Genomic DNA, 144,179 nt, shown 5'->3' on the forward strand with positions numbered 1-144,179 from the left:
AAGTTATAGCATCTTATTTCACCATAAAACCCGGGACCCATATTATTATATTTTTTTTCCTCATGTTTCACATACAGAAGGGTGTGAAGAAATAACACAAAGACTAGAACTGTGAGAATTTGGCTCCTGAGTCAACATAGAACTTATTATCTCAGCAGAGAATGTGTATGGTCTGAGCTTTTGCAATAAACCCATTTGACCTTGTAAACTCCAGATCCTCCCAGAGCTTTAATCTTTATTAATATATATATATTTTTAATGTGCATTCATTGACAGGTCAGCCTGTTTTATGTAAATAGAGACAATGGAAAGCTATGTTGAAGGAAAGGGGTTAATTTTATGTTCTTGTTCCACAGTTTTTCATATTTATTATTTAATATTCTGTTGGCTACACACCAGTTTATTTCAAAATGCTTGTAATCTAGTAGTAGTAGTAAAAAAAACAACAGTTTATCATTACTTCAAGAACTGAAGGTCAGTCAGTTCAGAAAAATTGCTAAAACTTTCAATGTGTCCCCAAGTGCAGTCGTGAAAACCATCGAGCGCTGCTGAGGATAAATACATCAGAGTCACCAGCTTCAGAAATCACAAGTTAACAGCACCTCAGATTAGAGCCCAGATAAATGCTGCACAGAGTTCCAGTAACAGACACATCTCTACATTAATTGTTCAGAGGAGACTGCACGAATCAGGCCTTTATGGTCAGTGCTCAGCATCACTGGGAACTCCTGCGAGACTGTTAGAAAACCATTTCAGGTGACGACCTAATGAAGCTCATCAAGAGAATGCCAAGAGTTTGCAAAGCAGTAATCAAAGTAAAGGGTGAAGAATTTAAAATACAAAACATGTTTTGAGTTATTTCACACTATATTTGTTTACTACTTAATTCCATATGTGTTCAGTCATAATTTTGATGTGTCCAAACTTTGGACTGTTAGTGTAAATCAATATGCAATGTTTCCAAAAATCTAAAGTATGGCTCACTATTATACTATTAAATATTATTATTTAGGACTACCACTTTAAGACATGAGCTCACTGCTTTTAATGATGAGCTCATCCTGCAGGGTCTTTGTTCACTCAGTCCAGCATTGCTTCTGCTAGAAAAAAACCCCCCAAAAAACCAAAACAAAAATCTGTCCACCTTCTCCTTACTGAGCTGACTTGTAATTCCAACCATTCACCTTCACAGATTCCCCAGTTGCTTTGGTCACACTGCAGCAAAAGATGTAAATATGCCAGTGATGTCAGTCTATATGCCCTGATGATATCATTGTTTTTATTTATTGTAAATGTCTTCAGCACCCTGCAGATTTTAATTATCTGACTGTGACTTCATGCTACCATCTCAATATCGGCATGTGCTCTGTGTCAATACATCCCGTCGGGCATTTTCAGAAAAGCACATTTAAAGAGGGGCAGAGAAAATTTCCACTGTGCCGCTTTCATAGTGTGTCACAAGTGCTGGAAAAAGAATCGACTGGGCTGTGAGTGTCATGTCTTTCCTCCAGCTGCTGTTGTTTGTGTGTGTGCTTTTTTTTTTTTTCTTGTCACAAGGTAGGTTTATGTAACAAAAACCCATTCGCGTTTGCAACTTTGACCAAGGGAAACATAGACCCTCACAAGAAAAAAGAAAAAGCAACAATCTGACAACTATGACAGCGTACGAGGAAGAAAAGGTCTTGGGATGGAAAACCAGCTGAAAAACATGGAATTTAGCCTGAGAGGAAGATGGTGTGAGCAGATGATAGAGAATGAGATGCTGCCAAATTTGTCAGCGGCAGACGTGGCACGTTGCGCAGAACTGTCATTCAGCTGTATTCTGGCATGCTCAGAAACAGTAGATCTATGGCAAGCTGAGGGGTGTGGGAGGGAAGACTGACAAGAAATGGGGGGGGCTCTATTTAGAGATCCTCTCCGTGTTATGACTGAGTGACAGGACAGTGAGGTGTGTGAGATGGCTGTATATTCAAGTGATTTTTAAGGACAGTTTTACTGAGCCTGCTGCGCGCTCATGTCAAGCAGAAGAGAAATGTCAAAGTGGATTTTTTTGTGTTTGTTTGTTTTTTGCCTCTCAGTGAAAATTTGTGTGCGCAGCATTTGGAATGAAAAAGAGCAATTTTGTCTGTCCTTGAAAATACAGTCAGATACATTTACGACTTCCTCAACTGCTGGGAGTTCAGATTGGCCTATAGTGGCAAACATCAATAATAATCCGCATCAGCAGTCTTTGACTCACAACCATGTCACCAAGAAAAACAGAGTGAGGAGGGAAAAAAAAGAAATATGGAAGAGGTAACGACATGCTGTGCAGATGCCGGAGGAAAATGGTCTGGAAGAGGACTGGAAATAGCCTTTGGCGCAGTATGACTAACACTTTAATTGCAGAGGGACAGAGATGTGGTCCTCTGTTTTATGTGCATGTGAGTGTGTGTGGTTTGCTTGTCTGCAGTGTGTAGCCATTTCCTTATTCATACCCCAATACAAAGATAGTGCTTATCATGCAGGTTGGAGAAAATTAGTTTCATCACTGTGTGTTCCCTGATTTACCTGCTTGGGTTATAAACTTGAGTGTGTGGTGTCTTCACCCTATAAGAAAATTAAACAAAGTATGTTGGATTGGGGGGGGGTTGTCATTGTTTGTTGACCTCCTGATAAACACACCTGCTCACACACACCATAACTCTACAATACATAGACATCCCCACTCTTTTTAGCTGTTAGCGCTCTCCTCTTTGCTTTGCTTCTCCTCGTGAGGCTTTATACTAATAAACAGACAAACCGAAGCGTCGTGATAAACCATAAGTCTGTCGCTTGCATTATATTTGTATGCACTTTTCTGCGTAGATATAAAAAAAGGTGCCAAAACTGAGACTTATGTCTTGGCTGTAGGAAATCCCAGAGGTAAGCAATTGCCTCTAATAATTCTCAGTTGTTGCTGCAATTTACCTAAAACACAAAGATGAATCAGTATCTGCAGAAACAAAACAAAGAAAACTGCTCTGTAGAATTATCACAGGAATATCAGGATTCACAGGTTTTTCATTTTTCAGTGTGGTGAAGCTCTGTATCAGGGTCCCTCCAGCAGTGTAAAGAAAAATGAATCAGTTTCCCACTCATGTGCAGACATTTGCAATTCTTTCCCAGAGCCACCAGTCCAGAGTTATCACGAGGAAGAGATGATATCACTGCTTCCTGCTGGATTTGTCAGTACCTCTTGTTACGTGTGTTAGACTAGACTGTATATAAAAGGTGGATGACATGTGGATGAGAGGGTGGAGTGGAGTGGTCACCAAAACTGGAGGACAGACTTCTTGGAAGGAACATACAATTTTTTTGCTTGCAAACTGCTACATATTATTTCCCAGATAATTACATATAAAAACAACTTCAGGAGGAATAAGCAGTAGACGTGAGCATGCAAATATAGTGATTTTATTTAACCAAGGAAGACTCAGCAGTGCAACCAACATTGCTAGTTTTGCACACATGCTTGGTGAGTAAGACCACCCATAGCCCCATAAATACACCTGGCAGTTGGGCTAATTTGAAACAATACCTGAGTAAATCCTCATTTCTCATACCACCTCATCCTCCTGTAAACATCCTCCTCTAAACCAGCCCCAGACTGTGTGTTTCTGTCATCTGCATGTCTGAAGAAGGTGTGGGTTATTGCATCTATGGGAGGACAGGCTTCAGTTTTATTTAACCAAAATGTTTGTTAAGCACCAACTTTGAGATGAGTATTTAGTTAATGGGGTCATTTAAGCAGATGCAGGAAAGTAGGAGTCTAGAGGGATGAATTGGACCAGTAATTCAGGTTGAGTCAGCAGCACTTGGAGGAAGGGGTAGGCAGAGTGGTTAGGTCACAAAGTCTGAAGACAACTGAAGTCATTCAGGTCAAAAAGTTGAGGTAAAATCACCAACGTTAGGCCAGATTACACGGAAGTTTTAACCAGAAATCAAATGCTGTTAGTATATTTGAGACTATAGATTAGGAGAGGATTTGGTTTATTTTTAGTCCTCAATTGCAATATAATAAGTTCATCTAGATCTAGTTTATTCATTTTTCATGCAAACACTTCTTGTAAGTTTTTATGGCCATTTATAAACTGAACTGCTATCAGAGTTCTGATTTGCCTACAACATATGTCAGCACGCCAACTACAAAATAAGTTAGTAAATGCTGTAAACATTATGCCTGCTAAGCATCATTATATTCCTATCACTGTGAATATATTAATATGGAATAATAGCATGGATGTAAAATCTTATAAAATTCTGTTTGTGAAAATGATTGCACGTTTACAATATATACCAGAGACATCTTTTGAAACAAAAGAGCAAACCTTTTTGCAAATATTTGACCATGCAATGTTTATGTATTTAAAAGGTTTCATCACACAGTGCTGTTCCAAAGAGCAGGAGATGATGACTGGGTCCTTGGAGTCTAGACGGTGGTGCAGAGTAAGCAGATGCCTGACAGAGACTCTGGATGAGATGACTGGGACAAGCCAGATGAAGTGGAGAGATGTCAGATGCCTGAAAGGCAGCGTGACGGCTCGCGATGAATAGAAAGAATAGGCAATAGATACAGACTGACCTGTAGAGCAGGGACATTGGATCACTGGACAAAAGTAGTGATGATTACATTTTAAATTAGGTGAATTGGATAGTGTGGAGCATGGAAGTGATTATGAAAAGCAGCATCTCTAGGCCATATCATTGAGAGCAAAGAGTCTACATGTACGACAGGAGAACTTCATTTCTAATCTTAAAAACATTTAGTACTTTCACTCTTTGTTTAAAATCGAATAAGCACAAAAAAAGCACCATCTTCTATAAAAGACGTCTATTCACAACCCAATTCTGTTCCAAACACTGCTCTGAATACACTAATCGATCAATCAATAAATACAAAAAACAAAACACTATTATGTGTTATTGTTTTCAGTGAATGGAGAATCTGAATGGACTGAATGGGCAATAAATGGTCTAAATACCATTTAAAAATGTTTACGCATAACAGTGAATAAAGTGATGCTTAAAACAAGCAGATTATATCTTTGCTGGCCACTTTGTTAAGTACACCTTGCTAGTACACTGGCTACACTATGGTCATGAGGTAATGGACAATCAGCAATAATACTCAAGAAGGCTTTGATGTTCAAATGTTGCTTAATTGATACGAAGGTGCCCAAAATATCCCCAACATCATCACACTACCGCCAGCAGCAGCATGCACTGTTGCAGGATGGATCCATGTTTTCATGCTGTTTATATCAAAATGTGACCCTACCATCTTAATATAATCAAAATCAAGACTCGAGATTTTTTTTCCAGTCTTCTGTTGACTAATTTTGGTGAACCCATAAAAAAATTGTAGCCTAAGAGGTGGTTGTGTTGGAAAATCCCAGTAGATCCACAGTTTCTGAAATATTCAGAACAGCCCATCTGGCACCATTAACCTTAAAATTCACTTAAATCCCATTTGTTTTCATTCTGACCAAGCTGAGTATAGATTTTGTATGATTTTTTTTAATTTGTGGTTTTTTTTTGCTGTTGACATTTGACAGTTTAGCAGTAAAGAGAGGGGAAAGAGGGGAAGAGAGAGCAAAAGAAGACGCGTGGCAAAGGGAAGCGGGTCAGATTTGAATTGGAGCCGCTACATTTTAGCCTGTATGATTATTTTAAAACAAAGTTTTAAGTCATATGATTCATTTCTGAAGTATCTCTAGAAAGCAGTTATGTTCAAAACCCTGAGTTTATTATTCTATTTACAGAATCAATGGGGTTAACTGTAAACTTAGCGTCTCTTTAAAGAATGAAATCAATACAACTTGAAAGAAACACAACAGCATTTCCCAGATTTTTCTTTCAATGGGTTTTAGATCAGCTGAATTATATAAGTGTGTAGCTTTAGATAGCATTAGATAACACTAGACATACTAGAGAAATAATTGGCAATCTGAGCAGGTTCGAGTCCAAAGAGTCCCTTTGATATGTGACTCTTAAAATCTTCCTCACTTCACAATCTGTGGTGGCACAATAAGCGCCAGTGGGACTTATAGAACTTATGACTGAAAGGCAAACAAAATGTCTTTGGCGTTTCAGAGCTTTAAAACAAATACCGTTGATTACAAACACAGAAATGACAGAAATGAGAACAGTTAATGTGCACTTAGATCTACTAAAATACCAGAGAAGCTGCAGAACAGAAAGCTGAGCATAACAAATGCATGTTTGTTTCAAAAATACAGCAATCATATAAGACCAGATGGCCTGAAGAATGCAAGATGTTCAAAATTGTTTTATAATTGATGAATATTTATATGCTAGTTTATTGTCAGTATGATGTGACAGGAATATATTCTAACAGATTTTAAGACTAGAGAAATAGCTCAACCAAGACAGGATAAGGACACCTTTTGAATAAACTGGAAATTCAGTCCATCTAAATGTAATTTTCTCTCACTACTATCTCACTAGCTCTTGTTTCTCTCAGTCAATTTAAATGCCTTCAACTGATCATAGCTGACATTATTTCAGATGGCTGGGCAGTTCTATACTCCTGAGCCACCTCGCTGATCTACCAGGAAGCCTGATCCAAGTAAAAAGCCATCATACACCAGCTCTGTGAGAATCACACACCTTTGGGTCTGACACATCTCCTCTTAGGACACTAGTCTGAACATTTTGCAGCTGTCACCTCCAGCTTTGATCTAATTTTGCGTTCTCCCTCCATGCCCAGTAGTGCATGTCTCAATGCAACTTGCCAAACAAGATGACATCATCATCCTGGGGCAAACAGCCAATGGAAACCCACAGGGGAGAGTCAATCACGGGTCATCGCAGTAATCTAGGCCAATCAGCACAAGCCAAAAGGCCTGTAACCATGGTGATTAGCTTGGGTTCAAATATGTGTATATGTGGCAGATACCCCCTGTGTTGGTTCCATATGTACCAATGTACATAGTAAGCATTTGGCATCGTAGACTGTGGATGAGGATGTGTATTAAAAGGAGACGGAGTTATGAGCCGAAGTGGACTCAATCATGGGACAAATAGTGAACTGCTGTCCTCGTTTTGTAGCATATGGCTTATACATGTGATCAAATCATCTATCAATATATCTAAATATCTATTTTCCTTTTTTCTCCAGCTCCTGCTGGTTACACACTTTGTCAGCCTTTGTAATTTATCACTGTGGCAATTACAGTCGTTACCTCTTCTCTGTATTGTTCTGCGAGGAGGATGGCTGAGGAGACGTGTGGGTGGCCGTGAAGGGTGAGGGGAGGGGAAGCAAGGACAGCGAGCAAACAGCACTGCTCAGTAGGAAAACTACAATAGGCTGTGAGTCAGAGGAAAAACGGGAGCGAGGAACAGAGAGGTATGCTCAGGAAAGGTCAGCTTGTGGAGGGCTTTTTTAAAATGCCAGAAGGGACTGAAAAGCGCATAAACGCTGTGCACAGTTCATCTCTGTGACTTACATCTTTAATGTTCATATTTGGCTTGGAGGAATTCAAGCATGCACAATAAGATAAACAGAAAATCGAGTCAGGAAGTGCTACTACCGAGGCAAAACATAAAATCTATCAAATGACACATCAAATGACTTCTTTTCCTAGAAAACTTCCAAATGTATCAAAATCCATTTCCTTAACTGGTTATTCAATTTATGGTCAAGGTAAAGTTGGAGCATATCCCTGATGTAACTGAGCAAAAGCCAGGGTACATCCTGGTCAGATCGCCTGTCTATCACAGGGCTGACACAGACAGCCAGACGACCATTCACACTCATATTCACACCTATGTTCAATTAAGAATCTCGTGTTAACCTTAGTGCTGTTAGCGGTGGGTTGGAATCTACTGGCCTGCTGGCCTGTGTGGAGTTTGTAAGGACTCTAAGCTTCCTCACAAAGACATGGACGTGTTTTACACATAATGGGAAATCAAATATAAGGTGTTACTCTTCACAGTTTACTTTAATCACTCGTCTGTCCTACTTCCTCATGGTTTGATTATCATTAACCACACAGTGATCACAATGGGAAATTATCTGACCCTTACATTCCTCACCCAGGAAACTCTGTTTTTAATCCTTATTATGTGCTTCACACCCACGGTAAATTAATCATCATTCAAACAGTTTAACAGTTGGTTGTTTGAGAGATACCACACTTCTACTTCATTCCTGTCACACTACAGATTAATGAGATTTCATCTGTGGTGCTCACAGACTTGGAAAAAGATCTATGAAATTAAACAACAGTGTGTCTTTAAAAACATGTCCCTATCTGCATAATGCACATATCTTGTTTTGAACAATTGGAACTTGTTAAGACACAAGAAGCTCTTATCAGAAACCACTGACAGAGACTTCCGTGATTGTCCAGAGAAACCTGTTTCAAAGCATCGCCTGCAGTTGTAATTCAGTTCTTCAAAGCAGAAACCTAAAGAGAATAGCAAAAAATTCATTTTGGGTTTGTTTTTTCTGAAATTATTAAAAGTCTTGACATGAGAAACCTCCTCCCGCTTAAATTGAGACACTATTGGGTCTTGTATTGAAGAAAAAGCCCTAAGGTCGCGTTTGCTGAAAATAAGAGAGCTGATTTCCCCATGTAGCTTTAAAATGTGATTTGAAAACTTAACACTTGACACAGCAAAGTGCTGCAGAGATCTCTCCCTAGCAGAGTCTGACACAGTTTTATGCAAATGCACGTTGCACTGGTTAACAGTTAAACCCTGTAGGTTAAGCGGCTTAAATACAAAAGAATGAAGGCTAAGGCAATAATCCTTGGCACTTGGCATAACAAGATACTCTTTTATTTCTGTAATTTACACTAAATTTAGTCTATAAGCCTATTAAAGCATTTATGTGTGAGTTTTTTTTTTAAATTTACATTTATGGATAGATATTCTTTGCTGTAATTGAGGATCTAGATGACAAATCTGTTGCTGACAAGTATGCATATACTAGAAATAATATTCTGTGCTAGCATTTTGCTGATTTATAGAAGAAACCAACACTGAGGCAATGATAAACAGCACAGTGTAGCAACAATGAAGCTAGTTTAGCAAGCTGCTGCAGGTATTACTCATTTCTGGAGAAGACTTCATAAATACATACGAGCATGACCAACAAGACATTGTGAGCCATATTAAGGGAATAGGGACAGAGAACTCATAGGTTAGTGGCACTTTTCACGTTTCTCAAACATATATATTTGAGCCATGATTTAGATTTCAGAAACACTCCTACAAAACCCTGTGTGTGAACACATCTCACCTTGATGCTTAAATCAACACAACCTGTCTGCTTCAAGATGACATTTAAATTCTTCCCTGATTTAAATTCATCAGAAATGTCTTCAGGTCTTAAGTATTTATTGGTGGGGTGCAAAGACCAGAAAGAAACCCTCCTTTTCTTCCTTTCCTCAGTAATCCCAGCTGCTTTTCTAGAAACAGTTGCCTTCTAGTAGCATGACTTTAATGCTCTCTGTCAGAGTTGTCATTTTCACTCGCACCACTTTAACCTTAGTTCTGCTTGTTGTACCTCTGCTGCTCCAAATCGTTTTGAAGCATGCTCTGCTCAGACAAGCACAAGCCCGCACAGAAAGACTGAGATAATGCTCTTGCCTTATCAATCACTACATTTAGAAAGAAAAACTTGGCATCTAAGATCAGCCAGACATAGCTTATCCCTAACATGTTTCTGTTTTTTACACCTCCCTTAAGAATTTATCACTAACTCCTTATACTCTACTGATTTTTTACTAGTTCTCTGTTTATAAAAAGATTATTTGGGTTGTTTTTTTTTACATCCTCTGACACAGGGGGATTGTATTTGGATCTTCCAGTTGGAGGAGAGTGTCTCTAATGGTGAAGTCGCTATTTTTTCTTTTTTAACCAGACAGTCTGAGGAAATATACAGCTCTTTAAACAATACAACAGGATAGGCTGCTGCACTTCCTCAATATAACATGATGAGGAAGACCCACATGGGACCTCTATGACAAATACAGTCATGCAAACATAAAATACACTCATGATGATGCAGATTTTACTTTGAATTTACTTAATGAACACTGTGCTGGTGATGTTTCTTGTAGTGACATTAACATGGTTCTGGATTCATGTTGGTAATTTCGCAATGTTGCATGAACAAGTGACTAACAGCAAGAAAGAATACCATGACTATTATACACACTTTTTGAAATGTGTAAATACAGCAGAAATGACAGTGATTCAATTATCTGACCTGTGACTTACTCAAGGTTAAAGATTTAGTCTCCTCTGCAGTATTGCACAAAAGTCTTCTGCTAGGAAAATGAGAAAGAGGTGCAACGGTTTGTTGACAAGTGCAAACATTCGTGGGAATACAGTGTATAAGAGTTTGTACAGTTCTAACCAGCATAAAAGTCAATATTTGGTATGACCATCTTTATTATTCAGCCTGATTTCTCTTAGGCAAACTTCTTATATCTTTAGCATACCTAAAGCATATAGTTAGGGCTGGACCAGGTGACCCTGAATCCTCCCTTAGTTATGCTGCAATAGACGTAGGCTACCGGGGGATTCCCATGATGCATTGAGTTTTTCCTTTCCAGTCACCTTTCTCACTCACTATGTATTAATAGACTTCTCTGCATTGAATCATATCTGTTATTAACCTCTGTCTCTCTTCCACAGCATGTCTTTTATCCTTTCTTCCTTCTCTCACCCCAACCGGTCGCAGCAGATGGCCGCCCCTCCCTGAGCCTGGTTCTGCCAGAGGTTTCTTCCTGTTAAAAGGGAGTTTTTCCTTCCCACTGTCGCCAAAGTGCTTGCTCATAGGGGGTCATATGATTGTTGGGTTTTTGTCTGTATCTATGAAGCACCTTGAGGCGACTTTTGTTGTGATTTGGCGCTATATAAATAAAATTGAATTGAATTGAATTGAATTTAGGTAGTCTTCAGGAATATTTCTCAAGGACATTCAAAGCTCTTCTTTAGATGTGGGCTGCTTTTTGTTCTGTCCTCTGTCAAGATGGTCCCACACTGCTTCAATAATGTAAAGCTCCAGGGAGGCCAATCCATGACTGATAGTGGTCCACTGAGTGTTTTCTATCCAAGTATGCTGATGCTACATTGACAGCATGTTTGGGATCACTGTCATACCGAAAAATGAAGCTGTTGTCAATCAGATGTTTCCAGAGGTTGTGTCAAAATATGTCGGCACTTTTCTGTATTCGTGATTCTGTCAGTTTTGACAAGATCGTCAACACGACTGGCTGCAGCCCTAAACATGACAGCACCTCCACTGTGTTTCACAGATGACTGCAGACACTCACATCTCTCCTGACCTCCTCTATACATTGACAGTGATACAGTGTTAATCAGTCATTTTATATTTGGATTCATGACTCCATTAGATCAGTTTGTGTGTATTTGGCATACCTCAGCCTTTTCTCCCTCTTTTCCTTCCTTTAGGACTCCAAAAAGCCACCTTTCCACTCAGACTATTTCTGATGATGCTTTGGTAGGTGAATCAACTGAAGCTCCAGATGCATCTCTCAGCTCCTATGTCAGGCTTTTGCTGGATTTCTTTTTCCTATTTATTGAGGATATGACTTTAAGGTGCTGTTTATCAGTTTGGTTGGTCTGATATAAGTTTTTTTCTTTTTCTTTTTTGTTATGCTTGACACTCCTCCTGAAGTTGCCTGTGTGGGCGTGTCCTACCATCTCTCTTGTCTTGGGTGCCACCTTTTTATTTTGTACAGCTGACTCACCAATTGAAGGTATTTAAGCCCAGAGAAAGGTGAGCTCTGGGCCAGAGTGCCATTTGAGTTGTTGCAGCTAGTGAGCTGTATTTTGTGATTGTTTGCTCCTGCTTGGTGGGGAGGAGTGTGTTTGGTTACTAACCCTTTTCTGACTTATTTTTCAGTTTACCGACCGACGTTTGAGTTTTGTTTTGTTTCTTTAAATGGTGATAGCGGCTTGTCCGTCTCTTTTAGTTGAGTTATTAATAGAAACTTTAATAAAACTGTTTAATTTAACCATTTTGCCTCTCTGTCTCCTTCTTCCGACCCGGACACTTTGTGTTACTTTCCCTAATCGCCTGGACCCTTTTAGGGGAACGTAACACACTTCTTTTGTTCTCCACTTGCCCAGCTTCCTCAATTTTTTAAGGGCACAGTACACACCATGCCATGGAGGGGAGGAGGCAAATAAACATTTTGAAAGGTTTTGAGAAGACAGAAGATAATCTGGTAAAAAAAAGAAAAGAAAAAGAAAAGAAATGAGGGCTGGCTCAAAAATGTTGCACAGCACTATATGTTTTTAAAACACAGCAGCACACAACAATACCGACAACTGGCTGCAGGAGAAAGCTTTGCAAAATTCTGTAGGAACCATTTTTTTTTCTTTTTGTGTGTAGGGGACACTTTTAATCCTGAGCATGTTATTATTTAAACACCACCTCAGTCAAACAGCAGCAGGCCCACTCTTACGGATGATTCACAGGTTATGGAGAAAGTGTAGACACGTGTTTTGGCGGACTGCAAGCATACAGAGTGTAGCATGTGATCAGTGCAGGCTATAAATAACTTGAACTCGGTTTACACTTAATAGGTTTCCCAGTGTGTGGAATGATGGTCGACCTTCTGAAGTCTCCTCAGAGTACACTTCAGTTTTAAGAGCAGTGATGAGCAGTAAGCGCGACAATCGCGCCCCTTATTGGTCAAACACATTAAGTACTGGCAAGCTGAATGCGCCACACATTACGCCCTAATCAGTAAGCACATAACATTTGGCATGTGCTTAGAAGATTTCGTGAGCGGTTAAACTGTGAGTCATGTTTTTGAAGTTGAAAGTGAAGCATCTTGTTTAATGCGTTTGTGTAATGAGAGAAAAAAGAGAAAACTTATTCCACCGACAGTATTGGGCAACGCAAAAAGCAGCGATGTACGATTTAACCACAACCACGGGTTGCAAAACACATTTTATTTGAGTGGGAATGAAAAACTATAAATCCTTCAGGGGGCTTTATTTACTCGGTATTTTTAGAAGGCTTAGCAAATCCCATTGCAAAACAACAAAACGACGGGGACATTCTATGAATTCCACTGCTAGAAGAAGCTTAAAACGCCATGGGTTTATTATGGAGCAAGAATTTGGGGGTAAACACCGGTGGTTTTACAAACCGGGGGGAGGGGGTATATTTTTCCGATATTTCCAGCTGCCTCCAACAGCTTTGACAACTACCTTTGCACTGTGCAAATGATTTTCATTGACTGTTTATCACAGATCATCACGACTGAGAAGGCCTGTTGCAGTTGCATCACAGAACACTCGATGGCGCACAGCAGCAACAGGTAAATGTTGTTTATATGCTTTCAGTGGCCACATTCCGTACTCCACTCTTTAGAGGTAATACGGCGCTTTAGGTATTTAGATTTGTTTTTGTTCCCTTTAACGTCACGCAACAACATCTTTTGACTGGCCCCGAATGTACTCTTAAGCTTAAAAAGCGTCAAAACTTTTCATTCGTTAATGAAGTTAGACTCCTTATTTCCAAAAAGCAGGAGTTCCAAACATACAAAATAGATTCCTTTAAAAAGAGAGAGGAAAATACTGCTGTCAAACGTGTTTGCTCCACTTTTCATATTGAGCTTGCTGAATAAAAACTTTTAAAATCTAACAACGCTTTATTATTTGATTCATATAAAGTGTTTCCTGCTACTTTACTGTCAGAGTGTTTTCACGTTTACGATCAAACCGCACTGTCTGTCTTTCATGGAAGTCTCTGCTGATCCGTAGTATGAATCGTTACTCTAGCAGGTGAATTCCTGTGAACTTGGGAGTGCCGTTTTTTTTTCTTACTGTTCTTGTTAGCTCCCCTCCCTTCCCCTCCTCTCAGTCATAGAAACTCCCCAGCGCTCACAGAAGCGCTTCAGACGCGTTCAGTGCCCCGCACGCGAGTCGGTCAGTAACTTTCGTAACTCCGGTTTCACAAACCTTTTGTTGATTCCGCGCTGAAAGCACGTTAATTTTATCCGTTTCGCTAAAGAGGGCTGCCACTCGAGAGGGCAGGGAGGATGAACGGATTCTGCATTGGATCGACTGATTAAAGGTAAGTTGGAGACACTAATTAACCTGTGGAGAAAAACGTTTATAATCTCACTAAAAAGCTCTCAGTTACACGCCTCTTTATAGCTATACGCATTTTTGCAAAGAGAAAAACAGAGTTAAAAAAAGAAAATTGTGAATTCAGATTCTGAGAAGATTAAAAATAAATGTGGTCTGTAAAGGCGCTGCTGCTGCTTAACATTGTTGCCCTTTTATAGTAGTTTAATTGCAACATTGTCCTGTAATTGGGGCATTTCACTTCAGTGAACATTTACAAAAGGGCTGTTTCTCTCCTCACTGGCTTGCTTATGTGTGTTCTTTAAGTTTAGCTGCCAATATCAGCACTAAATCCCTGTTAATGATTAAACTCTGGGAATTTGGACACCACACTGAGTTCTTTGATATTGATTGGTATCTCTCTCTTGTTTGTTTTCAGGGTTTTTTTTCCTCCCGACTTCGTGAGCTTGTGAGTTTGGACACGAATAGGGAAAAAGAGACACTCGCATTTCAACCATGGATTATGGCAATGATGTAGATTTGTCCAACAATAATATCATGCCTTTGTGGAAACGCCGCACTGATAACAGTAAAAGGCCCCAGGACTTAAGCAATCCTAAACTGCGGCCCCACAGTTGCCACATAAATGGGGTCATGAAGACAAACTTCACCGAGGAGGACAACAAATGTTCCTTTACCTTGAGCCAGCCTGCTGAGAGACTTGTGGTCACACCCCAGTGTGTTGACAATAACACAGCGGTGTTAAAGCATGTTTTACATAAACCCTCAAAGAAAAACAGAGTGGTTCGAAGCATCAGCATCAGCCACTTCTCCAATGGACGCTTGTTGTCCAAATTTAGGTCTGAGGATAACAAATCTGCTTCACTGGACAATAGGGTATATAATAGGAACTCTGATGGGGTGAAAGCGAGTAATGGGGAGATGATATGGCCTGAAAAGCATCTCTGGGATTCACAGACATGCATGTCCACTCCGTTAAGTCAGAGTTCTCAGAAGGGCCAGATCGCATTTCAGAAGAATTCACCTTCAACAGAAAATACTCCTCTTAATGGTTCCTCACCTGTCTTTTCACCAGACACTCCTAACAACAACTACAATCAACCTGAACTGTCCTCCCTTTCATCCACATGCAGCTCATCTCCTCCAACCCATCGCATGCTCACCCCCTCCTACAGCTCCACCTCCAGCATCCCCTCCCTCAACTCCTTAACCTCCTCAGACCCCCCAACCCCTCGATCTCCATCGCCAGAAGACAGAGGGCAGGCACTGCTCAGTCAGTCCCAGTCATCCTCACCTATATCCCCACAGGAGACCAGGCATACCTCTTCATCTTCTTCCATGTCCTCCACATCACCCTCACCGTCACTCTCCCCATCCATCTGTCCCTATAACGGCATTGTCCTAAGCACCCATAGCGTGGCTGCTCTCAAGATGGGCACCCAGCAGCTTATTCCCAAGGGCTTAGCATCCGATATTCGGCAAAGCAAGGCACCTTCCCCTGGGACACAAGCTCAAGGATCGGCAGGTCTGCTGGGATTGGATCATTCCAAACGTTCCTTGAAAGCCCTGAGCATGGTGGAAACTGGAAGCTACTTTTCTACAGGAGGCCACAATGAGGGGGAAGATGGTGAAAGTGAGAGTCCAGGGGCTCTTAGAAGAGGCTTGAGGAGTACATCGTACAGGAGAGCAGTTGTGAGTGGAGTCGACTCAGAAGTATCAACAGCAGATCCCAAAGGCCATCGGCTGTCCCAGCCTGTCATCAGAGGGCTAGGCAGGGATAAATTAGATTCACTAGTTAGCCCAACAAGTCCTGGCTCTATCAGTCTGCCAAGTGTTGCAACCAACAAGCCTGACAGCCCCATGACACCCAAAGATGTCAGCACCAAGAATTCAAAGCCTAGCCTTGGAACGGAAAAGACTAAAAGCACTGGGAAAAACAAGGTGAGTAAATCAGTTTCAAAGAAGAGAGTGGGTTCAAATTGTACGTGTTAAGAAATCACACATATTTAACACATTTGTCATTCACTTATAGGGGAGTAGGAGAAATTTAAATAGTCTAATCAATGTCTTAATATCTAAAAATTAATTTTAACTGTTGTTTTTTCAGAAGACAGTTAAAAAAACATCAAGTTTATATATAATATAATTAATAGAATGAATTATTGTGTATTTTAGTATATTCAGGTGACTTCAGAGAACAAGCTGTAGAGAAGTGCCATAAGTGATCAATTTTAGAAAAGCAAGCCTTTAGCAAATGATAGTTGTCAATGAATACTGTGTGAACTTTTGGCATTACTTTCCCCCCTGTTCTGTAGCACATTAAGATTTCTCAACTCGGCAACAATCCCTCTGATGGTTTTATATTTAATTGTGCACAAAGATTGCTTCATGGTGGACTTTTGTTATCTGGGGGGGGGGGGGGGGGGTAAAGCTCAAATTGGAAAATTACAACACAACCAGTAAAAGTACAGTGGAACAAGCTTGGTGGCAACAGGGTTAGAACAAAGCCTTACAAAGAAACGATTAATGTGGTTGCTGGAAGACATGACGCAACGTGACACATACACTTAAACACACTGAGGCTCTGTAATTAGACAGGGGTCACTGGAGGAGGCCAGTTGAAAAAGGGTACGGACAGGTAGTGAACAGGTGAAACAAGTTTCTTTCTTTAATGGTTTGCATGTGTCCCTACTTGGTTTTTCAGAGTTCATTAAACCCATTATGCTGTTTTTTTTCTGTTTCAGAGTCCAGATAAGAAGAAGGTTTTGACCAGTCAGCTGACTTTTGACAGCGAGGGTGAGAAATTCTGTTTGCGTTTCTGTGTTATATTTTTGCCATAAAAGATCAGAATAAAAAAAAAACCCTGTGATTTTGCAGAGGAAGAGCTTTACCAGAACTACAAGGAGAATGCATTACATAATGACTCAGATGAGGATCCCGATTCCAAGGAACCCAAACCCGATAACAACATTGTAGTGCAGTACAGGCCCATACGCACCTCCTGGAGCCAGCTTAGTGTGGTAAGACATAACACACACAGACACAGTAGTAGTCTCTGTTCTTCCTCTTATATTTTAAACCCTTTCTGCATCTTGGAGTGTGGTTGTGTAGTTTTGGAATGCTAGTGCTCCAAAGAATGCTGTCATATCCAGTTTGGCCACCATCTGTACCCATCCTCCCACTGTTTTCTGCTTTCCTTTGCCCCTCACTCTGTTTATCAGGGAGTACAGGAGCAGTTTGTCAAGGGCTTGTGCAGGCTGGGAGTCAGACAGTCAGGCAGGCCCACAGGAAGTCTTGGAAGCACTGCTGGGATTAATGCCAATGTGTTGGCAAACTCTGTACGCTCGTCAGACTGCAAATATGCCTAAAATGTTGCCTCTGGGGAGAGTTGTGGTGGCTTTGCATTACATAATGTTAGGGATTGGAATTGAGGGGCAGAGGAATATAAGGGAAGGGGAATTGGCTAATTTAGCTTTCTACGAATGCAGCCCCATCTGTTTGTTTACTGGTAGAAGATGGAACGTGTGGGAGCAAAAGCAGGCCATAGCCCAGATTGAGGAATTGAGGATTGTACAACTGCACATGGTCTCTAATAAGTAGGAGATTGGACTGAAGGCTGAAGACATTGTGGAGAGACTTTTTGTTTTGTTTATATTTATGTCAGCCAGACACTAAAGTGAACTGGGTACAGACTGCCCAGGATTCTGGCAAAGTAAGCGTTCTTTCTATCACAGCTGCTTTACAGCTGTTCGTCTTTGTGAATGTGTTAGAGCCTTCAGCCTGTGATCTAGTTCTGAGGAATTTTCTTCACCCTACAGATTCAGGAATACTTGTGTGATTGGTCACTGTCCTGGTGTGACAGGAATATTTTTTTCCAGTAGAGCCGAGAACCGAATGTACAAGTTGTCATCTTGTGACTCTTGCTTAATCCTGAAGCTGAGCTCCACCCTTCTATTATCAGTCTCTCATCTTTTTGATGAAATGTCACATCCCAGAATTATCATGGTTCTAAGAATTACCATTGACGCTTTCAGAAGGTGTGGCTGTTTTGGAGCTAACTTGCGCAATTGTTTCTAAATTACCTGAAGGCAACCTAATCAAGTGAGAAAAGGAATAAATAGTTGCCATTTTATAATGACACCTGATTAATTATGCTCAATGTCAACCAGAGAAGGACGATTGGATAAAACCTCTTTGCTCATACAGGGCAATTCAAAAATGGGAGAGTAGGAGCAATATCTAGTAACACTGATGGCTGTATGTGTGAAAGAAATCAAATAGTGTGTGTTTGACCTGCTTCAGGTTTATTTGTTCTCAGTGTTTGGAGAGAGCTGCGGGGCAGATACTCCTGCAGGAGTATCTCTTCCTTATTGCTCTGCACAAAAATGGGTTGAAGAGCTAGTGCAAGTAAGGGAAACTATCTTCGGGATTTCTCGTTGCTTACATGTATCAGTAAAGTATAATGTGGTTGAGCCCCAGGTCATATTGATTAAATCTGGTGTAACGAAAGAAGGTGTTTATTACTCAGCCTCGTTCTCAGTTTGGCAAAGCCACAGGCTGATTAATTCAATAGCACTCCGCACCCAGTCCCTTTCAAAACGTTGCTTTGTTTCATTCTCATTCAAACATCTTTCGACCAAAGCTCTCCAGCCACATACCAATGCCGTTTCCTTTCAGCTATATTCCACTTTCAAAATGAGCAGAAGTGGTTCCTGTTTAATCTTAGTGTTTGGATCCAACAAATTTCTATACTCCTGTAGTGTTTCTTGCAAAGACTGCCTTTCTTTGTGCCCCTTAGATATATATATATATATATATATATATATAAAAAAGCCTCAGCCTACACCTGTGCTGTGATTGCATGTAGTTAAACAAGTGCCTATCAAAAATGATGCAAGAAATGTTTCTGACTTATTGTTCTGTTTAGGTTAAGAAAAGTGGCCTGTGTGAGCAGATAAGTCAAGAAGAACGCAAAAGACAAGAGGTACGAGTCGTTCTTTCTAGCTCATTTTAAGTTATTTTTTCTGATTCATACTTTAAGTCCTTAGATGTGTAATTAGTTTAAACGCATACCTCATGTGATTGAAACCCAGGGTTATTGTTACCAGGACCTAGTAGGATGACTGAATCCCATATATCTTACTTTTATGTTTCTTCTCGGTTGACATGTCTCTTGCTCCTCCTTAGGCCATTTTTGAGGTGATCTCGTCGGAGCACTCCTACCTCCACAGTCTAGAGATCCTGATCCGCATGTTCAAGGATTCTCCAGAGCTCAGCGAGACCATGACCAAAACTGAACACCATCACCTGTTCTCCAATATCACTGATGTCTGTGAGGCTAGCAAAAAGTGAGTGTTGCTGTTTTGTAAGTACATTTGTTATCAGATGAGCACCTTTATTCGTCTTCATATTTGGTACTCATGCTGTTGGTTTACAGAATTTGTTGGTTTAGAGCAGGAGTATCAAACATAAGACACAAAGGGCCAGAATTGGCCTGGGAAAGACTTCTGTCTGGCCCACTGAATGGCTTTGGAAAAGTGAAGGAGGACATAGATTTTAGACTTTAAATCGTTTTACAGCTTGGGCTACTGATAAAGACCCCCCCCCCCCCCCCCAAATAGTAATTTGTACTACACTAAAGTAATTTATGAGTGTTGGGTTTTCTCTGACTCTATTATTGTACGATCTACCTTACACTATAAAGCGCCTTGAGGCGACTGTTGTTGTGATTTGGCGCTGTATAAATAAAATTGAATTGAATTACTATTGGTCCACAGTAAAATAAATAAATAAATAATAAACAAAAGTAAATTTTTTTATGAATTCACAAAAATCTTTTGTGATTACAGGTGAGCTATCTGAAGTTTCTCTGTAATTTTACAAATTTAATTAATTTTGCTGACAGATTTCTTTCATTTAGTACAGCAGCATTTCTTTATCATGTTAAAAAACCGAGACTTATTCATGCAATTGCACTTGCTTTTCCTATGTTAAGTATCTGAGAGATTTTCAATGTGTTGTTAAATGTTTTTACATTTATACAAAGGGGAGTTTCACTGGTCCGGCCTCCTTAAGATCAAAGTAGGCTGCATGTGGCCCACAATTTAAAATGAGTTTGGCATCACTGGTTTAGGGGAATTGGTTGGTTATTTACTTTTTAGGCTTCAGGTGTCTTTCATCACCTTGGTTTTGCCTAATTAGCTGGATAATTTGGCATACCTAACTATCCAGTGTATGCTAATAAAGGCTTTCAGCTACTCTCCTCCCTTCAGTAAGGGTTGTTTTCATTGTCAAAGGATTTGTGTTTACGCTGCGCTGAGCTCTTTTCTGGATGCAAGTGTAAGTGAAGTCACATGCTGATTGACGAAAAGCAGACATGGAGAAGAAGCAAGGGGCAAATTGAGTGAAACGACAAGGAACAAAGAAGTCTTCCTCATAATTATGGTTGCATTGTTAAAGTGAACATTCCTCACTGATTGAAAGCACTGAAACAGGCAGCATGTCTGGGGTTTTTTACGCGTCTATGAAACATTTCTGCTATGGATCCTCTGAGGTTACCTGTCCATCATGACTTTATAGTTCACTGTTTAATAACATTCCCGGCCACGTAGCATGACCTTCAAAAAATCGTATAAAGTGATGGAAACAATCATGCATGAGAGGCCATGAAAGCTGAGACTGATGAAAACTGTGATGGCTCAGCAATTACTCTGGTGGATTGGACTCCATTATTTCTACGAATGATTGGCAGAGCAGTTTCTGGCCACCAGTTGCTCTTCCTCGAGTTTATCTCCAAGTCCACTTTTAGATATGACATCATTTCTTAGACGCTTTCCATGATATCAATATGACAAAGGTTGAACGTTCAGCTGCAATTCAGCCTGTTAATATTATCACATCAGTGTTTCTATATGATGGTAAAATTCTCTCAAATCACTGTTCACTTTTAGTGCAGTCCTGTTTCTTCCTTCACCTGTTTTAGAAACATGTGATTTCACTTTGGTTAAGACCACAATTAGCAGAAGATGTACAATACTTTTAAGTAAATCACTTCAAAATCAAGAGTATTTTGAATATGATAATCCTGATGTTTAATTTTCAAGTGTGACTCTTTAATCAGATTTGCATTAAAATCTCAGATTTAAAAAATCTGAGCATGAAATGAGATTATGCTGTCATTTTTCAGTCTCCTAGTTGGTTTGGGGCTAAAATGCAAAAACATCCAAATTATCTTAATACCGCTCAGTGAGATGTGTGTGTGCACATATGCATAGAAACTACCAGTTATTCATGACATTTGATGAAGATTACAACTTTACATGGAAGATTTCACCCCTGGTATATAGCACACATATACCTGGTGCATCTCCAGTACGCGTACGTCCTCCTCAATATTTTTACATCATACTGTAAATATGTTTGAATTTCTTAAGAATCATCTTGCACCCAGGCCACACACAGTAATGAGAAACTACCCTTGATACTTGGGAAGGCAGATCTTAAGATACACAGAGCCCTGTAGCACTGGTTAAACCAGGTGCTTTACTAGGAACAGCTTTGAGGTTATTATCTTAAAACATACCTGAAAATCAATCTATTTTCAGCCTTCTGTGTAGTCTGTGTGTGATAGCAAGTAGGAGGGCTGTTGCGTATTTTATATGCAGATGTGTTACTGATTATATTTGACTTGTGTTCTCGGGCTATTACATGCTTTAGTCCCACCACATTTCATAAATCGGACAGTATTCCTAATGCAGCATCTGTGACACAGTGTATAAAATGAGGAATTCTTCTGCACTTGGAGGTAGACCAGATTTCATTTCACTTGACTTCACTCATAATCCTCGATTAGAGGTCTAAGTTCTAATAATTAAATTATTTTACACTGTTGATTTGACTCATTTACCGTGACCTCTATCCTCCTGAGGACATCCATCAGGAGATGTTTTGCCTCAGAGAATGAACAGCTTTGACCTGTAAATGTCCCAAATACATCGTTTAGGATGTGAATTAGCATGTGTTTCTTTCTTTTTTTTGTTATCTCGTGTGCACATGCCTTCATCAAAAGGTTAAGCGTACTGGGTCAGGCATGGGCACAAGGCTACATGGCCACAAAAAGTTTTTTTTTTCCATAGATAGTCACTGTGTGTGTATGTGGAGTAGGTATGGGGGGTCTGGTTATAGGCTCTAGAGGTGCTTCTGCAGATGAGCAGGAACCTGTTCCAGCTTGGTCAAGGTCCACATCCTGTGTCTGTGCAAGTTTCCTGTTTATCACCTTAGTTGGACATGTGGCATGCCTTTTGAAATGGCCATCTGCTGCTGCTCAGGAAGAGGAAAAGCCTCTGTGTTATGGCTAATGGCTTGCTATGTCTATTTTAAGTGGTGGAGAGTTCCTCTTTTGTCATCTTATGGTGACTTTAGAAGTAAGTTGTTGGCAGCTGTCCTTGTCTACCGGACTTTGTCATTTTACTATTCTATATTATTCCTCAGTAGGGAATGACTCAAGTTAGTGAGTCACACTAACCTTTATTCTTTCACTTCCACCTTGGTGTCTAGGTTTTTCAAGGAACTGGAGAAAAAACACGAACAGAATATAGTGATCGATGACATCACTGACATCGTTTGCAAGCATTCCCAGTCTAGCTTTGATCCATATATTACATACTGTTCCAATGAGGTCTACCAACAGAGGACCCTGCAGAGGCTGGTGTGAGTGACCGAGCAATCACACACACATACGCTCTTATCTTATCATTCGTGGATTTGATCCAACATGGCTGTTCCACTTTTGCCTCGACCAAGTTCACTTTTTTCACCCAGTGCTGCATCTGCCTTCTTATTCCCATACAGCTCCAAGAATCCAACATTTAAGGAGGTGTTGACCAGGATAGAGGGCCACCCTGACTGCAGGAACCTCCCCATGATCTCCTTCCTTATCCTGCCCATGCAGAGGATCACTCGCCTTCCCTTGCTCATGGATGTAAGTGCACTGAAAACATACAGCAGGGCTAGCTTAGGAATTACAAGACTGCCTCTTGCACAACAGTTTGTTTATCTGCGTTGCCCTTGTTAAGTCAACACATGGTTTGTTCTAGTGTTAAAGATCTTTCTTTGACCTTACATAATTCTTTAATAATCTTAACTGATTTGTAATGTTTTTCTTCTTCTTCACTTTCATGCTTACTTTGGCAGAACATTTTTGCCTTGCTTCCCTTTCTTCCTTTCGCTTGTTCTGCTTTTATCCTCCTCTTCTCTTCCTTCCGTCATTGTCTCCTTAGGGACCTCTTGGGTTTATGCTTGTACATTTGGAGGGTTTGGATCCTGAGAAAGTTTGGTTTCCATTCATTTCTTCCCACAGCTTCAATATGTGATCAGGCTGCTGAGAGTGACGTGCATGAGTCCAGTGAGCTGTTGGGGGTTGTTGTGAACTAATGACTTTAATGTGTGTTTTTAATTATAAAACCTGTGTGAATCCATGTTTTACAGACAATTTGTCAGAAGACAGCCAAAGACTCACCGCAATATGAAGCTTGTAAGAAGGCTTTACAAGCAGTTAGCAAGGTGAGGGCACTGTTAAACAAAAGTTTAATGTTAATGGCTTGCTTGTTAAATTATTTAACAAAATTATTATTTAGACAATTAGATTGATACAACAGAACAGGAACTCTTACTCTAGTTTTACACTGTCAGCCACAACAGGAAATGATTAATTACTATGCAAAAAAAGCTAATCTAGCTTTCTTGTTCTTTTAATTTTGATATGTGGATATGTAATGACAAGCATTGTGCCTGCATGTTGAGGTTTTTACACATTTTATGTGTGTGTGCATTAACAGGTGGTTAGAAAGTGCAATGAAGGAGCTCGGACGATGGAGAGAACAGAAATGATGTACACCATCAACTCTCAACTGGAGTTCAAGATTAAGGTATGTGGGTTTTTTCAGTTTTTTTGCAAGCAAAAATATTTTTGATTAACAAATGACAATAATAGAATATCCCTTTATTGCCATTGTACATGTACAACAGGTTTGTTCATCACACAGTGAATTCTGAAGTAAGTTGGATAAAAGAGAAAATAAAAGTTTAGAAAAATTATACCTTCAACTGCTGAAAGATACATTTTGTATTGCTTTGGGCTTGGTTGCCTAGCAACAGACATTGCATTCATACACTTTGGTATGAAGGCTGCTAGAGCTAGCTAGATAAGGTTGCTAGAGGAATATAAAGGGAACTGTAGTTAGATAAAAGGCAAGTAATTATCGCAGAGCTGAATGGGTCGGGGATGGTTATTGAGCCGTGGCAGAGTGGAGGACAGACGCGTGGACAACTGGATGAGTTGCTGGCTGTGAAAAGCATTACGGCAACTTTAGCTGAACGGAGCAGAGTGCAGAGAACTAATCCAAGCAAGCAGACCAGCTGAGTCAAATGAATTTCAGGTGTGAAGGGGTAAAGGGATGTACACTGTGGAAAAATTTGAGAAAAATTTACAACTTACTTTCTTCAAGAAATTCCTACTGCTATTGTTGCAGCATGGGGTCTAAATGACCCTCCCTGGCAGTTCTAGGGTTAAACAGATACTGGTGATGGATGTGTATGCACCGATATCACTAGAGTTCAAAGGCAGTTAGGGAACGGCAACCCTCTGGAAAGACTCCCATGACATTATCTGCTCCTATGTTCTCCACCACATTCAAGAAAACCTGGCTGACTAACCACAAGACTAACTGGTCAATGATATCACATCTCACTGAGGCTTTCCTTTTATGGGAGACTGCAGGGAAATAACATGAGGAAAGAGCTAGTCTGTCACCCTTAACTCAAAGCTCATTAAGTAATATATTTTTATTATGTTGTGTATTTTTGTAACAGTGTGCTTGTCCCAGTTAGGCTTCATTAACATAACATGTGTTTTTTTTTCTTCTTTTTTTTCTTCCTTGGAAGAAAAAAAAGAAAAAAAGGAGAAAAAAAAAAAAAGGGAAAAAAACAAACAAACAAAAAAAAACATAACATGTGTTTTGATGGCGTGACAAAGTGGAGTTTCTAGAGAAAATTCCTGCAGGCTTGTGAAAAACATACAAACTCCACACAGAACAGCTTTGCCTGGGTTTGACTCATGTACCTCTCACTGTGAGGTGGTAGTGTTAACCCACCATGCTTTTGTATAGAGTTGTATGCTAAGTGTATCACAGTCAGTTTTAATGCTAATAGGCCACATCTGCCGATCATATTTAGCAAGTGGTGCATGCTAACATGTATGTACATGTATCTGTCAAAAAGAAGAACTCACCCCTATATTGTCACGAGTATCGACATAGTAAACACGGGGTTCGGTAGGTTTAAGTGTGCCTATAAGCCATGTGGGAAATTGCTGTTGGCACATTTGGAGCGCACGGATGCCTAGTGAACCGTTTCTCATTCTCCATAGCCAGCTGCTCAGCCCCAACATTACAGACATTTTAAAATTTCTTTGATTAATTAGATTCACCATCTTCCCCTGTTCACCATATTTTCTTTCTTATGCTCCTCTAGCCTTTCCCCCTGGTCTCATCCTCCAGGTGGATGGTAAAAAGAGGGGAACTGACTGCATTTGTGGACAACAACATCTTTTACAAGCGAACATCACGGCAGCAGGTCTATTTCTTCCTCTTCAATGACGTCCTCATTGTCACCAGGAAGAAAAGGTGAGTTTCGTCGAAGTTGTAGAGAACTGCCGGGCCATGCATGGGAGGGTCTGCATCTGATTTACTTGGTGTGAGTTTGAGCTCGGTCTGCTGGCTCTGCTCATAATTCACATGTCGTGGCATGTTGAGTGTGAAAGTTTAACCGTAAGTCTTCAGGTTTTCACTGCGTGTGAGCACTGTATGTGACCGAGATCCTGAGTGCAGGGCGTGTAGATTTGTCTTCTCTGTCGTCATGTTTGAACTCGTCCTGGGAAATGAGCCTGTTTAAAAAAAAACAAAACAAAACAATATTTCTGTGCAAACCGAAAGCAAATCACGAGAAGTGTTGGTAGCAGGGTTTAGAGATCGTTAAAGGAGATTGATGCCACCGCAGATGTAGACTGCACTTCCGCCCTGGCAACATTATCACGTGTGTTTTTAGGTAGATCAGGTGCAGATACCTGAACCTGTTGCTATTTGACACTATGAGAGGGGTTTTTTTCTGATCGCTCTTGACATGTCTTGTTGCCATGAATCACCTGGAGCTGTGAAACCTGCTCTATTGTCAGACCCGTCAGTGAGTCTGCTTTCCCCTTCCCCTATTTCCTCTAGTTTTAGGCAATACCATGGAGAAAAAGAAAAGCTATAAAGAGGACTTCCTTGATATGACTTTCATTTGTGTGTTTGTGTGTGCATGCATGTGCCTGCTTGTCTGTTTTTGCCAAAATAAAAATTCCCGGCCATCTCCTTAGTGTCTGGAAGTAATAATCCCGCCACTCACAGACTAAGAATTCCTCAGAACTGTAAAAAAGAAAAGAAACGTTCCATATGATATTTTTCTGGGAATCTGATCTGCCACGGCAGACTCCAGCAGTGTGTGGTGTCAAGCCTGTGTTTGGAAGACGGATTCGGGAAAAGGGAGGGCTCCGGAATCACAGTGTGTATTTATGTGTGTGCGTACGTTTGGATGGGGGAAGCTGTTATAATATTGGTTTGTACTGTGGAGAGCGCTGAAGTCCAGCTGTGGCACGCTACTCTGCTGCACTCCATCTGCAGTAATCCAAACAAAAGCTCACCAGGGGCACACAAGGCTATCCAGGCACTCCTAGATCACAAGCGCTCGTAGGTATAATGGCAGAATGGCCTTTTCTGTTGAAATTAAGACTTATAGTATGAGTGGTATATTTTGCAAGTTCAGTCTTGTCTCGGTTTAACATTTTTAGGATTCTGTCAAAACCACAAGAAGGGGGTGAAAAGGTCAGAGCCAAAGCACTTACTTACACAGTAGGCTAGAGAAAGCATAGCCATGACCTTAGAGCCATTTAAGAGTATATATAACCCTGTGCTATCAGAAGAAAGAGAGGCTAAATCTGTTTGCCCGTCATTTGACTCCATGTATTCAAAAGTAACTAAACTGTTTGTAGTTTAATGGCATTTAAGTGGAAGTTTTTAGTATGCTGTGTGCTTACCGATGTTCACTATTATTTTTATAATTATCTTAGATTTGTACAGTTCCACACATAAAACATGATATCTGAAAAAAGTTAGTTGTTTTTGTACATCACCCACTGCTAAATCTGTAATGGAGAGGACAATATAGCCATTAAGAAAATATGTTTTATTGACTTTAAACTATGGACCATCCCTTTGTCAGGCTGGGCCTTATGTCATGCACTGGTAAAGTGTTGCTCTGCTGGACTCTGGCTCGCAGGAACACTTACATAACACTCCAGCTGGCTTCGTTCTCATCCCCCCCATGTTCCTGTGTAAATGCTGGGCATCATCTAAACATTAATTCATGTTGAGATTTCTATCTATTCTTTTTATTTTTGCTTTTTTCTCTCTCATTCTTTTCCTCTTGATCTTATGGTTTGTTTGTGTTTTTTGCTGTATGTGCCTGTGTCTAGTCTATTCTCCTTTTTTTTTTTTTAGGTCATAGGCTCAGCTTTCAGCGTTATACTCTTACTTTGTGTGTGGGCACGTATCCATTTACATGGAGTTCTATTTCAACATGTCTCTAAAGGTTTATATTAGTTTTGCTTGTTTCTTGAACTGTTTGTTCTTTATTACAGCTGTGATAATGAATTTTTCCTGCTACTAGAAGGGATGTGTGTGGGTGTGTGTGTGGGTGTCCAGGAAAAGGAAAGCCACAACTTGGGTTTTCTTTATAAAATTGTTTAAGAATTTAACGTTTCTCTCCCACATGTTGACAAAGAATATCACGGCAATTCCCCACCTCAATTCATCTGCCATTTGGCAATGATCTGACACACATGCAAACTCAAACCTCAAGCATGCAGTTTCCCCACCCATCGCATTCCCAGTGTCATGTCAATGGCATTCCAGGCATTTCACCTGTAGGTCAGTCAGGAGCCAAAAAGCTAATGATGCTAATGGTGTGTTTGATGTTTTATCTTGTTAACGCTTCATTTTTGTGTGTATAAATATTTGAAGAGATTCAAATTCCAAACTCTAATTGCAATTAATGGTCACATTTGAAGATTATCTTAGATTGTTTTAGGTGATTAAATTCATCGATTTAATTTCTCAGCCAAAAAAAAAAATGAAATGAAATGCAACTTAACTTGTTTGTCAGCTGAGTGGAATTCAAAGGCTTTACCCTTACATATGAGAAAAAAAATATGTGTAGGAATTGAAAGACGTTTGTTATTTCCGTTATCCATTCTGCCTAGAGGCATGCCCGGATCACGTTACAAGTTACAGACAGCTGGGAACAAACGTTTGGTGGGCCAGCTTGTTTTGATGCTCAATTTTTTTTTTCTTTAAGAATTACACACATACAGGAATGTCTTCGTACACGTATACATATATACATATACAGAATAGCTCTAAATGGAGAGCACTGGACCTTCCTGAGAAATAACTGTCACAATATAGCTTTACGATAAAGGGTCCGAAATATCCGAAAATTTGCTGAAGCAAGCACGCACGCACACACGCACGCACGCACACACACATACACACACACACACACCTCTGTTGCCTCCATCCTGTCACTCTTTGTCTGTCCCTCTAGGGATCTCTTCCTTTTCCTACTTTCCTCTTATCAGTAACACTTTCCTGCTTCTATTTGTTGCATTTGCTCATATCCCCATTCCTGGATAAGTGTTGAAATGATAATTAATGTGCATGTCGAGGTCAGAGAGCTCAGGAAAAGCATACTTATTTTTAAGATAAATAGAGTATATAATATAATATAATATAATATAATATAATAATGCAGGCAAAGCAGAAATATTCACATAATTCATGTTCCTTCAGTCGTGAAGGGCAGCAGGCCCGTCACTGTTGAGTGCAGTCTGGCTTCCTCAAATATAATCTCCATTCCTCAATGAGCATAGGAGATAACAGAGGTTAAAACTGACATTACATAGTTAAAAATAGGTTTTAGTAAAATGTACATTTTGAATCTAGAACCATAAATGGACTGTTTAGGGTAACTCAACATAATGGTAGATGAAGTATCCTGGTTTTGTAATCACTCGAATTATACCTCTAATGCTCACCAGAGAACATTTTATTTTTCAATACCTGACAAAGTATGAAAAATCTAACCAGTAATCATGAAGTTTACTTTTATTAGCTCATTTTCAGTCTTTTGTTAAGCTAAGCTAACTAACACCATTCTATAGACACGTATTGCATTCTAACTCCGCAGGAATGCAAATTTCCTGTGGGTATCATATTATTATTATTATTATTATTATTATTATTATTATTATTATTATTATTCCTTTAAACAACTCCTTTAAGAAGTTGTGAGAAGTGTCTAGTCACAGTTAGATTTGTGCTTGTCTTACATCCATCTTATACACAGACACGCAGTGCAGTGTCTCTTAAAGCTACCTCTTCCAAGAAGTGTTACGTAGTGGGGAAAAAGGTTTTAACTTGTGGGTGATAGTTGGAGAGTAGGTGTCGGTTAAACCTTGTGAGCCTCCCAACCATGACTGGATTCTCAAAGAAGTCACAACCCTGAGTTTCAGAGTTTTGTGTGGAAAATCCATGGAGCATGCCTCTGCTACTTGGCTTTATCACTCACTTTACATCATGTATAAGTTAGACGTGCTCACTGCTGGCATCTGTTTGAGTTTATGTAATGCACAAGCTAGCTGCTGTCCAGTAGCTTCTCAGCTTGGCTGCTGTTTCAGTCTCAGGTTGATAAAACATGAGCTGGACTTCAGCTCCTTAACACTATGAATACACACACACATACACACACACACACGCACACACACACACTTTCTCTTCAGGTTCATTGCCATGTCAGGGGTGCAGTGTTTCACAATCGGCGCCAGATGTTTCTGACCAACTGCAGCTACTACTAGATTTTTTTAAAAAGTCGTGGGAAATGTAGGCATGCAGTTAAACAAGCAAACAAACAAAAACAGAGTGCAGTCGTAGGATATATAGACAGCTGCCCATTTGGACTTTTGATTGGAACCAAATCTGAGGGATAATTCAACATTTTCTTCATTAATTACCATAGTACAGTCTTTCCCACTTCATGATTCATAGAATTGTATGGCTTGCTTTGTAAGTGATGTGGACTAAGTACACTGAATTTTCATGCAATGATCACTTTGTTGGTTCTGTAATGATGACCATAAATGATTAAATTCTATTTCTCTGTCTTTCTTGTCAGTGAGGAGAGTTACACTGTCATAGACTACGCTCTGAGGAATCAGATCAGTGTGGAGTTTTGTCAACCCAGCGATTTTAACCGGTCACCGATCAGAAGCACCACCAGCATGCTGAGCTCACGGCAAGCTGGCGCCAACCACCTCTTTCGACTGAGTTTCCCTAGCAACTGCTCTGGTGACAAGGTGACCATGATCGTTGGAACAGAGTTGCTGTAAGTGCTTTTTTTTTGTAACCTTTGTCCCTCTTAAATGTGCTGTTTTCGTTTCGCTTGCATTTCACTTGTCACAGATTTATGAGGCATGGCGATAAGGAACTATGAGTCATTTTTGACTCTCATTAAAACACTCATGTGTATTCTATCATCATTTTGGGAACCTAGAGTAGTCGTGTGATTTCAGTTTGAACTCGATAAGGCTCAATCTCTTAAAATTTTAAGACCAGCATGTCTACTCTTCTCTGTGAGGGAGCTTGGATCAAATTTCTGCTCCCTTATCTTTTCTGTATGTGCTCCAATACACCTTTTAACTTCAATCAAAGAAGAATCCTACCCCTCTATTCGTAGTTCTTATTTTATAGTCTCTTTTTGGACCATTACAAGTCACAGGGATATTTTGTTACATCTGTTCTTAAGGAAGAGATGGGCGCACTGTCAAATAAAGTCTGCTGTTCCATTATACAGTCATACTGTCTGGAGTTGTACTCTGAAACAGACCGGCTGTATCAGATGATTGTTTTGTTGACTTCATGTCAATCATGTATTCTAAATAGAAGCATCTCTCTTTATTTATAGTCTAAGGGGTTGGTTCAGAAGTTTGTCGCATATGCCACTTAAATATTTACTCAGAAATACAGTCAGTGTAGCTGGAGCTTTGGATTCTGTGTCATAGTACGGCAAAAAGATTTAAAGGCTGCTTGTATAACCCACACAAACAAAAGGGATCAGCTATGCACTGGGCTTGATGCAAGGTTTATTTGTTCTTTAGAGTACTGGGAGCTGCAGCCTATGCACACATGCGCACTTCGATGAATGCACAGGCGTTCGCGCACGCATCTTGTTGCTGTGGTTTGATACTGTAAGGAGTGTTTTCATATGTACGGGGCCGGTTCCCCCTCATTCCTGTGTAGTTAAGAGAACCTCCCTGTCTGTTGTCTTTACAGAAGCTGTGGTTTCTCTGTGTAGGCTGTGTATATGGCACGTCTACACTGCAAATTGCAACCTTAAAAATGTCTCTCAACTTGTATCGTTTACTGTTTATAATATTATTGCCTTGTTTTGGTGACTACAGGTGTGCAATTACATTTTATTGATAAAAATACTACATGTTTAAACCTGGATTTAGTCAGTAATAATTAAACATGGATACCTTACAACAAGTCATCAAGTCAATCATTCAAAAGATTAATAGTTATTTTTCAGTCCTGATGGAAGTTGGCCAGTACAGGCAAATAAGTGCGAGGGTTTAAAGTTCCAGGGTTAGATGATCTACAGAAAATGAATCTGTTTTCACACTGGATTAGTGTTTTTTGGTTATTTCTAAAGTGACAACCCCACCCTAATACCATTCTCAGCTCAGGGTAGCAGATTCTGCCGTACTGCCGACACCTCTTGCGTCAGAGGCATGCACACAAGGTGTCACTGACGTACCGGCTGTAATCTTAGAAGCAGAGCGATAACAATTATCTTTAAAGTCCTCATTAAGAGGTTTGGGGGGTGGCAGTTGCAAGTCAAAAATGTGTCTACCAGGACCAAACATTGGTTTAGGTTCTTAAAAGTAATTCATAATGACTGTTATCGGCAAAATATGCAAAACATTAACCCTACGAATTTTAAAATGACAAGTGCTTTAAGCATCCATATGTGAGAGACCGGTCTGGTTTTATTTTATTTCCTTTTGACTTTTTGCTTTCACTTTAATATCAGTTTTTCCAGAGTGACTTTGCTTGTTTCAGTTTATTTTTTACTGTTTGAAAATGTTTAGTTTTAGTTTAGTTTCTCTTAGTTTCAGTGATAGTTTGAGCCTTTATTAATTATTGTATGGGAGGCAAATGTCTAAGGAGAGGTAATAGTGCCAAATTAAGAAAAACACATCGATCAGTTTCAGAATAAAGTTGAAATGTGGAGATTAAAGTGGTCGTTTCGAGTCAAACAACTGCCACAGCTTAAACTCTCTACAAAATGCCTCGTTTAGATTAGTTACTGAAATCAGCGCTTCATAAACTAGTTTTAGTAATGAGGAAATAATTTCTCTTTTAGCACATAAACACAGTGTGGTGAGAAGTGTAAGGACGTTGGAGATATGGTGCAGAAAGCTGCATCAAGTCAGCAGGAAAAACAACACAAATTTGGAAGTGCAAAATAAAAAGGCTGGCAGTGGACAGATGCAACGATACTGAGTTTTTAATTTTTGTTTTTTTTATTTCTTTTGAAAAGTTGGTCGACATATTTTACCAACTCCACCTACAGAAGGAATTTTGTACGTACAGCAGCAACTGTAATCTCCACATTTTGACTTTAAACTTGAAATGCTATTTTGAGAATAATCTCCAAATGAGCACAAAAACTTGTTTCAGTTGGTCTTCATTTGTTTCTAGTTTTCATTATGATTTTAGTTAACTAGTTTTAGTTTTTACTTTAGCTTTAGTGAACTAAAATCGCCTTGGTGTGTATGATCGCAACGCCAGTGGCTCTGACAAAACATTTATTTATATTACTATTTGACACTCTTCTTAAATATATTACATTATATAATATTATCTGGATTTCTTAGTTCTCAAAGGCTGTTAATTTAGCAAAGTAGAAATGTGCACTTGTAAACTTGGCTCATCGTTTTGCAGACTAAACATGGTGTGATAATCAAGAAAATATTCAACAGATTATTGGTTAATAAAAATGACTGTTTCCAAAACACGACACCTCACACAGTACGTCATTAAAACAAAAGCCTTCATTTTAAATGATTTGTTTCTGCACTTTTACTAAGTGCAAAAACCTGGCAAAGTATCTGCAGTAGTATTATTATGTAATAGTGCTATGTGCGACTGCACGGGAGGCAGATTCAGTGGACTTCCTTAAATGCACCGCCTGCTGATGCCTTGACCTACTACTCTGGCATGCATAATTGTGATCCCCCACCCAATCTGAGTGCCTCCTCTATGTATTATAGCTTGTTGCGGAAACCCCCTAGACTCCCTTTTTGATGTATTTGGGGCCCTTGGCTCAGATGATGAGATGTGTGGGTATGTATGTGGAGGGTCAGCGCTTCACTCACTGTAGTCCTGAATGAGCTAAGAAGAGAGGGGGGGGCACCCTGGCAACTGTCCATTGTTACAGTGGTTTCTAGTCATTGTTGAAGTTGTTGCCTAGCAACAATCCACTGCCAAGCAGGCTATTTCCCACGACTATCCCTCCCCCTGCCTGCAACTTAACTCTTCCCAATTCTTCCTCACCGTCCTGTCTCATCACTTCAACAGCAGCCAATGTCTTCGCTTTGTTTTGTTTTTAAACCAGTGGATAAATTCCTTTTCCACCATTCATTCATCCCAATTTGGCGATTTAACCCAGCCTGACACACAGTGTTGTTTCATTAGCCAGCCTGTTTACGAGCTAAATGAAGCAAATAAGACAGATAAATAGATGCTGGGCCTCGGAAACTGGTGTAACAGTGGACATTAACATAACTACAGGATCTCAGAATATAAACGTAACCATTTTTATAAACATTTTAAACACAAGTCCATAAAATATTGTTAGATAATTCTGTTCACCCGGGTGACTTGATCTTCATTTTGGTGAACAGTAATGCAGAAAAGACTGTTTTTTTCTAAAAGTACTAGTTTATCTATAATACTCAGTTAAATGACGTAAAATTGTGAAAATGTTCCATTTAAATAAAATTCTGACATTATTTGCATGACAAAAAACTCTGATAACAGTTTGAGGTTCTCATCGAGTAGCCTGCATGCCAGTTTGTGCAGCCTGTGAATGCAATAAGAAAAGATGAAGCATCCACTATTCATTTCATACTGGATACAAAGCAGCACAGGAAGACCCCAAAAAGCATTTTTGTTCAGTTTAAACATTTGTTCCCTCCATCATAGCTGACTAAATGTCCTAATATTACACACAATATTATGCCACAGTATACAAATAAAACAAGCACTATAAAAATGACATCTTCCAACATAAGTCACCATCGTTTGAGCAGATTGAATACAAACACTAAAACAGGTTGATGTGTACATTTTTCTTTTGTGGCTCTCACTCACATGACTGACATAATGAAATATTATACAATAATTAGCAAGGTACGAGGCAGTTTCTTAAAGAGGCAGTACAATCAAATAATTTGCATACATCATTTACACGTTTTGGATGAGGTTGGTCCCAATCATGTTTTTTAATCTTTACAAAGTGAAAGCCTAGACATGCAGCTGCTAACTGGATAGGGTGGGGCAGGGACTTGATTTGCTTTTCCTGTCACTGTCACAAAAGTGCTAACGACAAAATGCAGGTCTGTGCATGATTTATCTGTTAATGACTGTTAACACAAATATACAAACATAAAAAAAAACAAAAAGAAAAAAAACCCCTTCTCTATATTCTCCATATTCCAAAGGGAAATTCCACACATTCTGACTCGAGGCAGGTCTGTTTTTGTTGAAATGAAACTGTGGAAATGGACTGTTATTGTCAGTGTGGTTATTTCTGCTTTCAGTTCATTTTTTCTCTACCTGCCCACCTTTTAAGCTGATGCCTTAGTTTAATTTGAGTGTCTTTGTGCAAGGTCTAAGAAGCTTACATACAACACAATGACCTCTAACCTTAGCAGCGATGTAATGCATCAGGAATTCACACAGACAGCTGGATTCGAGATGGCACAGGGACCTCAGTGTGGCTTGTTTTGCTGTCTGTGGCAGTGTTTATGATTCTCCTCTTCTCTGTCTGTGCCCTCTTCCTTTTCTTTTCTGTGTATCCTTTTGTTTGCTGTGCACATGTCAACGTGTCTTTCCCATGACCTTGATGCTGTGTCTCGTCGTCAGTGAATAGCTCTTCTCTATTAGTGGAACAGAGACGCTACAGAGGTCTGCAGCAAAACAGTTCTGCTTGTCAGATATGCAGCTACAACACAAAGCAGCAGAGATTATGTGACGGTCCTGTTGCACTCTGGTTTTCTTACTCTTTCTACTTTCATTTTAAGTGATAATAATGAAGAAAAAAAGAGTAGTTGCAGATTGTTCCCCTTGGTTTGGGAAATTCCCTGGCTGCGTTGCTCCGTGCTGAGATATGCCGCGTTTCAGTCTGAGAAGTAGGAATTGTACCCAAATACTGTCAGTTAAGGGTGGGAACAGGAGCGATCGGGGTAAACAAACTGACAGGAGGAAAGAAGATGTAAAGATGAAAAGCAGTAGCGTGCTGCTGAAGTTGTCAGGGGACGGAAGGTTAGAAAGAGGCAGTCATTTCTTCTTATCTGTAATATGTAAAGACATTTTACAATGCAGCAGAAGTGAAACAAAGTCCTCTGGATTTATGATGCTCGCCATTCTCCCGTTCTTTGAGAGGAATGATTAAAGTTAGAACGAGTGTTACTAGCAGGAGTAGGCAGGCTTTGTACATTGTAATGCAAAACATTAAACGTTGCCACATTCCTCATAGTTCAAACTTAACAGCTAAATACGACTGGCACTATCTGCTAGAGCCTGCACTTGTTATATTTGAACCCATAAATGAAAGTGGGTTCAAACCGGCATCTCAGCAGCTTTAGTGCGAGGTGACTTGCTGTGATTGTTTGCGCACACGTATCTGTATCTGGCATGCACCTCCAGCTGTCAGAAGCAACAACTAGCAGCTGTCTTTCCCCACAGAGCAGCTCGAATGAATGTAAAGAACTTGCATCTTTAGTACAGAAATGAACAAAGGCAAAACTCTGTCCTATTTTTAAAAAAGCCATCAAGTGACAAAAATGCAGGGTTGCTTTCAAGCACACCGACAGGTGATAAAGAAAGGTGATTGGTTCAACAGTTGATCGTTATGAAATGTATCCACCAAATCCAAAGGTCACGCCGCGTGACAGGCATTAATATTGCAGTGTGGATATGCCCTGTTCTCTTAATTTCATGATTTCATTGAAAGTAATTGTTATCTAATCTCTACTGACCTGTATCATTGTCAAGTTAGTTGTTGACATGGCCAAGATATTTTTCCCCCTGAAAAGAACCAGAACAGATTGAAATGCAGTAATGATGTCTGACTCATGGGCTTCGTCTCTTCACGTCCCATTTGAGGCCCCTGTGAAGAGGGTCCATACAATTGTGCATTTTGTTCTCATTTGCAAGCTCCAGGGCCAGCAGTGCTGAGTCACAGAGGGCCTCAGCAAACCCCCGCAGGTTCATTTCCGTAGGCTTCTTTATCTCATCCTCTCTCCCTTTCCAAATCCTTTAGAACAGGTGAAATGAGAGGTGGATTTTCATGGAACCTGATCTGTGCAACTCCACCCACTTTTCCTCGCTGTGAAACTCAAACAAGAAAGAAAAAATAAAGCAAAGCAGGGCAGTTCTTTTCTGAGAACAAGCCTTTGTGCTTGTTCCCTTCAGTTCCTTCTGACTACAAAACACACCTCTGTCCCCTCTCAATCACACGGGACAGAGGATAGCGAGGGAACACTAAGCTTCCTGTGCAGCTCACACTAGCCTGTAAAGCTGTTTGCGTGCAACTCCACCTCATTTTATTTTCTTTAAGTTGATTCTGACCGCCCTTTGTATCTATGATACAAAATCGGAAAAATAAAGCATCTTCGACTGAAATTAAAGCAGCGAGGAACTCCCATAGTAGAGCAAAGTTGTGGTGTTATTAAACTTTGGGAACACTATAAAGTCCTTTAATAGTTTCTCATGTGCCATTACGTTTTCTTTCAGGAATGAGCGCGCTCGGTGGATTAGTGCTCTGAACAATAATGACAACAATAAGAAGACTCAGGACCGAACCAGTGAGTTTCCACAACACATAATTCACATAGACGCTCTGTCCTGACTTCTCTATTTAGCCTGTTGCACCACCTTGTGGTTATGAGTTGAAACAGTTTTCTCATGCTGAGTTGGATAAAATTAGCCTGTCAAAAGATATTTAAAGTGCCAGTGTGACTTCTCTAAAATGATTCGGATGTGCTCTTTCAGATCTCATGCAGGTGGAGATGATCAGAACTTACACCGCCAGGCAGCCAGACGAGTTGTCTCTGCAGGTGGCTGATGTGGTGCTTGTCTGGCAGACTGTAGAAGATGGTATGTCAGCTCTCTCTGCCTCCCTCATATCTTCATATATCCTCACTCATACTCTTTAATATTCCTCTCATTTTCCACCTTCCTGTTTCAACGGTTTCCTTTCATCATTTACTTTTACATACTCTCCATCTCTCTTTCAAAGTCTGCATTTACTTTTTCCACATAATGGATCTGATACCTGTTTGAATATGTGGTTTCACATCTGTGCAAACATGTGGAAGCCTTTTACACATTAAATAACAGACAGAACCAAAAAAGAAGAGCCAGTAAAAGCATAAAGTACCACACAGCACATTCTTCTGTTTTCATTTAAAGCCAGTTTCTCTTCTTAGGCTGGTACGAAGGCGAGCGGCTGCGTGACGGAGAGAGGGGATGGTTTCTAAGCGAGTGTGCTGAACCAATTACATGCCAGGCCACTATTGAACGCAACATGCAGAGAATGGACCGCCTGCAGGGGCTTGAGACTAATGTGTGACAGGACGATGAGCGGACTGCTTAACCTATACGGGGCTTTTCCCTGGCCATTAGTGAACCCTCAACACACCAGTGACCTGCCTTTTTAAGCACTGAACTCAGACGAATGAGTTCAATAACCATACCACTGACCTGTCTCCAGGGGCCAACTGGACATCTATGAGAGCCTTGCGGCTGCTAGGCCCTCACAATGGGATAAAGATGGAGCCACAATCATCAATAAATATCAGCCACACTGTCCAAGTTTCAAAGAAAAGACTAAAAACAAACACGTGGAAGACGGATTTCCCTAATAACTGATTTGTCTCTGTGCAGGTGGGACATTTTGACAGTGGGATCTGTCACACTGATTAATTCTCTAGCCTGGTTAGTAAAACTTCACACCCACAGCCAAAGTCACTGCTTTTTTAGCACCCTACCACACAGCGATAGCTGGTATGAAATTTGTAAATGCTTTTTTGTTGTTGTTCATTTACAAAGAATACGCTTTATAATGTGCAATTAAAATGAGAGTACAGTAATACTGTAAGAGGTAAAACAGGCTAAATTGTGTGAAACTAACAACAGCCTGGCATGCGCTCTGTTAATGAGGCTTCTCGGGCCATGTGATTGAAGCTTTGCCAGCATCTTGTTGATTGTGAAAGTGATAATAAGGAAGGAGGGTGTGATTGGCAGCTTATGTAAAGTGTGTGGGTTAATGTGGAAACTCCTGTGAGGGTTTAATCAGCCTCTGATGGCATGTGAAACTATGACAATATTTGCAACAGAATACAAAGTGGTGTACGTTGAGCTGCAAAAGAGAGACGGGCTATTCGTCTGAAGCTTAAGGCACTTTGTGTAAATAGCAGAATCCATTTTCTTTTTTTTTCTTTCTGGATTATATTGAAAACAAAGTAATCTGTATATAATCTCCTCTCATTTATGGGTTAAGTGCATAACAGAAGGTAGTCTGTCTACCCTCTTGTCTCCTGTTAATGCCACCATCATGAATCAATGATTCATTCATGTCACAAATATTATTAGACGCTCCATTCACTCGATGATTTTGATTGTGCTTGTAAAATATTTCAAACAAATACACAAAATCGGTCTCAAAGGTATATGCAGCAGCCAGCTACAACTTTAAAATCATCTTGAGCTGTCTGTAGCATTCATATAGGTGTTGCTTTGACACATACCACATACTTAAACTGCCCAAAGAGTAGCTTAAGTATGTGGTATAACACAGTATTAGACAGGTGGCTTTAATGGTGTGGACTGGCGCTGATATTGGGTGTAAACCCTCCCACCCCTTCATATTTATTATGTTGTAGAAGGATGGTAAAATTAATTTTGTGTGCTGATGGCAAGATCTGAAGACGGAGAACAGCCCTGCTCTTAATGGTATTGCCCAGCATGAGTCATCTTTTTAGTGTTGCCCAGCTAAAGAAGAAAAATGACTTGGTCAAAGGATGAAGATAACACCATCTATCAAGCCAACTGCTCTGGAATCAGTCCAAATGACAACCATAACTGTTGAGCCACACGAACCAAGCTATGGCGGTCGGCAGTGCTGCCATGAGGAAGGACACAAGTATCCAGACTTTCAAAGAGAACAGCTTTGCATTTGCTCTCAGGGAACATTAGCTTTGGCACCACACACATAAGCATGAGCCGGTCTTGTTTAAGTCATTTCCTCTCTTGTATCTAGTGTAAATTACCTTTGTACATGTAAATATGTAAAACGGCTTAAAATGTGTAATGTATGTTTTCGTAAATACAGATTATATTGAAGCAACTTGCTTATTCAGCCTTCTATATTTTTAATCAGCAAGTCCTAATAAAAGCTGAATTGCCCATCATTTAGTCTGATCAATGACTTTTTTTTTTTTTTTTTTTTTTTTTTTACACATCACTGCAGCAGAGACCAACTCTAGGAATAAAAGTTGGGACAATAAATTTGACATATTCTTCGCAGACATTTAATGAAGGATAATCAGATAAATCCTCTGGACATCTGCGCCTTTCTCAGATTGGAGCTATTAAATCGAGGGTGTGAAATATATTACCCAGGTGATCTTAAAGCTCAGAACAAATTACGTTCTCTAATCGTAAAACCAGCAATATTTGAGATTTTCCAAATCTCAGCCCGGCAAAGGCAGATGAAGTTAAGCAGCATGATGGTACACCTTCTCTTTATTGCACAAGCCTGTGGCAACAGGTGAAAATAAAGTGTGACTTATCCAAACAAGAGGTTCACTAACAAGATAAAGCTACAGAGAGAATTCAAAGAAAGACTGGTCCTTTGATCTAAGAGGCGAAAAAAAATTATGGGAATCAAATGCAGGCCTTTTTTGCCTTTCTTTTTAATAGCAGTGGCCTGTATTTGGTCTTCAGGAGGCCTGAGGGAGCAGCAAAATTTCAATCAAGCAGAACCATCAAGAAGGCCAGCTGGTTATCATAAATAATCCAACTAGACCCTGTCTCCAAGGATGCAGGCAGTAACTTCATGGCATCTTCTTTTCAGAGACAGCCAAATCTCTATCCACTTTTAATCATCGTCATCATCTTCGTCATTGAAGTAAACGTGCTCTCCTCTTGGGGCAGACGCCCACGTTCTGCCATAGCCCCTACTGCTGCCTGTGGGCTTCTCCTGGGTCGTGATGAGGTCTATGATGGCTGTGATCACAGCACAGTCTTTGGATTGACGGTTTTGCCAGTCTACAGGAGCAGGATTACAAATTTTGTCCTGCAGCAGAGAATCCAGCTCTTTCTTTAAACTCTGCAGGACAGACAGGAAGGAGAGATTAATACAAAAGAAATTTGAAAAAGACAGATGTGTTGTTGATGTGCATGTGTGTCGTTTACCTTAACAAGGTTAGCAATGCGTGCAGGGGATCTAAAGACAATCCACTGGTCCACTGCGATGGTTTCCTGGTCCTCATCTTTTTGGATGGTAATGTCTCCTCCAAAGAACAGCAGTGAGAATGGTGACACCTCAGTGCAGTCGTATAGGAAGATCTGAGGGAGCACAGAGATGTCAGTAACGCGCGACGACAGGGCCATTACAACAAACACGTCAACACATTCGGTGACAAAGAGCAGCATCATTACGGCACACCCTGCCTGACAGCTATTCTGTGGTGTGGGCTGAAAGTGTCCCATTAGTAAGGAGAGGCTGTGGAGTTTTTATATGTGTTTCAGGAGAAATGTCATCTTGACCCATCTGTGACTTTAACTTATGTATTACACCTCATCCATTTTCTTCTGTATTTGAAGGAGACTGATTAATCAGTCTCCTTCAAACACGGACATAAACGGTAGTAACCAGACCGAAAAGCAGCGCACATTTCGGTGCTTTATTTCGGTGCTTTTTTTTCCTGAGATGTCATACACTTTGGATTCTAGCCAATCATTTTACCTTTCCAAGGATAGTAGGCGGGCCCAGGTACGTACGTTCTTTTAGAGCAGAGCTACAGATTAAAAATGTTTGATAGAGTGATACCATATATGCCCTATAGCTGCAAAAAAGGCTAACATTGTTATCTTTTTACAAAAAAAACAGCTAAACATGAGGGGTTTTTGGACAAAGTTTGTGTTCTATATTCTTTAAGCATCGGTTTGAGCACCGTTTAAGCACCGGCACCGTTTCAAAAGTACCGGTTTGGCACCGGGATCGGATAAAACCTAAACAATACCCATCCCTACTAATGATAATGCAAATTATTATTATTTTTTTAGTTATTTATAGTTAAATTCAAAAGACTGCTAGCAGAAAAAGGTGTCATATATAGGTGCACTGTAAATCACTCTGTGGGTACACACTAACAAAAAACTCAAACTATTTCAGCTTTGAAGGTTGAAGACCATAGTATTAAAAGGGAGAAGTAGAAAAAGATGGAGCGAGAAGAGAGAAGAAAAAGAGAAAAAAGCGAGGAGACAGCAGAGACGACTGCATTTACTCCATGAATGTGTAATGTTATGTCTCACCGAGTGCAAGTGCGTCAGAGAAGATTAAGTCTGACGTCATCCTTCAGTTTTATTCCTTTTTGTCCTATCTACAGCCCTGGACCTCTGCTTTCTTCTCACAGTAAACCGATAACCTTGAAAATCTCGCACTCTCAGAATACCTTACTTTTACGATGTCATTGTGCTCAAAACCACTTACATGCAACAAGAAAAAAAAAGAAATTTAATGGCAATAATAATGAGAGTGAAATGCAGCAAATCATTTCTTTTCCCTTAAAGACAAAGAGAAAAAGCACAGGCGGCCATCAGAGAGGACATAAAAGGTGTTTTCCTGCAGAACAGAAACATTCACAATAAGAGAGCACAGAAAGAACAAAGACAAAGAGATGCAAGGGAGGGGAAACGGGTGTGAAGAGGGGAAGAAAAAAAAGAGAGAGAGAAAGTAGAAAAAGGCAGCAGTCAGCAAACAGGACTGACTGTTTTGCACCCCACCACCAACTACTACATTGTATCTGGAAGCTTTGAAGCACAAGAGCCTTTGAGAGGGACTTGAAAGGCAGTGTTTTAATCAAATATTCATTAAGTGCAAAGCTGGTGTGGCACCACTGCCAACCTTTAACCACTGGCCCTCTTTTCCACTCATATGCACCATTCGAGGGACACATGAAAACTCAAGAAGACACAAAGCAACACAGACTCAAATGTAAAAATAAATAAATAACATTTACAGAACAATATAACATTTACTAGGAGAGATAGATTACTCCACTATGTAAGATACTCACACTACTTGTTCTCATCTTTAGGTGATAGATAAGCCAAGTATAGTTGAATTCCGTCTCTTCAGCATTGACAGATTTTGGGTGGATACACACTTTTCCGTCAGCCTGAGTGTACACTTTGACACTGCAAAAGATCAGATGTGAGTGAGTCTAAGTGTGTGTTTTATAGAGCTGGGAATATTCACATTCTTCATACTTTACAACATCTTTTTTTTTTTTAAATTGTCATCTTAATAAATGATGAAAAGAAGACATTTATCACAGCAGAAGATGGAAAACAGTTTTAAAAAATAAGAAATTGCAACAGTTATGATCCCCCCCTTTTTTGATTACATTTTTTAGACAAATTATTCAAAAAGTTTGGATAAAAAATAACAATTATATGCAAACACTACAATCTGGTGTGATCTCTGAGGCAGAGATGAGCAGTGGAATACCAAGGACTAGCAAACTAACAGCTCACGACTGCGCTGTCAATGTCCATCAATTATTTTTCTTATCTCAGTTGTATATATACACCACAGTAAAAAAGAAAGTACACCTTTCAAGGTCTTATGTATCAGGACATAAAATGATACATACAATGTAAAATAATGCAAAGAATATATCTGGTCCATCTCTTGATTCTAAAGTTATTTAAATGAAACCTCAGATGAACAACCAACACATGACTTTTTACACTTGCTGTTATTTACTGAACAACAATCTGTCCAAAATGCAGAAACCGAGTGTCAAAAGCCAAGTATTTCTATAAGAATTAAGGAGGCAAGTAGGAGCCAGGTACTCCTAATCAAATGTGACTGATTAACTGATCATTAAGTGTGAACACCGCTACATAAGCGAAAGTGTTTGCAGTTTGTTGGTCTGTGTTAAAACAATAAAACGGTGGAAAGAAATCAGCAATGATCTAAGAGTCCAGCATTCCACAGTAAATTATTCAGTGGAAAATATTCGAGACATGTTATATGCCCTGACAAACTCACCCCAAGGTCATGCACATGACCTTGCAATGCAAAGAGGAAGTGAAAAAAAAAATCAAACAATTCCACCTCAGACTCTACCGGCCTCAGTTAGTATGTCAAATGTTAAAGTTAATGAGAGTACAATTAGAAAAACACTAATTTTCTAAAATTAGTGGAGAGTCGTGTATCGCTTGTTTGTTGGCTTGTTTGGGTTGCCAGAAAAAAATAATATAGTATAATTTTTGCTAAAATAACTCAGAATTATTAGCTGTTCAAGAGCTAAATTCTATCAGGTGTTTTTTGGCTTTTTAATCCAACGTATGCAGAATGCTGAAAGTAACACTGTGTTCCACACACCAGTATGTTGGCCAAAGAAAACCAACTGTTTCACTGCAGGGAACAAGCTGTTTGAAACGGAAAACAACAAACAGTGCTTAATCAGGCACTGAATTCATTAAGTGGAGAGTTGTGGTGCGGACATAAACGTTTAAAAACTTGCTTGGTGTTACGAATTACTTATACAAAGGATATGACCCTGGGAAATGACTGTGCACCTGGGTCTAAAGCTGTCAACGAGATAAACAATAAAAGTGACAGCCTGCTGTGAAAGAGAGTCTGTGCCCCTGTTGTGCGTGTCTGTCTTTTGCACGCAGGTCACAGCCACCGCTTATGACAGCTGCCTTTGGGCAATTTTATGATGACTGCATTGATCTTGAGCTGCAAAAGTGCCTTTGTTTTTGACAATCATCCTAACGTGGCCTCTGCACAGCCTGGGGTAATTGTCACAGTGCCCTTACAGAGCACTCTTACCAGGACGTATGATGAGATATTGCAGTGTGAAGGCTATTTTTCTCTCTGGAGATCAATAAGACTGATTGTGCACCTCTCTATCTTGGGCTGTGCAGCCCTTTCCTGTCTGTCATTGCTCATCTCCTCCTTTGGATTAGCAAACTTACCCTGGCCTCTTTTTGCTGTGAGATGGTCTGATCATGGCCACCTTAGGGTACAGACCTGCTACAATCACTGCCTTGATTAATTTTTCATTGCCTGAGGGGAAAAAAAGTGACAGATAAAGAACAAATGAAAAATAAAATATTAAACTTAAATGCTTTACATCATACTTTGTTACTGCTTCACAGCCCAGATATCATGACCAGTTAAAAAACAACAACAAACAAACAGAAAAACTTCTTACTTACCCGAGTTGACATTAGATTTGGGGTCTTTGGGATCGTTGCTGCTGACAAAGCCTGCATGCATGAGATGTTCGGCAAACTGACCCTTCATGTTTTGCAGCATCTGAATGATGAAAGGACAAGTTGCTTCTAATGATACAGCACACCTTTGACTTCACAGAAAGAAGTCCATATTTAAAATATAGTCACGCAGAATCATCCTGACTCACCTGGAGTGTGTTGGCAGACAGGAAGTTGTCCCAGCAGTATTCCCTTTCATACCTGCCTCCACGCTGCTTTGCATCCTCCCAGCCCTGGGTAAATCAATGCATGATAAATTAAGATAGGATCAATTCATACAGCAGACACATCTGTGAGTACAAAATCAGGAGTCACCCATGTGGGCTGTTCTACCTGGAAAGCATTGACAATAGTGAGGTGGTCACTCTTCGAGTTTCTAGAGAGGGCCTTCCGCCTCATGTCTGCCATCTTCTCTTTACCCTAAGACAAACAGATACATTAAAAAAACAAAACAAAAACAAAACACACACACACACACACACACACACACACACACACACACACACACACACACACACACACACACACACGTTCAAAGATAGTATACAGCGTAAGCTTTCATAAGCTGTCTGTGAACTCAGCTCTACCTACCAGGGGTATGAAAAAAGGGTCTTTGAAGCTGAGGGAAGCAGCAATAGTGAGTACAGGGTCAAGGCAGCCCAACAGAGCTCCAAACAGGATGAGCTTGCCAATGTGAGGTTCCACAGGCAGCCGAGCCAGGTGGAAACCCAATGCTGTAAGATTCTCTCTTTGGTCCAGGGCGTTCTGACAAAACAATGTCATCATATCCATAAGAAAGGGCATTCAAAAACATGTGCATAAAACTATCCCACAATTTTATATTTTTTAACAAGTTTAACCTTGTTAGCCTGAAAGCTCATTTTTATCTGGGTAAATACTAATTTCTCAGTTTGCTGCTGCAACACAAGTTACTGAATTTGTAAGGGCTTTTTAGTTAGTTACTAGTATATTAAGTTACTAGTATATTATGTAATCTTTGGTCACAGCCCAGCATGCAATTGATACTCTGATCCGTAACAATCTCTTAAAAACCCTTTTAGTTACTTTCTTACCAGTTCTGTGAGATTCTTGATGGCGAGGCTGACAGCCTTTTCAGTGGGACGGTCCAAGGCTTTCTCCAGAAATCGACCTATAGACCCAAGCTTCAGTATCTAGGGAGTGTATGTGATATTTTGCTTTGATCAGCACAAGCATGTCATAATTTTTTCCACATAATTCCCCTTACTTAATCAGGTGGGCTGTTAACTATGGAAAACATTGATTTATAGACACACAGTACTGTGGAAAAGTCTTGAGCCACTCCCCCTTTCTTCATATTTTGATATTCGGTATGACCACTTTTGTTCTTCGAAACAGCCTGGACTCTCTTGTGCAGCTTTCTTATTATTTCTTTAAATAATCTTCAGGAATATTTCTCCAGGCCTCTTGATGGACGTTCAAAGCTCTTCTTTAGATGTTGGCTGTCCTCTGCTCTGTTCTCTGTCAAGATGATCCCACACTGCATCAATAATGTTAAGATCTGGGCTCTGAGAAGGCCAATCCATGACTAATAGTGTTCCACTGTGTGTTTTTCAATCAAGGTACGCTTTTACTGCACTGGCAGTGTATTTGGGATGGCTGTCATGATGAAAAATGCCAATCAGATGCTTTCCAGATGGTACTTCATGGTGGATCAAAGTATGACTGTGTTTTTCTGTGTTCATAATTTGGGCAATGTTGATAATACCTCTATTACCACTGGCTGAGATCCAGCTACAAAACATGACCGAGCCTCCACTGTGTTTTAAAAATGGAGGCACTACCTGTTGCTCCTCTCTCCTGCCCACCTCTGTACATACTAACACCAGTTTTAACCAAAAATGTCAAATTTGGACTCATCACCCCATAAAACCTGTAGCCATTTATTTTAAGTCCAGTTCTTATGTAATTTGGCATACCTCAGCCTTTTCTAACTCTTCTCTTCCTTATGAATGGCTTCTTGAAAGCCACCTGTCCTCTGAGACCATTTCTGACGAGGCTTCAGTGAACAGTAGATAAATCAAAAGGTCAGATCTACCTTTCAGGTCCTGTGTCAGGTCTTTGCAGGACTTTTTTTTGTACTTCTATTCATTACTTTGAGGTATTCATCTGCTGTAGACAGTTTTTCTTCTGCCACTTCTCTTTTTGAGAACACACTGCACATACTGAGTTATGCAAATATTTCAGTTAAAATAATATTTCTGAGGTATATTAGTTATTAAGTCTTTCAAAATTACGAGTTTTAATGACAGTCAGATAATAAAAAAGTGCCTAAAGTATTTTTTGAAACTGATTAAGTTATTTGTTATGTGTAGACAACACTGGTTTATCCATTAAGTTAGGTGCCTTTTAACAAAAAAAAACATAACACAAACCTTAATTAATTATACGCCAGTGTTAAGTGACTTAATAGACAAAGCGGAAAACCCCCCCAAAACAAACAAGAAAAAGTTCCTCAATGTCTAAAGGAAAACTTTAAAAGACTTTCAAAAAGCCTGGAGAACTACTACTAATGACTGCTTCAAAATTACAAGAAAGTCTGACTTATTGTAGGCGAAAGATAAAGAAATAAGGGATCACTCAAGACATTTTCACAGTACTATAGATATAGTAAGATCAAGTACAGTTAGCTTTGAATGACTTGCTCATATTGCTTTTTGTGACAGAACAACAAAAATGTGCTTACTTCTAATCTTAACTAACGCAATTCACTGAATGCTATGCGAAATGAATGTGATCACATGGTTTGGTTTGGCAAATACTGAAATTCGCTAAATGCACGTTCATTTCCACATTCAAAAGGGACATTTACCTGTGGCTAACTGCAGAGCAATGAAACAACCACATCTCTATGTCTGACTAACAATGTGATGTTGAAGTGTTTGTGCATTAGAGAGCCAGGTCAAGATTAGCATGTTGTCAGTGTTTGTCTCACTTTAAGGACTGTCTGATGTATTGTCCAACTCTCACCCACTAGCTTCAAAAACCATATCACACACATACTCAAATACATCCAGCACAGAGAGTGGGGGAGACACACTAAAATGCATATCCAATACAGCAACTGGTGAGAACAATCACAGCAAACACTACATCTAAATGACCTTTGGCTTAATTTTCCATTAGCACTGTTTAAAATATGTCTGAGTGGAGCGTGAGGATTTCAAAAGAGAAAGCAAAAAAAAAAGAAAAAAAAAGTAAGCAACCAAAGAAGAAAAAGACTGTTTATATAAGAGAAAAAAAATGTGTAGAAAAGAAGTAATTATACTGTCTGTAAAAAATGACAGTAAGAGCGGGAAAGGGCATGAGTCAGCCCGGGATCCTCGTCCCCAGTTCTCATTAGACAAGAGAGGCTGTAATTCAGCACAACACCAAAAACAGCAGCGCTGTCCTCGTTCCGCCCCTGCACTCACAAAACTCATTGAGAGCAATCTTGTCCTCATCTAAACTCCCAAACCCACACCTATCTGTCTCTCTCTCTGTCAGTCTATCCCATTTTCTCTCCGCATATACAACCTTGATCTGCAAGCACAGCTCCTCCAGTGGTGTCCTCATAATTTCAGGTAATTGATAGGCATCCAACAGGCTGGCCCTCAGACTGTTGTACAGGTGGTAGCATTTCCCCGGACACACTCTGGATATTTAGAGAAGAGAGTTGTTAGAGAGACAGAGAAGGAAAAGAGGTTAAATGTTTTACAGGTCCTGTGACAAGGGCTTAATTTAAAAATCAGTGGGATGAAACTGCACACAGTAAGCAGCTCTGCTAATTGGGCCTTGCTGCACTTTGATGCCAGAGCTATATAACAGAACAGACGTCTCAAGTAAAAGACTGGAAACAACCTGAGAGTGACTACACTTTGCCTTTCTGAGTGGTTACAGATGGGAAAGCAGGACGGAGTGGGCTTACAGGGAAGAGTGATGGAGAGCTCAGATGACAAATAGATGGGAAGATAATTATCCCATATCGCTATTGCATACCCAGAGGCACTAATATAAAGTATGCCCTCATTATATTATAATCTACAAATATACCCACGTGTAGACACAAACGCACACATAAACACACACACACACACACACACACCTGCCAGCACGTCCTTTCCTCTGTTTGGCATTGGCCAAGCTAACCCACTCAGCCATCATGGTGCTGATGTTATTGCTGGTGTCAAAGTTGGTCTCCTTAATTTTGCCTCCATCTATCACATAAACAACATCATCGATGGTGATGCTGTGAGGAGCAGGTGAGAGAGAAAGGGGGGAAAACATAAGTTGCACGTAATAATACAGAAAAAAAACACTTCGAAGTTAGGGCTGTTCGATATAACGATATATATCGGATGACGATATAAAAACGTCTATCGTTTCATTTTACGCTATCGTTTGTTTCGTGGTGTCGCAAAATAAACTGTTTAAGGCAATATCTTTTCACCGTTTTGATGGTCAGTGTAGTGGCTATATTAATTTCTTAAAGTTCTCTCTTTCTCTTATATTTAATATTACCACACTACAGACGGACAAGCGCCTGTTTTTATGCGTTGTGGTTAGCAACAACGACGGTAACACCATCACGTGTCCGCTTGTTTATGTACCACATAAACCTTTCACAATAAAGCTCAAGATCCTGTTGAGACTTTTCAAAATAAACGTAATCACGTGAAAGAACAGATTATTTACGGATGAGAAGTAGAAAAGAGCCGTCAGGTGCTAGAAAATAAACCTTAGACTCAAACGTTAGAACAGGCTTTTCCCCGCAGCACGTCGTGTAATAAATACTCACAAAGAAAACGACAGACAGAATTGTTATATCGGGATATGCGATTTTGGTCATATCGCACAGCCCTATTCAAAGTAGACTCTCAAGAACTCCTAGTTAAGACTCTTACACAATCACTTAGAAGTAAAAAATAAAATTCAGCCCTTTGGTAGGTTTAGTAGGAGTCTATATTTAGTGGAGTGATATGAGGGGAGTGCTGAGGGCAGGCAGCTCCTTAATTTGCTCTGCTCGTTTGTGTGAGTGCAGCACTCTGAACGCATTAACAAATTGCCTGTCAGAGAGTTTTCCCATCCAAACCAATATGACAGTATTTGTAATCAACCCAAGAGATGTATACTAATTAGCTCCAATCCAGTTGCATGCCTCATTCTTGACTGAGGCACTTGCACACACAGAAAACAGATGGTAAATGGTAAATGGCCTGTATTTGTATAGCACTATAGATATATGATGGAATGTCATAAAATGTCTGTGTTTTTTCTAAACTTTTAAACACTTTCCAAAGTACAAATGCAAATACTGGACAAGCTTTTACCACAGACGCATGCTCTTACAAACCTGGTCTCGGCTATATTGGTAGCAATCACAATCTTTCGAACTCCAGGAGGAGGCCTTTTAAAAACCTGAGAAGAATTAGAGAAAAAAATTGAGCTGGACATTTGTGATATTGAAAGGGGACTAAAGTAGGACACAATTGACAAAGAGATGGTCTGAGAAAGAGAAAAAAGAGAAACTGAAGAATCCTGACCTGTGTCTGATTAACAGTTGGCATGAGGGAGTGCAAAGGGATGATAACAAACCGGTCTGAAATGCAACAGGACACAAAAGAAAAACTCAAATAAAACACTGACTGTCAATTTAAGATACACCTAGTCCATAGGCTGAACAATTATGTGTTCTATAACAACAAGTATCATGAAACCATGGAGAATTCAACAGCCACAGCACCCCAACTTCAGATAGGTGGAAGATAATGGATGAATGGAAAATTGCACCACAAATAGTGGCATAGTTGCTGGAGTCTACTTAACTTAAAATGACATACGTGTTTAGCAACTTTGTCTTTACATACAAGTATACGCAAAATACAAGCAATCAGCAACCAGCGGAGTCAAGTCATCTTTTGCGACAATATAAGCTGGAAGACAAATCTTTTATAATATAGAGCCTTTATTTCCAAACCTTTGCTAAACTTTCAGAGTTCGCTGTATATCACAACTGACAAAGAGACCAGTTAACTATTGCAGTCAAACTCTATTTGTAATCTGTCACCAAATGCAAAACCAGCAATCGGGAAACCACCCTCATTTTTACTCCAGTGAGACTAAGCCATAAGCAGTTAAGAAAATGGGTGTACAACAAAGTGGCGCAATGATGAGTGCTGTCTCGTCATAGTAAGAAGATCCTGGGTTTGAATCTGCCTGTGTCAGTCCGCTCCGGGTACTCCATCTTTCTCGCACAGTTCTAAGACATACTTGTTAGGTTACGTGGCGATTCTAAATTGGCCTTAAGTGTGAACTGTGAATGGTTGTCGTCTCTCTCGCCTTGTGATAGACTGACGACCTGTTCAGTGTACCCTGCTTCTTGCTCTATGACAGCTGTAATAGGCTTTTATATTGCTGCGACCCTGAATTCAATAAGTGGTTAAGAAAATCAAAGGATGGATTTCTCAACTGTGGAACAGAAAACTGTACAGTCAAAGCAAGAAAGAAAAATTGCAAGACACCGACGTGCATTCACTTCCATGCTGTACATCCTGAATGTGTTTCTGTTTGCATACCTGATCGGAACATTTGCTGAGCCATGAGAAGGTCATTGAGAGTACTGATGTTGTCCCAACCAGGCAAGAACACCAAGATTGCTCCTTCCTGTCCAAGACATGATACAAAACTCTGAACACAGCTGTAAGTCACAAAATCCAGCAGGGTCTCAGTAGATTGCGGGTCCAGCGAACAAGATACCCATGACCTCAGAGGAGCTGAGCTGAGGCAGATAGATATGATTTGGTCTCAGCTCCCAACCTCTACATTCACATTCAGACACAAAATAGCCACTGAAACTCCAACATCTTTATGACAAATGCATCTTTATAGTACAGGAGAGCATCTGATTAACATTAACAAAAACACCGACTTAATTTTCCCCACAATAGCAAAGAGAAAAGGAAATCAATAAGTCACATGAAAAAGTACAGACACAGAAACACTAGCTGTGAAAACATAAGAAGAGAAGACTAAATGGTGAGGAAATCTCTGCGCATTGAGCTCTTTTGTCAGTGGCTGCAGATTGCTGACCACTTAATGGATATCAGGCATCAGCGCCTCATTCACAAAGCCAAAATCCATTACAGTAATGCTGTAATGGTTTAAAAAAAAGCTGAAAAAGACTCCTTTAATGACTGATGAAGAGCTCAGTCATTGCAGCAGCAAAGAATAGAATAGAGAGAAGGAGACAAAGAATGAGACAAAGTCAAAAATCAGTCAATTGTTTAGGGTGCAGTACTGTTTAATTTCTTTCCATACAAGCTATTACCACAGTTGTTGTCTCAACACTAAATACTAAAAGTTTTGACAGAAATCAGTGACACAAATATGAAGGTTACAGTTTGTGACACATAAAATTACACAAGGCAGTCAATGCTAGCCCATGGTGCCATGCTGGAAAGGTCAAAGATAAAATTAGTCAAATCTGTCTTTAATAAATATACAGTCATACAGACTGGACAGACATGTAATACAGAGCAGAGTTTCAGCAAACTCGTTTTCATCTTATCCAGATTTAAGTGGAATAACAAAATTATTCTCTAGCTAAAATTAAGCTGCTATAAAAATCGATTCTATAAAAAGCACCATGCTATTCATTTCCTCGGAGAAATGAAGGGAAGGCATAAAAAGTAGCTTCTAGGCCAGGGGTGTCCAAACTGCGGCCCGCGGGCCAACTGCGGCCCGCGATCCATTTTTAATTGGCCCGCAAGTAATTTTATAAATAGAATCGAATATGGCCCGCACTTCAACTTTTGCTTGAGTGTATTGCACTTCTTAGTTTTAACACCAGGGGGAGCTACTGTCGATCGAGGCAGTTGCTCCACCAAAAAGGACAATCACAGAAGAAATTTAGCCCAAGTTAGTTACTAAACATGGCAGAACCAAAGAAGCGAAAGGTAGAAAGTGAATGCAGAAAATTTCAGACATGGTGGGAGAGTGAATATTTCTTCAAAGAATTCAAGGGGAAGTGTGTCTGTTTGATCTGCACTGAAATTATGGCAGTTATAAAAGAGTATAATATACGACGTCATTATGAAACCAAACATCACGCCTATGCATCCTACACTGGTGCTGAGCGAGAGCAGAAATTAAAGCAAAGGGTATCTCTCCTGCGGGGTCAACAACAGTAATTTTTACGTGCTCAAAAGGTCCAGGAAAAGGCTACAATAGCCAGCTATGAGGTCGCCCAACTCATCGCAAGACATGGCAAGCCTTTTTCAGATGGAGACCTCATAAAACACGGCCTCGTTAAAGCCACCGAAATAATGCGCCCGTCAACAACGTTAGCATGTCCAGAAATCCAGTTGTTGAAGACTTGTCAGCCTGCAACTGTAACGATTGCAACTGTCTGATAAAGCTGTGCTTTTGATCTTTTCTCCATCGCATGTGATGAGAGCACTGATGCCACAGACACCGCACAGCTGCTATTTTTTTGCGGGGAGTGGACGAGCACTTTAGGTGAGTAAAAAATATATTCCACAGTAGCCGTGTGTTAATGTGCAGGTACACATGCTTCAAATATCAATAATGCGCATCAATTCTGTCACTACCCTGCTTTTGCACACCACTTTCTTATATGCGCTTTTCTTGTTAACACACAGAGTACACACCGCTGTGCACTGCCCACGTACACGCAAAGTCAGCTGATCTCATCTGATGCAGATTTGCTCCTTGATCAAGTGACATTTGTCTGGATTTTTGGCACGAGTGGCGATCAGCACCGCGGCTGGATGTCCCGATTTACATACCCAGCGCAGCTGATACTCACCAGAATAATTTACTAAAATTATATGCACTCCTGTTATTAAGTCCAGTTCAGTCTGTTAATGTTGATAACGGTTTCAAACGAACGTTAATAGGCGTGTTGCTAAGCCTAATAACTTAAATAACAAACTTGAAATGTACCTGTCCCATTTTCCCCTTTATTGTTTTTTCTCTGTGCTGTAAATCTTCTGTCTAAGAAGAAATCTGAGGCTGTTCTGAGAATGAGCGACCAAAGCTTTTTCTGAATAAATCAATAAAGATCCATTTATGGAAAGCTGTGATGAAGGCAGTTTTGTCATTAATTATATTCAACAATATAATATATTCGACCACTTGTAAGTGGTTTTTCTAACTTTAATACACTAAAGTTAAGGTTATATACCTAATTTCTAGTAAGTGACCCAGCCCCTCCTATATTTTTATGTATGTGGCCCTCAGTGAAAAAAGTTTGGACACCCCTGTTCTAGGCCTTGATTTCCCCAACTTTTTAATTAAAGCTAATTATTATCCCCAGTTCTCAACCACTGGCACTCACATGGGACTGTATGTATGTTAAAGTCTCTGCATGTGTATTTGTTAAAGAGATGAAGGTCGGATGCCTAGCTACAACCTGACAAATTACACGCATCCAGGAAGAAACACACTCTAATTAATTCTAACTAAAAATTAAGTAACAGTACAGTACAGTAAGCTCTGTAGAGATGGTCTACTCTATGACAGCCCACACAAACACACACACACAGCAAACCACCCACATACAGTTGCACCCAGCAGGCATTCATTAATGCCTGTATGTTAAACCCCTAGGTGTATAATCACAGAACCCTGCAACATAATTAACCAATCATCACAGTCAAAAGCTCAGCAGATGGCCCATATCCTTGGTTCAGATTACCATCATGGTGAATCAGCCAGTTCTCTCACAGCCATTTGACAACGCCACAACAAATCAGCTGGTTGACTGGCTCAGTGTGGCCGTGACTGATGGAGATATAGCTTCATATGGGAAAGTATAATTATTCTGTCTGCCTCTGTTAGTCACTCCGTGTTCTTCTTCTTTTTCACTCTCTTATTTATAAATCCAAAAACTATTTTACTTCATTCAGTCATAGCACTTAACTTTTTAAAATGGTAGTAAACTAATCATTCTTCTCTCATTAATAGTAGTCTACCCTTAATCGCCTCCTGGTCAGCAGGGGGGATTTCTGTGGAGTGTGCATGTCTCCCTGTGCCTGTGTTGGCTTTCTTTGGGTGCTGACTGTAAATTATAGACGCTAAACTCTCTCTGTAGGTTTGTGTCTTTGTTTGTCTCTCTGTGTTAGATCTGTGATGGACAGACGACCTGTATAAGGTGTACCCTGCCCTTGACCTATAATAGCTGGGATAGGCTCCAGGCTCTAGATAAGCAGCTGAAGTATGGACATATATTTTTTCATAATAACCATTTTACCAGTTCCAAGAAAAGCTACTGGGCCAGCAGTTACAAAAATTTAAACTTTCTACTTTCAAGTCACACAGGTGACGCTGTATTCACAAAGCTAACAACTGTGCACTGAAATGATGCCGACATCCAAAAAAGGAAAGTTAACCAGAACTGGAAAAAGAAAAAGGGGAATGGAGGTGCAGCGGGAGAGCATCTGTTCAATCACTCATTAGCAGAAATTTGCTGCCAGGATCTGTGTCATTTTCTCTGATCTAATGTCTGTGTTTGGAAGCTAGCCCGCCTGCTCCCTCCATCTGCTCCATCTAGGAATGTACTGTACTTTGCCAGCCTAAGAGTCTCCATTAACTATTAGTTTTCATTTAATGTCAAGCCACCTTTCACATGGGCAACTTTCTGTCAATGATTAAAGAACATGATGTCCAAGAATGAAAATCTTTAAAGGCAAGCTCCTGTTACAGAAACTTTCATTTTGACATTTTCATAAAGTACAAATTCCCTCCCCTCCCCACCCTCCCCCCCCCCCTTTTTTTTTTTTTTAAAAATAAAACGCATCGTCTAGAATTTGGCCAATTTATGCCAGCTGCACTCAAACCACAACTAAAAGGCTAGACTCACCTCCTCATTGAGCACAATATAACGAATTAGTGCCAGAATTAGGTCCAGATCAATCTTCTCATCTCTGTCTAATATCTCGAGAGCCTCAATGGTTGTGTCAGAGTACCTGTAAAACACAGGACATGGACATGGCAACATAAGTGCTCCTGCTCTCCCCTTACTTGTTGCTGGAGGTGTCACACGCTGTAATATGGCTACAACAGGTTTAGAAATATTTTCACATGCTATGCTTTAGTACAAAAATGCAGAATAGCTTTGAGTTACAGTTGATACTTTTTCTTTGTTGTGGTAATAGCACTGGTGATCATTAACATATTAATAATTGGTTCCTTTGTCTTTTTTCCCTTTAGAATGAGAAAAAGAGAAACATCTGTGTCGTGTTCAACTATAAAAGCAGTATTTCTGTTTTTTAAAAAAATGTATTCCAGTAGGTCTTAATACAAAAATGTGTTTTATGTTGAAACCTTTTGAAATCACCAGAAAACTAATTTTGCAAGCACACCGACAGTGTTCAAGGTAATATTTCTGCCTAGTTACACAATAGACTGGATGCCATGTTGTGAATTTAGGACTTATTTTTTAATAACAAAACTAAAAACTGGCAAAACAGACCAACATTGAATATGCCAAGACATTTAAAAAAGTATTTGTTAATATTACGCTATTTTATAAATGATCGGGCTCCTCAAGTTCTCAGTAATATTGTGATTCTTCTCAAAGCTTTCAGTTCAGTAAGACATACAACATTTTGGAAACTTCAAGTGTTATTACAAGAATTCTCACTTGAGAAAAATAGCCTTTTCTGTTCAGGGTATCAACATATCTAATTCCTTACCTATAGTATTCAAACTGGATCATGCCCAGGATTACTTTAAAATTAAACTGAAATAGTTTTTGAAGTGGAATCCAGTCATGTAGAAATGAACAATCTTCTGTCTCCTGTTTAGAGCCTCTATGGTTATATTGCAGGTGTGTCCTGTGGCATCTTATCTCCATTCTATTGTGTTGTGGGATTGTCTCTCAGTTATTGGATAGATTATATATGTTCACGATTTTCTTTGCATGTGTGTTAAAAGCACAAATAGTGATTGCAAACCAGGCCGGGCAATAAATGCTTGTCCCTATGAAAATAAAAGCTTTTTACCTCAGGCATTGTGTTCTAGTAGACTCTCTGAAGGTAGACTACAAGCAAGTAATCAGGTTTACACCCTATCTTTATGAAACAGCTATTTAAAGATATGAGTACATTTTACATAGTTGTACTAAATGAAGAAGAATTTTTCTTGTCAGAAGATGATCCATCTCAACCGGAGCTGCCACTCTTAAAAATGTTAAAGCAGTTATTAGAGAGAAACTTGCACCCAAAAAATTTAGTAAGTGTCAAACTGGCAAAGCAAAGTCCTTCACAGCTGTAATTATGTTTTGAACAGAAGCAACTAAGCTACAGTGTTGCTGTATCTGTACTAAGCAGACCTTGGAACTGTCTGTGATGGTGCACTTTAATTGTAGCTGTGTTTATGTAACAAATGCATCAGACATCAGTTTCAAGCACTCATCTTTCTCTTACTGTTTGTAGATCAAAACCATAATTCTCTATATTTAATCTTCATGAAATCAGAACTTTAAAAGAAATGTATTTACTCAAAACTACGAGTCTCACAAATCCTCCTGCTTCCTACCTAAAAAAACCCCCCAAAAAACTGGCAGCTGTTCTTCCAATTTAAGTAGCCCGATTTTCTCACCCACTCACCTGCCCTGTAGTGTTCGTGCATAACATGGCCAGCTTTCCTTGTATTCAGCCTCTTTCTCCTCTTTCTCAGGTCTGGAGTTTCGCCCCTGCCAAAAACCTCTCTTCCATGAGGGGCGACGGTCCTGATTCTGGGGCTGATACCTAGCAGAGAAACCCAGCCTAGTTTATACGAGGTCCCAATGTGTCTTTGTGCATGTACATGTGTGTTTGGTAGCAAAGTGGTTCTACCTGGTCATCTCTATAATGTCCTCAAGTAGGAACTCCTCCACTGGGAACGTCAAACCAGGAATGTGGATCATTGGGCAGTTGTCTAAACCGAGAACAAAACCATGAGCGGCGAGAAAGAGGAACAGCTCAACTTATTAGAACTGCAAAACTTTTGCTGACAATTTGGTGAAGAAATTAGTGAGCTACACACCAAAATATTGGGAAAACTTCTCTGCGTTGAGCGTGGCACTCATGAGAATGATCTTAAGGTCATCTCGGAGGTTGAGTAAGTCCTTTACAATGATGAGCAAAACATCTGATTGCAGGTTTCTCTCATGGATTTCGTCCAGCACCAGGTGACTGATACTCGACAACAATCTGACAATAAAAGCAAACAAGGTGAGCAATTTTTCCAAAATAGCTTCTTTTTTTTTTTTTTTGCCTTTTTCTGTCTAAAGAGTTAAAAAAAAAAAAAATATGGGTTGACTTTTTTCTTTTTTTTTTTTACAAATTCTCTCTTGTTTCTCTTTAAAGATCTTACAAGTTCCAATTAATGGTACTACCTTTTTAAGTACTTTTAAGTGAGATTTAAATTATTTAAAATAATTTCACAAGGCACAGACGTTACCAAAATTTTTTTTTTTAGAAAGTGTTTAACAGAGCTACAGTCTATACAGACGTCCACTTGTAAGCCAAGTGATGTGCGAATTTAGCTTAACACCAAAAATGCAGCATTTAGTCAGAAAAGGGTAGCCCTGAAATGACTCACTAGAGTCGTGCTAACGAAAGAGCATGAAGTGAGACAACAAGGAAAAGCTGGCACTTTCACTTAGTCTGTATTTCTTTTTCTGAAGGCACTTAGAATGCAAAGACGAGCATGGAGGAATGAGTCAACAGAAAATGGGGACCCATACTAATGAATCTTCCACAGACAGTAGCGTCAACCCCAAATCAATGGGGACAAAACAGAGTGACAAACAAAGGATGGCTGGAGTGGAGATATAGGGGAAAAAGCAGAGAAGATTTACATGGAAAAGATGTATACAGGATGAGAAGGCAGAGGTGGAAGCAAACTCACGGGTCTGAGCGAAGCCACTGAAGAATAATGCCTGTTGTACAGTACAGGATCGAACCTTGTCTCCTTGGTAACCGGCTGGAAAATGGGAGAGAAAAAAAAAGAAAGAAAAAGATACTCTTACATCTGTGAAATTTAGAAAATTTAAAGTAAGGTCACCAAAATAAAAGCAGGACTTCTCTGAGAAATGAACTTAGGTTTTGCAACAGTTAACTGTGTTGCATTTCCACCATCCTTTTTGCTACTTTACTTTAAATAAGCACCACTTTTATGTTTAACCTTTACATAGAAGTGAAAATAAAATGTTGCTGATACAAAATATTATACTACAATATGTAACGGAATTGTAGTATGCTACAGTGCACTACAGTAAGAAGATTTATTCATGCTTTGTTTATGTACTAATGCTGACAAGTTTATTCAATTAATTACAAAATAGCTTCTCTTATTTTAAAGTTAACACTGTAGGAACTGCCTTTCATATGATATCTGAAAAAACGAAATTCACTGACAACTGAGCTTTATAAAAGGGTTTGTTGTATAACTGATGCAAGATTAATGTGCCAAGAAGAGGAGACTAATTACAAGATATAATATCCTTTTTTTTTGTGAAGCCTGAAGTCTAAAGAATTAATGTATATTTCACAAAAATCAAAAGAGAGTAAAACCAACAAAAGCACCAAGAAAAACAGTGAGTCTTCTGGACTGGTATAAAAATACAGAGCAACATGTATCAATGGCAAGACATTCATAGTGGAATACAGTTGTAACCACACATTTCTATACCGTAGTATTGCAGAGCAACATGTTCACTGCGTATTTATTCACAAATACTCTGGATCCTGTTTCACAAACACTCTAGCACTGACACAGCTGGCTGCTTTACCTGGCTATTACCCAAACCTTGCACATACTGAGAAGATTCTGTCACCTTCATTTTCATCAGTGACTGTGAGTAGTGGATTATCCAACATATCTTTGGCAATGATAGCCTATGGAGTGAGTACTGACTACTATCAGTAAGCTAAATCAATTGTGAAAAATCAGCCAGTAAATAGCAAGCAGAATTGGGTATTTTATTACAGAAACACATCCAATAGAAATCAGCATACTCCACTATTGTATAAATCACTGTTCGCTCAGGCTGCACAACAGCAAATTGCTTTTGTTCAATTCTTGCTGCAGATGTTTAATGTGTGTGTTTTTAAGAGAAATCATTTTATGGCATTCATTTACCCACACATTTCATGTATCCATCTTGAGTCCTTTCACCAAGTCTATGTAGACTATGTATACATAAAAAAAAAATAACACGCTGTAGATTTCATGCGGAACATCTGAGCTCAGTAAGCTTTTAATTTAAATATTAATGAGCTATAACGTATGTGATGTGTTAAAACTGCTAACTACGTCAAAATCTGTGTTTAAGATGTCTAAATCTGTTCCTACTCTGATCATGCTGGCTGATATCACCAACTTCAGTCTAAACCACAAAGCCTCAGCTGTTACCGCCAACCTTGAAAACAGCAAGCTCAGTCTGAAAGAGACAGACGTAATCAGGGAGGGAAATAAAACAGTCTGATTTCTGCAACAGCACTCCCATCAATTTAACCTGCTGTGGCTGGACTCTTCGCCATATCAGATCTAAGGGAAATGAGCTTTCTAAACATAAGGCATTGCTTTTGGTTTCTTAGCCTCTAAACCAATTACAGAATGTCAATTAAACATACAGTGAGCCTAATTTCACCTTCACACAATCACTGGCCACTTTGTTAGGCATGACTGTTCAACTGCTTGTTAATGCAAATATCTAATCAGCCAATTAGATATTTGCTCATAACTTAATGCATTCAGGCATGTAGACATGGCCAAGAGAGCAACCGTCTTCAGCGAATGGACAGCAAATGGTCAGAAAAAGATAATCCAGTAAGCAGCAGTTCTCTGGGTGAAAATGCTTTGCTGGTCAGAAGAGAAAGGCCAGTCTGCTTGGAGCTAATAGGAAGGTAAAAGTAACTCAAATTAAAAAAAAAAGAGCATCTCTGAAAGCACAACAGGTCAGCCTGAAACTGATGGGCTAAGAGTGCCACTGCTGTCTTGGTTCAGAACAGGAAATTGAGGCCACAATTCACAGCAGCTCACCAAAATTATAAAAAAGGAAAAATGGAAAATCTTTGTCTGGTCTTTCTTAAACATCCTAAACATGACAATAAGTTCACTGTAGTCAAATGGCCTCCACGTTGACCAGACCAGATCCAGTAGAGCACCCTTAATACGTGGTGAAAAATAGAACTTTTCCATCATGGATGAGCAGCCAAGAAATGTGCAAAAAATATGTGATTCTGTCATGTCAAAATGGACATGAGAAATGTTCCTGGCACCTTGCTGAATATATGCAATGAAGACTTAAGGCACTGAATGCAAAAGAAGCAACCCAGTACAAGGAATGTGTACATAGTGAAGTTTCAGGTGAAAGAATTTTAAGCATGAGCACGTTAGTGTTGCGTACCTCTGCAGGCGGATTTGGTAACCACATGAATTCCCATTCCCAACACTTTCTGCCCTCTCTGCCGCTACACGCTCTGCAACCTGATAGGAAGAGCACACACACACAAATAGGATTTAAGAGGAGAGACAGCATTGTATTGCAAAAAGTAAGAATTACTATATGAGCGATGCCGAAATTTTGCTGTATGCAAATGCATCGCATTATTTTTATGTCATCAAAGTAACAACCAGTTGTTATGTTTAAGGGGCAATTGCTTTTTTGAACAGGGCCATGCAGATTTTAAGCTTTCCCCTTATTGAAGAAAATCATCACTCAAGTTCTGCATTTTGTATTTATGAAATATAGCTCAGGAGGTAGAGCAGATCATTCACTAGTCAGAAAGCTGGTGGTTCGTTCCCTGTTTACTCCAGTCTGCATGCCATAGTATCCTTGGATAAATATGCAAGAAATCAGGAAGGAGACAAATATTTTCCACAATAAAAAGATTTAAAAAATATATCCATATCTTTTTTTAATCAAACTAATTATTTTGCCCTTTTATTTCATTGTTTAATTTTAGTTAAGTGTGGAAGTTTGTACTTTGCATTCATTCACAACAGATCACATTCTTTCATAGGTTCTCTCTTCTCTCTTCTTCTCTTTTTCATATGTTATCGTGTGTGTGTGTGTGTGTGTGTGTGTGGCTGGACTCATGGTGCTGTGTTTGTGTAAATTTGCACTGCTCTCTGGCTCACGGTGACAAAGGTTCTTAGTATTTAACCTATGCAGCGGCTTAGAGGCACATGTGCATGCACTCTTATTAACAGCTAACACTGATCAGTGATGCCTCTATGCATAAGCCTAATTCTGATTGGTTATAAAGACACATTTGATGGCAGAGAAGCTAGCCTTGGGCAGAGTACCAACAGGTCAGCTAGGAATCAAAGGTGACTGCCTGACCTATCCCATAGAGAAGCAGCATAACAGAAGCATTGCCATGGCAACCACATTAAAATCAGTAGGCACACAACAACATATAATCCTTCAGAGGCCAGCAGAGTACATACCGAGATGGCACTGATGCGTCGAGGCTGTGTGCAGACCACACGGCACATTGAGCCCATGCCTCTGTTGATATAGTCATCCAGGATGAACTGAGTGACCTGAGTGGTTTTGCCACATCCTGTTTCCCCACTCACCACTAGGACACGGTTAGAATTGATCAGCGTTACCAGCTCCTGAGATCAGAGGGGTTGAAGAGGAGTGATTTACAGATGAGGCAGGAAAGCAAACAATAACAAAAAAAAAAAAGAAATCAAATCTGAAAACCAGTAATGAAGTTTTAGCAGAACTTGCGATTCATGATAAAAGCACATTTGCATGTGAAATACTTGCCTCTTTTTTCCCATAAGATGGTAGTTTTTCCCTGAATTTCTGAAGACAAAAAGAACAGATGATGAGTAAAATAATGAGATAAAATTTCAATAAAATTAGGAACAGATACTTTAAAAAGAAAAATTCCATAATGGGAACAGTCCTAGCACATCAGAAGTTATCCAATTCTAATAACCAAAGATAAATACTGACTCTGCTCAGTAACTCACTAATACAGTGGTAACCACTTGAAATGATGTAGCATGATAACATTATGATAAATTGATTGAATACTTGGTAAGAAGACTTTTCCATTACACATCTTGTACATAAACTTTGCACACCTTTTTCCACAGTAAAATTTGCACTAAACAATTTAAATGTATAAATATAATAAACATTTACTTATTTACACAAACATAAACAAAAGCTTCTTATATATAGCCAATGCAGCAATGCATTTGGGCAACATTCTTTTTTTTTAACATAGAACCTTTCAACTGAATAAAACCCATTTTTATTTTTCTTATTAAAAACACTAATTAACACTAATTAATTAAATTGGACTTTTGGACATTAAATGACAACAAATGACTAGTATAGTAGGCATGTTGTTATCTAAAGGCACTAAACATGCTAAACTACCAAAAAAAATCCCACCTTTGTCCCCACCTTAGCTATTTTAATAAATATGTTCATGCTAGAAACTTAAACCTAGATTTTATACCACTGAAAACTCTTACCAGCATTTCTTTGTACTTTGCATCTGATTTCTTACTCTGCAGATCTCTCTTCAAGTAGTCATCCAGGGACCTGTCTCGGACTACTTCCTGATGTAAGAACTCCAGATCCTTATCTTTAATAACTGGTTTTGCCACCTCCTCTTCCTGACCTTCTTCATCCCATTGATCTGGCGGCTCATCTTTAACCACTGTTCTAGAGTGACTAGAAAAAAACATTCAGTGGTATAAACGTCCAATATTACCTGGAAAACCTTACATTACTATTTGTTCTGCAGAATTTCTAAATGATTAAAAAATAAAATAAATAAATAAAAATAAATCACACATTTTTACACAAAGTTACCTTTGTGATTTGCCAGTTGCTTTCTTCTGGCCTGGACTACCTTCTTCTTCCTCCCATTTGACCTCAGTCTTAGTTTTTTCCTCTTCAGGCAAATCCCCATCAAAGTAACTAATGATGATAAACACGCTAAATTAGTCATGATGTCAGCAGTCAAAGGGGAAGAAATAACTGAAATTTTACTATTTTGTCTAGCTTTCCTACTTAATTCATTATAAGTTAGTAACGACAATTAAGTCACAAATGATAAAGCTATACAAGCCTCTCTCACCAGTGGGCACTATCCCTGGCAGCTGTTTGCCAGCTGTCAGAGGTCGAGGCTCTTTCATCCCTGCGGCTCCTTTCTGGGCCGAGCTGGTCATTCTGGACAGAGTTAAGCAGCTTGGTAATGTGTTGCTCTCTTGCCTCATCCATCTGGACCACTGCCCGCTGCACAAGCAAATGGGAAAAGGAAAGTTAGCTATGACCTTGCAACAGTGTTTTTCCAAATTTCACTTTATACCACTGAAAAAAAAATACTACTCATTAACACTTTGAAGACAGGGACCTGTCTCGGACTACTTCCTGATGTAAGAAGATAAATATGTAACAGAAATACTTACTGTTGTAGATGTAGTTTTTTTTTTTTTTTTTTAAACACAATGACAGATTGGATATTTATTCAGTATATAATGATGATGGTGGTGGTGTGTTTGTATTATTAGTATTATTTTTAATAATATTTTATATATAATTATTATCATTCTTATATATTGTACAAGCAACTGTCTGTTAACCAGCAGGGGAAAATGTGACTTACTGCCCATGTTCAGATTAGTGTGAACACTTTCTGTGCACACAGTGAGTAATTTTCCAATCAGCTTTCCACACTTTGATGTGCTCAAAGATCTGCTCCTAACAGGCAGGGGCGGATCTAGAAGGGTGGCATGGGGTGGCAAGTGCCACCCTAAAATGATCCCTTGCCACCCCAGTTTTGCATATGACAGTGTTGTTAATTACAATACGATAGCATTAACAGTTTGAGCGTAGTTACAGTCAACAGTGAATATAAATGCTAAAACTGTATATATTGCATAGTGTCCCCCCCTCCACCATTAACAAATGGTTCAGCCCATAGCAGCAATGCTTATGATTGTGCCAGAGGCACATAAGCACTTACACAGGTGGGTGGATGTTACACTCTGGAAATGGAATGAAGGTGAGTGTTATGAACCCTCTGTGGTCCACGGACACACTGCACCTCTAAATCACATGACTATTTTAAGCTGACATAGCAACAAGCTGCAACCACGCTGAGTGTCTATTTCAGCCCACACTGAAAGTTCGGACTTCAAAGTTTTTAAATTTTAATTACAGGCCAGTAAATCCAGAGTTATGATAATATATATATAAGCCATGCTTTTTTCTAAATACTGTCGTCATGTTTTTGTGTGTGTGCGTTTTAAGCGTTTTCTAAGGACAGCGCGAAAACAGTAAAGAAAGGGAAAAAAGCCACCTCTTTCCTATCGGTGGAAAAATGTACCATGTTGACCAATTTTTAAAAAAGCCAACACGTGGGATTTGGTTGTTTAGGAAGAGGGAAAAGTTTTAGGAGTGACGGTAACGGCAGCGAGACAGAGCAAGCAAGTGAGAGAGAGAGAGCGAGTTAGAGAGAGTTTTTAGATGTGGCCATTTGTGACGTTTAGTGTGGAGTGTATACCTACTGTGTTGTGTTGTCTTGTGTTGTTGTTCTGTTGTGTAGTCGTTTTGTTTTGTGTGTCAGTGAGGGCACTAATGAATTTCACAAAGGCACATTGCAATGTAAACACTGTCACTAAGTAGAAAACCAGCGGAGTGATACACCTGTTGTCAGGCCTGCAGGTTTATCCCTGCGCTGTTCTGCCTTTTGGTGGACAAACTTTTTTTTTTACTGGCACGCATCATTTGTGGGGCATCTTATTGCGAAACCGAATTGTTCTCTCATTTTAGTTTTAGTAATATTTTTAAATGGTTGTACAAAATGAAGAAAAAAAAACGGCAGGTGTATTGGCTGCATTTTTAGATAAATAGTTGTATATGTTTACAAAATGTACAATTTATATTTGCATTTCAAGTTATAAACATTTACTCAACATGTCTGTGGGTTTTTTTTACAGTAAAAAAAATACTACTAGGATTTTAAGTTCTTTGTGTGATTTCAGATCAGTAATACTAATGCAGTATTGTCAGTGAAAAAAACAACTAAATTCAGTTGAGCTGAAAAGAATGATATCAAACAAGGCAAGGGGGAAAAAATAAAATGAAACAATTTGAGGGTGAGATACAAACGTAAACTCAAAAGGAGTCAAAAATAGCTGTTGTATTTCAGACCTCAGTGGGTTGATCCAACAAATCATGAAAAATTAGGTTTACATTTTTGTTCATGACAGTGCAGATTTCTGACATTTTGTGTAATTTAAGCATCTAACAATGTGATTGTTTTCTAACAGTGTGAAACTTAAGTTAGACTTGTGTTTGTAAATGAACCGCCCCATGTTGTGTAGCTTTCTTGATTTTATACTTACTGGGCTACATATTTATTTATTATACAGGCTATACAGTACATAGAATCAAAACTCACATGTTTTATGTAACTAAAGTGTTTCATTATGTGGGCTACAGAGAATAATAATTAAGTTATAGAAAATATTTATATGAGAAACGTGTATACTTACCGCATTTGAATCATTTTAACCATATGTAACCACCTGCATATGTGTTTGGGGGGGAAAGGCTTTGATTTTGCCACCCCATTTGATTTCTGTGCCACCCTCATGCCACCCTAAGAAAATTTCTCTAGATCCGCCCCTGCTAACAGGGTGACTGCAGTTATACAGACAGACCTTCCATGTTTACAATGAGCATGACTTCAAGCACAGTCCATACCGATCTCCGGTCAGCTTGCTTCCTCCTAACGGCTCCATATCTTGCGTACCACAGTCCAATCTCACGGCCCTTCAGGTGTGGAGGAGGACGGTCTCTTTGCCCACCTCCTCCCCGATCCGGGTCAAATTCGGACATGTTTCCTCTCGAGCCTCCTCCACCTCCCCTTTCCCATCTTTCTCTGCTGCCATCTCTGTGCCCGCGACCTCCTCTTCTACCTCTTCTTCCTCCTCCACCGCCATATCCATAGCTCATGTTGCGGTTAGGAGCAGGCAACGGTAACGTCCGTTAACCTGTGTTCGATTAACGGCTTACAGCTACTCGCTAACCAGCAATATTCAGTGGATTTGCGAACTAAATATTTCTATTCAAAAATATGCGGTGACACTCACGTAGCCACTGACAGTTGGGTTCTTGATAACTACACCCAAAACCTAAATTGCGCCCCTCTAACTCACTTATTAAACAACAACATCCTCTTCAAAAAGTGTCACATCCGAGATACTTTCTGGTTTCCATCTGGCATGTCGCATAATAATGCCGTCAACATTTTCAGCAACTAGATATTGACGTGGCGCTCTAGGATTGGTTGCTCTCCATATTACCGTTTTAAACGTTGCTTTCTAAATCTAGCTGATTTCTTCAAACAAAGTTATCATACTAATTAGCATACAAATGCGTATTTCAGTTCAAATTTCCAGTTTATTTTTTATGAAATTTGTTATGATTTACTGTGTAGATCAGGGCACTGACACTTTACCACTAACCTTTAAACATAACTATTTGCCTCTGAATTATTGTATTACTAAAGCAATCAGTCCTGTTACTTGTATAATTTCTAGCAGTGCTTAACAAGTTTATTAGACCATCACTGAATGTAAGTTATACCAGAGCTGCCCAAAATTAATAGTATTGGTAATTATACTTGTGCTTTTATAATAGTTAATCAAATTGTCACTCGAAATATATATGTATTGCTAATATTATTTTTTCATTAAGATGCCAAGTTACAGCTATTTGCTTGCATTCCTGAAGAGGAAAAGAAAAACCTTTTGTAGTTAAATGTTATGCTTGATTAATTCCTGAAGCTCAAATTTGGGCATAAAAACATGAGTTCAGTTTGCTATGTACCTAATAAATAATAATATAATTTTTAGTTGTAAACATTTTTTGTCATTTTTTCTTGTTTTTATGATAGGTTATTGTGCCATTTTAATGCATTTATTAAACCCTATGCATTTTTACATACAATACGTTGTTCTCATCCAACATCAGCGTCTGACCTCATAAATGCGCTTCTGAAAGAATAGTCAAAAACTCCCAAACACACTTTGTTGAAAGCCTTTTGAAAAGAGTTAAAGCTGTTATAGCTGCAAAGGGTGTGCTATTAAACCCCAGAGATTATGATGTCACCCAGGGAATCCATAAAATATTTCTGTTAATTATTCACTGAATAACATTTAAACAGCATAAAAGTAAAATTTTATTCTTTTCCAGATTTTAAAATGACATAATACATTTTAAAAACACACAAAAAGTGTGTTTTCAGCATAACCTCTGGGATCATGTGACAAATTAAAATACATAAAAAAAAACTGCTTCTTTTTTTGAAGATGTACACTTGAAGATGTATTGGGCAAGTGCAGAATGCCAATTTTTTTACTTCCAAAATTTCTCTGAAATAAAGTTAGACTGAATTCATCACTACTAATACAAGTTCACTTATATTACTGTAGACTCTGAGATTCCCACCTCCATGATTTAGAATTCAGGAAAGAGTTTCTAATTAATTTTTACTTTCACTTCTGTGGTATTTAATATCCATTATCTATAAAGAGAGTCTTTGCTGTTGGCTTCTCTGCACATGTTCTTAAACAGAGGTAAATCTGAAGAATCCTTTGTAATATATCCAACTGTTTAAGATAGAAGATTGATTTTTTTTCGCAAACAAATTATGCTTCCATAAGTTTTCATGAGTTTTCTTTACATGTCATTTTTCCATTTTGATGTTTATTGTTTAATTAGTTCAAGTGCAAATAAATTTAATTCACTCAGTGCCCTGGCACATTAACCTTCTCATTAATGATGGGCAAGTTGCAAAGTTCGATAGTCTGAACTTGTCCACGTACTTTTCTGTCATTTGACAGAGAATGCTCATGCCCTCTTACTTTTATCTATTACCCAAAGTAGAAAATATTTGTTTAGAGTCTTGCTAAATGTGTTTATGCATTAAACACCAGTTTAATAGGAGGGTTCCCGCCCTGAAATAACCTTTTGTTGACTATTTAGATTGCTAAATATCTTCTGGGGTCTCTGTGCACAGACAAAAACAGTATGTCTTGTCAAAGTAATTGCTGTACCAGGTTCACTCTGGTACACTGCAGTTTAAGGAACATTAGGGAATGACCTGCTATCTGGGCCTTAAAGGTTGCCGCCAAATGAAAAAGATTCACCGTGACTGCTGACTGTCACCTTAAAGGGTCTGGCTCTGCTACACTTCAGCACTGTTTTTTAATATAATTTTTTGTCAGATTTAAAATGAAAACTAAAACATTAACAATTAGTAGTAGTAGTGATACATCCTTATTAAGTAACCATTTCTCCTCAGTCACTGATTGCTTTGGCTTTATCTGACTTTTGTAGCGGTTACAAACGCTGTTTTCACATTTCCATACGTCACCGTTCACTGATTCTGTTTCTGAATGCTCCAAATCTAATTGGATTATACTCTGCATTCTCTTATTTCAAATTAGCAGCAATGTCATATGGGGAAATCTGTGCTTTTTCCTTATTGTTTACCTCTCTCTACTCTGTGTCTTTGCCCTGAAAATTAAAAGCAATAGACACCCTATCTGTGCCATGAAGCACATTTCACAGATGAGAGAGTAGAAAGAGTGGTGTGAAAGATTTGTGCAGGATGTTCATGGTAGGTGACAGGGTAGATCCCACCCTTAATCTTTCTGTTCCTGTCAGGAAATATCATGCTTTGCCACTTTTAAATTAAATTTTTCTTTTCACGCCCACTGTGATCATCAGAACCATCAAAGACACAATTTCCTTTTATAATCAGTGAAATGAATACTTACACAGTACTTCCACATTCAGCTATTTTGTTAGTAAGGAGATGCATTTGAAAGAAGACAGTTTCCCAGAGCAGAGAATAGTGATTTGTGACGATGAAATGATTTATTAGCAGTTTGGTGTGAAAGACTAATTTGTGTAAAATCTTATTTTCAGTTTGTATTTGAGAATCTCATTTTCATCAAGTACTAACTGGACCTGCTTGTACAAAGGCTCCCTGTTCAGCTTTGACAGAAATATATTCAGTTGTGTCTTTGGACATTAAAAAAAGAAAATAATTCCACAGTGATCAGGTAAACTTTAAGTTGGGAGTGATTCATGTTTTTGCTTCAGCTGCCAATTCTTTTATCTTTGTCATTATTTTTGAACTCTGTGAGTACTATCAGTATCTCTGCTGGGTACTCTAAAGAGAAGAGATGGGGGATTCAAATTGAAGGGATGTCAGAGAGAAAATGATACAGGAAAAAATGCTGCTAAACTTGGGGAAGGTATTAAAAAACATACTGAGAGTAAAGCCTTTTGAGTAGTAGAGGGATTGTGGAAAGCAAATGACATGAAAGAAGAAAGCACTGTTTCATATGCGCCAAGCCTTCATTCCCTGAACCTTTCAGCACTGTTGCAGGTGTACAGCTCATATATACACCATGTTCGTTACCCTAGGGGCTAGCTGTAATCCATACAAGCAATCCCTGACCAGATGAATTTCAAAAACCTCCAATAAAAAGCCTCAGGTTTTAATATAGTGATTTTATCTCCTTCTGGATTTTTACATTTTCAGAAATCGTGCTGTGCTCTTTAGAGGTGCACATATTGTACTAGAGGTCTCACACAGTGCCACTGATGCTGCATTTTGATGCAGGCTTACCTGCACCTTATTGTTTCAGCATAAACAGTGAGGTTGTGAGTGGGAGGTGAAAGTCCTTGAATCAGAGAGAACTGATGAAAACATCAGGAATAGCTTCTGGTCAAGGTTTCTGATATTGCAGTTTTGTTTTGTTGTTTTACGTTATGCTTTTGCAGCCTCTCATGCAGCCTCTTTTAAATTTTCTCCTACTTTCTTGTCATTTGGTTTCAAAATAACTGTTAGCTGTACACAGATAATATATAATAAGCAATTTCGGAATTTTGCCTATGAAATACCTTATAAAAGAAATATGTTTTTGATGCTGTTTTTTCTGCCATCTTGAACACTGAGCAGAATAAAGACATCATACAGCTGTTGTGGATTAGTCACATTCCAAACCCTAGGGGCACAGCAACCAATGATGTTACATATTATATAGGTCACTCTCCAAAGTAGCTAACTATTGCACTTTACTTGCCTTTTAATTTGTGGTAAATAATTCCATTTGAATCCAAACGGTGTGTTACCAAATAGCTCCAGATGGTTGACATGAATGAATAAACATGCAAATACTGGTGCAGCTGATGTGCAACTCAGAATTCTTAATAACAAGACAAATAACAATTACTTGCTAAATTTATGAAAATTCTGGACCAGAAGCTGAGCTGTAGTTTAACAATGAGAACAAACACATAGTGGAATCACATCCACGCTGTTAAGCTGGAAAGACGGAGCACTGCTCAGCTAAAAACCTTTGGCACCATTAACAGTTGACATGGTTGACATTGAATACAGTGTTGCATTCATCACAATTTACATGCCTGTACAGTATTTACTCTCACATTTTGCCTAGGAGCGCTTGAACTAGGAATGCATCGCAGTACTGTTGGAGGCAATTTTCTTGTATGAATCTTTAATGAAAACGGTCTTCAGGAGGATGGGAGACATTGAGGCTGATGGCTGGGACTCCCTAAAGAACAATTCAAAAGCTTGCAAATGAAGTCCTCGCTGTGCCAAGGCTGTGTTGAAGTTCAAAAAACCAAACAGCTAACATATAGAAGACATCACCATAAAACAAACATAAACACATATATACTTTAAAATTAGTCTTCAATACCAGTTCCACTGTTTTTTCTACACACAAGTACATGTATATGTGCATATAAATAATGATGTCATCTGAGAGAATGAAGATTTATATGATTCAGAAAGACATTCTTAACCCCTGTCAAACAATACTGATTTACACAGTCCCATCTATGAAAATTTTACTCCAGTCCTGAATATATGCATGTATAGAAAGTTAGAGGTCCCTGTGGCTCAACGATTGGATGGGAAGCAAACCGAGCGGGCAGACAGATGATCCCCCGAAGTGGTTCTGGAATGTACATTCATATGCTGCCTGCTGTGGTAAAATATGCACAGTCACTCATTTAAATTGCACTGAACATGTGCAAGGCAGAAAACTGTTCTGAAGAAGTAACAAAAAAAAAAAAAATGTTTGCTTCACCTCTTCTTGTTTTACATCCTAAACAGTGATGGTGGATCCACCCTACCCTCCCAGCCCCAAATTAGATAGCACATAGACATTTTAGACATTGCAGCTGGGTGAAAATGAAGCACAATTCGAAGAAATATATGCAGAATAAACACTTTTTTTTTCACGGTAAGCATGTGAAGATTTTTGTTAACTGACATCACAGATCAATGCTCTCAAACATATACCCTCATCTCTATGGGCACAGATACTAAAATGCACAACACATGCTCAGATGAGTCAGACACATGGGTCAGGTGATCCCTCGCCTCACAGCTGAGTCACCAGTGACGTAGTCTACTAGAGCTGTTTCATGTCAGACACGTGATCACACCTTGGTCCTTTTTTCCTCCTTTACATCTGTGATTTTTTTCTTCTACCTGCTTCTTCTGTGATAACAAACTGGCATATGGTGAAAGCAAGAATACAGATACACTGCTAAAATACTGATTCTCTTCTACTGTCTATTTGACATAGGTCTGTGTTCCACTCGATTTACAATATATATCATTTTACAGTCTAATCTATCTCTGTGTACTCTACATATCGGCAGTAAATGTGCTCTCCTGATATTAACTAAAGAGGAAGTACAAGAGTAGGCAAACAGACTATTACAGTCTTCAGCTAAGCCTCTATTTGGGTCACCTGTCAACTCTGTTAGAGCGGTGATCAGAAAGAAGTAAATGTGGAATGATTAGGAAATTTGTCTCACAGCCTTTACTGTCTGAGGTGCTTTTTGAACCTCCACCAGAGAGCCACCCTATTATTATTCTGTATGTATGTCACTCTTCCCTGTCCCCAGCTTGCTTTCTATAGGCCTCATTGAGCAGCTGTATCTCCTCACGATACCCCGAGCTCTCCTGTGTCTGGCGTCGGCTGTTCTGCCGATGAGCCTCCACAGTGTCAGGTATAGTGATATTTATGGTCTCTGCTTCTGTGGTGCCACTGCTGGGGATGAGCAGGGAGTAAGAAGCAGTTTCACCCAGGTCACAGGAGACAAAGCGGTTCTCCCTTCGGGAGTAACGAAGTGATGGCGAGCGGGCATGGGTGGAGGACTGACTGATGTTAGATATGATAGAGACGCTGTCCATTGCCTCTTCATTGTCACAAATTTCCAAAACTTCAAGATGGATCTTGACATTAGTGTCCCCAACCCCAGCTCCAATTCCCATCTCCATTCCAATCTCCATCCCCATTCCTACACAGCTGGCGTTCACATCTCCACCCTGGCCTCTGGATGCTGTTTCGTCTGCACTGGGCTCATGGCCAACTGACTTCGAACGATAAACTTCCACCTGAGATGAAGAGAGATTTCATGTTTTGTTTTGGACCACAGTGTACTTGATGTCGTACAAAAATATCTCACAATGATATAATTGCTTTCTAAAACTCTATTCCATTAATCTTTTCCCAGTGGAACTCCCTGAAGAAATTTTAAATCTACTTTATTAAGCTAGTCATTTTCATGAAAATAAATGGTTTCTTTTTATTTGTTACATAGCGCATATGGACATATTTTATATTTATTGATAACTAGGAATTTCCTTTTCCACATTTCACTGATTCAAGGTCTTATAGGGCTAATTCTAGAAGTGAGTTGTGTTGCAATCAGGAGCACATGACAGAAAAAATAATCTAGAATGTTTTTGATGGTGAGAGAAATGGCTAAAACTATGCCGCTCTTGATGGCTATATAAGAGAGTAAAATTGATCCCACAAACAATATTTACCGCGCTTAAATCTTAATTATGATGCCAGAGCCAGGCAGCTCTTAGCTTAATTTCAGACTAGATTTACTTATAGACTGGAAAATGATTTCAAAGCTTAAAAATGTACCTAACAACATTTTTAAAGCTAACTAAATCATAATTTACCCCTTTCTTTTCATTTAAACACAAACAAACACATTTAAGTAAATTATAGTGATCGCTGATTACATCATGTAATATCCTGTAACAAAGGAGTAGGCAAGCGATTCATATTTGTATTTATTCTCAGTACGAATGCAAAGAGCATTTCCCACAATGCCATAAATTCTATCTTGCAACGTGAGTTTAAACAAAGAGAGTGCTGAGATGACATTACCTTTTTGGCATTGTTCGGGGAGATCTTTCGACCATCACTGCTGACCTCGTAGGTGGAGAGAGACAGCGTCTTCCCTGTAGGTGCTTGTAAAGATACAGTTCCCTGAAAGGCGCACAGGGGAATTGATAGACCACCTGATGATCGCTGCACATGTAAAAAAAACACAGAAAAGAACAAAAATTCAGTCAGAATTTAGCACATCGTCTTTATTTGAAAATCAAACTGCTATTAAATTCCGCCTTGGCCGCTCATTCTTGACAATAAATCCAAAGCAACTAATACTTCACTGTGACTACAACTAATTTCCCATATCATTCCTGTTGTTTAAAGTAACTGAAGTTACATTATGTGCCTGATGTCAAGTGCAGTAAGATGAATGTGCTGACCAGTCATTTCTATCCAAGAATTAATGAGGCTTCAATGTAGTGCCCTAACAACAGCACTCGGCTGTTAAAATGAGATGTCAAGACTTCATGCATGTAGAGGCCAACAGACCCTTCAGTGAAAAAACACACAAACACAAATAATGACTGACATATTTTTTGGCCGTTATTAGATTCGAATAGCAAAGTTTCAGTGCACAGTACCAGGCAAATTTTCTCCAACGGCTTATCAGCTTGCTTTTAATTATGAGTCTACATTTTTAGTTTAATTTTTTTTTTATTTTTTCAATCATATTTCATATTTTTCAGTCACACATTTGCACTGCTTTTGTAGAGATTATGACGCCAGAGAGTAGATCAAAGTGAGCCTCTGTGAAAATATGTTTGAGACTGTGCACACTGATGGCAGAGGAAAATAGAAGCATCATGTGGCACAGAAGTAGGGAGACCTGTGGCAGGTCTAATTAAGCTTCTAAATTATTTAGTTAAATATAATAATCTGATTGTGACTATGATGCACAACAGAAACAAAGCAGATGCCAGTCTCATGGCAATCTCCCCCAAATCTGCCTGGTTCCCTGTCATTATGTTTGCCTCATTGTGAATGGAGAGAAACATAGAGGGAGAGACAAAGACTGCAAAGCTGAGCTGAAAACACATTGTCACGTAAATCAAATAACGTTCAGAACACATCATGTGGGAAGCACACTGATGGATTTCTTTCTGGATATTTTCACATGCCTTTCTTCATCTTACATATAAAATACTATTTTAACATGCTCCCCAAAGGATCACCTGGCTTTTCCTTTTCCATCTCAATAAAGTTATTTTTTTCTTTTATTTTTAAAATGCCTTTAAAATAAATCCACAATAACCATTTTGCACCTCTTTTGTGTTGTCCAACGAAAATCTAACTCATGCTAGAGGACTTTGGTCAGCTGAAGCTATTTGCAGAATAGATCGAATGAGTAATATAAGGTTAAAAAAAAGTCTGCATAAAAATTAAGAAGTGGTGGGACTACACAAGGCTTACACCTGCACAAGTGGGGTGTGAATGTTGTCAGATATTTCCGTGCATATAACCATGCTTTTCTAGTGGGTGTAGGGTGCAATGGAAAGGGGGGCTAAGGGACTAAGGGAGCTAATTTCAAATTCTGCCAATGCAGATGTGATGATATTTTAAAATGAATACTAATAAGGCCTGTACTTGTATAGCGCCCAGTCAGTGTATTCTAACATCTTTTGAACTGTTTCCCTATTGCTGACAGTAAGTCTGTTCTGATTTTTTATGCCAAATTGATGTTGACCCCAGTGATTAAGGAAATGGCAACAAAACTACTGGATCGCCATTAAACGTGGTGCTGACCTTTTTTTTTTTTTAATTTGCTAACAGATTTATGGTGCAATGACTTGCGTAGTGAGTACGCATAAAACTGAATAAAAATATAGATATTATTTATGTAAATACAACTGAAATATACCAATTAAATATATGATGCCATGTGGGCTCATTGCTGTTATAAAAGCCACTCCAGGAAGAGGTTGACGGTCTTTGCAGCCATATATTCATAGCTCAAACAAGTAAGATTCAGCTGTTGGATAACAGGTTGAAACTGCCTCCAGTAAGTATGCATGTCCAGTTTGCTGACAGTATGTCAGCAAACTGGTGACATACTTACATTGACAGTATGTCAATGTAAGATAATTAGCAAGAGCAGCCTTAATGTCATATTTTAGGCTGTAGGATGCATTAAGTTCTAAATAATCATTACATTCACATTTTACTGTGCTTAAATGTATTAAACAGCCATCCAATATAATTACCAAATTATTTTTTTTTATGTTTCTATACTGTTTAATCCACTAAGATGTGCAAGTCCTTTAGTGCTAAAATATCCCTATCCATAAACTTTGAAATAAACTGTTAAATGCACCAAGGGAGAAAATTATAGTAAAACACATTAATATTACTTTATTTAGTATGAAAAACTAAAGTTACTTACTTGCACTCCTAAACAGAAAAAAATATTAGGGGTGGAATGTTGTACTTGCTTAATTCCCAACTTTCTTAAAAAAAAGGCCAGTATGCCGATTCAAATTTGGGTATAAACACATGAATTACGTCCAATGAATTCAGTTATTTTTTTGTATAAAAACAAACTTCTGAAAGATTTCTAAAATATTTCTGTTTTCTTGTTTTTTAGGCTAATAAAGCTAATAAATGTGTTAAGCACTGTACATGGATGCTAACATGTCCAGGCACATGTTGTGATCCAAAAATTGGCATAAAGCTAATATTTGTTTCTAAGGAACAGTAAATAACTTTTACTGTAACAAGTTAGATCCAGTTGGGGTTTTTTTCCTTTTTAATTTACAGCAGGTGACAACTGAAGAGCACAAATACTGTATTGAAGTTAACTAATATTGAGATATTTTTTGATGTTTCACTATATTTCATTCCCTTTTTAGATGAATACCAAGACTTACTATTAATAGGTTATATATTGTTTAAATGAGATATTTTGTGTAATGTTTATGTTGATTCAAATTAAAAGAATTATTGGAAGAAGAAAGAAGAACAGTAATTTTGATTACAGCCAGCATAACTTGTGGTTAGACGTATAAATGAAACATCAGTAAACAGAGTTTTGTGCCTCCTACAGGAATGACTGTTGAGACTGTTGTTCCAAAGTAAACACATGTGTGTCCTATAGTTATTTGAAGTTCCCCCAGATTGTAAGAGAACAATGTAACTTGCCTGTTTGTTTGTAAACAGGTCATTTGGAAACTTGCAGAAGGTAACATTCTCTGAAAGTTTTCATTTATTCCTCAGATTTGTGGCCACACGGTGTCTTGTAAACAGTAATAGCTTAAGAACTGAACAGTTAAATAACAAGTAAGTAAACAGTAAGTAAGTTATTCTCAATTACTAATTAATAGCATTCCCATACGCTTGTGTAGTTTGTTGTGTTTAAGGTTAGTTGGTATTAAAATCTTGGTATTCAAATACACTAAATAAGGATAAACACATTAGGACAGCAAAGCATCAGGTTGTCAGCATGACTCATTTGCTTATTTCACACCTTTAATTAATTGAAGTGTCAGCATACACATGTACAGTAATCTATTATTTAAATTGTATCAACTTCATACCTATTCAAAGTCAGTATTTTTTTTAAGTCTCTATATTTCATTGCATTGGACATTGGAGTAAATTGGTTTCAGTCCTCCAAACCTTAATGCACATTAGTTCTCCATTTCCTCTTGGGGAAAAGGGCTTGTAAGTGCACCCTGACTCTGTGCTTGCTAACAGATATGTCACAGAGAGGGTAAAGATGCGTTTAAGCTCTAATTCCACCTCTTTCCCTGGCTCCTGAAGGCCAGATGGGCTGACAGTAAGGAGAAAAGACGATGGGTAATGACATCTAGTCTGCTAACACGGAACAAAACACAGCTTGGAAGAACTATAAATCACAAAGTATTTTGGCTTGTCTTTCATCTGTTGTTTGGCTTTCTGTATTTATACAGTAATAACACGTTGTGTGTGTTTCTTTATGTCTTTTGTAAATGTGTTTGAGGAACATAATGGTTGGTGGATACAAAAAAAAAGGCTTAATTTTTCTTTGTTGTTTGGCATTGTTTTTATGTTTGTTTATAAACTGCACTGTAATCGTGATTCCACATTTAAAGACCCCAATCAATGATTAAGGCCTAAAGAGACATATATATAGACTAGTATACTGAGAAGTAGGGCAGGGAAACGCACACACACATACACACACATACACACACAAACACACACACCAGCAGTGAGCATCTTAGACTTATACATGATGCAAAGTGAGTGCCAAAACCAAGCTGTAGATGCATGCTCCATGGACTTTCCACCCTCTGGTGATTTTCAGAGTGAAACATTTCAAACTTATAAGTAGAGCAGAGAAAGAAAAAGGAGAAACAGCAACAGCATGTGTTCATGTGTATACATGCATGTATGTTTCCATGTCTGTTTACATCCACAGTCTACTGAATGAGCCTATATCAAGTCTGATAGTGTTATTGTTCTAATAGTCACAGCTTGGTTTCAAAGTTAATGCCTGTGGCTGCTCTGTTTCACAAGTGAGGCTGCTCTCTCATCTGTGTCGTTTATCTCCAATGCCAGGATACATTAATCGTTAGGCCTTTACTGCTTTGCCCTTGTTTAACAATTGAGTTGGCTCTAGCGAAACACAAAGAGAATTAAGCTTCTGGTATTATAAGAACACAGGATGTCAACAACAAAGAAAGAAATGGATTAAAATGGATTAGTGGATAGTGGTCTCTAGCAAACTGTCTCAAGCTTTAGTGCTCTTTGACTTTGCTAGTGGATAGAGTAAAATATTGAGAATCTAAATAAATGATAACTTTGAGTCCCGGTATATACTGAATCAATGTGTGTGTTTGATTAAACTTGAACTACAGAATGAATTGGAAATAAGTTTGTTTTTTTGTTTGTTTGTTTTTTAAATTCAACTTTCGCTCAAAATTTAACCTGCACAAATTGTTCATAAACACACATGAGGGAGCCAATATCCAACGAATCTCACTGATGCTGATCTTTAAACTGTAAGCATTTTGAAGCTGCACATTCCTCCAACTTAAAAAAAAAGAAATTCACTAGACATAATAAATTTTAAGTTTGTGGATGTATATTTGGTTTTGAAAGACTTGATCGATTGCTCTATAAGTGATAAAAGCTCAGAACAGATAAGAATATGTGAGGAGAGGAGAGGATTTTAAGCATTTTATCTAAATCTCACGCACAGTTCCAAGGCTGTCAGCTTGATTATAAAGAGGCATATTTTTAGATGTGGAAAAAAAAAAAAACCCAAACCAACAGTATGTAAGCCTTTCTCATCAAACACTTCCTTAAAGACTGGCTGTGTAAATATTGCACCCTATTCCATCGTCTATCGTCCTGTGTCTCTATACAAGTGGACCACAATAAATTTTTTAAATTTCCTTTCAAACAAAATGTAAATGCACAAAGGGAGATTATAAAATGTGTCTGTTTTACGGTCACGAAACACTAATTACTCTTAAATGATCACCACTACACTATGTTACTGCACGTTGCATGGTAAAGCCTAGGTTTCTTTGATTAGTTTATGAAAGCAATAGAGTTGCAGTGTGTGGAAAAACTGCCTAATGCCAGCCATAAACCACAAAGTGACAGACACAAATGATTAATTTAATGGTTCAAGAGCCAACAAATACACTGGTTACACTGAATGCTGGTGTACCTGTCTGGGCGTTCTCTCGGATTTACTCCTGCACCACTCCCAGTCTGTCAGCTCGATTTTCCGACATTCCTCATGTGAAAGCCTCCTCTCAGGCCCCTCAAACACTGATGACGTGTCAGTGAGACTATGATCCTGTTCCCGGTGATGAGAAGCCAATGAAGGGACACAGCAGAATTTCTCATCATTCCCATGGTTCTCATGGGGAAGTGGAGCACAATCAGCCAGTGCCTCCTTGCCACCAGCCACTGCTTCCAATAGAAGATCTGCATGAGAGGAGCTGTCCACTGGGCACGTGGTGCTGAAATCAAAATTGGGCCCCAGCCTAGAAAGCGCACCACTTTGAAGCGCATCATGACGGGCATTAGGGAAGTCACAGTTAAAAAGGCTGTGATAAGCAGGCTTCTCAATGGGAGGACTGTTATGTGACATGGTGGCATGTGACAACTTGTACACTCCGTAGCCTTGTTGGAAGGAAAGGTTGAACTTAAATCTTCTTTTCATCACTGTGAGAAAGAAAAGTGAGAAAATTTTATTTTCTTCATCCTGCAAAATCATCACTGTTTCCCCCTGTACCACACGGGAACAGTTGTTTTGGCTTTTACTGTGTAAAAAGACATTTGGTTGTGCACAGTTAGTTAATTTGTGCTGTGCCATCATCTACCTGAGGGTTCTGGTGTTGGTTCCCGTTTGCAGTTAATGAAGCAGCCACATGGCATGTGGATCCAGCGCTCAGAAAGCATGAATAACGGAGTGACCGCAGGCGCCAGCAGAGTGAGAAAGAAGCTCAAAGTCTCCAGGGAGGAGCTGCGTGCATTGATTGCGTGGCGCACCAGTACCAAAGTCTGTGAGGGGGGAAAAAAAGGAGAGAAATTAAGTCATTGAGGAGTCTCTGAATTAATATGCATGAGGAAGTTGTGGGAGGGGGACACATGAATGAAAATAAATTGCACAGACCTTTCACACATACTGGGCTTTCTTGATTTTAATTTTCCTATGTTCCGTATTCCAGTGGGCCAGCGGCACTTTAGCATAGCACCTGAGTGTGCTCAATTTTAAAGATGGCTACAAATAATACAGCTACAATAAAACAAAACCAACACCAATGAAAATATTCTAATCCACAGAAACAAAACTTGTGAAATTACTGTATTTCTGACCGGTGATATCTTGACATTTTCGTATTAATCATCATTTGTTTTTATTCATTTGAGAGGGTTGCAAGTTTGGAATGCCAATTCTCTTTGTCCATCACTGCTGCACAGCATTTATCAGCTACAATTTTTTCTTTTGCTTTCTTTTTTTTTTTTTTTTTGAACAAGAACAACTCTTGTAACAGAGGAACTTGGTGCTGCAAAGCATGGATGTATTTCACAAAGCAAACCCAGTGAATAGTGCCCTAAAGGTGCTACAAAAAACTTGCAAACAATTGTTCTCAAAACCTTTTAGGGAGATTATTTTGTGAAATACAAAAAAAATGGATTAAAAAGAACCTTCTTTTAAAAAATATCAAGGTTTTACAAGACAGGCAGCAAACCGTGAAGTTAAATTTAAATAATTCAAAGATGTCAGATTATTAATAAATTCCACATTTCAATCTCTGGCAACTAAGGACATCATTCACAATGTGTCCTCCTCACTGTGAAGGATTTCTGATGGAGTCTTTAACAAGATAAGGAATTTCATTCATTTTTAGTGACAGAGAAAGTAAAAAGAGAACAAAACACTTCTATTAAACGAATCCGTTTTATTTCCCCTCCACATTATTAACCCTTACAGCTTACAGCATATGCGCCACCAAGAACAGTGATCTGATTAGGGGATACTGTTCAGCCGCGTGCCACACAGAGACCCAGCTAGTCTCTAATTGGCTGTTAAGCACTTTCGTGGATTTGATCGGATGGTGGCTGCTGACGTCACCCTTGGCCAGAAACATACAATATAACTCTTTACAATTATTTTCAGTGGTCTGCTCACCTCACCGATTACGGCAATAAATCACCAAAACAATCTGTGTAGCTATATAAAGCCAAACAGAGACCTTGGGTTAAAGTGATTTTACTTTAAAGTTAGATATTGAAGTTTTATTTTGTTGTCCAGAGGTTGTTCTATAATTATGAGGTGGTTTCGTGTTAGATTTCGGTTGGAGTTTCATAGATTTTCTACAAACCGAGCGCTGAATAGCATTCCAACTAAATGAATAATAAATTATTTCATTTCAAGGTAATACAACTAAAAGGCTCCAAGCCAAGTAGATCAATGGGTTGGCAGGCCATTTGCTAAAAAGTTATTACTGTGTTGTTTTTGGCACCATTTACTGGGACATTTGCTTTTATGAGGCTTCTTACCATCATTGGCATCCATAAAACAACTCTGACAACCGCCAGGATCATGGAGAAGCGCTTTTGTGCAAACACCACAGGCGAATCCCCGACAGTAGCTGTCCTTTGATCACTGGCAGACACTGGGGACAAACTGCTGTCCTCTTTCTCCCTGATCTCTGTCCCACACGAACTTGGACTCAGTTCGTTGTACGCCCCGAAACTTTTATTCAGGCTGTCCCGGGAAAAGGACTGCAGATCACAGAGAGGAGTGGTCCCGCTCAGTCCTCGTGTCATTTCTAGATAGCTGGGGTACAATAAAGTCCTTTGGGGCTCCCTGGAGCACAGCAGCTGGTAAGTGAGGGGGATAAAGAAAAATAACAAGCCGCAAAAACACAGAAAATATAAAGAGAAGAGCAGCAAAATGTAAAAACTGTCGCTCTCTGGGAAACACCCGAGAGAGGCCGGCGTAAAGCTTCCCCATCCGCATAAAGGTAGGACACTGACGGCCAGGCTGACCGCCCACACACCGGCAATAGCCCACATTACTCTCAGTGGCCGGCGCACAGACTGAAGCACTCCGAATCTCTTGGTGACATAAAAAGTGTAGGCTGCTATAAGGCAAGCCTTCATATTGCTCGAAACACCTTGGAACACGTACAGAAGTCCAGATAAAGTGCACAGGCTGCCCGACCCTTCACCTCCATTTGCTTCCCACTGAAGGAGCATGAATAAAGCGAGTGGGACCAAACTGAGCAGGTCGTCCACCGACATGGAAGCCACAATGACACACAGGGAGGTTTTTTTCCTCATCCGGAGGACAGACATCAGCGAATACACACCTCCAACTAACGTTACAGCGGCGATGGTTACGCACAAACCGAAAAGCAGCAGGCGGATTTGCCTCTCCATCCCGGAGGGGTCTGGCGTGTCGTAGGTGGCCGTTGGAAGGTAGCTTTGGTTAGGCGCTGGGGAGCTCTGATACGTCGTAGACATCTCCAGTGAATTCATTGTTCTGCCTGTTTTGGCACTTTTAAGTGTTCAAATTTGACTCATTAGCTTGTAAAGTTCACCAGGCTGGAACGACGCGAGAACAGCACAGCATTCGGCTCATGTTTAAAAAAAAAAAAAAAAAAAAAATCACCATCCAACTGAGAACGTGTGCAGACGCTTTCCTGTCTCTTGGATGTGGAGCTGGTGAGGTTGTGTCGGGAGGCACCTGTGTCCACCGTTCAAACGGCGCAGCCAGGGTGCCTCTCGTTTCCAGCTGCTGATTTACGCGCTGTCGTCATCAGTGGTTACTTTCACGGCAGTCACTGGAGGGTTGAGCCAAACGCAGCATACTACTACAACCGGTTCTATATCCGTGTAGGACCGGTTCGATTCATCAGGGTGCATTTTTATTTGTGTCATGGCTCGACTCATTTGACGAGTCATTCCAATAATCACCCCTGTCTGAACAAGCCCTTTGACAGAATTTAATGCAAATGATAAAAAGTAGAGGGTCTTATTCATGTATTTATTTATTTTTTTATTTTTGAACAATTCAGATTTTTGTTTATGTGTAATGGTGGAGCCATCACTTACTGAATCATTCCATTTGAAATCCATCTACACAGGCTGTGCGAGCCATTTTCAGCAGATTGGTTTTCATTGCTTTGTTTTCAAACCCCCCACCCGCGCCTTTTTTTTTTTTTTTTTTGCTTAATGGAGTCAGGAAACTAAATGCCAGGGCTAAAATAATAAGGGAATCATGTGGGGTGGATGCTCTCTCGAAACAGAGTAAGGCCAGTTTACTGTAAGTGCTTACATGGCTGTTTGTATATGATCCCATGTCCTTAGATTTGAAAAGTACTCGTAAAGTAAGATGAAAAAAGTGTGGCAAAGGTTCTGAAGTTTATAGAAATAAATTACCCTTATCTGTAAAAGGAAGCTGTGTTACAGAGAACTACTACATGATGTATTTTTTTAAGAGAACATTGTGATAAAGAATATTATGAATGTTCATTTACTTTTGTTTTTCCAAGAAAAAGAAATCACACCTCCTGTGTTGTGCTTTGTTATCATTGTTGATAGCTTTTTGGTCTTATGCCTTTGAGATGCATGATGTCAGCTCAGGCTCATTTATTTACACTCCTCATGTTCTTACTGTATGATATCATTATCTGTGGATGCTCCTGAGTGTAAGTGCATCTGACTTCAGGTCCTGTAATTAAATTATAGTTTGGGCTAAGTGACTTCCAGCTATTCTAATGACTCAACTCTCTCGGGGGGCAGGAGGACACAGAGGGGAATGTAAAAGGACAAGAACACAACCCACAAGGGTACATAAACACTAAAACACAAATACACGCAAACACACACAAATATACCAGCTGAGCACAGCCTCACACATCAAGGTGACCTACTTTGTGTGTATCTATCTCTCTGTGTGTACTGCATGCAGTGGTTTGTTCATGTGAGCGCAAGGTAAGTGTGCAGCTCTGTAAAATAAATTCATAAACACTGTGCAAAAGTGCATCAATGAGGAACAGAGTAAATGCAGGGTCACATGATCTGTTAGAAAAACTAACACACTTTCATTATTTGTTAATGGAACAAAGACCTAAAGTACTTTAATTCAAGTCAGTTCGATGCAGAGGTTGAACAGAAGAAATACACCACTGAAAATTATTTACCACAACAGAATATTTAACAGTAGGTGTATACAGTTTTGAGTAAGTTATTAAAATCCTCATGTTAGTGTCGATTACAGGGCAGAACAACACAGTACGTCCTATTAAAAGTTATGAAATAAATATTAATCAGAGCAAACACAAATAGATACAAGCACCCATGCATTATGGATATATGCTGAGCTTATCTAGCCCTGGGTGAAAGCAACAGGGTCAAATCAGAAAAGAAGAGTGAGTGTGTTTGAACTACAAGTTTTGATGTAGCTCAGTTTTGAATAAATAAATAAATAGTCTCATCAATAAATGGCTATCATAGACTCCACATTTTAAGTCTTAAAAAAGAAGTTAAAAAAAGTCATTTATACAATCACAGTTAAATTCAAGGTCATTGTAATACATATATACAAATTCATGCGTGGGTGATGAAACATTTATTGCAAATTCCCAGCACAACCACAACTAGCTTATCATTGTTTTCTAGCTACATGATAAAAGAACTTCCTCCATCTGCAGACTGACACACATGCATGCTGCACTATGAGGGTAATAAGAGTTTACACTGAGCAAATCTGCATAGACTGTAACATGAATTTTATTCTTATTGGATTGTGTGTTGTTGCACATCATTTAAATCTTTCAAATGAGGCTTGCTATGGCTAGCATTCTCCTTGTGTTAACATGGAACATGTGCTTTGTAACATCTGACATTTTTATTGGTGTGTCCACCAATTAAAGAGGTCCCATGAAGGAAAATAAAATTATATTCAAACTAATAAAGAGCTTCATTTGAGAATTACAGCCATATTACCACATCTAATAAATCCATTTACTGTAATATTGGCTTTGATATGAAACCAAAACCATGGGAATACTTTGAAGTAAAACCTTGGTGTAGTTCATCGGGACCATGAAAAGGAAACAGCTAATCAATGATTGATGATTGTAATATACTGTTCAAATGCCCTTCAAATTCATAAATGATGTACTGCATTGCATCATATACATGCATACATGTACAAATATAAAACTAACAATCCTCTGTTGCTTACTGGCCTCTGGTGGTACATCACAGCTTGTAACTTTAAACTGTAGAGCTGCTGGAGTGCAGCTCTCTTCCTCTCTCTAAACACAAATGTACCCACATCTACATGCACATACACACATATAAACACAGAGTGTCTAAGTGCATCATTATCCTAAGTCACATTAAATATTAATGAAGCAGCACTTGACACAGAGATATAGAGACAGAAACAGGATGGAAGATTATATTTGCATAAAAGAGAGAGCTTTAAATTGAATGAGCAGAGGAGGATGAATAGTTAGTGCCATGAATTTATAATTGCTCAACACTCAATTCTCTGCTGAGTGTACCATGTAAAATACAACTGGTGCATGTTGGCATTGTTCAAATGCTGTTTTTAGAATTAAAGTGACTTTGAGATCCAAATTATATCTAATGTAATCGTTAAAACTTGTATGGTACAAACAAGTTAGTCCAGCATTAGTGAGTAGAAATGTCTAAAAGACACATTAAACCTGTGTTAAAAATGTTTTCATAGAAGTGCAACAGTGAATCAAATGATTTTGTGCAATTAGGTTTTTAGTGGTAAACTCTGAACTAAAAGGAGAACAAATATCTTAATGTCAGTAAGTGAGCAGAAACCATTCTCATAGTTGCTGGAGTAAGCAGTTGCTTCCATACATTCACAACATTGCCTCAGTTCATTGTGGTTTGTGGGCTTTTGTTTATGCACAGCTCTCTTAAGGTACTCTGACAGCATTCAGTTAGCTTGAGGTCTAAACTAAAGTCATTGTCCTGTTGCATGAGCCAATTTGATCTAAGCTTTACCTGTCAGACAGAGGGCTTCACGTCTGACTGTAGGATGCCATGGGTTCATGGTCAAATCAATGACTAGAAAATGTCTGGGTTCTGTCACTGCAAAATAAGCCCAAATCATCCCCCCTCCTCAGCTGTGCTGACAGTTGATATGAGGTGTTTATACCGATGAGCTGTGTTTGGTTTTTGCATGTGCATTTTGGCCAAACATTGCCACTTTCTCTGACTCTCATCTGATATTGTTCCAGAAGTCTACTGTGTACTGTTATAAACTTTAACATTTAACATACTATCTTAGGCCTGTGGAGTCTAAGATGTAGCTCCTGGGTTTTTTGCAGTTTCTCTGAGCATTGGACGATCTGGCCTTGGGGAGATTGCTTGGTCCACTCTGGTGTTTTTTTGCTAAATGAAAACATTGATTAAGGTTGGCTGAAAAATACAACATCTTTTGTATATGCATATACTATTAACTGGAAGGTATATATATATATATATATATATATATATATATATATATATCTTTATCTATCTATCTGTTGTCTGTCTGTCTGTCTGTCTGTCTGTCTGTCTATCTATCTATCTATCTATATCTATATCTATATATATATATATATATATATATATGTATATAGGGTGTGTTAAATAGGGCTCACACACCCTATTTTGATTACACACAATAGGGTGTGTGATCAAATATCCTGTGAACAGATCCACAAATCCAAACTAATTTCACCAATTGTAAAATTGACTGAATTTTCATTCAGGTATGTAAGATAGTTTCCAGGATCACTGCATTTTTTAGACCGCTCCCTGTTTGTCCAATTTAGATGGCTTAACAATTTTCAGGCTGTGATGCCTCAAACTTGTGCAGAGAAACTCAACTCAACAAAATGCAATGAGACCAGGATCTATGGCCAAGACATTTCCAGTGTTTCCCAGCTGAAGAATATTCAAAGCCAGTCAGATAAAGAGCGAGATAGGGAGCATGATTTGCTCTCTTTTTTTTTTCTTTTCGAACAGAACTGCTCTTTCCTGCTAGCTCAGAGTGCACTGAAAACACAGGTTTTGCCACAGAAACAAAGTCTGGATCCTGTCCCAGATTTGCCTTGCGCAACTTAGTCCACATCTCAAAAATTTAAATCAAGATGAAAATTCATGTTTTGATATGCTGGAAGTGATTTAGTGTCCACTGCAGAGGCTCAACTGCTGCAGAAAATAATGGGACTTACAGCCATGCTGAAAATGGTCCAGACGAGCACCAGAAATATTTTCCCAAATCTGTGATTTACCAAATTTAAATTAGATAAGGTTTTTCTTCTTAATTTTTTTTGTAGTAAATATACTTAGCTGCATAAAAGTAAATTTCAATAATAGATTAAACTTCAAGTAAATGATGCCAACCCTATTTTTTTAAAATGTTATCACTGAAAATGGGACATACTAAAAAATGTGCCCAGTTAAATTAACTTTGTATTTTGAATTTCACCTTGATTTTGCAGTAACTTTTTTTTTCTATTTTTACTGGAATCTATATATTTAATAAAGGCAGTGTTGCAAAACAGAACGAGAAAAGGTGCATGGTGAGCAGGCTGAAGGACAAGGACCCTCTCTTCTATTAAAGTGGGCTTTTGCAGTTATTATAGTAAGCAAGCAGGCTGAGAAAAATGCCTAAAATAAACACATAAATCAGCACATTCACTGGTAAATGGTAAATGGCCTGTATTTGTATAGCGCTTTTACTAGTCCCCCCCAGGGACCCCAAAGCGCTTTACACACCCAGTCATCCACCCATTCACACACACATTCACACACTGGTGGAGGCAAGCTACAGTTGTAGCCACAGCTTCCCTGGGGCAGACTGACATGCTTGTCAGTTTGTCACTATCTTTTCAGAATGCTTTTCAAATTGTGCAGATAAAATTCAAATGAAACTGGAAGTGCATTTATTGTGCATTTGGTTTGCTGCTGTATGCACCTGTAAATGACTGAGATCTGAAATAATGTATGCAGATGTGTTAGGAATCCATATCTGCACGCAGTTTAAGTGTTGTCATATATCACAAATTAGACAGACTTGTGAGCAGATTCTTCTTCTTCTTCTGTAGTTTTGATTTTTTAACAAAGTTATAATACAGTGTAGTTAATATGTAATTATTCAAGCGCTTAAATCTAGGGGTTATTTACAATAATACTTATAAAGGTGAAGCAGTGTGTGCTTGCTTTGAAACAATAACGTGTTGATTAACACTTACTTGTGATTTTTGTTGCACTACATAATGAACTACTGATCAGGGGATGTCAGTGGTAGTTAGATGGTGAAGCACATTATTTTATTACCCACCCTGAGACAAATGAAGTGTTTTTTAGGGAGATTGAATTGCATTAGGGGTGTCAGGTGCATAATAGCTCATTTCTACTTTGTGTGTGTGCCATTTCAACTCAAGCCAAGTTGACGATCAGAAATTCTTATCAGACCACAAACAATTCTGCACCTGTTTCCACGGAAACGGTGATAGGAGTTTAGCAATATGCAGGTTTGGTTCGGTGCTGTTTCCCTTATTTATCTCTCACTTAAGCAAGGACATATGCACCGGTACTCAGTTTCCATCAGCACTAATTGACTGAGTTTGAATATAAATTTTTTACTTTCCCAAACAAGTTACAAAAGTGACTAATGGTGCACTCATAGAGGTTTAAGTGGAGGTCACATCCCCATCAGCCAAACAAAATGTGGTATATCTTTTAGTAAGAACGGTTCCTTTTGTTGGCAGCGATGAGTGCGACAACATATAGCAGTGACAGTACCCACAGAAACAAATAACTGCCTAACGCAAATGCTTGAAATTGAAATTAGGCTGAGGTAAAGTTAAAGAAGGCAACACCTTACAAGTAATTAAAAGTTTTTCAAAGCCATAAAGTTCAGTGCTAAGTCAGGCTGATTTGCATTTGCAAAAGCCGATGCCTTGTTGGGCTGGAATGATTTTAATGCACCTGGTAGAAATGAAAACAGTAAAAAACAACATGCTATTTATAAGCCACGGACCTCTGCGCAACCACACTCTGTGTGTGTGTGTGTGTTTTTATATATTTTGACAAGGAAGCAACAGATAACTGGTTAAATGAGGGGGAAAATGTAACACATTCAGATGCTTTCATACTCATTATAAAATTGCATAATAAGTATGAAAATGACCCATGTTTCAGGGGAGATAAACACCAACAGGTAATTTTGTCTGAAACATTGCTATCCATCACTATTGCCATGATAGTGAATGAAAAGACATTTTAGTATAGGACCTTCATCCTTCCAGTACACTTTTGGAGTTTTGGAGAGTCTTGAGAAGAAGCACTGAGGCTATTATGAGATCCCAACACCTTTCAAGGACACTCTAATGGGGCTTTGCTTTTTGCTTCGCCACCTATTTTGAGATTTGTAAGTATATGCTCTTTCCCATGTGTGCCTCTGAACAATGCCTTTGTTTGTTTAGGGGGATCACTGTGAAATGTCACAACCACTAAATTCATGAATCATTCAATGAATCCTGACTGGAATCATTTAAATGTCAAGTTCAAAATGTTTTATTAAACAATGACTAAATTACAGGGATCATAATGGATATTGTGGTCTCTGTATGTGTTTTTGTTACTTTTCTGTATTAAAGCTATAGATAATAAAGTGTGTGGCTGTATTAGCTAATAAACAACATGAATATGTGTGTTACAGAGTAAATATTAATGGAATATATAACCAGTTTCCCATATTTTGTGTCATTTATTGACTTAATTTCCAACCTAAGAGCTGCTGTAAGATTTCTAATGCAGGCTGTCACTGAAAAAAGAACTATGGGCTAGTAATTAATTAAAGTCTATTTCTCTGACTTGCCATTACTTCGTATGTGAAAGCAATACCAAATAACTCATCAAATCAGAATGTGTAAGCCATTCTGATTACCCATATTTGGGTAACAGGACCATAATTTGTTCAGAAGCTCAGTCTGAGGCGACATTTGTTGTGATTTGGCGCTATATAAATAAAATTGAATTGAATTGAATTGAAAGTGTGAAAAGGAAAAGTAGGAAGTAGGAAATAGGAAAAAAATCCAGAAGTAGACCTGGCTTTTTCTCAGGGGCCGGTTTGGGTTTCAGTGTGATTGTTCTCATGTTGTATTCCTACTAAAATATTATTTCAAACTCTGTTTCATGGACTGCACTTTACTGTGGCTAGAAAAACAGATTTTCTATTAAAAAGTCCACTTTGCTCAAAAAGATAAACTTTAGAACGTATTTTTGCACATAACAAGCACTGCATTGTTTTTACCCAATTACCGACATGGTAAACACACCAGGAACGTCACTTAATGGCCAAAATGAACAGGAATGAACAGGTCACGTCAAGATTCTAATTTGGCCACCAGATGGACCTATTGCACTGTGTAATGGCTCAGCTGTGTCAGAGTCAAACATAACCAATAATGGATCACTCAGGAGGAACCAGGCTTCCAAAGCTTTGCCTAAAGTCAGTGTAAGATGAATACAACTAGAGCCAGATAACACTGTATTTGTCTTCTACACTCACAATTCCTGTCTTGCAGATTTGTCACCCTGCAAGAGTTAGAGGGGGACTCTGGCGCCACTCAGGTGGGCCAGTGCTGTAGTTTTGCAGAGACAGAACTCATCAAGGCAGCTGATTGTGGAGAAATGTGTCAAATTAGCTTTCTGCTTCTTTGACCATCTCTCTCCACGATCTCTACACTCCATCTCAACAACCTGCAGCACACTAATCAGCATAACGAATTCATCCAGCATGCCTGGCTTAATGGAATCAGTTACTTGTAGGGAAAAAAAACAACAACAAGAAAAAACCCAGCTTGTGTCTGAGATAACGGGGGAGTAATACGTCTGATCATTTATGCAAATCAACTGATGATGATAAACTATTATTTGTTTTATTTCTTATTATACAAAAGAGATGGAAGGGAGAGAAGATAAAAGGAGCTCATATAAAGGAGGTGATGTGACAAGCCCATCTGTTTTCATATGCATGTTTTCATATGTGTGCCCAAGCACTGAGCCTCGCTTCCTTTCCCTGTCCATGTGTGTAGTGTGTGTGTGTACTTCAACATTAATGAGCAGACCAAAGATTTTCATTAAGGCCCCATTAGTACCTCTTTTTCCCTGTGGGCTTCTGTGCTCTCATTCATTCTTCTGATGCAATAACCAGAGAGAGAGAGACAGACAGTGGAAAGAGACATGCCTCACTGTCACAGGAGTTCAGTAAACTGCAATAAATCTGGCACCGTTTTAGAATACCCCAACTTGTTTGAACCCCTTTTCATTTTAGAAAAAGAAACATCAACTATTGAGTGATGACAAGTAAATTATGAAATATGATTGGTTATTAAATAAACATTTTGGCACTAATCATTTCAACTTGAGAGGCAGATGCTTCAATTATAGAAAACAAACAGATCATAAGGGACTGAGCTCAAATCCGAAAGGTTTCCTTGACTGACATCTATGCACTAGCTTGGCTATCATCCCCATGCTGCTGACAAGCATGGCTGGGCAAACTTTTAAAAACCTTTCAAGCAGCCACGCTATCAAACTGGAGCGCACTTCAAAACACTGTGGAAGGGTAGCGACTCCCCAACAAGTTAACTGGCAGCAGATCTTATCTTGGGAAGTGTGTTTTCAATCTTGGTGTTTCCAATCCAGTGCTCATCTCAGACAGAGATGAGCAGTTTGAAAAATTTGGCTGGAGTAGAAAAAAAAAGCCTTTCTCTTGAACATCACTAAAAATAACAAATATGCTTCACCACAGGGGGTTACAGCTAGGAATAAAACGTTGCTGTGCTTTCATTACAGAACATTAGAGGGCAGTGGGTTTGCATAAAGTGCCAAAGCCGATTTCAGATCAACCAGAAACTTGTGAAACAGCAGAGACAACACTCAGTGGCTGGTGTTAACTAGTCTCTCTTTGTAGCCCGCTGTGTGCTTCACCTTCATGCTTACTTGACCTTAGCTGTTGCATAATTTTCACTGCCAATCAATATGCTTACATTTTGCCAAAGAAGATGGAAAACTCAAACAGGAGCAGCCCTCTGAAAAGTCCAAGAGGAGAGATAGATGCTTTTTCTGTGTCCCTGCTGACTCTTCAAAGTGAGGTAAAACATTTCCTGTCAGAGGATTTCGGACAGAGGGGAAAACAAGCGAGGGTGAGGAAACAAAGAAAAGCCAAATAGAAGTGTAGGAATTTCGGTGGTGGTCGACAGATCACGTTGGAGTGTTAAGACAAATATTGCTTGAAAATATACAATGTCCGCTCACAGAAAACGGCACACTGTAAGAGGTGACAGCATGCAGCAATGCTGCTACTCACGAGGAAGCTCGTCACATAGTAGAGTGGTTAGTCACACAGCTCCAACCCAGATACCACACAATTAACTCTACGATTCCTGCTAATTCCCAACAAACGAAAAAAACAGTTTTGGAACTGGTCTAGACATGTCTTACATTTTGATCAGGAGGTGTATTCAGTGAAATCTCTTTTCAGTGTCTGGATTAGGATAAATCCCACTGTACCTGCATTGTTATGTCCCCACATTTTGTCAAGTCTTGATTCCTGCTGGAACATGTGGTGTGATGACAGAATGAATATAAAAGGCACAAAAGAATATAATCTGTGTGGAAATCAAGTCATTGCTACCCTAAAGATAACATCCTATGTATGGAGTGATATTGGATTTAGTGAAGTGTGCGATGTGAATGGATATCACACTTGTACTTGAAGCTTTTTGAAAAATCAGTAATCCGTGAGAGCAGAAGACAGAAGTATAGATACTGTTCCGTTATGGCTCAGTCAAGGGATTATTGCATAAAAGCATGCCTTTGTCCCATTTTAGGAGAAGACTGACTAAGAGCCTTCTCAGAAGAAAGAACCGTAATTACTTATGACAGCATTATTGAATTGGAAAAACACTGGTAATGAAATGAGTCAGGATGTAACAGGAACTTTCACAGTGCCTGTATGTTAAGTAAGTGATTTACTAATGGTTTTCCTGGATGGTCAGTGCTTATGCAATCCAAACTGCCAAAGCCATTTTTTACAATTTGTATACCCATCAATAATTTGTCATGCTTTCTCATTAATCTATGATGCACAAGTAAATGATTCAGCGATCAAAATTTAACCTATTTGTCAGAATGAGCAAACTTTCTGTAACTCTGTAACTGGACTGACACACACATACCTTCATACACATCACTGCCTCAAGCAGTTATCTGCAGAATCTCACACACACACACACACACACACACACACACACACACACACACACACACACACACACACACAACCCACTGTCATTGTTGCACTTTCCTAATGCACTGTTGTGTCTGTATTGCTCTGTTCTGTCTGGTGTTGCACTGTCTTTGTTTTGTTTTTGTTTCATTTTTTCTTATAATTTTTGACTTGACTTGAACTCTTTATAAAGTCTTTCCAAATTGCAAATTCTTTCAAAATTAACGCTTCAATTTTTGTTTTTTCCCTGGAGCCGATCTCAGTGCAAACCATTTTGTTTTTAATTTAAGTGGCAATCTCAAAGATTTCAGTCCTGGTTGATTTGGTGACACCCGTAGTTACTAGTGGTAACTCCAAATGCACTTTAATACTGAGTGTGACAGAGTGCTGGGACCAGAAAAGCAAACTATTGTGGTTTTGATAAAGAAGTCAGGCAATAAATCGAGCTTTCTCCATCATTCTGTGAGCAAGTCTGATCTGATTTAATGCTGCACACGGCTTGAGTCTGCAAACAGCAGAGCACAGTGAAAGGACACAGTAGTTACCTTGCTGAGAAGTTGGTGGTGCGCAGCCTGTCGCCTACAGCCCATTGTGGCTGCTCCTTCTTGTGCTATTAATCTGTGCAGTATTCTAAACTGAAAATGAATGATGTCCTTTTTGTATATACATTTAGCACTGACCAATAAAGGTAAGTCCTAAAAAGACTAATAAAATATTGCATTTCATGTGACTGCGTGTTACTGCTTTATAATAAAATACAACTTGTAATTTGCCAGTTAAATGTTTCACTGTGAAGTTGCAGCAGGAGGAAATATTGATCCATCCATTTTCTCAAGCAGTTGAGCATTGAAGGAGGTTCGTGGGGGGATAGGTCACCAGCCTATGGCAGGGCTAACACACAGAGACAACCATTCACACTCACACTGACACCTACGGTCCATTTAGAATCACCAATTTTTTTTATTTTTTTTTTATTTTTTGCCTGTCCCGTTTGGATCTTTAGCCATCAGAATTGTTGTCTGAAGGCCAAGAAAGATGCCAAGTGGATTTACTTTACCAATTGGATCATCATGGCCTTGCCATATTGGTTCATTTGACTGACCTTTATTATAATTATGTGTTTATTTTATTTTATTTTCGGTTGTTACAGACGGGACAGACATGACTGGGGGATAGGACAGGGAGAACGAATAAAAGAGAGGGAGAGAAAGAAAAATAGAGGGGAGAAGAGATGGTGAGAAAGGGGGGAAGAAAAAAAAGAAAAACAAACAAAACACCTGGATCACCTGTATGAAGATAAAAAAAACAGAAGAGAAAACAAACAAAAAACCATCACAATAAACTAGCTAACAGTAGATAACAGTAGATACTAAATATTACATGTTATTGTGCAGCACGCAAGATCGACAGCGCACAATGTGCTTTGAGGCAGCAGCCAAGGAAGGTGTAGTTTGTGTCTGTGAACACCCGTGTGTACACCTGTGTGGATCAGCACGCTTGTATTCAAAAGGTTTCTCCATGTAACGATCTGCTAGGGAGTGTGGGGAGCCATAGCCCCGTCCCCCAGGGCAATGAAATGGGTATGGAGGAGATCCAGGCCCCAGACATCCAGAGATCCCAGAGTACGAGGACCCGAGGAGGACCACTAAAGGGGCAACTGTGCCACCCTCCTGGGAAGAGCTGAGGAGAGCCCCAAACGAGAGGTCACCCAGCAGGCCCAGAGGCCTGAGGCCTGAGGGTACCCCACCCCCCGGAAGGGGCCCAGCCGGGCCATAGGCGGCAGGCCCTGCAAATCGGCCACCAGGAGTGAACAAAACACCTCAAAACATATAATTTACATTTTGCAGTATTATAGCAGCAATTTTCCTGTTTCTACAACAAATTTATAGTACTTCATGTATAACTATCATCTTACTTAACAGACCTTTATTTTAATACAAATCTTCAAGATTGCCAGTTAAGATCATTTAATTCAGAACTGCTCCTTGGTATTTCTTTTACTAATTGTAGTTAATTCTCTGAGACAAGCTGTTCAGGTCCAAGTCACTCATGCTTGTGGACCAACCTCTGTCAGATCATTTGTGTAGTAAGACAAATTGTTCAGTGGTGGACACAGTGAAAGGGTTTATCACTTCTGAAAGCTTGGAACAGAGGTGCCAGAGGGTGGAACACACTCAGGAACAGGCATGCTAAATGGCCATGACTGATGAGCACTATTAGATAATTCTTCTGGGTCATGCATAACCAATTCAGACCAACTCAGGAAAATACACTCATGAGCAACACACAGAGATGCATTAATACATTTATATGCATTTAACCAAAAAAATAGTGCCAATTAATGATATGCATATTTGTTTCTTTGATGCATCTTATAGAAAATAATTACAAACGAGAGTCAAAGAATATGGTTGGATAAGCCCGTATTTGAAGCCAATTAGTCATAAATGAAACTGATACCTCTTCATAGCAGAGTGGCTTTATCCCTTGCACACTGGAATTCAAAGAGGAACACATACTGTACTGAACCAGTAGACCTCAGTCTGGGAAGTGATCACACTAAGTCTGAGATCAAAGCTGTGTAGCAGCAATCAACTTGACCTCTTCAACCCCCAGCTGTCAGCAAGTGAGAGTTTTTGGAGGGACAACTTTCTGTGTGTAGGTGTGTGTGTGTCTTTGTGTCTTTGTGTGTGTGTGTGTGTGTATGTGTGTGTGTGTGTGTGTGTGTGTGTGTGTGTGTGTGTGTGTGTGTGTGTGTGTGTGCATAGCTGTGAATATATGAGAATGAAAAATTGAGTAAACAAGGACACGTGGGGCTGATGTGAAACACCTGCCCAGCCACAGTTCTGGACCTGAGATTCTAAGAGAAGTTACTGGCCTACTGGAAAAGCAGGTGAAGAGAAGTAACAGCAGCATCAGTTTAGAACTGCTGGTTGACATGTATTGAACTGGTGTGACATAACAGCTCCCCTTTGGAGAGTCTGTAGCTTGTTAAATGTGAAGTATTGAGTCTGTCACTGAGCTACAAGCCAAGTCCAAGTGGTGCTTCTAGGCAGGAAAAGGACAGTTATAGCCAAATTATGAAGATTTTCTTATGACATTATGATGGGGTAAGTATATATGTCCTTCTCCTTTTGGGCTGGAGCGAGGGAGGTTCTGAACAGTAGAAGCATGTGCTGTTGTCTGTTTTTGGGGGCCCCAATGAAGGAAATTCAACAAAGAGGTAAAACACATATATTATCAAGTCATAAAATTCAGATTGATGCAACTCGGCACAAAAATTGCAGTTTTCATTAATTTAAATGATAAGAGTTTATCACCTCAGCAGTAAAGTCAGTACAGCCAACTGGAAATAAAGAACACTCTGGTGGGACTCCTGTCCTTCCTCCTGCACTTCTCCTGCACCACCTACCTGTGACTACACTTGTTACAAGTTGTTGTTGCTACTACTACTACTATTTTGCTGCATCTGTTTTTTTGTTTTCTTACTGACTTCTTCATAAACTAAACTAAACTAAACTAAACTAAACTAAACAGATAATAAATCTCAGCACAGCTTAACAAATGTGCACAGCTTTAAAGGCTCACTTTCTTCCACTCTTTTAATTATGGAAAGAAATTTGCACCAAAAGGGTTGCGAATGTGTACATAATACGAAGTAATCTGACCACACGTTAAAACAATTTTACAAATGCGTATGCCCAAACCTGAAAAAATACTGATCATTTTTGCACAATTTATTAAGTTAAGCTTTGTGAATCAAATAATTTTGTCTTAAGTTTGCCAGTGAACATCTAAATTATTCAGATAAGGCTTGGAAGAATGTGCTGTGGTCAAATGAAACCCAAATCGAGTCCTTTGGCATCAACTTGACTCACCGTGTTTGGAGGAAAACAAATGTAGAGTATGACCCAAATAACACCATCCCCACAGTTATATATATATATATATATATATATATATATATATATATATATATATATATATGTATATATACAGTGTTGGGAAGGTTACTTTTAAAATGTATTCCATTACAGATTACAGAATACATGCCCCAAAATGTATTCTGTAACGTATTCCGTTACGTTACTCAATGAGAGTATAACGTATTCTGAATACTTTGGATTACTTAATATATTATCGTGCTGTTTACAACTACATGAATGTACTATTGCTGTGATTTATTACTGTTACTCCGAACCGTAGTAAAGGGACCTCTGGCTAATACGGTGGGTTCTGTGTCTGGCTCGTAGCCGAAAACTAGCTTTAATAGCTTAATAGCTTACTTACAACTGGGCTCGTCAGGCACTTTTCTTGGCTGCAGTGGTTATTATTATATTTACATGCTTCCAGCTCCCGTTTTTGCTCGATGACAGCTCGTACTTTTCCTTTTTCTCCCTCCCTCGCTCACAGACACATAACGTGTATGGCAGTCCATTCTCCCTGCAGCACGGACTACGCTGCCTATGATGCTACATTCTTTGGAGCTATACCTGTAGCATTCTGCCTATTAGCTTAGCACAACAACAACAGGCGCTCTCTCACCCAGGAAACACGCAGAGAGAGAGCTTCACCCTGTAACCATGGCAACCGTAACGCTGCCACCTGGAACAACAGAACGTAGCTGTCAAACAAAACCCAAACAGGCCTGACCCGCGACAATATGAAACAGGGAAGTACCGCCGTGTAATCCATTTATTTCAACAAAGTAACTGTATTCTAAATACCACCTTTTTAAACGGTAACTGTAACGGAATACAGTTACTCATATTTTGTATTTTAAATACGTAACGGCGGTACATGTATTCCGTTACTCCCCAACACTATATATATATATATATATATATATATATATATATATATATATATATATATATATATATATGTACAGGGTGACTTTGCCACAGTTAATGTGGCAAAGTCACAAAGTCTTCCAGCATGACATGGTTTCAAAACATACTGCCCAGGCAATAAAGAAGTGGCTAAAGAAGAAACACTTTAAAGTCATGGAGTGGCCTAGCCAGTCTCAAGACCTCAATCACACTAACAAATCATGTTTTTTGGGAGATCAAATACTTATTTCATTAGATAACATTCAAATCAATTTCTAATGTTTATGTAATGTGTTTTTTTCTATATATTTTGATGATATTCTGTCTCTTTCCACTAAAATGACGCTACCATGAACAATTAGAGACTGTTCATTTCTTTGTAAGTGAGAAAACCTAAAAAGGCAGCAGGGGATCAAATAATTATTTCCTCTGCTGTATGACTTTAGTTTGAAGTTACAGTATACATGCGAGTTGTTAGTGAAGAGTTACCTATTCATCCACTAAGCAGAAAAAAGGAACACACTACCTTCTGAGACACACATTTGTCTTTTTAGCTGCTAACACTTCATTATAGTGGCTTATCTTTTAAGTTTGATGTTTGGTGCTAGGGGCAGCAGCGTCTCCTCACATTAAAAATGGGTTCAGGGACTCAACCTGCTGCTTGGTAATGCTGAAAAGCACAATATTAATAGTAAACCAAAATACTAATGACTTCAGAGCAGACACATTAAACTGAGGGATCCTAAAACATGTGTGCTAATTCTCCTCACTTTTAGTACTATAAGTAACCTTGTTCACATAACTGTTCATATATTTATAACCAGCATGGTTGGTTGCAAGTGCTGGCATGCATTAGGAAAAGTATCAGGTAGTAAAGAACAACATGTCTCTAGAAAAGTGTGTAACAAAGAACATACTGAGCTTAAACTAGCACTGCATTTATATAATGTCATATTTATCAAAATATATATTTTTTTACTTTGAGGAAAAAAAGAGAGTTTATCTGATTGGGAAGGAAGTTTTTTGAATCGGTTTGCATTCCTTTCCACATCAGGAATTCTCAGAGCAGCTCACAACTGCAAAGCAAGAATGGACAAGTGAAGAGGGTAAAGAAACTGTCTTTTGAATTTTCACAGCGTTCATGATGACTATCGATAATCATAAAAAACAGTGACGCAGACGAACGCACTCGCAGTTTCCCTGCAGGCCTTTTTGTCAGACATGATCTCTAAGGTGTGGTTACCAGTTTTAAAAGGGTGAATTTAACCCAAACCGTGATCTTTATCTAAATCTGATCACACTGCAGCTGAGAACTGGAAATAGGATAAGGGAAAAGAACGCTTTTATGCCAGACAGCCTTGCTAGCGGAAAGCCCTGAAGGCAAACTTCTTTCAGGAAGACGCAGGAAAGAAAGAGGAATAGATATTTGCCCCACTTTTGCAATTCAAACAGAGCAAGTGAAATTATCAGCACAAACAATCTCTGCACAAATAATGAATATAATAAAGAACACTGTATATTAACAGGTGTGGGTGTGAAATTGTATTATTGATAACAAAAAGTTATCACAGTAAGCACATGGCGGAGATTATGTTTTTTATTAGTGGTTGGGCTTGGCCACATGGTAGTTATGCATATGATTCAAAGCAAGGGAATAAATGTAAGTCACTAACAAATACATGATATACATGCTTATGGAAGGCATTTGCTCAAGTGGAACAGCTTTGATAATATTCCTGCACTCTATGTATACACCTAATACTACATATAATATTTCACAGTGATTCCAGTAAATCACTGAAGAGTTAGTGTCGTGGAACTGTAAAATAACAACAAATGAGTTTTGTTAGTGTAGTGCAGAGTATATCCAATTCCTTGTGACAATAATTCATAAAAAATAAGAACAAAACAGTCTGAGCCTGTCTGGAAATACTGAGTAATCTGGTACTTTTAACCATTTTCCTGTGTTTTCTATGTTTTGCACTTCTGTATTCCTCTGCAAGCCGCCTCATGACTGTCGCAAAGCTTGGGCTGAAAGTCCACCTCTATGAGTGACAAGGTTATTAATGTTTGTGTAGTAAATGTGAGTCATTAATCTTGTGGCTGTGTTTCTGTGGATCTGTACTTCGGGTGTAGATTATGTGTGCATGTTTATGTGTACTGACAGCACATTTTGAGCTGAATTGGACGGCTCGTCCGTTGCTGATAGTAGAGGTGCTCCCGTGTTAGTACAACCCATCTGAGCGACCTTGATACAAACCCTTCGTACCTTCGCGACAAACGCCTAACACTTAGACATCAGTTACATTAATTATGAACAAAGCATATCTTTTTAAAATTGTGACAAACTGCCTGTCCTGTTGGATTCACAAGCATCCATCATCGTTTTCTTCTGCTTATTCACAAGCATATGCCTACCAAATGTAGAACTGGTTATTAGTCACGGTTTTTGCTTCCAGTTGTCTGGAAATCAATCACATCCACAACATTGTTGCACAAAACTCAGCTGATGAATCATATCTAATGAAAATGTGGAAGTTTTTATTTTTATTCTAAGAAATAAATGGTACTAAATTGAATTAAAATGACAGAAAGGCAGCATTTCTTTTTATTCAACCCATGCGATGTCCACGAGGGTAATTGATGCATATTTGTATCCGTGTAGTGCCATTTAGAACTGAGATGGTAAACATGGAAATGAGCTTGGATGAAAATCATTTTAGATTAGTGTGGGACCCCGTTGAGCTTGAAAAATACAGCCTACCTAAAAAAGACCCAAAGACCTAAAAAGAATGAAAAGAGTGTGTGTCTGTATGTTTGTGTCTGTTTTTCCACACATCGACCTATTTTTTACAACAAAAGACTTTTTAATACCTGTGTCACCCCAGGCACAGCGCAATTAAAATCCAATACTCTCCAGGAGTCCATAACATGCTGGGTTTACTGACAGCGAACAGAGCTCAAATGGCCAACAGAGAAGGGGCAATAGGTTTTATGTGAAGAGCACAGAAACACAACGATGGAAAATATGATCACAGTGGTTGCACTCCAGGCAAATGAACATCCTTTAAATGCACTGACAGACAGCTGCTGTGAAAACTGCTGTCAGTTCAGCTTCACAGATATTTGAAAGATATACACAGATGGGAATTCCTTGGAGGGCATACATACTTTTTTTGTGATTTCAGGCAATGAAACATGGACAGGATAATTGGGTGACATTAAATAGGCTTGCTTATTTTTTTTTCCTGGTGTAATTCACATGATTGATAGTGGAGCTGACAAAGTAGCTTATTGTGATCTATGACCTTCTGTTTTATTGTGATAAGGTCTTTTATCTATAATGACAAGAGCTAAAGAGGAAGTAAGGTCACATAGTTATACAACCACAAAAGCTATCTAAGAAAGAGCTTGGGGTGAATGAATGGATCAACAAAACTATGACTACTAGGCTTTAAAACTATAACACAGGAGAGTGATGTTTATTTTTTGAGTTTTAAACCGAGGGAACTTTCTTTGACCGATAGTCCATCTTTATTACAATATTGTGAAATGTTTATTATACTTACTAATGAATAAATAAATAAATAAATAAGACATGAATGAATGACATCATTCATTTCCCAGTGTCATGTAGTTTCTACCCCTCTCACTTTAATGCTGACTTTCACTTTCAGTTCAAACACCCTCCACTGTTTGCAGAAGTTGACTGGTCTTACATGAATGGCCCACTGGCGAACATTGTTGTTAAATAGTAAGTGGAGTAGGAGCAAAAGGTCACAACTAACTCAACAGTAACATGGAGAATATAATAAATTTAAGTTTTTTGGGGTTTTTGACTTGCCTTAAAAACTCACTAACACCCAATAGGCACCATACTATGACAAGGCCAAACAGCTCTCATACATTCACAGATATATTTAATATAACACTCCCAGCCCTGGTAACATTAAACATGATTTAGGTAGAATAGACTGACAGTTTAAAAAGAATTAGACAATCTCCATTCACTGAGTGTTGAGATCACTCCACATAGACGGTGTAGATTTTTATGATTCATAGCTTGAATCAGTTCAGTTCAATTCAATACAATTTTATTTATATAGCGCCAAATCGGAACAACAGTCGCCTCAAGGAACTTTATTATTCTAAGATAAAGACCCTGCAACAATAAGTGGTCAATGGTGAATCAGTGGTGAATACATGTTTTATGTTTGCATCTTTAGGACTGTCTAGGCCTCCAGTGACAAAAAAAAAAGAAAAGAAAAGAAGACTAATCCATGTGTCCCTATTGCCTGCATGTCGATTGCACTATTACAAATCATTTTTTCTTGCATATGTAAATCAATGCAGGCAATATTTCCATTAAAAGCTGCTCGTCCTTATTAATTCAAATTATGCATTTTAGACCCATTAATCATAGTGTAGCTTAAAAACAGAGAATTTGCTGTACATTTTGCCATTATTGCTCAGGCTTAAAAGCTACTAAAAGCTCTATAAGTAGGCTATACGAAATAAGGTACACATCAGTCCATGGCACTGTTCATCTGAATCTGCGCCTTGGGGCTATTTAGGCACCACTAGTAGCAAGTGCAGCTGACAGGGTCACTTCTAAACGTCGCCCTAGCGGAGGAGGCAACGACTCTATGGACGGCTAACTTCAGAGGGCTACTTCACTGCTTTACTGTATGTCACTGGCTGTATAAATATGGGGTCTCCCCTGTGTGGATCACACAGTTGCGCAAGACTCTGATGGATCATTTTAAATTCAGCGATCCTCTCTGGGTAGATGTGGTATAGTACAGTAGGTAGTTGTAGAGAAGGTTCTGTGCGTGAGTGTGTTCGTTTGTGTGTTCTTGTACTCCTAGAATAGACAGCCAGAGGAAAGAGAAGAGGGAGAAGAAGGAGAAGAAGGAGAAGAAGAGAGGCGGGATCGGTTTGTGTCTTGTTGAAATCCCGGGTGAAGCAAATAGATCGTCTGGAATAGATCGATCAGCAGTTCGCGTTCCCTCCGTGGATTTGATGGATGTTTGATCAGTGGATGTGATGCCCATATATATCATCGACCGTAAATTTCCCGACATATCTGGTAAGTCGCTCACGCAAACCAAGCACTCTTGTAAAGCTGTGCCATCTGTGTGCGTCGGCGCCTCTATGTGTGTGTGAGCGTATGTGTGAGTGTGCGCGCGTGTGTGCGCGCGCATCGGTTTTGCTTGTGTGCCCGTGCTGCTTCAGTGACACGGGGCAGCGTGCACCAGTTGATCATGCCACCCCCCTCGGAGTTTCTGACGTGCAACAGGAGATGAGGAGTTGGCACGCATTTCTCGGTTGCGAAGCACGGTGTGTGCGCTGAGCCTTATTTTTTTCCCCACCATAGTTTAAAACTTAGATGCATTTGGTCCGTCAAGAAAACACTGTTTGTCACCTCTCTGTGATACTAGTGCACTGTATTCCAGCTGTGTGGGGACTGGTGGTGTTGCTGTAAGTTTGGTGTTATATCCCTTTAAAAGTTATTTTTACTGTTGCATTCATACTGCTTTTGCAAAAACCATTTGGACAGCAATTTAAGAGGTGGACTTCATTTCATCTAGATCACAGCACCTTTGCGCACAGGGACTCTTCACTCAAAGATGATTTTAGTCTTCAGTGTGCAGCTATAGGCCCCGCGCTAAAAATCATATCCCAGAGAAGGTGTTATTTTCAGTTAAAGTAGGCCACATTCCTCCATGTATTCAAACCCATTTAGACACTGGACATATTAATTGCTCACATGTATGTAAGTTGTAAAAAAAAAGTGACTTTGCAAGTAGTGTTGTGTCGATTGTGTATGTGTGCGTGTGCGTATAGGCACATGGGTGTTTTCAGGTGTCTCAGTGAATGATGGGTTTAATTTTGAAGGGGTTTGTGTGGTCTCACAAGATTTGGGCTGTTTATGTTTTAGATATATCAAGAAAGGCAGACAGAGTGGGGAAAAAATGAGTTTTGATTTTTGTGGCTCCTTTCATAAACTATTATCTTAAAATACAGACACAGCAGTGCATACTTTTCAAATACACTCTGAGCCACAGCATTAGAAAAAAAATATTGACTGCATCCTGTAACTGGAGTAGCAACATTTAACATGGATTAGGTGTTCTCTGTCACACACACTGACAGAGTAAACATCTTTAAAAGCATCACTGTCACTGCTAACAGGTCCCCTTCACCTAACCAGATCCAATGTTAATGAGGAAATGAGAATAACCTTACTTTAAATTTGTAGCCCCAGAAACACAGCAGTAAGCGTAATGACAAATAGAACACGAGTGGGACAGTATTAGTCCTCCTATAGGACTCCGATAAAACGTGCCTGAATACACTTTTAGGGAGTCACTCAGGACCTCTCAGTGTCCTGCTCAGTTTTTCTTGCACCTTTTCTTCCTCTTGCTCTCAACTCTTTTTGCACATTCCTTTACTGCGTCTTTATGTTCAGTTTCCCTTTTAATATATTTTGCAGACATTCGACTTCTTGGTATGCAAAGTGTCAGGAAGCGTGGCTGAATATAATATACAGCCTCTACAATGCTGACATGCACACATGGTTTTATTAGAGCTGTGGGACTGCTGTCACAGTGATGTGTGTGCTCGCAGACAAAGTTTCTGCCCCCTCCTGCAGTCTGAGAGGGGTTGACAGGAAGTTGCGACTAACATATCAACTTGTGTCATCGTACCGTCTCATCTCCTTTTTTTTATCTTTTCAATCACTTGTTTCCCCCCATATTTTCCCTTGCCTTTATTACAGTTGTAGAATCAAATCCAGTTGCCACTTCCCTGTAGTAAATCTTGGTGATGTCTTACATGCTTTAGTTTCGGTGTAGAGTTGGGAAAGCACCCTGCCTGTGGGGATCTGTGCTTGGTGTGTGTAATAGTGGCTTATCAGGCTGGATAACAGCCATAACCTCAGAGGTTTACTTTACCTCGGGTTATTGTTTAGTCATGAAGTGGATTGATAGGTGAATTTACATCCAGCAAGACTGTGGTTACATTTGATAAATGTGGATTGGGGGTGTGTGGGAGTACAGGACATGATGCGTGTCTGTAGTTGTCTGTTCGTTCAAAGAAAGTTAGGAGACTTTGTCCTTTGGTCACGCAGCGCTCTCATCTCAGCCTGCATGTGGCAAGACCCACCCATCTGCATAGACACCTCATGACACTATAGCTTGTAGTGTGTATGAGAGCATGGCTGTGGATGAGTGTTTGTGTGCAGTCACTGAATGAGTGCATGTCTGTGCAGCGTTGTTAAAGGATTAAGGATTAATTGCCTTCAGAGATAGACTTAACTACTTGTTTCATGAACTTTGTAAAGTTCTCACTTGGCCCCGGAGAGGAAAACAACACGGCATAGAGAAGAGCAGAGGAAAGGTTCCGCTTGTTTTCTGTTCTTCACAAGTGTGTGCTTCCTTCTGTTTTTACGTTTTGTTCTTTTATTTTTGCTTTTTTTTCTTTTGCTTTCCTTTTTTTTTGTTGGGAGCGTACAGTCACCAGGGTAAGAACTTCCATTATTTTCACCTTTCACTCCAAGAAAAAAAAAGTTTTTACGGTTTCTTTTTTCCCCCCTCATTTGTTTTCCTAACATTGCCGTGTTTTTTATCTCCTTTTAACTTTTTCTTTCTTTTTTCTGCTTGTGCCTAAGAAAGCAACAAAAAGATTCAACTAATACCTTCTATTTTAGAAAAGTACATGGTCCAAAAAAACAGAGAAAAAAAATTCCCAAACTTTAAGGTTCCCAATGACTGGGATTTTTAGTTCTACTTATATTTTTGGCTCACTGGTATTATCTGAATCATTCATTTTGTTATATTTAGATTGAATTATTATTTTTACATTAAGTTATTGAATAATTTCTAATAAATTAAAGCAACATTTGCCACAAAACTGCAAAAATGTCCCAATGTGCCAACATTAAGTTACTTATTTTGTGCAACCAGTATACACAAACTACAAACATCAGCATATATGCATTTTAAAGTTTTTGCTTACTAAATCAGAATTTGTTGCTCATTAGAATAGCTGCTGATTAGTTTCCTCTCAGCTGACTAATCATTTCAGTCAAAACTCCGTAGGTGAGTTGATACAGGCGGCAGTTGAAGAAGGAGTGCCAAGAATGACAGAGACCAACACCCCCAAGTCGGCTAAGAAGCTCCGATGGACCTCCCTGGAGATCGGCCTCATTACTATTGTCTCCCTGCTCTTCATTGTCATCATTGCCCTCATCATCCTCTTTGCCACACAGAAGACGGGTGAGTGATCTAACAACAGAAGACTGATAAAGATAAATAAGAAATATCGAAAACCTTGAGTAGCTCAAAGGACAAACATTTTTGGAGTTTTTGTCAGGCTCATGCTGATGAAGGTTTTCTGCACCTAACAAAATCCTTATCAATACAAATGCATCAAGTAATTAAAAATACTTTTGACAGCCACCGAGTGTTACTGAGCATTTTTTCTCATCTTAACCAAACTTTTCCAAACTTTTCAAGATTGCCTTTAAACTGTGTACATGGAAGGACAATTGCTTTCAACTGAGTTCATGGTTAATGGTGAGCACAAAGAAGCCTGCTGAAGAGCAGCACTTTGTTCAGGTGATAGATGACACTTGAGCTGTGTACTTTAAAAACACAGTGCAGAAGTGCAGTCACTGAGACAGAATGAAGAAAACACTCTTAAAGGTCCTTTTTTTTTTTTTAAAGTTTCCATTGTGTTTTTTGGCACCTTTGTACACCCATTGTACAAAATCTGATCCCAGATGAGAATATATGTAAATATATTTTGATGTTTATTTCAAATCAGGAGAAATTATGATAAAAGGACAGTGAGAAAACCTTTCTTTGCCAGTGGAAGCCAAATAAATCTGTTTCATTTGTCAGTTTTTTAACATATACATAAATTTTCGTGCTTTTTTATGTTCTTTATGATTTATTAAACTGTCACTTGCACATGACAGAAGGCTCATTTTACATAATATTAGGAGTTTCACATATATCACTGCAGATCCAGGGTTAATGGAATGTGGCATAAGCTATGTAGGAATAAATTAACAGTGATAATAGGAAGCTTATTTATAGATGTATAGATTAAATAATAATAAAAGGAATGTGAAAATTTGCAGGCTTAGAAAACAATCATCTAACAGAAAGAGGAATCAAATTAAGTTTGAGGCTTTTTGCTTCATAAATGTGTAAACTACCAAGTCACAAAGATTAAAGTTCAATACCTTGTTTGTGCCCGTTCATGCACATAGCTGTGTGCACATCATGTGCAATTCCACATAACTCATGAAGCATTCTGTTTAAGGTCGTACAGTACTTTGTTTCTTGTGTCAGACTGAATTTCATTAACACTTTACCATCTAAATAATTCCTGATAGTGAGAGTTACACACGTTATTTGCAAGAAGAAGAACAAATAAACAAAGGAACTGAGAGAAAATGGAAGTGGAGTAAGAGGAATAGGATATGACATCATGACTGATTGCTGCAAAAATCCCACTGAGTAATGATTTGTTTTGCATTTTCTGTAGATGAAATCTGCACCACAGCGGACTGCACACAGTCAGGTAAGCATTGTTTGTTTGTGCATTCTCTTTAATGGCTCGTTCCGCAGGCTTTGATTCTTCTCAAGGGAAGACGGAGAAGATAGGAAAACTGAGTTTGCCTCATGAAGCCCAGGGCTTTCAGACATACTTGGAGAAATTGCCACTTCAGATTCTCATAGGAAACAGAAGCTGAGAAACTGGTAATTCGTTAAGCAGGTATAGATGAAGCAAACAGTCCAAAGCTGAAACTTCTTTTTCTCAGCATATTAAGATTTTGTTATGGAGTTCATTATTTCAACTGTAAATATTCTTTGACCACGTCTCCAGCAATAAGCAATCTTGCATAACGTTTATGAATATCACACAAAGCTGTTGTCACACAACCAATTTTTCTTATCTTTCTCTCTCTCTTCTTTTTTTTATCATGATTCCTGTCAGTGAACATGACATTTTTACTCAAATTGTAAGAGTAGCTCCCAACAGCTCTGTTGTTATCCTTAAAAAAAAGAACCCCTGTCTCTCTCTTCATCTATACTAATATAAAACATTATTACTTTATTTTTTCACATTGTTAAAAACATCTCATAGGAGAGAAAAATACATGAAATACAAGATTAACTGGTTAAAACTCTACCTCCCGTTTCTAGCAACAGATGCTGATTCATTTCTGATGCATTTTTGGGGAGCTGGTGTCCCAGTTCAGTCAAATTTGACAGACAGACTTGTCACAGGAGATCTCTGAGCTGCCTTGTGGAATTTAATTGCAGTTTAAAAAAAGTATACATCTTTCGAGTACCGGTGCTAAGCTGAACTCAATCACTGTCATTATACCACTTTTTTTCCTTTTGCATTGCTGCAAATGTTACATTTATACCAGAGAAATGTATTTTTGTATCTTCTTTTGTTGAATATTTTGCTACTGCAACAGCAAGCATTTCAGGCTTTAGAGAGATCATGATTGCAAATGCTCTTTTCTTTTTACAGGTTATTCAGTGACCTACAGAAAGAGCCCTGACAATTCCTGCCTTCGTTCTGCTTAGTCAATGTTCTCTGTGAAGTTTCAGCATTTCAGTGTTTTGAAGTTATTTTCACTGTCTTGCTGAAACGTATGTGAAAAGATGCAGTCAACCATTTATAATGCCTCAGACAGCTCATATCTTTAGCTTTATATAACAACTGAAAACATGAAAATTTTTCACAGATCACTTATCAATGTGTTATATCACATTAGTTCAAGCCATATAAAAATGGAAACGCTGGCTACTAGACCATGTTAACTGGAACTTCAAGTTGCCATCTGCCATTATCCACCTAAATTGCAGTGATTAAGAATGGAGAATATCAGTTCAGCTGACAGTTATTTATGAAACAAAATTTGATCTGTGTTAGTCTCTGACCTATTTTTCTGCTTGTTATCCATCTATTTCTGCCATCTATGACTGGGAGAAGGGCAGGTTGATCTGCTTTTGGGGAAACCCAATAAAATTCGTTTCAACTTTTTGGTTATTTAACTTAACACACATTTATGGGATTTCATTTACTGTATATTTTCTGTTTTCAGCCTAATATTTATGCTTTGAATGCATTTATTTTTATTAAATCTAAGTTAACAATAGTTTTAATTATTAAACAGAAATGTGTTCACATCAGTAATACTCAAATGAATCCCTTTAGTGTAGCCTGCAGCTTGTTAGCTTTTTGCTGTCAATACATCTGTCCAAATATTATATTATTAAATAGTGCAATGGTAGGTTTCACTGACTTGTACTTGTTGAACAAACTATACAGCACTATACACAATTTTGAATACAAATTATAGGTTGCATATACACTGTCATATATTTGTTGGTTATTTTTACTTAAACTGTATATCCTTAAACAATGGCTTGCTTATTTCTGTATTCCTTCATTTCATGGAGTTTGTTTCCTCTCCGTCCATGCAGCGTCTCGTCTCATTGAGAACATGGACGCTAACGTGGACCCCTGTGACAACTTCTACCAGTATGCCTGTGGAGGGTGGCTTAAAAAGAACATCATCCCTGAGACCACCTCTAGATACAGCACCTTTGACATCTTACGAGATGAACTGGAGGTCATCCTCAAAGGTCAGACACCTACACACACCCGCGCAAGCAGATGCACGCACAGAAAGACAAGCAGGCAATCAGACCAAAGTGTTTATACAAATCCAATTCTGAAAAAGTTGGGACGCTGTGTAAAACAAAACTAAAAACAGAATGCAATGATTTACCAATGTCATAAAGTTGTATTTATTTCACAGTTGAACACAGAAAACATATCAAATGTTTAAACTGAGAAAAATCTGAAGAAATCTCTGGAAATCATTGAAAAGGCTTAGGATCACTTCCAGAAACCACTGTCTGTGAACACAGTTCACCATGCCAGCCACTAATGCTGGCTAAAGCTCTGTCGTGCAAATGTGAAGCCGTGTGTCCATGATGCAGAAATGCCAACATCTTCTCTAGGCCAAAGCTCATTTAAAACAGACTGAGTCAAAGTTCTGTAGTCAGACAAATTGAAATTTGAGTTGTGTACTTTAAAAACACAGTGCAGAGGTGCACTGAGACAGAATGAAGAAAACAGTGTGCAAAGGTCTCTGTTTTAGTTTTCCATTGTGTTGAAATTATTTCTGGAAAACATGGATGCTGTGGCCCCCTGACAAAAGGAGAGAGGGGCCGTCCACCTTGTTGGATTTAAAAATTAAGCAATTTCTTAATTGAAACATTTGATATTCTTTTATATTCCAAATAAATAAAATTCTGTTTGTCTTTAGATTCTTTTGGAATTAGGGTTGTATCAAAGCTTTTAGCTTATGAAAACTTCTGAAGCACTCCCACAATATGTTCTTATTGGTCTACTTTTTGTAGGACTGAGGACAGCTTGACTTGGTTTCACTAGTTTAGATGTAAGGAGGACTGTCCATCAGGGGCCGCAGCTCTATAGATATCATTGATGCCACGGGGGCTGGGAGTTTGTTGGCATTATCAATATGTGTGCATGTGTGTGAGCGTGAGCTGTTTTCTAAAGATCCCAACACATTATGATGAAAAAAGCATAATTTAAGCATTGTATGTGTGAGTGCGCCCCAAGTGTATTGTAGGTTTTTAGTAGGCATTAGAGTATAGTGTCCTTGTTACAAAAAAAGGCAGTTAAAGTGCAAATGTGTTTGCAGATTTGAGCATGTGTGTACATATGGGTCCATGCTTCATTTCAAGTTGTTTGCATGAAGGTTGGCAGAGCCCTTTGTTTCAGGGTGCTAAATATTTATGGGACACAAACTTTCCATGGAAAATGAAAACTCTTCATCTGCCATAAATTTAGAAATGTATATATCAGTACCTTTCTCTGTAATAAAAACAGTGTGGAGTGGCTGCAGGAGAAACAGAGTGATTAGAGAGGATGAGAAAGATTCATCCTTATTGGGAAAGGAAAAATGGGGTTTAAAGAGCAGCTTGTCTTGTGGACTTTGTTTGCAGCATCCTTGAGTAATCCTTTTGTCCAGTCTTGATGGATAAACACACAGTTGCATTGGGACAGTATCGTCTTTCTTTTGCTATCTACCCTGATATTTTCAGTTGGTGAGATTTGTTTTAAAACATAAAACTGATTGTGGATGTGAATGAAGTGATTTTTGCATTTAATCCAAAATGAAGTATATATTGTCTGCAGTCTGTACATGATAAATCTGTACAATGATTTATCATGCTATGCTATTTTTAAAGTGAAAAGCTTTTCTTTTCTAAAACTTTTTTGTTTTGGACAACAAATTCTTTAATTTTGTTACTTTCGCTTTACTTCTTGATCAACACCTTTTTACCAATCAATAGAACATTCATTAGGGTTTAGAGATTGCCTTGTAACATAATGATCATTTATTTATATACCTTTGTTCAGAGGGTCCTTTTAGTGGTAGAATTGCATCATTATTTCTTCTGTGTAGTGTAATTATAAAAGTGTATTGCTGAAATTCTGCCTCTTACGCCTTCACAGTGATTTTCTTGAACATGAGATTCTCAGAGGTACTGCGGGGATTTTAAATTAGACTTCTAACAAACAGCTTAGGGATGGTATAAAAAGCAGTGCATATGAACTTATTCGGACTGCACAACTCACAGCCATTCATTCCTGCTTTATTCTGTCTTCTCAATGACAGTATAAACACTCATAAAAATCACACAAAGGGGGCAAGAAGGAAACATTTCTCAACAAAGACTCATTTGACCATTTGAAAATGCTATTGTATGTGCCGTTACGCACATTGCATGGCTACGTGTGGGTTTGCGGCATGACTTTACACATACAAAATATGCTTACTCTTGTATTGTTGCTGAGACCTGGCTGATTTATCAGGTCTTGCGCTAATATCTGCTGCATTACTATAAAAGGAGAAAGGAAGAAAGCAAGTTTTGCAGAAACACTGGGCAAAGTGCAGTGGTTGATGTTTTACAATCATTGACTTAATTGCTCTAAATGCTGTGCTTACCACAGAGAGGCATGAGGTTCCAGTCATTCATCAGATTAAATCCCCAACAGCAGTCAGTGTTGCGCTCATTCCTTCAGCTTGTCACAGTAGGAATGTCTCAGACTGCACTGTATGCACACATGTTCAGGTTTACTTTCTGTTTGCTTCTCTGTGTAAGTCCTTTTTTTCATTTAAAAAAACAAAATAAAAACATAACGCCTTGAATCTGAAGTGCACATTCTATTGTTTTGAAGACTTATAGCCATAAAACCTTTGCCCCTAAAACATTTCTATTGACTAAATATGTAAGAAGGAAAATTTACTGTAAGTGTGAGACCTAAGAGATGTGACCTCTGCTCTGAGGTCTCTAATATAAGACCTCTGATCTTAGGCCTGGCTGCCGATGCTTACTTGGATACTACCGCCTACTGATGAGCACATCCTTTTCCTGTCAACAGCTGCAGGGGCCTGAAAACACCTGGATACCACAGAGCTCTAGGCTCTCTGACATGCAATAAAACAAGACTCCATCTATGTGTATGTGTGTGAATAGCTGTGTGGATTTGTGGCTGCTTGTAAATGCCTTGGATTGTTCTCAGATGCTGTAAAATGCTGTAATGATCCGTAATGAGGATCTGCACCCTGAATGTGACCACAGCTGTGCGTACGTAGGTGCACGAGGCTGGTAGAATTTTGTTTTTCAGTTCCCCCTCCTCAGGTGTGGCATGCTGTGCAATAATTTACCTAATTGACCGTGACTCTTTTAATTACTAACTAGTTTGTTTCAGGAAGGAAGAAGCGCACAAGAGGCAGAAAGGCTGAAAGGAAGGATTTCATCTAAACAATAACATAACAAAGGCATAAATGTGTGTGTGTGTGTGTGTGTGTGTGTGTACATTTATCTGTGCATTATCTGTATATGAGCGCACTGCTGCTCTCTTGTGTGAGGTGCTTCTTGTTTAGGTCTAAATCTGACTATTGAGAGCAAAATCCAACCAGGGCAGCGCATGCAGTTTATGTTTCTTGTGGAATTTGGCATAATCAAGAACTTCAAAACAAACCTGTGTGGTAGCTGTGGCTTCCTTTCTGCATGATGCTAACAACTTATGACATACTGAAGAGACTGACTGTCTGTGACAACAATAACTGAAATACGGCTTTACTGTAAGACAAACAGTACTGACCACAGTAGGACTTGCTCACGATAAATAGCTTGCTCACATGACCTCCTCATATCAAAATTCCAGCAAGAATCGTTGCAAAACACCACAGAAACTCGACTCCTCATAAACACATCAAATAAATATAGCTGACCTGAGGTGTGTGGCCAAGAAAAATAATATGAATATTAATGCAGTAATTCTTCTCCAACAAAAACATATTGAACTAAAATCCTGAATTGAATATGTTTTTGCCAGAAAAAATGCTTATGAATAGAAGGAAATAGTTTAGACCTCCACTAAGGTAATAACCTCCCCTGCTAGCTGTCCTAAAGCCAAATGTCTGAGTTTCCTGTGTAAATAACACTAAGAGTAATAAAGTGGCATTTTGACTAACAAGAACTGACAGAACCTGTGTATAGTATATACAAAGTTTTGATTCTGCTTTTTTTGGGGGGGAGGGGAGACTAAATACTTACTACCTTTACTTGAAAACTGCAGTGTTGAGCTAGATGGCTGTTTCAGCAACTTCTGGGATTATTTTAGTTTACACAATAGCAAAGTAGGCTGTGGCGCAGCCAAGCTCTAAGAAATTACTGTTTTTGTCACTGAATGGGGAACAAGACGTATATGAAAGTTGCATGTAACTTATGGGTCTGAAACATGAAGCCAGTGCTGATGTGCCAGCAGGAGGCTGCTACTTTGATTTCAGAAAGCAATCTAAGACCTAATTAAACATTAACCTGAGTAAACACTTTCCAGATCAGTTGAAGGTTTTAGTTCAATTTGTCTGCTTCTTATTAAACGCAAGATATTATTTATTTTTAAAACTATAATTAGAGTCAAAAAGGATGATAGAGAGGGGTGTGCCTTAGGGTGGGCTTACCTGGTGACTGACAATTTGCCACAAGGCCCCCCTGTTCCTTTCTAGTGACCTCTATTTTCTAATAGCTAAGATGATGACAGCAAAAACAGTCAATGCGGCAACCGTGGTTGGGAAGCGCATCTGTAACCGGAAGGTCGCCGGTTCGATTCCCGGGCTCTCTGTCTTGGTCGTTGTGTCCTTGGACAAGACACTTTACCCTACTGGTGTTGGCCAGAGGGGCCGATGGCGCGATATGGCAGTCTCGCTTCTGTCAGTCTGCCCCAGGACAGCTGTGGCTACAACTGTAGCTTACCTCCACCAGTGTGTGAATGAATAGTGGTATTGTAAAGCGCTTTGGGTGCCTTGAAAAGCGCTATATAAATCCAATCCATTATTATTAATGCGAGGCCTCATAATGGGATTTTTCTATCCAATGACTATATTGGCTATGTGCATCTTTTATGTACATTCTATTAACAAAACATCATTTGTATTAACTAATTAGTATTAATATTAATTATAATTAATATTTAATTTAAACAAATGGAGATTTAAAGTGCAGTTGTTCAGCCTATTTTAGTTTAAACATAAGTAACAAAAAATAGTTTTTTTTCCAACCTAATTGCTTCAAACGTTTTATTTGTGGGGCAGCTGACGCCCAGAATAGCTCCTCTCCCCAAATATTTCCCAGCAATAGCACACAGAGAGCAAACAAAAACCTGACTACAAAATCCAACCGGGATGCCAATTTCACTTAAACAAAAAATAAATAAAAACTCACTGGGCATATGGAGTAGAAATGTATTTTTTCAGAAAAAAAGCAGAATGATTTCCTACCATCCTTTTGCCTAGACTGTCAAGTCTGCCACTGATTGGCTAGAATTATGGCTCTAGACTACTCTGTGAAATTTAGAAAAATATTATGGTTTTATGCAATTGCTTCTTTACAACATTAACCGATAGAAGCTTCTCCAGAATATTCTTCAGTACACGGTCTGATATAATATCTTTTACCTGAAAATGTACAGCATTAGCAAAGCCATGAAAAAAAAGACAAAGAAATTTTAATTAGGATGTCATTTTCAGATATATCGCAAACAAACACAGTCTTAGATAACACATTTCAATAAATTTTAGCTGAATGGGAACAGGAGACGGGGCTGCCTCAGAGAAGATGAGACGTTAAAACTATTGCATAAATTTTTTAAAGCTAATCTGTATTCCTTTGGTAAAGACGTTTCCTCGCAGTGGGTTTATTGTCCCTACAAATGTGTAAAGCAGGAAACTTAGAGTCTCAAAACACTTTTGACTCATTTCAGTCTTGACTTCATTTGCAATTTCTGCTCGTAATATACACTAAGTACATCCTTTTTAGTCATGTATTGTAAGCAAATTCAGCTGCACTAAAAACACTGCAAGTGAAATGCCTTGTGGAATGAAAAACACTCAGGGATAAAATGGCAATGCAGAGGGTAGAAACTCTAAATTCGGATTCTGTATCATGCTGAGTGGTTTGGTTCAAATTGACGTGACGTCTCAAGCAAACATCAGGTGGCACAAAATCCATTCTCAAATAAATCCAAACACACACATACGGGGTGATAGAAAGTGTGTCTGTTTGTTTGTGTGCATGTGTGTGTGTGTGTGGAAAAGAGAGTGAAAGGGTAAGCCTTTGCTATGGTTAAACATTAGCGCCAGGCAGTCAGTAATCCAATCACACACACATGATCTGTGCCCTTTTGCAGGAAGCGCCCTGTGAAGGGTCTCTATCTCAGGACTTCATTACAATTAAATGAGCGCATAAATAGTGCACACATGGTAATAAGAAAATGGGAGGATTAGAAATACGAAAAGGGTATAAAGAGTCTGAAGTGAAATGCAGTTATGTAAGAAGTGAAAACAAGTAGACCTATGAGGGGGGAAAAGGAAAGAAATTACTTAAAAATTAGCACATGAACCAAAAAAAAAAAACCCAAACAAAAAAAAACCCCGCTCAAAACTACACACTGAGCATTTGGTGCAAAATTCTAGTCTGTGTGTTTGTATTTGAATAAATGATGTTCTCTGTGTTTCAGCATACCAATTTTGAAAGAAACTAATGGATACAACATCATTATGGTGGTGAGGAGGAATATACTTGTGCCTCACCTGATCTCAGTCCGATTGAGCTGCTGTACCATTTAATTAGGTGATAACAGCCTACTCAGAGGTGGGGGAGGCAGTATCTGAGCCATGTTAATTATATCTTCTATTTTCCGAGGCAGGTCTATAGATAACAGTGCTGTGCTGTGATCCAAAAACACATATAAACATAAAATAAGCACAATAAAGAAACCTCTAAGTTGGTTTTATATGTCATTTTAAATCTAACTCTCTCATCAGTTGGGCTACTTGTAGGTCTGTGTATAGTAGTCAGGATTTCCTTTGAGGATGTCAATACTGCCACTCGGAGCTGCTGGTTCCTGCTATATTGTTGCCCACTCTTATAGATCTTCCTTTTAAAGAATGCTCCTCATGTTCTTAGTAGGCTTGAGGTCAGTGGATGGTGGCTGTCACAGCATGATTGTTTTCCTTTTTATTCCAAGGGGTAAAGGATGTTTTGTGCAGCAGGAGATAGAGATACCATTTTGAAAAGGTATCTCTTGGAATCATTTCATGTATTGTAGAAAATCTTTTTATGACTCTTCTTCTTTAACACTAGAATGAACCAATTATAATTTGATGGTCACTGGTACAAACCACAGTCACCCATATGGCAAGCAAACAAAAAAAGCTGTGTCCAAGGATTTCCGAATCCAACCTTTTCTCATCACATACCAATGTATGTAATGAGTGGCTGGCTTTGCACATCTCTCACCCCCTTACTCACCCATTATGAAAGCTTCAAAAGCACTCTTTTGCACCACATTTAAACCTAGTGGTGAGGTGTCATTTTCCTACATGCAGGATTGCTGTTGTGAACCATGACCAGCTGTATTCATTGTCTAAAGATAACACGTGAGTGACAGTGTAAGTCAAAAGCAAAAAAAAACAACAACAAAAAAACAACCCAATGGAAGTCAGACACTGAAAATGAAATAATAACAATAATAAGAAAAGAAAAACCTCCGGCCATCCCTGAGTCACAGGAATATCAACCTTTGAAACAGAACTGTTATCTTTCTCTGCCACAGCTGCTGCCAAAACACTTTGTGTGTAAGGAAGAGATGCCAGCAACGTGTGACAGATCAGCAGTATTTGATGCACTGAGGTAATAACAGGTCACCAGAATCTGTAGAAAACAAATTTAATCCAAACTGAATTTGCAAAAACAAAGAGTGAAACTGCTCAAATATGTATTTTGCAGACTTACTGCTTATAAAGGGAAAAATGATATTTCATATCAGATCTTGATAAATTAAATATTAAAGTTGATAATCTTTCCTAAAAAATGAATTGTGTAATTTATGGAAACCCAGATCTTTAAACTGTAGAGAGCTGTATTGAAAATCCTTTTTTTTGAGCAGTTAAAAAATCAAATTTGTTCTTATTGTTATCTTTTCATATCAATCCAACTCATAGTGACAGGATTGTTGTCCTCTTGGACTCAGGGGAAAGTTGGCTGTCAAGTGCCCGTGTAATTTAAACTCCATCCTCTTTCCTGTATTGATCCTGGTGTGTCACTGAGCTGTGCAGCATGATGGTGTATATCTGTTGATGCAATATTTATAAGATAACTTTATAATTGTCAGGAAGCATTCAGGTCATGTTGAGCTATGTGACGGCTTGTCAAAGTCAAAAGGTTATCAAAGGTTATCTTTATAACACATCCTACCTACTTAACCACCCACTGAAGAGTTTACTTTTGATAACACAGAAATTGCTCTCCTTGGATAAAAAAAAAAAAAACCCAGGAAGAATAAAACAAAGAAATATAATTCAAGCCTTTGAAATGTTGGTAGCATTTTTTGTCAGGGATATTTTGCATATCCTTCTTAGATCTTAGTCAAAATCTCTGCAGCAACACAGCACATGATTTATATATTATTACAATTTTTATTTTTTATGAGTTTTGTGTTGTCAGAAAGAAAAAGCTAATTTTCAGACATTAGGGTGAGTGCAGCACGGGAAGTAAAGCATGTCATCTACTAATTGGAAGGTTGGTGGCTCAATCCTTGGCTACTCCCAGTCTGTGTGCCAAATATCCTCGAGCAAGACACTAACCCCAGTTTGCTCTCTGATGCATCCGTTGTAGCATGAATGTGTGTGAATGTTTCTTTCCAAGCTCTTGAGACTGTGTGTGAATGTTAGATAGAAAGCATTCACAAAAAAGTGAATGGAGTGAATAAAGCGCGTTGAGTACAGGTAGAGTTGAAAGGTGCTCTATAAGAGCCAGTCTGTTTACCATTTACCATGCAGGTTATACATGCTTGTATTTGCCGAATATTTAGTCTGCTACACTAAAAGCCACGGGGAAAATGACCTTAAATCCTTTCTTTTAGACTCAAGAAAGGAGGATTTTACTAACCAGACAGTGTTTGCACAGCTTGTCTTTGTGGCTATCAACAAGCGGAAGTTTATGAATGCAGAGGAGACACAGTCTGAAATACTAAGCTAGCTATACCAATGATTTCTTCCATTAAATCTTCAAAAAGCCATCCCTGAGGGAATAAATGTTTAAACATGCTACAATAATCTAAATGAATGACTTCAATCGCTCACTCTTGTTGTTTAGATGACTGGTTCTCTAGACAGCAGGCCAGTTCTGAGAAGCCATGAGTTCATGAACAGGCATTATCTCTGTAGTTCGGTCTGTAGCAATTTCTCTTTGGCTGTACCTTGGCCAAAAGTTTTTGTTCTGTTTTTGTTAGTTATCTGTGTGCACAGCATTGAAAGAGCTAAATCTACTCTGTAGATACTACTATAGATGTTTTGTCCTTCACTTGTCCAGTTTCCTCTATTGTTTTAAGGAGATGCTGCAGACTGTGCTGGAATATGCCAGGTTTTCACCTAATAGCTCCTTGGGAATCACCTTGTTGGTGCAAACACGTCATTTTATGCCTAAGAAACTGTGTTATCCTTGGCATTTTACATAGGATTTAACTATAGAGTTAGGAACAAATGATGTGTTGTACGACAGGCTAGTAACAAAATACCTAAAGACACCATTTAAAATGGGTTCTTTGCTAAGCTCTCTGTTCTGTGTAGACACAACACTGGTTCATCCCTTGAGTTAGGTGTTTTTTTTATGCATGAATCATACACAGTGTTAAGGGCTAAAAAACTAACAAACAATGGTCAGGTTAAAGGACTGGACTGAAAATAAGAGAAAAAGAAGCCCATGTCCAAGGAGAAACTTTTAAAAAGCTTTGAAAAGTGTTGCTTAAAACCATTTAAAATAATTACAAGAAAGTCTGGGTCCCCAGAAGCAAAATATAAAGAAATGGGTGACACAAGACCTTTGCACAGCACTGTAGTTGTAAGCACGTGCATTTGTACTGGTATTCACAACAAACAACTACTACTTGTAACTGGGAAAGGTGTTAGTTGTAGACAGAGATATGAACCTGGGTTACAGTCTTTGAAAGGTCAGTGCACTAGCATATTAAATGCTGAAAATGTAAATGCACATATAGTGCTGATGAGATACATTTTCAAAATGTGAAATACATAAAGGCTGCTTCTTTCTCCTGAGTTGTCATAAACAACAGCAACAGCAATCATAAGTGCAGCTATTTACATACATTCCGTATGTAGACAAAGCATATCACAAGGCACTTAGACTTGAAATACATTTACATCATGTATTATTCATGATACAGGCCATATAAAGCAACTATACAGTTGATGAACAGAAACAAAAAATCTAAAAGCTGGGGAAAAGTTGACTTTTTTCGATGGAGAAAAATAAATGTAATTATATTTGCTTTTTTTTGTGATACCAGAATATCTTTAGTCTAAGTCATGTTGTGTCCCTACATTGTTACAATGTTTCCTATCACTTCAATGCACTTGATTAGATAGCTATGTGCTGTAAATCATAATAACTGCAACCAGCATATTGAAGTGACAGTTTCTGATAGGCCAAACCATCTCTCTAATTTTTTCTCCAAGGTTCCCTGAACCACCCCTAGAAATCCCAGCATAGTAGTTGAACTGCAGTGAAACATTATGACGTGATAGTCAGGCTCATGAATGTATCAGCGTAGTGCAGGGAGAGTTAAGTTCTTCATATTGTTGGTGCTGAATGACAAACCAGCAGCTGGACTTGAGCTGAAGTTTCAGAAACCTCCTGTGTAGGTGTAAGGTTTTGTTATTTTGAAGCACCGAGGACACAGACTCTTTACCGGCATCACATAACAATAAACTTGCTTTAACCACAGCAGTTTGCAGCAAACACAAAAATTACTGACTGTGTGGGTGTTTGAACCTTGATGATGAGAAAATGTATTTAGGCACATCCTCGTGTTGCTCCTGCTCGTGTGCTGCTGCTGAAAAGTGACAGCAGTTCCTGTAGGAATAGTTACACTTTAAAGCTACAATATGCAACTTGGTGCCTCGAGGCGGCACAGGAAAAGAGTATTGGTCCCCATGCCCTCCCCCTCAGTTTAGCAAGTTTACACCCCAACACTTATCACTCATTTTGATTAGCTGTCTACCTAGAAATGCTATCTAGCCTGAGGCTGAGCTAACTGGCGTCCATATGCCCACAACAGGTGTTGAAGAGGCAATGAACGCAGGTAATAAAACAAGCGCTGGTGCTCACTCTTGTTTCCAAATGGCCCTTTACTGCCACACCTTCAGCTTTGTTGCTCCTTGATTTCGTTCCACCTCTTTTCCTCTGCTCTGTGCCGTCACTCCCATGCCAAAAGGTATTTGTGACAAACACAGAATAAAATATGCATTTATTTTTACATGATTTTGCATGATAACATTTATCATGCCCATTTAAAAGATTGGAGCTAGAACACTATTTATTTATCTATTTACTCATTGATTGATTTATTCATTCAAAGTAAAACTGGCTGTTCACCTTATACGGGGCCATTTTCACATTTTGACAGTGTATTGATATATTAGCTTTGCTCTTGGGGCACCTGGTATATCAAAGGAAAATTCCAATACACACTATGTTGCACGTGTTTTTATATAACATTTAAAACAAAAAATGATTAAAGCTTTGTCTTTGTCTATTTTCTGCAAACGTAAACTATCTTCAGAAGACGATTTATTCTGTACTTGTTTGTGACTTAAAAAAATGCCCTTTCTGAATATTTCTTTCATAATACTTCTTCAGGTTGTTTTTATTTAGAGAGAAATAAAACAATTAAATTGAAAAGAACAGCTGTGACATGTTTTTCTTCTTAGAATAATTACATTTCTTCTGTTTTGTTACCGGTTACTATCTACTGCAAAGGCTTTATATCATAATTACTTTGTGTTGCCATTTTCTGTCACAAGGACCGAAAGCATCCCTTAAATAAAATAATTAAAATGCATATGCATGACAGCTGAATTCTTGAATTTTTGAATCCCCAGAGATAAGAAAAAGAAAACCTTTATGTCGTACCTGAGGTTATATGCACCCAACTACTCCCTCTTTCCTTATTGTGCAGTGAACAATTTTGCTTCTTCATCTTTGTCTGTGATTGTTTGCTTCATGCTTGCTCTGTTTCTTTATTTGAAGGTGTCCTTGAAAAAACAGTGGAGGGGGAAGCTGCTGCTCTCACCAAGGCTAAGACCCTTTACAAGTCCTGTACCAATGAGAGTGAGTCAGCAGGCAAAAGACATTAACACGCTATGCCTTTTTAGATCTTCTATTATCCTAATGTGAACAGTCATTTTGTAAATTGCTGTTGAAGGTTAAATGTTTCTTATTCAGTTTTTGTATTGTCTATCAACAAAACTGTCATCAAAATGTACATGAATCATTAATAAAAAAAAAAGAACTGCAATATTTCAGCTTTACATGATTCAAATGAATGCTTTCTTCAGAAGTGATTTGCTTTGGAAGCCACATCAATAAACTCCTCTAAGGCCTCTGAATTGCCACAGGTTTAGTATGTGCTTGATAAAAAGCAATACAGTGGTTGAATTTCTTTTTAATTGATTTTCACAATTTTATGGGTAGAAAATAAATGTATCTACACCACAAAACCTATTTTCTTTGATTTTCGCTTCTAACTAGGTTTAATTGAGCTGAGAGGGGGGAGTCCTCTGCTTGACATGCTGCCTGATGTGTCTGAGTGGCCTATAGCTGTTGACAACTGGGAGACCAATTATGGTAGAGAACTTTGGTTCTTTTTCAAGTGTCATTGGGCATGATGTTATTGATGCCATTTCTTTCTTTTCACTTCTTTTTCACTTCTTTTTTCTTATTTCTTCAGGGAGAACATGGAGGTTGGAGGATGTCATTGCCAAGTTGAATGAGAAATATGGAACTCTGCTCTTGGTTAACTTTTTCGTCGGCACTGATGACAGGGATTCAACCTCGCATATCATTCATGTAGGTGTACGCCTGTGGCAAGGAAAAGACCTCACCTCCCTCTATTCATATTCAAAAAGCCCTCATGTCCCTCTGTTCACTGAAAGTAATGACTAAGCCTTTATTTGGCTTTGATACTGAAAATAAATGTCTTCTTCTCCTTGCCAGTTTGACCAGCAAACAAGCCTTGGCCTGGTGTCCAGAGATTACTATGCATGCACTGGTCCTTATGCAGAGGTCAGTTTGCATGTTTACATCTGTACAAATCCACACGCCAGTGCAGTGCAGTTAAAGCTTTTTAATCAATGAATAATGAAAGCAGTTCCAACTATTCATTTGAGCCCCTGGATTTCATGTCCCTCCGAATTTGTTCCAAAAAAAACACAAATGATGAGGCTATCAGCCGAAACATCCGTTCACATCAGTGCACAAATACCTTTTATTCCTACTCTTAGAAATGTAGTGAGTTTGTATGTGATGAACGAAAACACACATAATGCTGATAACTCTATCTCAATCCAAACCAGATGTGTGAGTGGAACAGACGTCCTTTGCTCTGGTTTCACTTTACAGCGTCCTATTTTGCCTTAATTGATATGCATGTTTGCTATAGACGGACTTTGTATCAGTCAAATCTTGTTTTAGTCAGTGGTTACTGAAATCAGTGAGTTACAAGTTGTGTTTATTTTACAGGCATGTCGGGCCTATGAGCAATTTATGATTGACCTGGCTAAGCTGATGCGCAAGGACCGAGGACTAGCGATCAATGAAACTCACATTAGAGAGGAGGTGACACGAGTTATAGACTTGGAGAGAGACATTGCCAATGTAAGTATGGATTTGTACTTTGCAGTTTTACAAGTAGAAATATGAATTCAAATACTTAAGAACCTCCTGTACTTTTCAAAATATGCTTATTATGGCTTTGAGAAACCATGGGAAAGAGATCTTGTTTTCAGTAATGCATACTGTAGTTCTAGCCTGCTCAGTTCCAAGTATTCATCCAGTTCCAAGTGTGATTATGATCAATAACTGAATGTAAAATAATTCCCGGTCTACTGCGAGAAGTGTGGCAGATATAAAATAGAAATCGTTATACTAAAACTGGCTAGTTGTCACTGGGCACATGTTGCTAGTGTAGACTTCCTGGTGGTTGAGAGCTGTCCATAATGAAACAGCTAGCAAGATTATGTGGCAAACTGAACTACACCACAACCAAAAATAAACCTCTTACTCACATCTTACCCTTTTCCAGTGATAAGCAACAGAAGACGTGTAGTTAAACACATATCATTTTATAAAATGTGAAATACACCTTTTTTTCTGAGCTTCTTCATCCCCGTTCTCCTTGACCTATGTGCAGATAAGGGAGTGACATTTTCTTCTTGTTAGCTGAAAGAGAATATTTTTCAGGTAATGGAAAGAGAGACATTGGGATGTCATTGATTTAAAACTACTGTTAGTGATGCAAAGCAGGCTGGTATTAAGCTAAACTAATCTCAATTTTGAGGCTAGTGAATGAGGTGACAGCCATTGAGACTGAATAGTACAGTCAACTAAAATGTTACAGAAGAAAGTTAACCATAGCCTGGAATGGTAACTTGGAGTAAACTGTCAGTAATAAAGCAGTAAAATAGCAGATACCTTAATAAGCAAGTCAACATAATGAAAAACACTTGCACATTTTTGAGGAGATTCAGTGAGTTGCCTCCTTGTGAAATCCAAGATTTTCTGAATCATCTAAAAACTGTCAGTACCATACCTGATAGAGCTCACTGACCTGCAGTTAAATGTAGAGCTGCAGGCTGTGGTGACATAATTACCGTGATCATTTCAGTATATAGAGGCAACCTACAACTGATGTAAGTTAAAATGCAGGCAAAAACTTTAGCAAGGCAAAGACTTTGTGCAGGTTCAGTAGCTTTATCTTTCTGTCTAAGCTGGTACTTCTTGACAGACTGGAAAGATGATGGTTCAAAGGTTCCTTCTTCCTTCTGTATTCTAGTTTTTTTTTTTTCATCTAACTTAACACAAAAGGCTTCTGTTAGCAGGATGACCCCCCTGGCATCCATTTGTAGACCAAACCTCCCTCCTCTGTGTGCGTGTCTGTGGTTCCAGTCTGTAGCAGCTGATGTCTAAAACAAGCTGTTAACCAGCCTGATCCCAACACCGTGACTTTTCATCAACAGTTTTCCACACTCTGTGTTTGTCATCCTAGTCTGTTCTGCTCTGCTCCCTGCCATGCTTCACTTCTCCTCCACTCAGCTGCTGGCTTTTACAAGGCAGTCACACCATTCGCGCTTTGACATTTACAGAGCCAAAGCCTCCTGGGACGCCAAATACGTTTGATGTTGCTGGACCTGCTCTGCAACTGTACGCATGTGTCAGGAACCAGGAGGGTTGTGACAGCATTCTTGATTTTTACCCCCTCTGTCTTGCTCTTTCCAAGGCTACTGATACCCCAGAGGATCGTAACAACCCGGTGTTGCTTTACAACAAGATGGAACTGGGGGACCTGAACGCCAACTTCACCCTTGAGGTTGAATCACAGGTAAAAAAAAAAATTCTTTATGTACCACAGTTTGCTGTTTTCATTTCACATAGATACTTCTTTCTCATCTTTATCTTCTTCTCCTCTTTATCTCTGTGGGGATTTTTTTTTTTAAAAAACTCCTTTTGAAGCTATTTGACTGGAGTTACTTCACAGCTAAAATAATGAATACAGTCAACATCAGCGTCCCTGACACAGAAAAGGTCATAAACTACTCGCCCAACTATTACAGAAGGCTCAACCTGATCTTGGCCAAATACACCAAGAGGTAGGTGTGTTCATTTAAGTCTGTATCTGTGATGGAGTATAAAAGCCTGTTTTTGTCTCTAAGCTTGTGGGGGAGGGAGTGCACAGTATTGATAGCTTTGTGTGAGTATGATTGCTTTTTTCTTAACATGTTTCTGTTTACTCACAGGGATCTGCAGAACTACATGGTGTGGCGTTTTGCTATGAACATGGTGGTGGGTCTTAGCAGAGCTTACAGAGACACCAGGAAAGCCTTCCGCAAGGTACACGCACAGGACCTTGATGCTGTTATAGTCCATGGAAGGTCCTGTTTGCAGACACTGCTGCTTACCTAAGTTATTAAAAGAAAATGCAAACAACACAGGGTGCAAAGCAGTTAAAACATGTTTGCAGTAATGTTCCTGCTGGTATGGGGCTAAATGACAATACCTATGCTTTGAATTAAATGCTAAAGTTAGCATGGGATCATGTTTAAGATGCCAACATGCTGATCATTTGCAGGTTTGTTTACCACTGTCACCACCTTGCTGGAATATGTGAGCATGTTAACACTTGGCAATTAGTGCTAAACAGAAACTATCTAAAGCACAGTTACATTAGCACATAAGGCTGCTTCCAAATGGCTATTTACTGCACTTTTTTGCTACTTTCATAAAGCAATATCAGTTACCTTAAGCTGATACAGTTTATCTTCTAACACTGACAAGGTTACTGGAAAACCATCTAAGGTTAGAACATGTTTGAGATTTGTCTATGCAACATGCAAAATAGGCACATTTTTAGAAATTAGAAGATTTTATATTTTCAATGATTTTTTTTTTCTTGGGGGGGGGGGGGGGGGGGGGAGGTGTTAAGAGTTTTCATTTTGAAAAATTCTTTAAAAAAAAGTGGGGGATGGGAATCAAACCCTACCACCACCCACACACCTATTTAATTGATGCTAAAACTGCAGTATCAGTCAGGCTCTAATAAACAGTCGATTTCAACACGTTGCTTCATTCATATTCTTCCTCCATGCATTAAAAATCTTGGTAATCCCTTTTTCTAATCTAATCATTTCCCCACTGCCCCATTTCCTATTGCCATGAGCCTCTTTAAACAATATGCTGACCAGTTTATCCTTCATCTTTAATTGATCTGTGCCTTGTTATTTTCCCTGCAGGCTCTGTCTGGTACGACGTCAGAGGCAGCAGTGTGGCGACAGTGTGCTCTGTACGTCAACAACAACCTGGAAAATGCTGTGGGACGACTTTATGTGCAGGAGGCATTCTCTGAAAAGAGTAAAGAACTGGTCAGTAGAAGGTGCATTAGGCTTTGTATTGTTAAAACACATTAGACTCAATCAAAGATAAAGAGCTCTTGGAAATATCCTTCATTAGACAAGATACAATCTCTGTAATGGAATTCCGCACCTTGTTTATTGAAAGCTGAAAGTGATAACCTAAAAATGCCTCTGCAGGGCATTACAAGAGGAGTGTGGACGTTTATGTATTGAGTTAGTCATACATACAACAAAAAACATGTGTTTCAGGCACATCTGATGGAGAGTATTTTGACACCCACTTGTGTTTTTGTCACATTTGTGTCTTGTCTATCAGAATACTGTAGTTTTTGCTTGCCTCCACTCAAAGCAGCTGAACAAGGTGTCCTTGTTATTATGATCACACCACCCACACTGTAAATTCAAACTGCCTATGCATGTGTATGTGTGAGCTGTGGCATCTGACATTGTGCATGTGAATCAATTTTTATTTGCGACCATGTACAACTTTTACAAATAGAAATACATTATTGTAAATTTCTGTCATATCATCAAGAATTTTACAGCATCTGTGTATGGCAGTACATCCTCTGATGCACACAGTAAACACATTTCGTTGTGACCTGCAGCTGCCACACTTTCTTTAAGTGACACAGATACAGTATCTTTTTGATATGTTCTTCTTTCCTTTCAGTGCGTACACTTTAGGTAAATTGTTGTTTTATACTGCAGCTATTAGTATACCATCGATACAATATATACTCATCTGCCACTTTATAAACCAAGGTATGCAGAAGAGCATCTCAGAGGTTACAACACCTCAAATCTTGGACCAGATGGGCTACAGCAGTAGAAGACCACAATCGCTGCCTCTCCTGTAAACTAAGAACAGGAAACTGAGGCTGTAACTTGCATCAGCTCATCAAAACTAGACAATAAATGATTGGAAACATGGTACCTGGTCTAATAAATCTCCGTTTGAAAGCATGGTTCCACCTTGCCATGAATCAATGGCACAAGCTGCTAGTGGTGTAATGGTGTGGGGGAAATTTAATGATAGACTTTGGGGTTTTAAATTAAGTGTCATTTAAACACCATAATCCATGTGTATAGTCTATCTATCTTCTGATTTTTTTTGTGTTCCAACAGAATAACACACTGTATGATAAAGCTGGTTTATTGAACATAACATCGCCAGATGTCAATACAATAATAGACCACCCTTGGGACAGGGTTGAATGGGATATATGCAGAAACAAATCTGCAGTAGCTGATGCTATCCTGTCAATATAGCCCAAAATCTCTCAGGAGTTTTTCCAGCATCTGGATTAATCTAAAAATTAAGGCATGGTACTAGAAAAATATACCTAATAAACTGGCCAGTGAGTGTATATATGACTTCTCAAAAAAAAAAAAAAAAAGAAAAAAAAGAAAAGGAAAAACCCTAACAAAATTAGCAAGTCTTTGTCTTATATATAATATGCATTCAGAAATATATTTCGGCTAAACAACACAAACACTCACAAATCAAATAAGAGGAATGTTTCCAGCACTTTGTTGAATCTGTGCAACAACGATTTAAGACAGTTCTGAAAATAAAAGAGAGTCCAAACTGGTACTTGAAAGGTGTACCTAATAAATTGACCAGTAAGTATATATGGTATATAAAGTAATTCAAAAATAGTTAATGTAGATGGTAAATATGTTACTCTGATAAGTTGAATTAAAATATTTTTCATTAGATTGTTGCTAAAACGTTATATTTCTAAGCATCCCTCTTTTTAATACGATAAGGTAACTTTGGGTCCAACTGTCTACTTTTCCAAACTCAGTCCATGTGGACTAAATCATGGTGAATGAAAAATATCTATTTTTGAGCACTTTGCTAGCTTTGGGTAGATAATGCACCTAATTTGCAGCACTGTGTGACAAAGAAGCATAATTATACTAAAACTTTGACTAAAAGAAAAAAAAACAACTACTGGAACACAGCGTATCCATGCACATAACGCTATCACAAGTATGTTAAAAGGTTTTTAGAAAAGCCTCTTAAGTATAATCGCTGCTGGTTTGTCAGCAACCACAGTGTGCTCTCCAAGTCGTCACGCATTATGTTAGCTAGGGGTCTGCTAATGTGATGAGAAGCTGGTGTGCCTTTTGTCTGCCTACTGTGGCCTCAAAACAAATCTGTGGTTAGAGGACTCTTGAAGGGTGACCTTTGTTGTATCTGAAGTTATTTTTTTTAATTTCCTGTTTCTGTTCTATTTGTATTTGTTATTTGGTGCCGATTCATTTCACTTTCATTTGAATTGTCCCAGTTGTGTATTTGTTATGCTTGTGGCCAAAAACCTTGCCTTTTTAAGTCTGATGGCCAAAGTACAGGGCATGGTTTGCACTGGTGCCGTCAGTCAGATCGTGAAAACATATAGCTCAGGGCAAATACATTATAGAAACATGCACCACAGGTTTTACTGAAAAGTGAGCTTTTGATGTGATGACTGATGATTTTTGAATTTGCATAAGAAAATCTCATTATCTGAAGCTACTATTGCTCTGCAAATTCACGTTGAAGACAAGAATGCTGACATGAAAAGCATCTTTTCACTTGCACTCATTCATGTGTTAAATAAAAATAATATAACTGGCCTGCCTATCGCATGGATTGCCATTATGCTGAAATATCTCTTCTATAATTTAAATTCATAAAGCTCAGGATCATTCGAGTAACCAGAAATGAAATCCTAAAATGCTGAATGCATCTATAAGCGAATGTAGATTTTTAAAATATGTAGAGCAGTAGCATGATCAATAATGTATTTGTAACCATGCAGTCAAGGAGTGAAGACATCTACTGTAGAGAATTTTAATACACGATGAGACTTTTATATGTACAAAGAAATATCTATTTAATAATAATTTTCTTTTAGTAGTTGTAGTTGTTTTTAGTCACTAATGAAGCTTATCTGATTATTGTTGTGACCTCAGCCAATTTTAATACTTGATAGAAAAAAATATGTCATGTTAAACTAATATCACACTCCTGAAAATGTCTGCCAAGGTCAGCAGACTCCTACACAGAGTGTAACCTGGAGTTGTTCTGCATTCATACGTGACTATGTAATAATGAGGCTTAATTCAGGGAAGTGTATTTTTATGAATTTGTTGCCCAGTATGTTGCAAGATTGCTTGGCATAACTTCAGATTTTGATGATAGTCTCCTTCTGCAGAAAATTTGTTCTGACTGATATGATGAGGTTTTCACTCTTTGTTTGTGTTTGTGTGGTTTGGCTTAGATGGAAGAGATGATTAAAGGCATTAGGGAAGTGTTCATTAGTAACCTTGATGACCTGACATGGATGGATGCAGAGACCAAGAAAGCAGCTGAGGAGAAGGTATTGCTTATACTTTTAGCTATAACAGTTAATGGTTGTTATACGTATAGTCCATTCTGAATTTCGGGATAGTTGATGGCTAAAAATGTTTGTTCAATTTTCTCAACCTATTCTTGTGCAGGCCCGAGCTATTCGGGAACGGATCGGCTATTCAGACAACATCATGGATGACGAATATCTTAACAATGAGTACAAAGATGTAAGTATCTGAAAATATGCAACTGAGAATGTTTTCCTTCTTTCATGGAATCATTTCAGCAGAATACAGAGCGCCTTTATTGTAGCCGCATATCAGTTCTGTGAAAAATCTCTGTGAATTCCTGGCTTTTATGAGTTTTGCTGGAGAATATATGGCCAAGTGTTGATAGCTCTCATCTCGGCTAATCCTCCTGTTTCTCTGTGTGTTGGTGTTAGCTGAGCTACAGTGCAGAGGAGTACTTTGAAAACATCCTACAGAACCTGGAGTATGTGCAGAAGAAACGCCTGCGGAAACTCAGAGTAAAAGTCAACAAAGAAGAGTAAGCTTTCCATTGAGGGGTAGAATAAACTGGCTTATTCCAGATGTATATTAAGCTGCAGTTATTACCATTTAAATTAGCAGTAATAAATCCGTTTTTTCCCCTTTTTGCCACTTTTGGTGTACCCCAGTATCTCACATTTAGCACAGTGCACTGATCATTCTCCCACACATACTCCTACCCACGTATAGAGTTCAGCTTTCCTCGGCTGGGAGGCTAACATTAGCCCAGCTATTAATAACTGCAGGTTAATTTTGATATATTTCATCAAACATGCATTTCACAGTAGTCTAGTGCTCTTTACTGTAGCAGTAGTGCTCTTCACTGTAGGTTAATTCCAACGTCTTTCTCCAGGTGGGTAACTGGAGCTGCTGTTGTCAATGCCTTCTACTCATCCAGCAAAAATCAAATAGGTATTTCACATATATGCAAAGATTAAACTGCAAAAGACTAAAACAATACATATTTTATGTATTTGCTGAATTATTTATTTTATTTTTCTTGGTGTCAGTGTTTCCTGCTGGAATCCTTCAGCCTCCTTTTTTCAGCAAAGGCCAGGCTAAGTCTCTCAACTATGGCGGCATTGGCATGGTAATCGGTCATGAGATCACACATGGCTTTGATGACAATGGTATGAGTTTCCACATTGTTACTCTTTGTTCCTCTCAGGGGCAGTTCTGGCAGACTGCATTAATCTTTGGAAAAATAAATTATATATATATATATATATATATATATATATATATATATATATATATATATGCAATAGAGTTCCCCTTGTAACTGGTACCAGAAAAATATGTTTTGTGACACCATTTAGGATCTCAGAACTTTTTTTCCAACTTGGTTCTGCTTCAGAGATGGGAGGATTTATTTATACTGACATCTACTGTTCACAAACACAAAAATGTCATTGAAATATGCAACTAACATAGAATATATGCAGCATTTGAGTGCTGTTGATATTCTTATTTTCTTGTTTATCAAGTTCAACCTGTCCACGTCCGATTCATTCTTTAGGCCGTAACTATGATAAGGATGGCGACCTGAAGGACTGGTGGACACCAGACTCAACACAGAGGTTCCTCGAACTGTCGAAGTGCATCGTTGATCAGTACGGAAACTTCTCTTGGGATCTCGCTAGTGGACTACATGTACGTTCATCTGAACTATATCCATCCTTCTTCTTTCTCTTATCAAATTTCCTCCCATATTTTTTCCCCAATATTATCATGAACTTTACTTTATCTCATTTATTTGCTTTCCTGTTACCTTCGCCAGCTTATCTGTTGGTCATTTTTCTGTCTTTCCACACATTTTGCTGCCTCATACCTTCTCTGCTCCAGGTGCCCTTAATTATTTGTGTTGACATATCAATGGCTGTTCCTCTCCTTCTTTTTGTCTCACCTTCTGTGTCCTTTTCTTTTTAACAATGCTTCTTTTATCCCTTGTGAAATGATTTCCTATATCCCAAAAGTTATATGTACAATTTGCTGAAATATAGAGGAAAAATTACAGCCTCCTTCTGTCCTTTTTCCCTGTCAATCTTTGTGTTCTATGTCCCTATATCGCCTCTCCAGTTAAATGGTAACAACACCCTCGGAGAAAACATTGCTGACAATGGAGGGATACGACAGGCGTATCAGGTAATGAGCCTGGGGGAAAAAAAAGAGAGAGAGAAAGTCAGTTTAAGAGGCCCAGTTTACAGATAAGAGAGGAGGTGATTCAGTCTGCAGCTTGCTATTGTCATCTGCTTTCTAACATTAATAGACTAGTTATTTTGTTAGGTCACAGGCTGGCTCATTAGCTATTGTAAACACAGCAATAAAGAACATAATGTTGCTGCTGGATGTATCAGTTTTAGCTTGGCAAAGCACAGAAAAGACATTCAAAGACGTGAATGCAACATGAAAGAGCAGGTATAGTATTTACACATAAATTATACATGTCTAAGAAAATACATACACGGTACACTTTTTTTTCTTTCTCTTTCAGCGCAAAGTCTAGATTATTTTTCTAATTAATACGTAGATCTCAGGGAGACAGGATGGATCCATATGCATTTATTTTTCTGTCTGCAAACATGGTGACATAAGTGCTATGCTTTCATAATCAGTGTGATTTTTAGATGTATTCAACATGACTGCTGGGTAAGATTGTGTCACTGATTTAGGCCTACAAGAACTACGTAAAGCAGCATGGAGAGGAACCACCTTTGCCTGGAATTGACCTTTCCCATGATCAACTCTTCTTCCTAAACTTTGCTCAGGTAATAGCCTTACTGTCTGATGCAACAGTTGTTTGTTGAATAATAAGCCATTTTTTACACATGCATTGTAGTTCTGATCTTTGCTAGGACTGTAGGCAACAGTAGAAAAATATCCTGCAAAATGTGCATGCTTCGTGATGGATGGATGGATGGATTGGTGGATTGATTGAATGATGGATGGGTTGATGGATGACTGGGTTAAGCAATGAATAGATGTGCAGATTTCAAATTTCTTGGTGCAATTCTGTGCATCCTAATCACTGTCTTTTTACAGGTGTGGTGTGGAACACATCGGCCAGAGCAAGCTGTTAATTCCATTAAAGTTGACGTACACAGTCCAGGGAAATTCAGGTAAACTCAAACCAAGAGTATTTTCTCTACATCAATCAGCTATGTGCTGCCGGCAAAGGGCAGAAAACAAATTACAATGGTAGCTAACATTTTAAAACCTAGACAAAATGATATGTCATGTTAATTTCACTTTCAAGTCCCCGTCTAATATAACAACTTCAGCTCCAACCATCAATCTCCTCTCTACGTTCACAGGGTACTAGGCTCCCTTCAGAATTTCCCAGAATTTGCCAAAGCATTCAACTGCAACAAAAGCAGCTACATGGTTCCTGACAACATCTGCCGTGTGTGGTGATTCACATACCTCTGGGATGGGTCCTCCCCATCCCCCTACAGTACCTCTACCCTCTGATTTTTGAAGAACTCACAGGGGGCTGCATTAAAATGGAAGCTTCCCTTAGCTCTTGACTGGATGGACCATGGCTGGTGGACTGACACTGCAGTATGCACTTCATCCAAGGACGGCAGCACACTGTACCCTCGTAGATGGATGGACTGAGCACTGTCTCTCCAACTCTGACACTGTAGTTCATTCATTCAGCCCAATTATTCTCCTACTCACTGGATACAATCACTTTTGTGTTTTTGTTTTTATTTTTCTCTCAATTTTTCTTGTTTTGCTTCTCATTTATGAGTCCGCCAGTGTGTATTTCTGAGTGCGCATGTGAGTGTGTTTAAGTCTAAATACTGCAAAAGTATTTGGCAGAAGAGCAGCAGACAGACAAATGTGCTCAGCCCACTGGCATATGAATACACCAGACACCCACTCACACTCATATACATGTAACAGGGCTGAACCACTCTATTGTATGTGGGACTGAGCTGTACTCTCATAAAACCTCAGCTGGTTTCAGCCTTCATCAACATGCTGATCCACTCTTTAGTGTACTCATAGTGTAATCTTTGGTCATCCATAAAACTAGATTAGATAAATTATTATAGAAAATCAAAAGTCATTTTATTATATAGAGCAGCAAGTATTTAATCGCGATCACATATTACACAGTGCTGTTCTATAATCGATGCTAACATCTTTACCGCAGTTGGCAGGTGGCTGCTCTTCATTAGCAGAACATGGATTATAAACCAAAATGAAGTTTTTGCCTTTAAGATGACACCTGGTCATAAGTCATAAAGACGACAATCGACAGACACCAAACCCTTTTCGTTCTTCGAGACTCCTGAGTGTTTCCGTGTGAATGAATGTCTCTGTGTCTTTCACAGTCTTTGTACGTCATTTGTTATAACTGCCTGCTGTTTGTCAAGCAGATTGGTATGCCTTACAGTTGTGCTACTCTGTGTGAGTGTGTATGTGCATTTGTGGGAGAACAAAGGATAAGAAAATGTATTATTAAACAAGTAGCTCGGCTTTTTCTCATGCTCGTTTGCTTTCTCGTTAAGAATTGGATGAGAAAATCAACACCACTCTCACGTCTCAGTGTTTTAGCCATCTGCCATATGACTTAACTTAGCATAACGAGTGCAAAGAGCTGTCCGTGGTCTGTCCAGTTTATATAATAACCCCGGCTTGATTTCAGTAATTGCCACATTGCGTTTCATGTTTTTATCAGTACGAAAAGCCAAAGTCAAAAAAGAATCTGATTTTTAACAAACTCATGTGAGCGTATTATTAATCTTCCAAACTTTTGATAAGACATTGAATAAGTGTGTTCATAAAACGTTTACCTATTGAGAAGAAGCATAGTGATTTCCCATTTTTATCTTGGCTTAATCTTACAAAGTGTGCCATATAGCCAATGTTTTCTGTTTTTGTTTTTAGGTGATTATAAGCACAAAGCAAAAGATTACGCTTCTTATATAGTTTCAGAAACATTTAAAAAAAATCATAAGTGCATCCATTTTTTGAATACAGGTGATTGTATTAAATCAGTAGAATTTAATTAACCATTTCATGTGGTTTTATTTTTTAATGTTAAATTGTAAATTGAGAAAGCTAGAAATTAGTGCAATGAATGATGTCCATGATCATGTAGGCCACAGACTGTATACGCCTTCCATGTCATTGCAGCATGGGGTCATTGCAGCTATATATATATATATATATATATATATATATATATATATATATATATATATATATATATATATATATATATATTCAAGTTCCCAGGCCTTTGGTAGAGCACTACAGCTTGAAAGCTAGACTGCCTGCAGGGGGCGAGCGGGAAATATGTGTATCGATATCTATATAGATATATATGTATAGATAGATATATACATCTATATATAGATATATATAGACAGATATTCTCAATGCTATTTGTGCTAGCTGTTTTTGTGTCTTTATTGGTCACTCGGTTTTCTTTCTCTCACTTTCAGTCCACTTGTAGAAAGACAGAAATACCTCAGTTGCCTGTATTTAGATACTTTCTAAGAATGACTGATCATCATCTTGAGAAGCATCTTTCTTTCAGAATAAACCTTTAAAAAACACAGTATGTCTGCAGACAGCTTGACTTATTATGTTCATGGGTGTTTTCGTTCTTTAGCTCAAATATATTTCTGAATGCATGTTATCTGGGATAGGAAGGATGTGCTAGTAACATGTGAACGGTTGGTTAATCTTGCCAGAAATCCTTGAGAAACAAGAAATCAAAATTTTGGGCGAAGCTTAAGTCATTTACTATAATAATTAGCTTATGATATGTTTTTTTTTTTATTTTCCTCTTCTTCTCAGTTTTTCAGAAATGCCTAATTCTTAGAATCAACGAAGCACTGGAAACCTCACTTAGCAATTTTGGTTCATATTGACATGATAGGATGCCAAGAGAATAGCTCCTACACCACTACAGCCTGAACTGACATAACCAGGATGGATCAGTGTTTTTATGTTGTTTAAGTCTGACCATACTATCTGAAATCAAAATTCGGTAGATTTGAAATAGTCAGATCAACAAGTCAACTTCTTCTTATCTATTCTAATGCTCGGTTTGACCATGTCTACATAAGTGCTGCCATGTGATTGGTTGATTAAATATTTGTGTTAAAGAGCAGTTTAACAGGTGTACCTAATAAAGTTGTGCAGAAAATCATTCAAATATTCTACATCAAAGCTTGAAATCTGCATAATTTCCCTGATGGCCTTGTAAAGATTAAAGTATGGACATACATTACATTCCACTCACACAATATTGTTGACTTGATGAGTGTATTATAAATAAAGTGGTTTATTTTTGAAATTTCCACAGAGAGGGCAAATATTTAATCTAAATACAGCTTCCCCCACTAATTAGGCCTATAAGAATTGGGGGAGTAGGAGCTGAGTGTGAAGCCAGCCAAAAGTTAGTCACAATGCAAACAAATGAATGTGCAATATCTTTATAGCGGCTCCCAAGCTGTCTGCTAGTAAATATACCCCATGCTGCAATGAACTAGCAAGCACATTTCCTGGCACAGAGATGGCTTGCACCTTGGCTGAGACTAGAGAGGGAAACTGTCAGGGACGTACAGGGAATAAGAAGAAGAAGAAGAAGAAGAAGAAGAAGGAAAACAAACACTTCAGAAGTTCAGAGGTGAGCCAAAGAGAATTATAACGCACATGATGTGAGGGACAGGGATGCCAAGTAGGAGCACAGGAAATATGACCAAACTCTGAAGAAAAGTGTCAAAAATATCTTAAGAAAGGGGAGAGTGCTGCTGCAGGGGCAAGGGCCAAAAACACATACTTGTGCAAATAGACAAAAAGTAAAGCCTGGAATTATTTTGTTTATGTCTTCATTTTTTAAGATTTGTTTGTAGTTCTTCTTTATTATTTTCTTTACCACACTATAAAAAATTTCACGCAAGTGCATGCTTCTCATTGGCAGAGCAGACCAGAAGTATTTGGGGGTTATGCTGGAGTCTACAAAATGTCGCCAGTGTGTCAAACAGGGTGACTTTAAAAAGCAAGGACAAACTTTATTTAGTGTATCTTGACTGCATAAAACAACAAACAGCCAACAAAGATATTTTCACCTGCTGCTTCTGGTTAACACATTTCTGCCCTATCTGAGATTCATTCAATTACTGTTTTCAGTAGAATATTAGTTGCAGTTGCTTATTTACTGCCAAGATTCCCCCTTTTGCTCCCACTGGCTGTAACACTTTGGCAGTTAGCTGAAAGTTCACACCACCCACTTTCCTCGTGCTCTCACCTTCCCAGTCATTAGCAGCTACACTAGCTAACATCACAGCTAACATTACAACACCTCAGCATGTTCCTAGGAGGCTGAACAGTTTATTTTGCACTGTGAACATTGTAGACTGCTGTGGTAACCCAGAGGGGGGATATTAAACTAAAACACACATTAAGGAGTGACTTGAGTTTTTTTTTTTTTTTTTAATTTGCTGTTATTATTTTATTTTATATTTGCACCACACGACTAGCAACTAGCACTTCTGGGCTTAAAATGTTAAAACCTACTGCCATTTCAACTTTAAGAAAGTCACCAGTGCCAGCTCTTCTTTTGTTTTTGCTCCCACTACAAAGTTCTGCTCCCTTCTGTTGCCCTCTGGTCATAAAACTACTCAGCTTTCCATCGTGCGCCCTTTGGGTGACCTTAATAGTGGGTCTACTGGTATGTGTGTGGGTATGTGTGTGTTTGCGTGTGTATCTTGGGGGGTGGGGGGGTGGGTGTCTCTTCCAGTCTCTGGAATGCTTGTGTGTGTTAGTGCTTCGGGCACTGCACGGTGTATGCACAAAAGCACATGTGCATAGGCACACTGCCACGTGCAAATAATATGTTAGGAGAATCATAAGTGAGAAAGTGTTTCAGGTAGGGAATCACATCTTGTTATTGCTCACTTGATTCAAAAGGAGCTCTTATTGTGAAGTGCCCTCTTGCTGTGCTCTTGTTTTTAATGGCTGCTGATAGCCACCCGTTTTGAGTTCAAACTGGTTGAGTTTTCCCTGAAGTTTTTTATATGGCTCTTTACTTTTTCATGCATTAGTATAAAAGAAAAAAAATTCATAAGATTACAAGGGCACGGGAACAGTTCACTGTCGCTAGTGGTTTTCATTTAATACATAAATTAACATATAAAATTCTTCAGCTTCACATTAGTGAGTGCAGATATATCAAAAGAAAATGTTTAATGCCTAAAAATATTGTCAAGAATTTAAGAATTAATTTTTTTTTTAAAAAATACATATGTGTATTAGTTTGCCTCAAGTACTCAGCATAGAATATATTTAAATACAGTTCAAAATATTTGAAAAAAGGACATGATAAAACCTTAAAAAATATTTTTTGCATCAACAGCTTTAAGGCTTCACATTAGTGTCTGTGCTCACTTCATAATTAATATAAAACAGTGACCTCCTGTGGTTGTTTAGTAAATCTGTTTTTTGGGGTTTTTTTATATCTTTTTCTTTGTTTATTTATTATTATTTGTTTTTTAGCTGAGTCCATTTGGATAGATAGCTTCAAAAGTTTAAAAGTTTAATCCGATGAGGATTACTGATTACTGTGGCTGCACACAACTTTCCACACTGGATCTTGTTTCTCTTTCGCAGGTGAAACTGCATGTTGTAGCTCGCTCTAATCGACCCTTGAGCTGACAGCTAGGCATCCACTTCAGTTATCTGAAGCCAGCCACATATGCTTTCCCCCCCTCTCCCTTTCATGTTTCAACCATGATTACTCTAGTGTGTTCTGCCATTAAACTAACCATTGATCTTCTTTTACCAGATGACAGGTGAAAGATCAGTTCCATTAATTTTACATTTTGTCTCACTAAGTGGACGACGCATTTCTTATTAACTGCTTCAAGACACTGGCACGCAGGTCACAGCACTTAATTGGTTCAGCTGATGAAACACTATTATCTGTCACAATCAGAGTTCGACATGCAGCACTTTGTAGGGCTTTCTGGGAATGCAGTCTTTCCATTTTGCTGGTTTGCTGATTTTGCTGGCCAGACACTCTTGATAAAATATCATCAAATCATCAGCTGCTAGATATTTGGATTAAATCAGACAATTAAAACATGATGTGCATTCTTTCGACCTCCGTCTTTAATTATCAAGAAAAACCATCAGTTCTACTTTAATCTCTTGTCTTGGCTGGTCATGGTGCTTATGTTAAGGGAGTGCTTTTATACATTTGGCTTGTTTACTATGTATCAACTCCACAACAAGATTTGACTCAAATTTAACTCTCATTTTCCATGTTTATTTTAAAAAGCTATTGATTTCTTAACTACAGCTGAATTTGGCCCACAGCTACTGTTAAAACAAATGCATTTATTCCCCATGAGTCATTCAAGAGCATTAGATCCACATACAGGTTACTTTTTCCCATCCCAAAATAAGTTTAAGACCAAAGTGGACCTGGCTTTGTCCCAGGTGGTAGTGGTATCAAACAGCCTCTTTTAGGCCAGGTGGTTCCAGGGCTATAGGAGAACTGCAGCCGTATTGCCAGCATCATTAGTGGTGTTAATTTTACTGCTAAAATCAGACTAAAGCCTATAATAGACTCTTACATCACTATAACGTTACAATTACAGGTATTATTGGAAACAATAAGCAATATTATTGCTGTTGCCTTCCATTACTTACAGTAAGGTTTGACAGGGATGATGCATCTTATTAGAATGATCTCAGTTTTGCATTCCACTCATGCATGTTTTATGTTTTTCTACTAAACAAGGGCAAAACAACAAGGTGATAATTGTGTAATGTCAAGTGTAGACACATAGAATTAATGTACCACACCTGGAAGACATGTTTTTGTACAGCACCATGTGGTGTACCTGTAAAGTGATCTATTAGTGGGAAGGCATGCCAAAGTGAGGCTGGCTGCAAGTTTTGTGAAGAATGCGTATCTCGATGTGAGGTGGTGTAAGGCAGGTTTGCTGTGAAGTGAGCACAGTGGGTGCGTTAACAGCATAAAGCATGATTATTCTGCAAAATATCTGTTACGAGCAACCTGACGCTATTAAATTACTACAAAGCATTGTATGCGTGTTTAATGAAAGGTTATATGTGTATAAGTAGGATGCAGAGTAATTGCATGTGTTTGCATGTTTGTCAGCATGAAGATGTGTGTGCGAGTCACTATAATTTACATGTGTTTCTGCTATTACGGTGTTGTGGTACACAAAGTTTCCATCTCAGCCTCATTACCCTTTAGACTGATGTTTGCATCTGGTGCACATATTGAACATGACACTCAATGTACAGGCTTATTTGGCCTGTGCCCGATTATAAGGCTTACACCTCTTGCTTACTGGAAAGTGGATGTGACACAACTTGCAGTAAAAAACCAGACAGTGTAATACCCTCTTATTAAATGCAGTCTTTAAAATGCCTCTTTAAGCTGACAGCGCCATTGCAGAGTTTGGTAATTTTAACTTATGAGCTAAGATGTTTGATCGCTCGTAGCTGAAGTCCAAATACTGGCTTCAAACATTTCCTGACAGGCTACAGTAAATTCAGCCTGAATTCAGTAGTGTGCAACAGTTCATGAGGTGCTTACATTTCTTAGAACAAATTATGAACAAAAACTACTCCTTGGATGTCTAATCTCTCAAGAGTTATGGTTTCACAGCCATTGAGAGTGCGGGACTGCTAAAAAAGAGAGACTTGTGGTAGCCATGGTAACAATATTGCTAGTCCTAAGACTAAGAAAGAATTTTGATGCACAGCTGTATGACAGGAATATACAGAGAAGGCTCACGTGCACATGCACACACAGACAACTTTTTGGAACAAGCACCAAATGGGGTGCATCACTTTAGCAGAAATTACACCCAGCTATATACATTCACTGTAGACTATAATTGAGCAGAACTTGGCATGTCCCAGTAATGTGGCTATGTGACACTGACAATACAGTATATTCCTGTTTTTTTTGTTTTGTTTTGTTTTTTTTTAACATGAAGCATTATTCTTTTTAGAGTTGAAATGGTTTACAAAGTGAAGTTCAGCAGCCTAAATATGCAAATGTTTCACATTTAACACTATCTGACAAAAAACAGCTGGTGTTCTCAATAGGATATCTACTTGATTGTGGAGTTAATGGATTTCAATCCATGATGCCTGAAAGTGTTTTAATTCATGTTGTAGTGATTACAGTATAATATAAATACTGCAATTGAATGGGAGATAATTGCAGAAATGTGTTTATTTGAAAAAAAAATATATATGACAGGACAGAGAATTATTCATGTGAACATTATTATCAAACAATCACAGTAGGGAACCGTTCCCTAATTTTATACAAACATTTTCTTTTCTGTCCAGACCGTATCTGATAGAAAATTAATATCGAAGCGTACAGATGATCTTTTCTTCCCCGTGTCCTCTGGAAGGAGAAGTTATTTTCTGTGATGAATTGAATTTCTTCCTCACATACCACTTTTCTGCCAAACAAAGAAAATCAAAATGCATTAGTAAAACAAACACACAGGATGTCTGTGAAGGTTCTCAGTCATCCAGGTCATCATAGTCAAAGGAGCTTGCAAAGAAAAGCGTCTGGACTTCTTTAAGTTGCTTGAAGACGTTTCACCTCTCATCCGAGAGGCTTCTTCAGTTCTAAGGTCAAATGGCGAAGAGTCCCAGATTTAAACCCAGTGGGAGTTTCCCCCCAAAGAGGACCACTGTATGCGACCATCTTTGAACGGAGGCGGTGGTTTACGACACCAACTGTCTGTCATCTATAATCCAGTTTTGAGATCCCTTCCCAGATGCCTTAACGCCCACTCACATCCTGGGCTATCTGATCTCAGGAAATCACATGATAAGGTGGGGCCAGGTTTCACAACGAGCTCACCCGAAACCCTGGCCGATTGTGACCCACACCCGCTTTCACACCTTGGCTCATGTGATTAGGTAGAGGATCATCAGGGGGTCCTTTGTCCCTCTTTGGGGGGAAACTCCCACTGGGTTTAAATCTGGGACTCTCCACCATTTGACCCTTAGAACTGAAGAAGCTTCTCGGATGAGAGGTGAAACGTCTTCAAGCAACTCAAAGAAGTCCAGACGATTTTCTTTCCAATCTCCTTAGACAACACACAGGATGAGAATTCAGGCTGGCTTGTAGGTTTTGAAACATAATCTCTATTCACTATTTTTCTTTGAGGTACTTTTCCTCTTGTGTATACACGTCATCTTGATCTGATGAAATGTAAAATATTAAGTGGTTGCCAAGGATAAAATATTTCACCCAGACAGAGCCATCCATGTCTGTCTTAAATTTTCTAAATTTTAAGTCCATCCAACCATTTCTGTTTTTAACTGAAACCATGACCTTGTGGTGGCGCTAAAAGGGAAAATCAGGGGATCAGCTAAGTCACAGCAAATCATTGTCTTGGGGCTTGCAGGTCTATGCAAAGCCCCATGGTAACCTATCAAATATTTTTTGAGATAGTTCAGTCTGAGTCAGAGTGGTGGGCTGAAAGTCAGACTGACTGACAAGCCACTGGCATTCACAACTTATTCAAAAGTATTCACATTTAAAAACATCTAGCAAATACATACAATATTGCTGTATTACATTCAAGCATGTCATACATTTTAAAGAGAAATCAGATACCCAAGCAAAAATGAAGACGAAGTAGACAACAGCTATGCAACCGACAATCCATCCTACGATCAACAGAACAGGGAATAGTTTGTAGGATGAATCTGTTGGACCCACAACTAGAGACAAATAGAGAAACAATATCAATGTGATGGGTGGTTGAGGAAAAATTTATTAAACGGAGCCCGCCCCCGCCCCCCACCCACCCAATGTTGTGTCTCGGTTCTGGGTAGTACGTGTGTGTCTTACCTCGCCTGGACATGGCACTTCTCTCTGTTCTAATCTTTTTGTTGTGATGTGTGCAAAACCAGCCTCCTTGCTGTGAGGGCTTGATGTTGGCATCCGGCAGAGCAGGGTGAAACAAATCTGGTGGAGTTGGAATACAATCCATCTTTAGCCCTTCTTCAGTCCCATTTGATTTTAGCCT

At 38.8% G+C, this 144,179-nt stretch overlaps 4 protein-coding genes across 5 annotated transcripts; 2 read left to right on the forward strand and 2 right to left on the reverse strand.

Moving 5' to 3' along the window:
• The first annotated feature begins 13,913 nt into the window (after positions 1-13,913).
• On the forward strand, positions 13,914-40,030 carry LOC102799329 (rho guanine nucleotide exchange factor 26-like). The gene is made up of 15 exons (XM_006795297.3): positions 13,914-14,113; positions 14,546-16,068; positions 16,872-16,923; positions 17,005-17,147; positions 19,055-19,111; positions 19,315-19,475; positions 22,684-22,836; positions 22,978-23,107; positions 23,614-23,688; positions 23,964-24,053; positions 25,657-25,808; positions 30,451-30,660; positions 37,362-37,432; positions 37,620-37,724; positions 38,057-40,030. The coding sequence occupies exons 2-15, from the start codon at positions 14,623-14,625 to the stop codon at positions 38,197-38,199; spliced, it is 2,988 nt and encodes a 995-aa protein (XP_006795360.2). The 5' UTR covers positions 13,914-14,113; positions 14,546-14,622; the 3' UTR covers positions 38,200-40,030.
• A 120-nt stretch (positions 40,031-40,150) lies between these two features.
• On the reverse strand, positions 40,151-67,489 carry dhx36 (DEAH (Asp-Glu-Ala-His) box polypeptide 36). Its single transcript, XM_006795296.3, has 26 exons — positions 66,925-67,489; positions 64,292-64,449; positions 64,024-64,131; positions 63,681-63,882; positions 62,959-62,997; positions 62,631-62,801; positions 61,585-61,664; positions 59,082-59,156; positions 58,215-58,381; positions 58,025-58,106; positions 57,797-57,937; positions 56,047-56,152; positions 51,740-51,827; positions 50,708-50,763; positions 50,518-50,582; positions 49,270-49,413; positions 48,702-48,819; positions 46,220-46,318; positions 45,738-45,911; positions 45,480-45,566; positions 45,296-45,379; positions 45,090-45,189; positions 44,847-44,937; positions 42,932-43,052; positions 41,046-41,198; positions 40,151-40,959 (listed from the first exon to the last, which is right to left on the reverse strand). The coding sequence occupies exons 1-26, from the start codon at positions 67,174-67,176 to the stop codon at positions 40,729-40,731; spliced, it is 3,192 nt and encodes a 1,063-aa protein (XP_006795359.1). The 5' UTR covers positions 67,177-67,489; the 3' UTR covers positions 40,151-40,728.
• A 3,993-nt stretch (positions 67,490-71,482) lies between these two features.
• On the reverse strand, positions 71,483-83,461 carry LOC102798740 (putative G protein-coupled receptor 149). Its single transcript, XM_006795295.2, has 5 exons — positions 82,476-83,461; positions 80,792-80,972; positions 80,131-80,633; positions 74,469-74,612; positions 71,483-73,678 (listed from the first exon to the last, which is right to left on the reverse strand). Exons 1-5 carry the CDS (start codon positions 83,457-83,459, stop codon positions 73,166-73,168), a joined length of 2,325 nt encoding a protein of 774 aa, XP_006795358.2. The 5' UTR covers positions 83,460-83,461; the 3' UTR covers positions 71,483-73,165.
• A 20,536-nt stretch (positions 83,462-103,997) lies between these two features.
• Positions 103,998-136,676, forward strand: LOC102798255 (neprilysin-like). 2 transcript variants are annotated; one of them, XM_006795293.3, is made up of 23 exons: positions 103,998-104,184; positions 107,198-107,374; positions 108,654-108,689; positions 110,612-110,773; positions 122,843-122,923; positions 123,344-123,439; positions 123,543-123,661; positions 123,809-123,877; positions 124,334-124,468; positions 126,090-126,191; positions 126,323-126,459; positions 126,607-126,700; positions 127,600-127,728; positions 130,992-131,090; positions 131,212-131,289; positions 131,505-131,608; positions 131,963-132,021; positions 132,120-132,239; positions 132,629-132,762; positions 133,189-133,254; positions 133,782-133,877; positions 134,152-134,228; positions 134,424-136,676. In XM_006795293.3, exons 1-23 carry the CDS (start codon positions 104,142-104,144, stop codon positions 134,521-134,523), a joined length of 2,313 nt encoding a protein of 770 aa, XP_006795356.1. In that variant the 5' UTR covers positions 103,998-104,141; the 3' UTR covers positions 134,524-136,676. The 2 variants fall into 2 exon arrangements, with proteins under 2 accessions (XP_006795356.1, XP_006795357.1); XM_006795294.2 differs by lacking the exon at positions 103,998-104,184 and adding an exon at positions 106,545-106,620.
• Positions 136,677-144,179: the final 7,503 nt, after the last annotated feature.

Source organism: Neolamprologus brichardi, chromosome 14 (assembly GCF_056152115.1).
Source record: "Neolamprologus brichardi isolate AB-2024 chromosome 14, ASM5615211v1, whole genome shotgun sequence".
NCBI lineage: Eukaryota > Metazoa > Chordata > Actinopteri > Cichliformes > Cichlidae > Neolamprologus > Neolamprologus brichardi.

Bases quoted from the DNA above. Each gene is read 5' to 3' on its own strand.
- LOC102799329 (XM_006795297.3), top strand. From the start codon at position 14,623: ATGGATTATGGCAATGATGTAGATTTGTCCAACAATAATATCATGCCT. The intron at 19,112-19,314 runs GTACGAGTCGTT...GCTCCTCCTTAG, and splicing joins AAGAACGCAAAAGACAAGAG to GCCATTTTTGAGGTGATCTC. The intron at 37,433-37,619 runs GTGAGTTTCCAC...GTGCTCTTTCAG, and splicing joins GAAGACTCAGGACCGAACCA to ATCTCATGCAGGTGGAGATG.
- dhx36 (XM_006795296.3), bottom strand. From the start codon at position 67,176: ATGAGCTATGGATATGGCGGTGGAGGAGGAAGAAGAGGTAGAAGAGGA. The intron at 46,319-48,701 runs GTTGTATATGCG...TACACTCCCTAG, and splicing joins AGCTGTGCTTGCAGATCAAG to ATACTGAAGCTTGGGTCTAT. The intron at 45,567-45,737 runs GTAGGTAGAGCT...TGTTTGTCTTAG, and splicing joins ACCCTTTTTTCATACCCCTG to GGTAAAGAGAAGATGGCAGA.
- LOC102798740 (XM_006795295.2), bottom strand. From the start codon at position 83,459: ATGAATTCACTGGAGATGTCTACGACGTATCAGAGCTCCCCAGCGCCT. The intron at 74,613-80,130 runs GTACACCAGCAT...TTACATGTGCAG, and splicing joins CCGAGAGAACGCCCAGACAG to CGATCATCAGGTGGTCTATC. The intron at 73,679-74,468 runs GTAATGTCATCT...TCTTCATCTCAG, and splicing joins CCCCGAACAATGCCAAAAAG to GTGGAAGTTTATCGTTCGAA.
- LOC102798255 (XM_006795293.3), top strand. From the start codon at position 104,142: ATGCCCATATATATCATCGACCGTAAATTTCCCGACATATCTG. The intron at 123,440-123,542 runs GTAGAGAACTTT...TTATTTCTTCAG, and splicing joins CAACTGGGAGACCAATTATG to GGAGAACATGGAGGTTGGAG. The intron at 132,763-133,188 runs GTACGTTCATCT...TCGCCTCTCCAG, and splicing joins ATCTCGCTAGTGGACTACAT to TTAAATGGTAACAACACCCT.